This window comes from Panthera tigris, chromosome C1, assembly GCF_018350195.1.
Source record: "Panthera tigris isolate Pti1 chromosome C1, P.tigris_Pti1_mat1.1, whole genome shotgun sequence".
NCBI classification, from domain to species: domain Eukaryota; kingdom Metazoa; phylum Chordata; class Mammalia; order Carnivora; family Felidae; genus Panthera; species Panthera tigris.
The window spans coordinates 16429830-16547361 of record NC_056667.1 but is presented as its reverse complement, the minus strand read 5'-3'; the positions used below and the strand labels follow the sequence as shown (position 1 = coordinate 16547361).

Genomic DNA, 117532 nt, shown 5'->3' with positions numbered 1-117532 from the left:
CAGGAGGTCACCTCCCAGACCTTTTTTGTCCTGACTGCTCAGCCCACACTCCTGCTCCCACCCTCCACCCCCCATCCCCCTGGCCCCTCGTCCCCTGGGTGACTGGACTGCCCAGGCCTTGCCCCTGGACAAGACCCTGCTCTCCAAGGCCTTGCCTGCCTCAGCCCCTCTGCAGCCCCTCGGCTTGCCCCTCACTGTGCCCTACGCCCAGGGCCACCTCCTGCCCCCCAGAGCTGCCCCTCCCCTCCAGCTGTGACCTCCCCAGCCCTCCAACCCTCCCACCTAAGACTCTCACTCCCTGCCCCTTTCTTGTCCTCCTGCAACCTGGTCCCGCTCTCTGCTCCTCCTTCCTCAGTTCTTGGTCCCCCCTTTCAAGGCCACCCCTGCCCTCTTCTTCTTCAGCCTTCCGAACCTCATCTTGTATCCCCGTATACCTGTCTTCTGTCCTCTGTCCCCGCCCTGTCCCCTGGTCCTGTTCCCTCTCCTCTATACCTCTTGTCTTCTGTCCCACCCCCCTCCACCCGCCCCCCTCCTGTTCCATCATCCCCAATGTCCAACCCTCAGTTCTCTGTTCCCAGCTCCAAATCCCTCAGTCCTAGCCCTCTGTTCCCCAGACCCCCGGGGGCCTCTTTCCCTCATCCTCCAGCCCACGGGTCCCTGTTCCCCAGTCCTGTCCCCGTCTCCATCTCGCGGTCCCTTGACCTCGGTTCTCTCCCGCGGTGCCATCCCTGTCCCCCCCCCCTCCTCCCGCCCCCAAACCCAGGGATCCCAGCCCCTTATGCGCGCGCGCTCGGGTAGAGGGGAAGGAAGTTGAGCCTCGGGCAGCGGGCACCGCGCCCCGGCCCCTCGGCCGCCCCCGCCCCGCCGCCGCCGCCGCCGCCGCCGCCGCTCACCTTCGCCGCGCGCCGCGGACACGCAGGTGGCCGCCGCCGCCGCGGCCGTGACGACCCAGAGCGCGGGGGGCAGGCGGCCCCGGGCGGGGGCCATGGCCGGGCCGGGCGGGCGGGGGCGCCGCGCACCCTCCAGCTCGGCCGCAGCGGCCGGCGCGTCGGCGCGCTCCCTCGCTCTCCCGCACACCCGGCGGCCGGGCGCACACCCCGGCGCACACGCCGGCACACAGCGCACACGCGGGCACCCGCGCCCGCCGCCGCCGCCGCCGCCGCCGCCGCCGCCCCGGGCGGGGGCCAGCCCGTCACGGCGCCGAGCCAATCAGCACCGAGGCGGGGGTGGGGGTGGGGGACACGGAGCCGCACCGCGGACACCGGCCCGCGGACCCCGCCGCCGCACGTGCGCACGCTCGCACTCACCCGCCCGCGCCCCACGTCCGCACGTGGATCCGGAGCCACCGCCGCCGAGCCACGGTCAGGGCGCCCCCGCGACACCGGGACGTGCAGACCACCGGGGGAGTCCCCGTGTCGGACACGCACACCGAGGCGAGGCGTCTTCCCGCACACTCACGCTAACACGCTTTACTCTCAGACACGCGCGCCCAAAGTGCCTCGCGCGGTGACACACTGGGATGCACACTCACTAGTTCCCGGGCGGAGGCTCGGAAGCACTTTGGGGCAAAATCTCTCCCCTCCCCTCCCCTCCTCTTTGCTCCCCTCCCCTCCCCTCCCCTCCGCTCCCCTCCCCTCCCCTCCCCTCCCCTCCCCTCCCCTCCCCAATGGCCGGGCATGAAGAAGACGCCCAGAGTTTTAGGGAGCGACGGAGTGCAGCGGTCGTGGGCGCAGGCTCAGACACCACACAAGACTTTCAATCCTGGCTGTGTGGCCTTGGGCAAGTTTCTGAACCTCTCTGAGATTCAGCTTCCATAACTATAAAACAGGGATAACAGCCTCTCCGTCCTAGGGTCGTTGTGTGACTCATATTCAAGGACTCGGGTAAAGGCCCAGCATACTGCCAGGCACACGGCCAGGCGCCCAGTAATGGCAGGTGTTCTTGGACGATGGGGATTATCATTGCCTGCTCTTCCCTCCCGTGACGTTCCCCATCTCCACTTCCATTCCCAGGAGTAGGGACCTCATCCTGGGAAGGCTACAGGCTGCGTGCAGAGGGCAGGGACGGTGGGGGCTCCCTCCTGCAGCCCTGCCTGCTCTCCTCAAAGCCCCTGAGCACCTGGAGGGCCGAGCGGTCCAGGAAGCAGATAAGAAACCTGTAGCTCCTGGGGGCTGGTCCTCAAGTGTGGGTGCCTGCTGGGACAAGTCTGGACTCTGCCTCTGACTTAGCCGGCACAGACCATTGCCCGGCTCTCTCCAGCTGCACTCCCAGCCCCTGAGCTCACCGGGAAAAGTTGGTTGGACCCATGGCTGGAGGGTATACGGAATGATCGAGGCCATTTGGGGAGTGCGTGCCAGACCCTGCTTTCGGCACTTTATAAACTTGCTCTACTTAAAGCCCCACACAGCCTGCAGGCGACGTGCAGCTAAGGAAACTGAAGCCAAGAAAGACCATCGTCTTTCGCCTTAGATCACACAGCTGGTTAAATGCTAGCGAGGAGCTCAGGTCCAGATCCACTGGACTCTAAAACCCACTTCGTTTCCGTGCATCTTTCTTCGTTATAGAAAGGGGGAAGATAGCTCAAGTCAGGAGCCCTTTCCTAGCGCCAAATGCCTCAGACCACCTGCCTCAAAGATGTAGCAAGCCCTCTGTTACCAGGAGCATTCAAGCAGACGCTAGCTAAAAGCCGTGCAGGGATGCTACGAAGAGGGGGATGTGGGGGGGTAGAGGCAGCAGATTGGACTAGACTTGGAGAGGCGAACTCAAATGCTCACATGAGACGGGCAGGCAGCCCGATGAAACCAGCTAGGGGAGTCTTTCCAGCTTCAGCCACCATTGCCGCGGGGATGGGGGCCTGATTTTCTGTGTTTTCAAGAGAGGTCTTATAACTGGAAGTTTTATGTGGTTATCTCCCAATGTACAAATCTGGCAGTGAATGCAAACCTTTTAATAACAGCACAGTGTGGGCAAACCTGTAGGTGAAGTGGCCACAGCTACCAGGGCTCTAGATCTCCCTGCGGGGCACCCCAGATGGAGGAGCTCGTGGCTGGCAACTCGCTCCTGGAGCACGGTGGGGAGTGAGCAAGGCAGGACCGGAAACTGCAGACAGAGCGCAGGATGCAGTCACGAGCACTTGTGGGCATCTCCTACCCCGGACCAGGGCTCCCAGAAATATTTGTTGATGGGAGGAGGCTGGGGTTCTGCATTTCCAGGTCGAGGTGGAGCCAGCCAAACCTGGGTTTTGCCCATATTGCAGCCTTCTGGAACTGGGGGACCCTTGAAGGACCGGGTGAGCGTGAGGGGCCATTCTCTGTCAGGCAGGGGTGTGCTCATAGTCCGAATCCTCTCTAGCAAGATTAGAAATGTATCTCACCCGCGTTCCGTGGGGGGGAAGAGCGGCTTGTGTTCGGTGGTCTCCTCGCCCTCCGGAACTCCCAGGGTGTCCCAGCCCAGGTGTGCCCTTTCCCAGGGTCTCTCCCTCCCACGCCCTCCCCTCCCACCTGTCCTAGGTTTCCAAGTGGCAACTCGCCCACCCACCAATGGGAAGGAAGAAGCCACTAGACCCTTCTTCTAGAGAAGTGGGTGTCTCAGCAGAACCTTCGGGAAGAGGGGGCCTTCCTTCCTCTCCTGAGTGGTCAGGCAGGCAGGGCAGCTGGGGAGGGGCCCTGGGTGAAGGCAGGGGCAAGGCTCCCCAGTGTCATGATCGCTGTCACCGTCACCGTCAACGCTGTCATTCATCGTGCATCTCCCAGGCTCGACTCTGCATCCCTTCTCTCACGCACTCCCTGCTTTCTCCCCATGTTCAAGGCTAGGAGAGGAAGACTCGGGAGGCCCTAAGGATGGAGTGGGAAGCTCTGTGAAGTGCACCGGCAGGACTTGGGATGCTTGTGGCTGGTTTGTCTCCCCTCCCTGACTGGATTCTGAGCCTCTCGAGGGCAGCGGCCACGGAGGGTCCTGGCTGGGTGCTCCGGGAACGTTTGCTGAGTGAGTGAATGAGTGAGCAGCCGGTCAAGGGGCCCACACCCCGCTGGCCAAGTGCTTGAGGCCACGGTTGCTGAAGGCCATGCTGGGCTGCAGGACAGCTTGCTTTCTCGATCGCTGTGCAGGTGTGCTAGCCGGGCCTGCTAAGTGGGCTGGTCCTCGACTCTCCGAGAGGCGAATCTGAACAGCGCCCAGCTTTGTGCCAGCACGTGGGCCCCTTGGGACCTTGCTCTAAGGGACCTGTAAGGTGGGGGTGGGGCTCCGCCTCGACTCCTTCCCCCACTTCACGGCTCCTCCCCCCCCACCCTTGACTTTTCCATCTAGGAGCGGGAAGGGAGCCTCACACAAGCCCCATTATATTCTCCATTTCCTGGGAGAAATGCCCTCTCAGAAGTACTTCTCACTTCACCTTTCTGAGCCTCAGTTTCCCTATCTGAGGATAATGAGGATGTGTACCAACTCGAAGGGTTGCTGTGAGACTCATGTGTAGTCACAGGTGCAAACACGCGTGGGAACCTGTAACGAGATCTGAGATGGGGCGCCTGGGTGGCTCAGTCAGTCGGGTGTCTGACTTCGGCTCAGGTCATGATCTCGCGGTTCGTGAGTTCGAGCCCCACATTGGGCTCACTGTTGTCAGCGCAGAACCCGCTTCAGATCCTCTCTTCCCCCCGCCCTGCTCCTCCCCCACTCATGCTGTCTCTCTCAAAAATGAATAAACAAAATTAATAATAATAAACGTTTTAAAAAGAGATCTGAGACAGGAAGGTGCTAACCGTGTTTTAGAGGATGGGGCTGGCGCGGGGCAGTCCTACACCCAAGGGGAGAACTCCACAGGGCACCCCTTCCGGCGTAGGTAGAAGGGATGCTCTAGCAGGAGGTGGGTGGGTGTGAGTGTTGGGGTAGGGGTAGTGGATAGTGGTTAAACCCCACCCTAACCCCCCCCACCCCGCCCCGGACATCCTGTTGCCCCCAGGCCATCTCCCTCAGACTCCTGAAGAGAAGCCCACCCCACGGCCCCTTCTCACTCTCCCTGGGTTTACTCTGTGAGGGGACTGGCTGGAGGGTGGGGCCTCTGAGATCTTAGGAAGAGCCGGATTCCTAGCATGAGGCCCCTGTTGCTTCCTCGCTTGGGGCCTCAGTGTTCCCATCTGTAACGTGCCCCCTCTACCATTTTCTTCTCATGGGCATTTCTAATGGGCATGAAGGGCTCTACCATTTCTAATGGGCACGAGGGGAACGTGCTGGTGGCCCCCTGGAGATACGGCCCTGCCCAGGAAGTGCTCACAGGCTGGAGGGGAGACAGCCACCGGGACACGCGTGAGGAAGTTCCTTCCGTTACATAGGGAAGATTCACCCGGACCGCGGGGAACGTGTTGACGCCTCGTCCTCTGCCTCTAGAGCCAGGGCAGGAATGCCTAAGACAACCCCAGCAGATGGAAAGGTCGTGTGTGCCACCTTTTTTCGCTTTTCTTTTCTTTTTTTTTTTTTTTTTAAATGTTTATTTATTTTTGAGACAGAGAGACAGAGCATGAATGGGGGAGGGTCAGAGAGAGAGGGAGACACAGAATCGGAAGCAGGCTCCAGGCTCTGAGCTGTCAGCACAGAGCCCGACGTGGGGCTCGAACTCACAGACCGTGAGATCATGACCTGAGCCGAAGTCGGACGTTTAACCGACTGAGCCACCCAGGCGCCCCCGCTTTTCTTTTCTAGTAGCCGTATGACCAAAGTGAGAAGAGAAAGAAAAGAAAGAAAGAAAGAAAAGAAATAGGCCAAGTTAAATGTGATAATGTTTGTTGAGTGAATGTTGCCTGTTATGCGATATTAATTTACTAATCCATTCGCTAATTCAACAACTCCGTCTCGAGCCCCTCCTGGGGCGCCGTGCGCGAGGTGCTGGGATTAAGACGGTGAACCACGCAGACGTGGCCCTCCTTCTCACAGAGCGTCAGCCTAACGGGGAGGCAGATAATTAAACAGGCGATTACAACATCCCTCTCCACATAAGGGAGCATTTCAGAAACTGTAGGCACCAAAACTTAAAATAAAATTTACAATTTAAAATATTGCAAAAAAAAAAAAAAAAAAAAGAGTCCTCTTTAAGCAGAAAATACCGAATGTAATTTAGCCCTTGCTCAGTGGCTCAGAATCGTCACTGTGAACAAAGGATCGTTGCGTATTGCTGTGGGAAAGGGACTTTGAGATGAGTTAGTTCAAGCCGCTGGTGGTGGGACAGCGTAAGACAGAGGTGCCTTCAGGACCACGGGTGGGGGACCTGCTGGCCCTGTTCACTACATGCCCCCGGGGCTTCTCTGCTAGAGGGTTCCATGTCTTTCCTGGCTCCCCAGCTGCCAGCTTCTTTCCCTCTGCCGCAGGGGCTCCTGCCCCTGACGGTTCCCACCTGTCTCCTGAGTTGCTGCTTCTAGTGTGGACTGAGAAAAAATGAGCGCTTATCAGAATTGTGTGTAAAGTAAGACTCAGTGGGCTCTAAGTGAGGGACCTCCCTGTTAGTAAAGACTGAGTTTGGTGGCCACGGCTGTGGCTGCTCAGAGGTCCCTTCGGTGTATTTCTGGCTGTTCTCAGGATATTTGTTCTCAGGTTGGAGGGTAAATGAAGTGTTGTTATAAATACCTAAGAGGCTTATTAATGGCCGGGCATGCACAGACTAATTGCTTCCTCCTGTTTCCACATAATCAATCACTTCCACCGTTTGGAGCCACAGGCAGCAGCAGAACGCGGTGGAAGGAAGACGACACCGGGATGGGCCTCCGAGCTCTGGGCTGCTAACTCCTTGTGCACAAGTCCTTCCTGTCCCGGAAAATCAAACCATGCCATCCCCTTGTCCCTCATTCCCCTGACCTGGGCTATCTTCCTCTCTCCTCCCCCTCCCAGGAAACTTCATTTTTTTTTTTTTAAAGTTTAATTATTTGGAGAGAGAGACAGAGAGACAGAGAAAACATGAGTGAGGGAGGGGCAGAGAGAAAGAGAGGGAGAGGGAGAAAATCCCAAGCAGGTGCCTCACTGTCAGCGCAGAGCCCAATGCGGGGCTTGAACTCACAAACCTTGAGATCGTAACTTGAGCTGAAATCAGGAATCGGATGCTTCACCAACTGAGCCAGCCAGATGCCCCGCCACCCCCCCCCCCAAACCCCGGTAAACTTCTTGAAGGGATTGTGTCTTCTGTGGACTCCACTGCTTTCTCTTTCAGTCTCTCCTCATCTCGTGTCACCTCCGCCACCCCTCAAACTCCACCTGCCCCAGACTCACGCACCACGGCTCTCTGCCACGTGCCTGGCCCTCGTCCAACATCACCGTCTACCCAGCTGTACAAGTCAGGCACCTGAAGTTGGTCTTGTACCTCCTTCTCCATCGGCCGAGTATCCAGGACGTCCCAAACCCTTGGGTTTTACCACCAAAACATACGTTGAATCCACCTGCCATGGCCACCAGCCTGTGAGCCTCTGAGCCCCCGTCACCTCTCACCAGGGCGACTGGCCTCTGTGCCCCTTCCCTGGGTCCCTTCAGTCACACACCCCCACTCCTTCCCCGCCGCTGATGAGAGCCTTTCTAGAGCCTTCCCCTCTTCTCTCTGGACAAAGACCCAAATCTTTATCACGCCCTACAAGGCCCAGTTCAGGTGGTCCGGACCCTGGCACCTTTCCAACACTTCCTCTTCCCTCTCGGTGCTTTCTTGAATGTGCCGCGCCCCTTCCCACACACAGACTTCATCCTCAGTTCCGTCTTCTGGAACATTCTCCTACCTCCATTACTCCCGTTTGTCCTCAGGGAGCCACACCCGACCCCTGGCCCAGGTCAGCTCCCAGAGAACCTTGCCTATCTCCTTCAGCACCCTTGGCTCAGTCTGGAATTCTGCCTGCACGTATGTGATTCCTTGATTCAAACCACCTTCTTATGAGAGCAGGGACTCCCTCTGCCCTTGCTGGGCACCAAGCCTTTGACACCTGGCACACGGGCAGCCCTCTAGAAGGACGTTTTGCCTCATCCCTGGCTCCCTTTGTGAGGCCTGGAACTGGAGCTAGAGTCTCTTTGCCACTAACTGCCTGTGTGACTTTAGGCAAATCTCACGACCTCTCTGGGGCGCTGCTCAGCCTGGGGGAAGGTCTCTAAGGGCTCCCAACATCTAGGATGATATGTCGCAATATTCACTCTGCTTGTTAAGCTAAACAACAGCCCTTTGAAGTAAGTTCTGTTATTATCTGTACTTTATATATGAGAATAATTGGGAGCGGGCGAGGTGACATATTTGTCCAAGGGGCCACAGCCACTAAGTGGCAGGCTCAGGATTCGAACCCAGATCTGTGTTTCCAGAGCCCACGCGCTTAGTCGTGAGGCAGTGGGAGGGCGCAGAGCGGTGGCTGTTCAGATGAAGGGAAAGTTCGGAACTTGGGGTCGGTCATAGGGAGGGAGCAGATACCACGGGGGCTACTGATCTGTGGGTCACCGGCTGGGTGTGCTGACCCTTCCCCCAGACTTCTGGGGGAAGGTAAAAGGAGCTCATGGCCCCGAGGAGAGGCCACCGCTAGGCCACCACAGGGATGGGACAGGGAGGTTCTGCCAGGTCTGGCGTCTGCAGGGCCTCGGCCCCTGTCAGAAGGCTGGATTACCCAGCCAGGCCCGGGGCCAGGGCCAAACTGGGCCTGACCTCTCAGCTGGACGATGGGGTGGAGCGGGGACCCTCCCTGTGGAGCCTCAGGATAATGGGGCTCCTGGCAGCAGTTGAGGGAAAGTCTCTAAATGTGTTGGGAGGCAGCAAAGAGCTTGAGCTCTGGAGTCAGACCGGCTGGAATCCCGGGCCTGACCCTTGCTGTGTGCTCTGTGGGCTTCGAGAAGCCACTCCCCCTCTTTGAGCTTCAGGCCCCGCCCTGTCCAATGGAGACGCCACCGCCCGCCCTTATATCGTGAACGTGAACGTTGAAAGGGTGCCTGGCACCCAGGGGGCCCTCCTGCATCTCAGCCTTTTGACACCCCTCCCAGCCTCCCTCCCCCACCTCAACTGCCCCCAACCCAAGACCTCCCTCAGGGAGCAGGAGGGATCAGGCCACGGCTCATTATCAGAAAGAGGAGTATTAATATCCCTGATATTAAAAAATAACCTTATCATCATTCTGCCTTGTCGGGAGGAGATGAGCCCACATCAGCATTCTGACAGATGGGGAGCAGCTCTCTGTGTTTTCGGGTATTTGCGGGAGAGAGGGAGAGGGAGGGAGGGAGCGTGCGAGCACACAGTGTGTGAGAGAGATCCTGGGTGACAGTGACTTGTGGATGGGGAGGCCGGGGTTTATGTGGGTGTGAGTGCAGGGGTGGGTGGGTGGGTGGTGATGGCACCTCTCCAGAGCAGAGTTTTAGGAGGGTGACTTGGTAATACCCATTATTGAAGGTATTGAAATGCTAAGCAGCTCTAAAGATCTATGTCTGATTTTCATTAAAGCTGCTGAGGCAGAGGGTGTGCTGGGAGGGGCAGTGGCTGCCTGGGCAGGTCTGATGACAGGAGCCAGAGCCGGGGTCATGACCACGGCGAGGTCCCTGCCGCCTTTCCCGGCCCACCACTATTATCGTCACTAGTCACCGCAGCCCAGGGGAAACCCTGGCCCTACACGAGGCCTTCTTGGTCACTGAGCTGGCCCCTGCTAACCGATGACTGCCCCCCCCCGCCGCCCCCGCACTCCATGTGGGCAAATCGCCCTCCCCCACCTCTGGGGCCCACGTGCTCCTCTGTCACATGGCCAAAGAACCCCTGTCCTGTCTCCATCTCGTTCCTTCCGTGCATGTTTTCTGAGGCCGGGCAGTGTTGGGGCAGGATCCGGGGCTGCTGGGAGCGGAGGACATGTCCACTGCTCTCCGGAAACTGCTAGTCTGATGGCACAGACAGATCCAGAATAGGCCATTTCCTGGCGGTGGGTAAGAACTCCTAGAAGCTAAGGGAGGAATGCTAAACAGCAGGGTGATGGTGTGCATGTGGGAGGGAGGAGGAGAATAGTCACAGGCCCAGAGAGGGCAGCTGACTTCCCCAATGTCACACAGCCAGCAGCAAATGTGGGATCAGAACCCAATTTCCGGGGTCCAAGCCCAGTGCCCTACATGAGACCACCTCGTGAGAGCAGCCAGAACATGGAGAAAGGGCCGGGCTATGGGTTTGTTCACGCCTTGGGGCGAGGCACCGTAGGGGAGCCTGTGTCCTGCTCCCCAGCAGGGCAGGAGGAAATAATCAGCCGGAAGGGGTCGTCACTTGTGAGGCGTCCACGGTGGGCTGGATGGTTTGTAGTTCCCCTCTCCAGTAACCCCACTCCAGGGCCTCTTACATTAGGTCCCCAAAAGACTCAGAGCCGGAGAGCAAGCTGTCCAAGGTCACCCAGCCAGGAGGCAGCCAAACTGAGATGTGAACCCAAAGGTATCTGACCCTCAAACCTGGGTATGTGTCCCGCTCTCGGCCAGACAACCCCCTGGGGGCAGGTTTCTTGGGAAGGAGACAGAGCGTAACTTGGAAGCTGGAGACACTCAGTGGCTTGGGGTCACCTAGAAAGGAGCTCCCAAGGGTCTAGTTTGATTTGGAACTGTCCCCAAAGCAGATTTATTCCCTGGGATACAAGTGGAAGAGGGGCTGAGAGCCCCGGGCTGCTGGGGGCCCAGGCTGTTGGAATTCTAGCCAAGCTGTTCCCGTTCTGGCCCAAGGTCATTTGTTCGGGGAAGAAAGCTTCTCCGTCCTGCGAGCCCCGCCCTCTCTGCTCTGAGCTGGGAGCTGGGGGAGGCTGAAGGACAATGTTCCCGGTGGAAGCAGATTACCCCGCGAGTGTGAGGGGCCGGCTGGGCGGGATGGCACTGTGGTGACAGGTCCATCAGGCGCCTCGCCTCGCCTCTCCGCCTCTCCGAGGGGATGTTTCCTGGGGCTCCTGGTGACAGCCTCCCGGGCTGTGGAGGGAGTGCTGATGAGGTGGAGGCAGCCTGGCCCTGGGGCTGGAGACAGTGATCCAGCCCCTGGCCTCTGGGCAGGGCCTCCTCCTGAGAAGCCCCAGAAATCACCCAGCCACCAGCCTGGTCCCAGCTCCCACCAACCTTTCGTTGCATCTGGCCCCTCTTCAACGCCACCCCCTCCCCCACTCCTGCCCACAGCCTCCCTGCCTCCAGGTGCCCCACCTCCAATCCTGCTCCCGCCCACTGCCAGGGTAATCTTTCTGGAACACCACATGCCCCTGCTCACCTGCCTGCAGCGGCCCTACTGCCCCAGCAGAAGGCTTAGCTCCTTGGCCTGCAACGCAAAGCCCTTGACGGACGGGGTCTGGCTTCTGCTTCTCTCTGGGGCTCCATCTCCTACTCTTCTCTCTCTGCTCCGGACCTTTGCACATGCTACTCCTTCACCCCCATGGGGCCTAAAGTCTACTTCTCCCTCAAGTCTCAGCTTGGACTCACCTCCTCCTTGAGGTCTTCCTTGACCTGAAACCCTGCAGCCCGGGTTGGGGGGGGGGGGCAGGTCCTCGGCACTTATCCCTTGTCATCCTGGTCAGTCACTGTGTTCATCCTGACAGCTTGCTACAGTAGACTCCCAGGTCTGCAGGGCAAGTGCTAAGTGCCCACATTGCCTCGCTCCCTCCGGCTCCGCCCAGAGCGTGGTAAATGCCTGTGTGTCCATCTCACCCACCAAACGGGGGTGCCTTATGTGTACCCCCTTTATAAAGAAAGAAACAAAGACTTGGAGGGGGAGTGATTGCTCGAAGGCACCAGCAGGGAAGGGAAGTGGCTGAAGTGAGTCAAGAGTTCAAGGATCCTGACTGTCCACACTCGATGCCGGATCCCACCCGCCCTCGGTATCTCAGCTTCTGGGGGCTGTTGCCCAGTTCTGGCTGGAGGTCAGCCCTGTTCAGCCGGACTTTGGCAGGGACCAGCCCCCCCACCCCCAACCCCAGCAGCCGTGGGCCTCTGGGCCCTGACAGTTGTGAGCAGCTTTCCATGGCGGCTGGAGGTGGGGGTCGGTGGGGGCAGGGAGGAGCTGAGGCTCCCAGGGCAGCCAGGAATCCATAGCCTCTCCTCTCTGGCCCTCCTGGCCCCTCAGCCCCTCAGCAGACTCCTGGAGCTCCTGACCCCACCCAGTCCTGACCTCTGGGCTCCTGGACCCTGCCTGCTGCATATGCAATAATTCTGTCCTTGTCCTCGCATTCCGACCGGCCCTCAGCCCCGCCCCCTACCCCTCTCCAGCTTGCGGGGCCGTGTGGTGGCTGGGGTTGGGGGTGGGGTGGGGAGAATAAGCATTTCTGACCCTGGATCCTGCCTGAAGCCCTGCCCCCGGCCCTCAGTCTGGGCTTGGGCTTGTTCCGTCAGCCTGTCCCCTCCCACCAGAGCTTTGAACCCCAACGCGGAGCTTAGCACTCTGGCCCCACCTCCTCTCCCTACCACTGCTGAGGGGCTGGGGGGCGGGTGGGGGCTGGGGATGATGAAGTCGTCTCGGAAGGAAGAAGCTAAAGATGTAAACGAGCCCGTGAAATCCCCGATGACAGCCGTGACCGCTGTGGCTCCCGCCATTAAACACGGAGCTTTAACGGCCCCTGAAATACACCTGGGGCACTTGTCAGCAGCTCCGGCACATGCGGGCCGTGCACACGCGTGCAAACGCGTGCGTGCACACACGGTCTCGGTGAGCACCGCAGAAGGGGAGGATAGGGGACCTCGGGAAATGGTTCCAGTGGTCCCCTTGGCCGAAGGATGGGGAGACCGGGGTCCGGGTGGAGGCCCAGGCCGGCTTCCCTCGAGGCCGCCTCCTCTCCCAGACGGCACTTTGCGTTCGCACCGCGCTCACCCACCCCCCGCATCCTTCCCGGAGGCTTCGATGTGGGTCAGCTGCTGTTTAATATCCATGCCTCCTCCGGCCCCACGGCACAGCCTCTGAATGTGCAGCGCGGGGCCGGGCACACAGCAGGCACGGGAGGGAGGTGCCGACGGGGTACGTTCGGCAGCACCAACCATCAAGGAGAATTCCCGAGACCTGGCAGCTTGGTCTGAGACCCCCCCCGCGGTTGAGTTGAAAGCTCTGGCTGGGGGGCCTGGGCTCTGAGCTCTGGCCTTGCCACTAACTCCTCTGCGTGACCTTGGTTGGCCTCCCCGTTTGGCATCAGTTTCCTTATCTGCAGAGTCCCCGTCCCGCCCCGGTCATTGGAGCATCGAACCCGTGGCTCCTGCAGCCTGGCTGGGAATGGCGGCCCCAGGCCCCTCGGGGCTGAGGAGGCTCCGTCGGGGCTGCTTCCTCTGTGGGCAATCATTCTCCACACAGAACTTAGCACAGGCACGTGGAACAGGAGGGACGGTTGGTCTGAATGTCGCCACCAAATCCCGAAAGGGTGAATTTTCAGGAAGCATCTGGGAACCTCTTCTGTGTCAGTTCCCCACCACGAGAGTTCTGTTCCTGGCTCTCGCTTGCCTCTCCAGGCAAGGGTCTCGCCACCCCCACTTCCTCACTCAGAGAAACAACCGCTCGGAACTTGCAGTCTCCCCCCCTCTGCCGCGGCCAGCATACTCCTCTGCCCTGCCCGTTTGCCTGGTGAGCTCAGCCTCGGCCTGCCCAAACTTCTGGTCTCCAGAAAGCCCTCCCTGGTTCCCCACGTCTGGCTTGGGTGCGTCTTCGGGAAGCTCGGCCTCCCGAACTTCGGCCGTCACAGAGCTGATCACAGCAGCGCGTCCTTGCTGGCTGGGCCGTGTCTCTCCAGGCGCCTGGGGGTGTGAGAAGGCGGGCGTGGGGTCGCCCCCATGGCTGGCCCCAGCACACGTGGGCATCGACACGGCCTTGCTGAATCAATGACCCAAGAGCGGCTCAGGCTGGCAGGTCTCTGGTTCCCACCTCGTGACTGTAAAGCCCACCTGGCTCTGTAGGCACCTGAGGGCCCGCCACACGTGGCCGTTTCTGGGGCCCAGATGCCTTCCTGGGCTGCCCGTTCCGGAGAGCCCAGGGCTGCAGTCAGTCTCGGCCGGGGACCGTCCTTAAGTGCCAGGCACAGGGCCGGTGCAAAAAAAAAGCCAGCCGCTCTCTCCCGGGCACCATTTCCTTCCAGGGCCGGCCCCTCTCTCCGGCTCGCCAGGGCCTCAGGGCCCAATCTGCCGTCTGTCTCACTTACTGTCGACCTTCCCAGGGGTCACTTGTTATAGATCACAGGAAGCAGGGTGCCAAGGACTTTTATTTGAAAGTTCTTGCACAGATTGCTGCCCATCCTTGCCTGATGGTAGCTTGTGACAAGACCTAACTGCAGAGTATTATCTGCGGTGGAAAACGTCAGGCAGGTGGGGGACAGGTCATGGTGGGAAAGCAGGCAGGCCGTGTTGGAAGGTGTGATGGCTCCGGGCCAGCGGAGGGAATGGCGACAGGCCCTCGTTCGGCAAAAGCCATGTCCGCCAGAAGGGCGGACACGGGGGCGGGCAGAGGGTTGCCAGGGGAAATGTAAGTGCAGGCAGTTGGCAAGGGGCAGGCTCAGGACAGAAGTCTGGACCCCGGGGTAGGGCACGCTGTAGAGTGTGTAGAGGGCGGGGGGGGGGGGTGGAGACAGTGGGTGGGGAGGGGCTGTGAGCAAGCCACTTAACCTCTCTGGCCCCCTGTCCTCATCTGTAAAATGGGGACAATAGCAGCTTCCCCACACGGGGTCCTGAGGATGAACCGAGTTAACCATAGACACAGCTTAGAACGATGCCGGACGCGGAAGTATTTGCCGTGCCCGTGATGACCACTGCCAGCACCCGTGCGGGCTGCCGTTACCGTCACAGAGACGGTGACCACTTACTGTGTGTGCAGGTGCCACACAAGTGACCGCTCACTTCACCCTCACACCCTGTGTGTACAAACTCTCATCTGGGCTTGCAGAGCGGGCCTAGGGTGGTGGTCGCCTTCCCTGGGTCACCCAGGGAGCAGCAGAGAGACAAGGACCCCAAAGCGGGGTCTGTGGGGAGCCCACCCTCAGCCCTCCGCCCAGGCCTCCTCCCTGACCCTTAGCTCCTGGTTCCCAGCAGCTTGGGGCTCACTGGCGCCCCGTGGGCAGAGGCTGGCGGCCTGGTGGGGCTGGTGGCTGACCCAGTGAGCGTACTCTGAGGGAGCCCCCGGGGGTGACCACTGGAGGTGGGGCGTGTGGGGAGCCCACTCCCAGTCCCTGGCGTGGTGGCCCCGTCCACACCCTCTGGCCACCATCTCATTTTAACAGCAATGGCCAGCTTGCTAGGGGACTTCAAAGAGAGTATTTGAGGAATTTTAGCAGCTTCAGCAAAACTCTAATTTGAATTTCAGGCGCGGGTGTGTGATTTCCTCGGTGACAGCTCCGAGGAATGCTTGGCTCGGCTGTCATCCAGTGGGGCCTCCGCTGGCTGCCGCAGCCGCCTGCCTTCCCGAGGAGGAGAGAGACAGCAGGCTGAGAGGAGCTGGGGCCCCACTGGAGCTCAGGGAGGGGAGGCACACGCGAGTGACAGGGAGAGGGCGGGCGAGGGAGGGGACCCGAGAGCAGAGACGGGAGCACAGAGAAGCAGGAGGCTTCGGAGGAGAGAAAGGGAGTCCAAAGTGGGGGAGGTTGGGGGGCCTGGGGGGGAGGAGGGCCTCGGAGAACAACAGAGGGGGGAGGCGGGGAGATGAAACCCAGAGGGGAAGAGGCAAGAGAAAGGGGGGAGGAAGACCAACTGATGGCCAACATCCGGACTGAAGGAGCAAGAGAGACCAGACCGACAGCGGAGGAGAGGTGGAGGAGCCCGAGCACGGAGGTGGAGATGGGGACACAGGAAGACAGCAGAGGGCAGGGAAAGACAGGGAAGGGAGGAGGGAGAGGGGCAAGCTGAGAAGGATGGGGGTGGTGAGGAGACCCTGCGAAAGATGCCCTCGGCCAACCCCCATTTGCTAAGCGAGCTCAGTGCCAGGCCCACAGGGGTTGCAGGGGCATCTAGACAGGGTGGGGGGCAGTGAGTCTGTCCCCCAGCACCCCCCCCAGAAGCCCCTCCCATCCTAGCTGGTGGGGCTGTTCCAGGGGTGAGGGGCGCTCCCACTGAGGCCGCTCAGAACTGCCTTCCACCTGCACCCGGGCCCTGCAACGTGGACCTTTGGGGCCCTATCCTAAGGCTGTGGGCCGGATGGGGCTCATTTCCCACGGAGCCCTCCCCGACACGTGTGCACCGCCCACACGGACACACGTGTGCACATACACACGTGGGCACACACTCACCACCGCCCCCAACACACACATACACACACACACACACACACACACAGCACTGGGAAGGAGAGAGGAAAGGGAGGCACAGAATGAAAGAGGGATCTGGAAGCAAGGGAAAGGTCAGTCCATCTCTCTGAACTGCAGGTTCCTCCTCTGCGGAAACCCAGGAGAGAACAGCACACGTCCCGTGGGGTCCTTGGGTGGTGAGATCAGATAATCAAGCAAAGGGTTTAGTCCAGCGCTGGCTCAGATGATTCTCAGCCGAGGGGACACCCATCCAAGCACAGGGACCCTGGGTTCCGAGGTCTACTTTCCCCGTGACGTCGCTCCTCCTGGGGGAAGAGGAAGGCAGCGCCCCTCCACCTTCTCCTTCCAAGCTTCCAGGCAGCTGCACAGGTCTCCACCAGCCTCGGAGCCCCTGCGGCTGCAGTCCAGGGTGGGGACTACGAGGGAGAGGCAGCCCACAGTCCCTGAGGGCACCAGAGTGCTCCTGGGTGTCTAGGAGGGAAAGCTCGGGCGCAGGACCAGATGGGAATTCCAGCCCGGCACTGTCCAAACCACTGTGCTAAACAGCCTCTGGCCGCGTGTGGCTATTGAGCACTTAGAATGTAGGTGGCCTGAATTGAGATCACTTATTATGAAAAAAATATAAACTATCTCATGAGTATTTTTGTATCGGTTACATGTTAAAATGAAAATAGTTTGGATGCATTGGTTAAGTAAAATATATTAGTCTCAGCTGTTTCTCTAAAAAATTTTTTTAACATTTTAAACTTATTTTTGAGAGGCAGAGAGAGACAGAGCGCCAGTGGGGGAGGGGCAGAGAGAGAGCGAGGGAGACACAGAATCTGAAGCTCATTCCAGGCTCTGAGCTGTCAGCACAGAGCCCGACACGGGGCTCGAACTCACAAACCATGAGATCATGACCTGAGCTGAAGTGGGATGCTTAACTGACCACCCAGGCACCCCTAACCTGTTTCTCTCTCTTTTTTTTTTTTTTTAAATTTTTTTTTAACGTTTATTTTATTTTTGAGACAGAGAGAGCAAAGCATGAATGGGGGAGGGTCAGAGAGAGGGAGACACAGAATCGGACCTGTTTCTCTCTTTTAATGTGGCTATTAGAAAATTTAAAAGTCTACGTGGCTCATATTATCTTTCTATGGGACTGCACTGTTCTAGAACGTCTAGACATCCAAGACTCTGAACCTCTGTTTTATTAACGGGGAGACTGAGGCCCGGAAGGAAAAGGACTTGCTCCAGGTCACACAGCCGAAAAGGGGCATCTGGAAGATTCATGCTTAGGTCTCAGGGGCAGAGCTGGGGAGACAAACACTGGTCTCCTCTGGCATCGACAGACCATCAGTTCGTCGGCATAGTTCTTGACCGTTCCAACACCGGCAAGGAGGGTGAGGAGCTTGGACAGGCGCCTGCTGGGCAGTCGCAGGGTCCCTACCTGGGGTCCGGGCCCTCCCCAAGGATGGAGGCCAGAGAAGCGACGATGCCACTTTCACCACTGAAGGAGTGTCCTCGCTTAAAAAGCGGGAAAAAGGAAAAGCTGACCTATAATTATGAAGGCTGTAGTCTTTACCTGCTTAATAAAAGGCAGCAGGGGCACCCTGAAAACATGACCCGTCCCTCGACTAACACCCTCAGGGGACCCAGCAGAGGGCTGTGTGAAGAACAAAGCCAGCGTCCCAGACCGAAGCCGGCTGGGTGACCTCGGGCCACACCATTAGCCTCTCTGGGTGCCAGCTTTCTCGTTTGTGGCCTGGTGTCTAAGAGTGCAGGCTTTGGAATCGGACAAACCTGGCCACCGGCTCTGCCATTATCCATGACCCTGAGCCAGCCACTTAACCTCTCTGGGGCCCCAATTCTTCATCTGGAAAGTGTCTGACTCCTACCTCAAAGGATCGCTGGGAGGATGCTCAGCCGGGCGGTGCTCAGCCCCTGCCGACACACGGGAACAATGGTGGGGCACCTGCATTGTCCGGGGCCCTGGGGATCCCACAGCGAACAAGGCAGGTCCCCGCCCCTGCGGTGCTTATGATGCAGGTGAGGAGAGAGGCCAGTGGGTACTTGATCAAAGTTTCGATCGTGGTAAGTGCTGTGAAACACCAAAGGCGGGTGGAAGGTGGATGGTGGCGTGGGGCTGATCTCGGCAGCGTGGACAGGGACGGCTCTCCGGGAAGGAGGCCTCCGAGCTGTTGTTCCTATCAACACGATCCGAGAATCCCGGTGTTGGAGAGGTCTACAAAGGCCGCTGACCTCACAACCCCCCACCTCCCTGGCCCCCCGCCCCATCCCCCAGGAGGGCTCTCCCAGCACAGCCAAGAGGCTGTGACAGTCCCTGCCCCACCTCCCAGCAGCTGCGTGATTCTGGGCAAGTTCCTTTACTTCTCCAAGACCCGGTTTCTTCACCTGGATAATGGGGGACACCCGCAAGGCTGCACTGGCTCCTGGCGAGGGGCCCTGAGGCTCTCATTCCACCCACTGATGCCGAGCAGGCTGGGCGACAGCCGAGGGTCCCAGGAACAGGGAAAGGAGAAGGTTCAGCCGAACCACAGAGGACAGATGGGCATTCTGACCCGGGTTCGGGGAGCAGGGAGGGACTCCTCCTTCTTGCCCCAGAGGTGGGGCTGGGCAGAGTGGGTGGCAGGGGCCATTGGCAGTTTGATAACCAGAGAGTGACAAACGAGGGAACGGTGAGTGATGGAGGCTGGGGAGGCCAGCAGAGAGGGGAGGCCGGCAGAGGCCAGGTCTCCGAGGGCCCCGCCTGGCTGACTGAGCCTCCAGGACTTTCTCTCAGGTGCTGTTGCGGGTGGAGCCAGGGCACCGCGAAGTCGGATCCCTCTGACAGTTGAAAGGTCTGTGAAGACAGCTTTAGGGCCCCTTGGGCCTTCCCTTTTCTGGCTTGGGGTCTCCAGGGCCTCCTCCGGCTGCCCCCCATCCCACCTCCTCAGTGTGGCCTCCACTTGGAGGTGGCCCCAAGGACAGTTAGAGATTGTGGCTCTTGGATGGACAGCCAGGGCCACCCACGGGAAAGCTGAGCACAGAGGACCTGTTAGGGCCCATGCATCTGCTTTCCTAAACCCACCCCTACCTGCGTCTTCTCATCCCACCCATGCCTTTCAGCCGGTGGGTTTGAACCCACCCGGCTCTTCCACCACCTGTGTGACCTTGGACAAGTGACTTTGTGCTTCAGTCCCTCACCTATAAAATGGGGAGATGGGGAGGAATCTTCGTGTGTGTGTGTGTGTGTGTGTGAGCTCACATATCTAGAAGCCATGACCCATGGCCTCTGTGTGCCTCCCGTTTGGTGAACACTGTGTGAAGAGGAAGGGGGAAGGGACTGTGCTATCTCCCATTTTAGAGACGGGGAAGCTGAGACTGGAGGGAGGTGGTGGCCTGCCCAAGGATACTCACTCAGCACATCAGGGGCACAGCTGGGACCAGGACTCAAGTCCTGTTTGGGCACATGGTCTAGAATTCTTTCCACCATGTCAGGTGTCATCCAAAGCAATATCTCGAGTTGAGGGATGAAGCTCTAATGGGGCTTCCAAGCATCAGCCAGTAGCACAGCGTTATTCTAAGCTGAGGACATGGCAGAAAGATCTTCTCAGTCTCCCCTAAACCCATTCCGCACCCCACCTACCCAAAGGAATCACTCTACGTAGGCGTCTGCATTCTCTGCCCCTAGACAGGATCTGATGGGCTGGCCTTGCCCAGAACTGTCTTATCCACCTGCTGAAGTCCCGTTTGGCCTAGTCTCTGGAACCTTCCTGATGCTAGGGCCCTACCTCCACCCCCTGCCCCTGGCATGGCCCTTGTCATCGGGTATGACGATTGCCTATTTTCTCTGTCTGCCCCTTACTAGATTGTGGGCTTAAGGGCAGTGTCCTTTTGCTTGGTCACCTCTGTCCCCAGCACCGAACTGAGCCCTCTATTATTGTGTGGTCAAATGAGTGTGTGCTCTAAGCCCCGACCCTCCCTCCCTCCCTTAACCTGGTGTTTCTTACTCTTCTATTCAGTATTGTTCCCCAAGGAGCCTTGTAAGACATTTTCTCCCCTAATCTCCACCCCTATGGAATCAAATACTACAGATACACTGCATGCCTGTGTGTACTCTACACGTGTCTGCACTGTCTACGTAGAGAGTATGATTTTGTCACCCTCCCACAGTCAACTGCCAGCCCTCTCAAGCATGCAAGCTTTAACTCAAGTCACCTGTGAGTCCTGTGGACGGTAAGCCACCCTGGCTAGGTTGACTGGATTGCTTCAACACTTAATCACTTCCGGGTGAAACATGAAGAGGGCAAAATGAATGTCAGGGTGCATTTGCTGTTCCGATGGGTGTTCCGGGAGCAGGGAGCTCCGCCTGAGCCGTGGGGGCCCAGCTCAGAGGAGGGCAAGGGCAAGCCGGCCTCGCTGGGGTACTGGGAGGTCTGAGTTGGTGAGTCTCTTGAAGGTTGTCCGGTCCAAGCTAATTTTACCGATGGAGAGACAGACGCCAAAGAAGGAATGTGGAGGCCCGGGGGTGAGAGTTTGTAACCAGCTTGTGAGTCTGTTGAGGGGACTCCTTCTTAGGTCATCAATGGGACCAAGATGTGCAGGGCATGGTGGGTGGATGAATGGATGGACAGACTGACGGACAAAGGAAGGTCAGACTGATGCCCAGTCTCCTCCCCTCACTGAGGAGGTGAGTCCCAGCTGCAGCCCAGGCCTCTGGAAAGCTCTGGTGATGTCAGGTGCCAGGTAGGCCTCCAGAAACAAAACAGGAATGCCGGACAGAGTGACCTCTAACTCCCCTGACTGCAGACTCTTGCTTCCCCTGCCTCCTTTCCATCTCTACTCGGGCATTTCACAGACACCTCAGACCGAGCATGCCTCAAAGTCAACCCGCCGTCTTCCCTCTGGGACCTGCCTTCTCGTGGTTCTCCCCATCGCAGCACACAGAAATCTCGTGAGTCACCCTTTGGGGGGGGGGTCTCTCTTTTCCCCTGAGACCCCACGTCCGGTCCATCAGCAGATTCCACTGGCTCTGCTGTCAGCATCTGACCCCTCTCCACCACCACCCTGGTCAGGCTGCCGTATCTCCCCTTGCCTGGCTGACAAGCCGCTCAGAAACTTACTTAGGTCCTAGCCTCATTTTCATTTTCAAGTTTCGAGCAACTCTGCTGTGATGAGATATGGCAACAGCCCCAAAGCAATCTCCCAGCACTCACCCTTCTCCCCATACTTACTCTCTACCCACAACCGCAGCACCGCACCCAAAGCCACCACCAACCAGATCCTTGACATCACCCAGAACGTCCTACATACTCCAGACCCCAATTACTTTTCTAGCTTTATCTCCCACTACTCCTCTCCCGCCCTTGCCCACCCTGCTCTAGCCACATCGCCTCCTCCATACTCCTCAGACAGGCCACGTGTACTCCTGCCTCAGGGCCCTTGCACTGGCCCTGCTGGGGGGTGGGGTGTCTCCCCCAGACACACAGCCAATCCCTCAAAGCCATCAGATCTTTCCTGAAGACACTCGCTAAGTGAGGTGGCTTTTCCTGGCCTTCCTCTCTAAAACTACATTTGCCTGATGTTGCCAACACTCTCCTTGACGCTTAGCATTATTTAGCATACTATATACTTCAATTATTGTCTGTCTCCCATACTAAAATATGAGCTCCATGAGAGCAGGGGTTTCATTCTCTTTTGCTCACTGTGGTGTCTGTAGCACTTAGAACACTGTCTAGCCCTTAGTAAGTGCTCAATTGATGCCTGTTGAAGGAAGGACGGAAGGACGGAAGGACGGAAGGAAGGAAGGAAGGAAGGAAGGAAGGAAGGAAGGTAGGTATTCTGGCTTAGGGATGGGAGAGCAGCGTGGAGGGGCCATGCCTGTCTCAGGAAGCCTCTGGCATGGCATGATCTTTGTTCTTTGGCCTCTTTACCTGCTCTTTTTACTCGGTCACTCAATAGAGGCCCAGGGCTCTGTGGAGGGTTAAGACACGAACACAGACCGATACTGTACAATCCATTTCTGTGAGAAACAGACTAATTCATAGACAGGAGGCGCAGAGAGGTGTCCGGGGCCTGGGAGGAGGGGGGCTGGGAGTGAAGCTAGCAGACTTGGGGCTTCTTTGGGGGGTGCTGAAAATGTCTAGCGGGTAGTCTCAGTATAAAGTGCTGAGAATGTTCTGGAAATGGATGGTGGTGGCAGTTGCGCAACAACGTGAATGTACTCAATGCCGTGGGATTTTGCCCTGAAAAATGGCTAAAATGGTAAATTCTTTTGCTGTACTTTAGCACACACACAAAAGGCAATGAAAAAAATGAACAGAGATTACCACATGCTCAGAATCGTGGGCTGCAGAAGGTATCAGATGAGTCCGGAAGGCACCGTGGCTGGTGTGACCGGGGGCAACTTTGTGGAGTGGGGGATATTTGGGATGGGCCTTGAAGGACGGGGACATGGAGGGTGGGAAGATCTGGCAGAGGACGCGGGTGGGGGTGGGGAAGAGGGCGGCCAGGAGGTAAGTCTGGCCCTGTGTATGTGTGCTTGGCTGGGGGTACACGTGGCCCCACACGGGGGACCCTGAAGCCCCGTCACCTCCCCCTGCCCCCTGGCAGCCTGGACCTGAGCTCCTGGAAAGGCTCATGGGGAGGCTTCTGGCCAGGAAATAGGGGGCAGCCCACGGTACCCAGGGAATCCTAGCTCCTCGGGCCTGCTGAGTGGCGGGGTGAGGACGCCCCCACAAACGTAGGGTTCCGGGCTTCTTCACCTGGCCAGGCTGGCCTACCCTGCAAGACTCTGGGCCTTGGGCCCAGACTCCCCCTGTTAGTGCCAGGGCCACGACGTCTGCAAGGTCAGGGCCGAACGCCTCGCGTGGACGCCCTCCTCGCCATTGCCCTGTGGGCACCAGAGTCCACACGACAAAGCAGAGTCTCCTGCAACCACTGCCCTTTCCAGGCTCAGGCCCAGGGGAGCTAATCACAGCCACCTACCGAGTCCCTTCTCTGCCGGCACCGCACGGGGGTCTTCATGGGTATTACTTCATAATCCCGAGGGACGGACAAGTACTGGTACCCTCCCCATTTCGCAGGCAAGGAAAATGGGGCTCAGAGAGGCTACATGGCCTGCCCAAAGCCAGAGCACTCGGGTTGGCATGTGACCGTCTGACTCTCAGTCCCTGAGCTCTGGGCTGGCTTCAGACCAGGGCTCGAGGGATGGCTTGGCCACTGTCCCTGTGTCCCACTCTCCTCCTGGGGCAGCGCCTCCCCCCAGCTCTGGAAAGCTTCCCTCTTCCTAGGCCTAGATGGTTTTGTCGCCCGTCCCTGCCAGCTCCTGGGGGGCACGGTCTCCAAGGCCCCAGCCCTCCCTGAGGTGAGGGGAGGCAGGGCTGCCCTGGACGGAAGCTGCCACAGGAGGCTCCCACTGGTGCCACTCTCAGCACCTGTGCCAGCATTTTGGCCCAAAGAGGACAAGTTTCCCCTCCCGTCGAGGACAGGAGTTCCTCCCACGTCTGTTCCCCACGAGTGGTTATGAGGTACTTCGCTGCGTGCTTGCCCCAGGCCGGGCTCGGTGCTCACAACACTGCAGGGGCAGCACCAGCACGGATGAGGAAACCGAGGCCCAGGGAGAAGTCGCACAGGTGCAGGTTGCAGAGCGATGCCCGGAACCCGGACTGCCCCGCTACCAGAGCTGTGCAAGGAACCACAGACTGCTAGACAGGGGCCCTTAGAGGCCGTCTGGTCCAGTCGCCGGGGTGGGGCCTGCGGCTCGTGGGTGACGATGCATCCAGTTTTCCTAGGACTTCTGTTCTACATACGTGCTGACACGTTGCCACAAATCTTGTTAGCTCCAAGATAAACAAAAGTCACGTGCAAGTTTATAGTATGCTTTAAAAAACCGTTTAATTGAGGGGCACCTGGGTGGCTCAGTCAGTTAAGCGTCCAACTTCAGCTCAGGTCATGATCTTGTGGTTTCTGAATTTGAGCCCCATGGGGGGTTCTGTGCTGCCAGCTCAGAGCCTGGAACCTGCTTCAGATTCTGTGAATCCCTCTCTCTGCCCCTTCCCCAACTCACACTCTGTCTCTTTCAAAAATAAACATCAAATAAAAAAATTTTTTTAAATGTTTGAGGCAAGTACCTTCTACTACGATAGCCGACACAATGCCACCGACACAGGAAGGTGAGCCTGGCCTCCGAGAGTGTGCCTGGCCCCCACAGCTCACTCTATGTGGACATCGGCTGGTGCCCAGGGCAGCACGCTCAGTGTGACCGTGTCCTCTCAAAGATGGGGTAGGCAGAGGGTTTCCTGGCTGCCCCTGTGGCAACTTCTCATTTGTTTAGCTCTGGTCTGGACCTTGTGTTTACACCAGGGTGACCCTTCTGGCAAAAGCTGGCTGACCTCAAATTCCTCCACCCTGTTGAGCTCCAATGTACCCACCTGCAAAATGGGCTAAAAGTAATGTCACTAGAGAATCAGCATCCCCGACGGGGCAGGGAGAGCCCCTGGTATCGACACTGACTCGAATGACGGCGGAGGAGGGGACAGAACGGGGATGGTGTGAGCCTTAGGCGCATACGGCGAGGGACACCCTCAGTGAACAAAAGGAGGTACTCCTGACCTCGCTGACACTGTCCACCGCTCAAGTGCCTGTCCCTCCTGGCACTGGGCACCAGTGGAAATGTCACAGGCTTTGGGGACTGACAGACTTGGGCTTGAATTTGGGTTTAGCCGCTTCCTGAATGTCTCTCACTGAGCACGACAGCCACTAGCCACATACAACTATTTAAAATGTAGGGGCGCCGGGGTGGCTCAGTCAGTTAAGCGTCAGACTCCTGATTTCAGCTCAGATCGTGATCTCACCATTCGTTGTGAGATCGAGCCCCTCCCCCCCCCCCCCCCCCCCCCGCATGGAGCCTGCTTGGGATTCTCTCTCTGCCCCTCCCCTGCTCACAGGCACGTGCTCTTTCTTCCTCTCAAAATAAATAAATATTTTTAAGAAATAAAATAGAAAAATTCGGTTTCTCGGTCACACTAGCCACATCTCAGGGGGTCAAAGCCACATCTGACCAATGACTCCCACACCAGGCAGTGCAGAACAGACCGTTTCCCTCATCACAGGGAATCCTACCGGGCAGGGCTCATCTGGTGACCCGAACAGGATGCGATGTCTGCGCTGGGGACGACGTGCACACGGCCCGGCCCAAGGCAGAGGGCAACGAATGGAAGTGCTCAGCCCGCCCCGGCCGCGAGGGCTGAGCAGTGCCTTTCCCTGCAAAGTGCATGTAATGCTGGGTCGGGCTGCTCGGATTGCCGTCCTGCTGCGGACTTACTGGGTAACCAGGTGAGGTCGCCTCCCGGAGCCTCAATTTCCTCATTTGCAAAGTAACAATTCATGCTCTTTTAGCCCCAGAGCACTGCTGCCAGAGCCAAGCAAGCAAATGATTCAAAATGCTCTGAAGTATGGGGGCCACGGTGACAAAAGGGACAGCAGCCCAGTGGAGCGGGAAAAGCCCACGTCTGGTGCCAGACACCTGGACGGCAACTCCACCTCTGACCAGCCGAGGACGCCGGAGCCCAGAGAGGAGGCCGCGGCTGAGCTCCTTCGCTGCAAAAGGAGTAACGACGAAGAGACTTAACCTTCCGTGTTGCTGTGAGGCCGGATAACGACCCGAGGACGACAGAGCGCCACGAAGAGTAGGGCCTTATGGGCCTGCTGTTACCCGTGCAGGGAGGCCAAACACTAGGTAGGCCACGCCGGGCCGGGCGTTTGCCACCCGGTCTCCTCGCTGCGCTCCGCCTGCCCGAGTCCCGCTCCACCGGCCGGGAGCCCTCCCGCTGCTCCAAGCCGGCACGCCCGCAGGGGACAGACCTGGAGGCACCAAACGGACCGAGACACCCTGTTCTGCTGATACCAGAACAAGAGGCCACAGGGCCAGGACCTCGGGGTGTGCTCCGAGCTGAGAAGTCGGCCTGCGGTTGGTGGCACACCCCTGGGCTGCAGGCTGTAGCTCCAGGCGGCTCGGCGGTGCAGCAGGAAGCAGCAGCAGGAGCGTGGCTCCCGGGCATCCAGACCCCAGCTCTGCTTCTGGTTTTGCTGCTCACCTAGCCACTCAGGTGTTTCCTGAGCCCCGGCCATGCACGACTCCAGGGGAATGGGGCAGAGAGAGGCGGCTGAGGAGGCCCTGCCTTCCGGACACTCTGTCCAGCTTGCCCTCTTTTCCCTCTTCCTCCCCCACCCAGAAGCCCACCTTGCCCGAGCTTCAGAAGTACCAGTGGGGTCTCTGCATCGGGCAGGGACCACTCCAGAGCTCTGGGGCCCCTTGTTAGCATGAGTGTCATTTTTTTTTTTAAGTTTATTTATCTTTGAGAAAGAGAGAGAGAGAGAGAGAGAGAGAGAGAAGCAGGCAGAGAGAGAGGGAGAGAAAGAATCTCAAGTAGGCTCTGCGCTGATGTGGGGCTCGAATTCATGAACCATGAGATCACAACCTGAGCTGAAATCAAGAGTCGGATGGATGTTTAACTAAGCCACCTGGGCGCCCCACGAGTGGTATTTTTTTATTGAGCACTTTCTACATGCAATAACCTATACCAAAGCGTTATATGTGTTACCTTTAATCTCCACAATTACCCGAAGAGTTTTTATTACCTCCATTTACAGACAAAAAAAAAAAAAAAAAAAAAAAGAAAGAAGAATCAAGGTAAAGAGAAGCTAATACCCAGGGTCACACATCTAACAAGGGACACAGCAGGGTATTGAATTTAGATCTGAATAGCTCGGAAGGGTGGCTCTGAACCACATTTCATATAGTGTTCTAATGAAATACTTTCCAGTAACTTTGGCTGCTGTTCTGGAAAACATTTATCTTTTAGGAGCCCAGGATTAGGGGAGAGGTGGGGAAGTCAGAGAGGCCAACATGCTTCCCGGAGCTGTGTGGGTCCAGGAACCACCCTCGCATACCTGTGCCAGGCTGTGTAGGCCTCTGCTGCTCCTGTGGGGCTCAGGCTGGTCAGGTGACTGTCCTTCCACGCTCCAGGGACTGGAGTGAGCCTGGACTGAGGTGGCAAGTATTGACTGAGGGCTGGTGAAGCCGGGGTGGGCCCTTGGCCACAGACCAGCTAGTCCCAAAGCCAAGGCAAAGGGCATGACACCACATTTCTAGCGGATAAAAGCAGACGTTTAGGCCTGACTGGCCATCTCGGAAGGGACGGGGAGAAGGGAAGGGAAAGGAGACAGCAGGCAGGGAGCCTTGCTAGGCCCTCTGACAACAGTCCGGGTACGGCAGGCCGGGCTGTCAGGGACTGGTAGTATAGCTGACTAGATATTTTCTGGCCGACTAGGTATTAAGCAAGAAATGCTTGACAATTTCCTTTTTTTTTAAAGGTTTTATTTTGAAGTAATCTCTACACCCAACGTGGGGCTCGAACTCACAACCCTGAGGATCAAGAGTCACACGCTCTGCCGACGGAGCCAGCCAGGCGTCCCAGGCGAGAGATGCTTGGATATAGCGTCCACGTAAGAAAAAGCTCTGGAGTCAGAGCGCCTGTGTTCGAACCCCTGCTCACCAGCTCTGTCACTCATTAAGTGACTTCTCTGGTGTTGGTTTCCTCACCTGTAACACGGGATAACAGCAGTGACGTCACAGTGCCAGGGAAGTAAAATTACACAAAGCTCTGTGTCCCAAGCGCTTACATACAGTAAGCACTTAACAGGGATTATTAGGAGAATATTTCAAAAAAATATTAACCACTCCTATGTAAAAGAAAACAGAGAGAGAGAGAGAGAGAGAGAGAGACAAACACAGCATTTATAGGTACTTTAGGTGTGGACCGGCATGGATGCTTTTGGTCCTCGTTTCTCATAATCTTTGTTTGGGCAACATGACTATCGGTCCCTAGCACGACCCGACCTCTACAGCATCTGGCGTGGGACGGAGGCCACAACAGGACCTCAGAGAGCCCAGAACTCCAGGGAGAACAGACCTTTTGCCATCAGACACCAGAGGTGCCTGGTTAACTGTGTGCACGTGTGCGTCTCTGTGTGTTAACAGAAACGATGATGTACGGTTCTTGCCCTTGAAGGGGTCACGTTTTAGTGAGGGAGGATCTTAAGTCACCCTGTGACAACCTGATAACCCCATACTCCCAAACCCACCCTCGCTCCTGCCTGACACGTCTCAGCCCATCGCGTGCGCGTGCACAGCCGCCCTGTTCCCCGTCTTACCTACACTCCCTGGGCTCACAGGCAGCTCCAGCCCCGGCCTCTCTGCAGGTGCTGGCTTTGGTCTGGACCCTGTGTCGAGCACAGAGGTTCCGACCTTAAAAGGAATGAAAAGCTGTTCGGTCGTGCGCCAGCCCCGTGGGCCCTCTTCCCACCCCCTGCCCGTTTTTATCAGACCCTCCTGATGGCAGGTCTATGAAATCTTCCCTGGAGGGGGCTACGGGTCCCTGGACTGACCTTGTCCTGATGTGTTTGATCAGCTGTTTCTGGCCTACGCTGGGGGAACCAGTGCGAGAAGAGTGGCAGGAGTGGTGTTTGATCAGAGCAGCTGGGGAGCTCTGGGCCTGGATAGCTGCTCTGAGCCTTCTGCTAATCTCTCCTCGGAGGACAAAGGAAGGAGGATGTTCTGATAGACCAGCCCTCAGGTGGCCTGGGGAACAGCCTCGCTGGCAGGGGGGAGATGTGGGAGGGGGTTTCTCCCTGAGGGGCACGAGGGCAAGCCAGACAAGCGGCATCTACCGAGCACTTGAGTGCACCGTCTGGTGCGATAAGTGTGCAAACAGATGCAGGTGTCTTAGTGGGCACGCACTGACTGACAGGGCAGAAGATGGCACCGGGGCACAAGAATAAAGCCTAAAGAACGTTCACAAGAAGAAATAAACCTCGTTGTGGGTTTTTAAAGGTTTTATTTTTAAGTAATCTCTACACCCAACATGGGGCTCGAACGCACAACCCTGAGGTTGAGAGTCGTGTGTTCTACCGACCAAGCCAGCCAGGCACCCCCGAACCTGGTTTCTATGCCCATGTCCTAGACCCTCTGTTCTAGGTGAAGCCTTGGGTACTGGAGTATTTCTCAGTGAAGGGTGAAGCCCTTTGGTCTAGGACAAGTTCACACAGAGGCAGCCAGAAGCTACATTTCTCTTTACACCCAAACACATCCCTGAGCGTAAGTGTGGAGGGTAAGAGAAACAATGAACAGGAGCACTCCAGAGGCAGGGTGGGAAGACCAGACATCATTACAGACTCCGTGTTCCAACTCCCTGGTTCTCACTGGGTGCTGCCCCCACCTGTGCTCAGACAAGACTCCTCGGCTGTGCTGCTGAGGGGCTCCGACAGTCCCTGCTCCACTTGGGATGTCCTGTCCCCCCCTAATCCCCATTCACTTGGGTCTGGGACAGAGGCCCTGGGATTACACGGTATGGCCCAGAGAGGGGAGTCTTACCTTGGTCTTGGGCACCCCGGCACTCTATTCCAGGCCCTCTACCTTAAGGATGTGTTGGACGTACTCCTTCTTGCCCTTCTCTGCCCTCTCCCCCCAGGCTCTTTAAACGTGTTGCAAACGTCATTTCCAAAGCATCTATATGCTGGTAGAAGTTTAGGAAGGCCTTGCCCAAGGTCATTCGTCTAGTTAGTCCATGCCCTTCCCACTGTGCTGCTTAGCCTCCTACAGCAGCCCCCAGGCCCAGGGCGGAGATAACTGGATTGTCAAGGGATCACTCGGCCCATTTCCCACCTCTGCACACATTCACCTTTGTGGCTGGAGCCTAGGGGTGCGTTACCATTATCCAGAGCCACCCAGCACCCTGTAAGGATTATTGCTTACAACAGAGGGCTCCAGCCTCTTTCCAAAGACCGCTTAGGCAGGGGCACTCCTTCATAAAGGCCCTGTGGGCTCTGGACAGGGATCCATTCGAGCCACTCCAGGACTGTCCCGGGAGACGTGAGCACAGAGCCACCCTGCCCGCCCGCCTTTCCCCAGCCTCAGGGCTGACCTGACCTTAGAGGACCTCTGGATAGAACGCGCCTCCCCTTGCCTTTCACGCTGATTCTTCCTGCAGAAATGAGGTACATCCTGCCCGTGTGCGGCCTCTCGGTTTCCTCGTTGGCTGCCAGCAACGTGACATTTTCAGCTATTTACCACAAAAGGTTTCTGCTTATTTTATACTCATCCGCTCAGCACTTTGTGCTTTGGGGCAGTTGAGATTCAAGAGATAAATGAAAAGTGGTGGGTGTTATAAGGTTCCCCGAGGGTTCAGAGAGAGAGAGAGAGAGAGAGAGAGGCAGGGGGAGGGAGGGAGAAGAGAAACATGAAGGTGCAGGAATGGACACCCGCCTCAGTGCCAGCCATCGCAGGGACCGGCTGACCTCCACGTGAAAGACTTCGCGAACAATTACAGTCTCAACGCTAAGCCCATTAAAGTCAGACCTGGAACCTCCCTACAGTTCTGTACGGCAATATCCCCCATTATAGATGGGAGTGGGGAGGGGGGGGGCTGAGAGGGTGTCTCCCCCAAGGTCACACAGTCAGAAAGTGGCACAGCTCGGACATACCCAGGTGGCGCACCTACGTAGGCCCATCTCTGAAACACTGCGGCACACTTGCTCCCTGGGAAGAGGGCTTCGGAAAGAGCCTCCACGTGACAGGACAGCATCCGTCCGCGCGCCCCCCCCCCCCCCCCCCCACCGCAGGCCAGGCTGTGCTCGTGTGGCCTGAAGGCACAAGAGCCCCGAGGACACCAGGCCTATCAAGCCGGTGCCCATCTGACAGCTGGCCAGAACCAAAGAGGAAACAGGTCTGTAACATCACAGTCCATTTGAAACTCAGGCAGCACAAGATTTTCAAAGTACGTATTTTATTTATACAGAATAGTGCAAGTTAAATGAAAATAACGGTTTGTAATCTACTTTACACAGCACCAGGTGCTGGCTAGTTGTCCTGACCGTGGTGGGAGGTGTGGCTGGCCTTGGGAAGAGAAACGACGAACATTTCCACGGTTGGGACGCAATGTGAATTAGCCCAGGAAATAATTTTTCTCAACATGATCCCCAGAACACAGGCGGCTTCCCTCGTCCTTAGAGGCACAGCTGTATGCGCAGGAAGTTTCTGAGTTCTGGCTGTGCTTTGAGCCTTTGGCCCAAGTCCTACCAGCCCCAAGGTTTTCCATGACAACAAAACAATCATCATCAACTTGCTTCCGATACCCTCTTCCACCCACAAATCTTACTGTTAATCCCATTTCTTCCCTACAACTCAAGGGACCCTGGGATACACTGGACCAAGCGGAGCAGGGCTGAGGCTGCTGTTCTTTGTTTGGGAGGAATAATTAAAACATCCCAGCAATTTCTCTGTCACTGTCCAGCTTTCCAGTCCCGATTTAATAGAAATGCTGCTTGTCCCCTACAACCGTTCTATGCGAGGTTACCAGTTTCTTCCATCCCTTAGGCAATTCATAGATCTCAGGCACATTGAGATTTAAAGGCACAGCCCTCCCATCTCATTAATATGTCATCAGCCTGTGGAGACCGCGACATCACCTGCAGTGAGAAACTCTTAGGGCCCATCTCATCTTTCTCGATTCTGAGAGTACACCTGATTTATTGAAAACCATGAGCAGAGTAGGCCACCTCCCCCACCCCCCACCCCCCCAACCCATTCGCCCTGTCGGACTGGACCTCATTTTGTCCCTCAGCACCTGACCATCAGAGCTCTTCCCTGGGGCATGTGGCCAACACCCGTGGTTGGTGGGAGAGGAGGGTCAGTGTTTCCGCACAGAAGCCCTGGATGGATCACCAGGATTCATCACGGAACCCAGGATTCACAGCACAGACAAGACCCTGGCACTCGCTGGGCTCAAAGGCTTCTAAACATAAAGCTTCTGAGACAGAAGAGACAGGCTTTTTGCCTCAGCCCCTCTGCTGCCCTGCCGGCCCCAGGTGCTGCTCAGGTACTTGGGACAGTCCCATCTTCCTCGGGCAACCCTTGCTCTTGAATCTCCTATCTGTCGTCTCACTTACCTGGGATGGCAAATCCCGTTCCATAAATGATCCCCATTATTCCCACAGAAGCAGACTCCAGCTTGGAATCTGACTGCCTTTCCACTCCTCACCGGCTGCTCCACGAGCTCTGGAAGCAGAGAAAGTCCGCGGTCCCACTGAACGCAGCCGGGAAGCCCACAGGCTCCTCCACTCCACCGCAAACGCGCCAGGGTTCAGCCTGGAGGCCAGCGGGGCGCAGCCCTGGCAACGAGGCAGACAGACACCTCTGCCATAAGAAAGCAAGTGACGGGGACCGAGGAGAGCACAATGACAATGTCCTCTGTGGCAGACATTCAGAAGGTCTCTCGGGCAGCAGTGGGAGGAAAGAACAAAAACAGCAGAGCTAGAAAAAGTCTTCCTACAATTAAAATCCACACTTAGGCATCTTTGGGGAGGGACACTGTAAAATCACCGCCACGCAGTGCCCTGCAGAGGTCCACTCGGAGCAATGACTAAACTCAGGACGCACCTTTCCTCGCTGTCGACTAGAAGCGGCACAGGGTCCGTGCCTCCTGCCGAACGGGCCACGGGGCAGGCGCGCACCTAGCACACGTCCGACCCCTCTGTTTGCTCCCAGCACAGTGAGCTGCGGGTCTGGCGATTCTGGAGGAAATGTGTGCCGTGCCACAATGTGGGGCTCCACCGGAGACCTGAGAAAGGATTTCTCGGTACTTGAAAAGATCTGGAACTTGGTTTAAAAACTTCAGCTTTCCTTCACCAGGAGACTTTTTTAAAAAGAAAAATCACTTTTCCCTACGAGCCCTTAGCAATTAAGTTTCTATTTGTTTTTCGACTAGAAGGGATTCTGACGGCGCTGCAATCCCCAGCCGCCGCCGAGGCTCGTGAGGAGCGGCACTCTTATCCGCCGGGCTGGCCCCCGTGGCACTGTAAGCACGGGCCACTCCATTCTCTTCCGGAGGGTTTCGTCTGGTCCCAAGGGGCGATTCGGTGCCACTCTGCCAGTTGCAGATCGAGAGCTCTCCCGGTCTGACGGCTCACGGGACCGAAAAACCTTCAGAAGAGACGGCCGTGGCAGGAGCAGTGAGGGCTTCACGCGGAGGCCACGTCTTAAGGGTTTGAGCACCATCTTCTGGTCAGGTTTTGGCTTTTGAGGACTTGCCTTTGAAAACTTCATTTACTCCACAATGGGAAGATCCCTGAGCCGACAAGCTCAAGTGACTTGCATATCGAAACGAGGACACGAGTGGAGGCAGGAGCAGTTAGCTGCCTGGTGTGCACAGGCCTGCGCTGGACCTCACCGCCCGCGCGCACGGCCAGATGGCCGCAGCGAACGCGCCGGTCAGCGGCAAGGCCCCGCCTTCCGCCCTTCCAGCGGGGCGCGGAGGCGGTGAAGTCCTCACCGGGTCCCAAATCGACCCCCTGCCCCTGCTCGGACGGGGTCACGCGAAATGTGCTCGGCAAGGAGGCGTGGGCTCGCGGGGGGCCGACGCAACTGGGCACTACCTCCGCGGGGGGTCAAGCCCCTCGCCGTGGCAGGGAGCCCTGGCTGCTGTGTAAACACTGCACTAGCAGACTGCGACCTCCTGGCATCGAGGAAAGAAGACAAATGCTAGTCGTTCCCTCCAAACGGCGGGAACCTACATCCATCTAATTGCACTTCATAACGGATTCCACAAACCATTAATTATCAGATTATATTTTAGGAACCGCACATAAAAAACTTGGTGAAATTCAGACTCCAAAGGCTCACGACCCTGCGGTAACAGCGGCGGCCTGGAGAGTCGGACGACAGGCCCCTCGCAAGGCAGGGGGAGCGGGGCCGGAGGAAGAGCCAGGGGCAACCACGGGCACCACCGCACCCGGCCCGGCACTGGTTCATTGGCCGTAACGCCAGCTCCAGAGTGAGGGAGCGAGGGTTGCGGGCCACGTAGACATTTCCCGCTCTGACTGGAAATAGGGGTGAGGGGAATGTGGGAAGGCTGCGGGAACCAGCCTTCAGGTACAGAACACCACGGAAAATATCCTGGAAAGGCAGGGACTGTCTTTGCAGCGGGACGGCCCCACACTGACTGCTTCCCGCAGAAACACGGCAAGGCCTCGTTTGGGGAAGGGCTGACGGTCCTGACGAGGTGGGACTCGGCATGGAAGCGAGGCCTTCCCGCGTTAACACGCCGCTCCCCATCCACCGGGAGTGGGCTGGGCCTCCCGAGCAGACGGGAGGATGACAGGGTGAGGAAGAGGCCAGTGTGCACCAGCCTGGGGGTCTCTGGATGGTCCGTTGTGCTTTGCTCTCATTTTTAGACGGCCAGAAGGCACCGGCAGCCCCGATCTGTGGGCCACTGTCCCCCACACCCCTGCCATTCTGCACAGGGAAGGCTGCCCCCGATATGTGACCGCCGTCCCACAGGTACCTGCCATTCTGCAGGGAAGGCTGCCGGCACACAGCCCCTCTCTGGTGCCCTGGCCACCAGCTCCCATCCCACTGCTCATCACAGAGGCCACTGCAGTAGGCCCGTCCCCTCTGAAGGGCAGCGGTGTCGGTGCCGATGACTCCAGCACTGTTGGTTCTATGAGACCGAAGTGAGAGTGTTCCGGTTGGTGGAGGCTAAGATGCCCACTACTCGGGCCAGCCGGGGGCGGAGGGCAAAGGGCAAAGCTGCGGAGCGTTCTCTCTGCGGCAAACGCAGGGCCCTCCCCTGGATGGGCAGCCACTCACTTGGCCTCGCCACAGATGAGGGTCACGGTACCATCTAGCAAATCCTCCACGGTCACCGCCACAAGCTCAGAGCTGGTCTGAGACGTCTGTGAATCCGGCAAGGTCACAAACACCTGTGACCCAGCAAGCTGGGTCTCCTCCAAGGTGATCACCTGCTCTGTCGGGGCCGCCGGCTCTGGGGTTTGGATCACCTGAAAGGGAAAGACCACGAGACGGCTCTGGGCAGTGTCCACAGTGGGCTCCCCAGAATTTACGTGGTTTTCATCTCGTGCTGTAATGATGATATTTATGTTTTCACCTGAGGAGAGCAATTACATGTGCCTAATGGGAAGAGGCAAGTCTAACACAGCAGCGATGCAAAAGAGAAGGCAGGCAAACAATTTAAATAACTCCATGTGCTAAATTGCTATAATTTAGCTCAGTACGCATCTCAGGGTGCCCGGACTCTGTGATTACCCACCGGTGAACACGGGCTCAGTTTCTTACACTGGGTTTTCCTGTCTCGAGGATCACGCTGCGGAGGGGAGCGCCACTGAAAGGAATGCTACTGAAGGTGGCCGGTCTCAGGCTTGACCACGGAAACGGAAAGACTTATCGGAAGCCTTGGCTTGCCAAAGGCGGTGTCTCTGGCCCTCAGTCAGGCAAAGAGCCTTCCTTGGAGGCTGTGTGGCTACAGAACTTGGGAGCGGGGACGAGTGGAGGAAATGTGACTTCCGTCAGCTCCCTCGTTTGCCTCCCCAGGCTGGCAGCCCCCCTCTAAGGCCACACGGACTTCTTCCAAATCCGGGTCACCTGTTCCAGACGGCCTTCCCATCCCAGGGAGAGCCAGTCTGTGGCGAAACACCCATTTCCTGCCCGGACCTCCACGCTGATGCTCGTGGCCTGTGGAGCTCGGGACAGCTTGGTGCCCCCTGATACTCTGAAACCAGAGAGCCCGTAGTGGGCACAGCTGCCCTGGCTCTTGAGAATCAGCCCGGAGTGAGGAGCAGAGCGCTAGACCTGAGGGGGCAGAGCAGGGGAGGCCAAGCTCAGTCACCTGTCTGTGCTGTGGGGATGAGGGGACTAATTCTGAGGTCTAATAAAAAATCACCCGGGATAGCAGTTTTCAAACTGTTTCTCCTTATTCTTTAGCAACAGAAACCTTTTTCTTCCCCCTCCTCATGAGACATCATAACTTACCAAGAATCCTAGTATATAAAATCCTAGTATATAAAAAAGATCAAAGCAGAGCCATCGTGGGTGATACAGCAGCAGGGACTTCCCTGGAGCCTGCCCACCTGCCTTGGTCTCTGCTCGCACAGAGGCCCGTAAGAACACGGCTCACAAAGGACTCATCTGTGGGGCTGGACAGCAGGACCGTTCAAGCAGTTAATGCTTCCGTTCCAGTCCACCCACAGACGATCGACAGAACTGGGTTTCTTTTCCTCCTCTACCCACCCTCGCTGGAGAAGACAGGAAGAGCAGGAAGAGGACCAGGGACACAGACAGGGGCTGGAGCAAGCTTAGTTTTGAAACATCAGAAGAGGCGAGCTTCCCCCCGGGAAAGGTGAATGGCCCTGACACACCCAATGTGTTTCGAAGGTGTCTCTGGCCCTGAAGGTGGTTGGTCTCAGGCTTCAACGGCAGGGGTCCCGACAGAGAGCTCACCCCCTCTTCTCTGAGGCCTCCCGCAGCTCCTGCCGTACCCCAGGGTGTTTTGCAGAAGATGGGGAGTGTGTGAATGAGGAGAAACCAAGCTTGTTGTGCTTGTGGAAATTCTCATTCCAGGATCCCTCTACCCAGGGGCCATCTGCATGTGTTCGCCAGGAGACTAGAATTTTCTGTTTTGTTTGGTTAAGAGGTCCAGAGAGACTCTTCTACAAGGCCCTCTTGGTCGTGAGTATAATTACTCATGGGACCCTCTGGGAGCCGGAGAGAAAGGCCGGGTGGCATGACAGAGCTGCCTCTAGAGAAGCCTTAGGAACCTCGTGTTAGCACCCTCATATCCGAAGGCCCCAGCATCACCTGCCCCACCTGTGAGGCTGCTGCTTGAGTCTCAGAGCCCGTCACCTTTGGGTGTTCAGATTCCAAGTGGCCATCAAGCTGGGCCTGCGAGGTGAAGAGCTCCCCGCAGAGCTCACAGGGGAAGGTGCTCTCTGACTGCTTGAAGTGCTCCGTGGTCACGTGGTGTTGCAGTGCTCCCGGGAAGCGGAAAGTAGCCGCACAGTACAAGCACCTGAACGGCTGCGACCCTGGAAGAGGGGGACACAAAGGACGGGCTGTGGGTGGAACGACTGAGAGAAGGAAGAGCAGGCACAGGGGAGAGGCCGCGCGGCCGGGATCAAGGTGCAGACGCAGATATAGGTTCTGAGGGGCCTGAAGCTTGTAGCTTTGGGGGATCCTCTTTAGGAAAAGGAACGCAACGTGAAAGATACAGGAACGGGCCCCATGCAGGTGAGGGGCTCTGCAGCACAGCACCAGATTCAGGCTCCAAGTGCCTCTGCTGAAGCCCATTCTTCACTCAACTGCAGGTAAGGGTGCGGATGATACTACACTTCATCAGGTCCCAGAGGCACGTTTTAACATCCCTGACACGGAGCCAACGGCATCTCACGACTGCTGCGGGCCAGGCGGCGGGTGACGTACAATTACCAACGGCTGCACAGGGACGGACGTCTAAGGTGGCGGCACCAAGCCCTGCGCAGTGTGCGTCCAGGGCTTCGAAGGAAACCCCCGAGACGGGAGCAGCGCACGTTGCTAGCTCACAGGAACCAAATGGCTGAGGAGGGACGCGGTAAGCGGTGGACGCTCAGCTACATCCCCAGAGCAGGACAAAGGGGCTAGTTTTCCCTAACGCTCAGGGGACCAACACCGACGGCCTGCGTGTGTCCGTCCCCAGTGCTGCTGATGCGGAGTAGACATCACGCACGACGACACATGCCCTGGCGGTCAAACTGAGAGCTACTCTGAGAAGCGGCTGCTCACGGTAATTTCTGTCTACCTTCCTCCCGACGTGCACACACAGGAGTGCGTACAGCCTCCGTCACATTAAGTCCCAAACGGCACTGAGAACGGCCTGCAAATTCTAAGTGACAACTAAGTATAGTTTAATTGGCAACAGTGTTTCTTTCTTAACGGCTCATTAAAAACTAGCATTTCAGGTCTGATGAGACACGGCCCTGACTACGATAACCACAGGGGCGCTTGAGGGATGCCCACCGGGGTCGCGCCTCCCGTGTTCCCTGGGTACGAACACATTCAGTTTGCAGTTACGCCGTGAGGAAGGAGGCACTACGATTGTCCCCGTTTGATAGATGAAGAAACTGAGGCACACGTTGATTAAGGGTCCTGGACCACACACCGCACAGCCGCGGACGGTGGAGAAGAGCATCCCCGGGGCGGCGGGGCCCAGGAACATCGTGGAAGGGGCACTGACCTGAATGCTGGCACTTGATATGAACCTGCAGCAAAGCCGGTGTGGGGAAGAGCTCCTTGCACTGGTCACACTCGTGGAACTTCGTATCTGCGGGGCACACAAGGAAACAGGTGCTGGGAACAAACAAGAGGACGGCCCTCTCGGGCCGGAGAGGCACAGGGCTGGGGGTGGCAGCGACGGCGAACACTTAGCCGGCGTCTCCCCGGGGAACCTCGTGCCTACAACCTGTCAGTGCGGTCTAGTGTAAAGAGCACCAGATCAGAACGGGCCGCCCGGAGGAAAGTAGGGCTGCCGTGAGAGGGGAAGGAGAAGGCACCCACCAGAGCTCAGCGTGCGCCTCACACACAGGAGATGCTTCAAGCCCGCAGTGATTACCCCGCAGACCGACCTGCGAGGTAGGTATTAAGAACTTTCTGAAGAGAAGGAATCTGGCTCAGAAGAGAGCGGTCACCGGCCGAGGTCATGCAGCCGATCAGCGCCGGAGTCAGGAGTCCACCCAAGCCCGTCCACCACTTCCCGGGTACCATGATGAGCCACTGTCGCTCAGGGGCCCATAGGAGCTTACGGTGCTCCACGCCTCTGGGTCTGAAAACCACAGCCACTCAAGCTGCTGCTCACCGTTACCGACGGGCCAGTGCGGTGGTGTGCTGGGACAGAACGAAGGCAGTTGCCACACCACACCACAGCCCCGGAAGCTGGGGTTGTGGACAGAGCTCAGGATGCTGTCATCTAGCCACTCCGCCCGTCAGCTCCCACCCCGTCTACAGGCACCCGAACTTCACCTGCATGCTCTGCTTTGATGTGCTTCTTGTGTTCAACGGTGTTGGAAAAGGTCTTGTCACAGGAGCCGCACTGGAGCGATGAAAATTTGGAAGATCGATGATTCTGAGCGGCAAACACATCAGGGTGGTGGGTCCGGTTGTGGTACCACAAACCAGACAATTGCTGCAAGGAATACGGCAAATGTTAAGTCTTGGAACGTTCCAACAAGCTGGAGAGTTCACCAGGCCCTCGTGAGACAAATGAGCTTATGGGTCTAGACCCACACTCTTACCTGTCACACTGAGAGCCCATGCGAGAGGAAAGGCTGGGGAACAAGGCACCTGTGTATTTGCCAAGAGGCTACTATGGGGCAGGGCTCAGCCTGGCCCTTCAGAAACTCTCACCCCTCACAACAAGCCTATGAGAGAGAGGCCAGAACCTTTCTAGCGAGGTGGAAGCTGAGGCACAGAGGGGCTAAATGATTTGCCCAACGTCATATGATTTAGTATAGAGCAGGGCCAGGATTCAAACCCTGGCCTTCCACCTGGAGTGTGTGGGCTGTATCTCACTGCCTCCCAGAGGCCCAGGGAAGCAGCAGAGACCCTCCTGGAGCGGGAGCATTTGTTGTCCCTGCTCCATGAGCAACTGCTACTCCTTTCCGGGCTCCAGAAGAGCCCCGAGACACTGTGCCTACAGTTCCGCTTTCCTAGAGGCCAAGCCCAGGCCTTACTCAGCTCTGTAACCCTGACGTCACAGCACCAGATCGGCACAAAGTTAGTGCTCCATTTCTGTTGAGCTGTGCTTCTCTCCGTATACCCAAATCTTACAGTTGTCACAAGAACCACCGTTTTCTCTGTAGTTTTAGAGTTGAGTTTCTCGTATGTGGTTTCTTTTTAGTTCCATATGGGGTTTCCCCTTAATCATATACCAAATTCGAAGGTGAAAAAGCAGACCCCCTTCCCTGGGAGTTACACAACAACCACCACCCAGTAATTGTGCTAGATAAGGGAGTTCCAGGCAGTGTTACGCAGCCATCGTCACTCTCACATCCCTTGACCCACAGGGTCAATGGGTTCCACAGAGTGTGAATGTCCGCAGGGAAAAAGCAGCATTCGGTTCGTGACAAGGCTGAGACCTGAGAGAAGAGGCGTAGGAATTCTCGGCAATTAAAGCTCCCAACAGCATTACTCTGACCAGATCACCCTCGAGAGTCTGAGTAATTACAAGCTGCATCCTTCACGGGAAGCGGCCACATCAGTGTCTCCAGGGCTCCCGGCAGATCGGAGGGAGGGCAGCCTGGGGACAGGGGGAGGCGCTCCTGGCAGAGCCTGAGGTCACCTGGTAGGCCTTGTTGCAGATCCCGCAGCTGAAGGGCTTGCCCCCGACGTGGGTCACCATGTGCCGCTCCAGCATGGAAGGGGCGCTGAAGATCTTCCCGCACGTGGGGCAGGGGTGGTACTCCTTGGAGTGGACCTCGTGGATGTGCTTGCGATGGTCCTGCAGGGTGGGGAAGCTCATCCGGCATTTCTTGCAGTCGTAGGGATCTTCTATGTCTGGTGCCACGGGACATCGTGAGAAGAGACGGAGGGGAAAAGAAACGACAGGCAGCAGTCAGTGAGACGCGGGCCGTGTGCAGCTCCAGGTGCCGGACTCCGTTCGGACGTCAGGCACGGCCGCAGACTCTGAGGACCAGCTGCGAGTGCGGTGGTCACCTGACTGCCCCCTACCTTCGTCCCGGGAGGAGGGACTCCCCCGAGGCCTCTGTACTAACCACCTCCGCGGCATCAAGCGGTTCATCCCGATTCCTCACGTTACACCCTACAAGTTAAATTCCGCTTAAGTACTTTGCACGGAGCAGTGCCCTTGCTCTTTCCCTGCTCGCGGTGGGCATTTCTGAGTTTTCTCGTTTTCTACAGAGATTTCCAACAAACTCCCCGGAGCATGCTATCTCCTTTATTGTCAGCACGTGACTGACAGGAAGAAGGCTTCCTCGCTCCTCGCCTTAGACTCAAGAAAGAAAACATTTTCAATGTTTAATGAGTGCCATGCGACAGGCATGTTTTAAGTGCCTTACACATATTAACTCCCTTTATCCTTCCAATAATCCTACGAGTGGGATCTATTATCATCCTATTTTAGAGATTAGGAAAAGCAAGGCTTACAGACTGCCTGCGCAGTGACACCAGTGGGAATGGCTGAACTGGGTGACAGTCCCAGCTCTCATTCCCGTGGCCCTGCTCCGAGCCACCTGCTTAACTGGACATGCCAACTCTGCAGCGAGGCCTCACAAACAAGAACTAGCACCGATGCAGGAAACGTGTGCTGTCGCTTTGGCAGGAAACTTCAGTTTATTTTTTCTGAAAGCAACGGAAAGCAGAATGTTTTCATCCTTTGCCCGCGAGCCAATCCTACACGTGCACCGAGTCAGATTAATTCAAGAATCTGGACGCGCAGCAGCACTCGGTGTCATCAACTAGTTGCCCTGTGGACATGAGCTCTTGAAATCTCAGTTTACGCTGCTGTCAGGGCGCTCTGAAGCGGTTCTCCGCAAGCCATGATGCGGGCCTGCGACACAGGTAAGGAACAGTTCAGGAGAGGGGCCTGGATGCTGGCCTGCCACCGGGGACGCTTCCTAAGACCCGGAAGTCTTTGGGGTCCTCTGCGTCCTGACAATTGACCGGTCCCGCCCTCACCCCTCTCCCCGGTAATGCTACCAGGAAAAGGAGACCAGAGGAGCATGGCATTCAAAAAGGCTGAAAGGACATAAAATGATGGCACTAGATCCAAGCCAGATCTCACTCATCTGGGAGCCTCACGAGCTGGACGTGGGGACCCAGGAACACCTTGGGGGAAGGGGGCAGCCCTGTGTATACCTCCTGCATCGTCCACAGTGTCCAGCCCCGGGCTGGGCACAGAGGAGCCCCAACAATGTCCTTTGCCAGCTGGCAGATAACAGATTTGCATGGGTTGACATTAAGTACATGTTTGTGAGGCCCTGTGTTTGCTAGAAACTGGTGCGTGGGAAACAGAGGCAGGGAGGGGAGAGGAGAGGGGAGAAGGGAAACAGAGGTGGGGAGGGGAGAAGGGAGAAGGGTATGCAGGGTGCATGACGTGCTAGAGAGACCGGCTTTGACGGTGACAAATGGCATCTGGGAGGGCTGCTTCCATCACCAGTAATAATATCTGGCATTTAGTGAGCATTTCTGTGTCACGCTTTACACGGGATACCTCACTAACTCTCACAGCGACCCAAGGTGGCGGCATCCCTTTCTCTCATGTACAGAAGGGGTACGGGAGGCTTAGAAAGGTAAAGAAATCTGCTTAAGGTCTCAAGGAAGAAAACGGCAGGGTCAAGATTCAAGTCCAGGCCCGTGTGATTTCAGAGCCCAGCTCCTCCTGACTCCCGGGGACACGGTGTCGATCACACGCCTGCTGCTGGAGAAGACGCAATGTGGCCAGCCAGACACCACACTGGCCGTCTCCCGAGGCTGGAATGAGGACGGAGTTTTCCGTACCCTCCTATGTGTGTGTCGAACAGTAGCACGTCTTTGTATCAGTGCCGGTAGAAGGGGACAAAAATGGGGGCAGACCCCACTGACCAAGTGGCCAGGGGAGCCCTGGAGAGAGAACGTGGGGCAGAAGGCTTTCAGGGCGGCGTGAGCAGGGACCACGTACAACGGTGTGCATGAGCTCAGACAGCGTCCGGCCGCTCCTATGGGGAAGGCGGGTAGGGCTATGAGATGAGTGGGGGCGGGAGGGGGCGTGGAAAGAGAAGCTCGGTGGACTAATGGGAATATTCTGGTGCTCTGCAGCCTGTTATCAAGGATCTCCTTCAAGCATAATTTGCCTTTGTCAGCCAAGCAGTACCAGGTGGGCTAAAAAGGAGACAAGGAAACAGCCTGGACGTTACACGATGACACGTTAAAACGGGATTTTTCTTGGAATAGGAACAAGGGACTCGGTTTTGCAGGAGAATAGGGGAGGAGGAGGCAGCAAACGGGGCTGGCTCTGGTGGAGTGTCATTTTCTGTCATGATTGCTACGAGCCCTCTCAGAGCCAGTGCCTGACATCCACTCCACAATCTCGGTACGTACTGTGAAAGGTGTGCAGGTGGATGGACAGGCCATTGGCTTGCCGGAAGCCCTTGCCACAGTCCCTGCAGACATATGGCTTGTCCCCGGTGTGGGTCCTCACGTGGCGGGACAGCTCAATGGACTGGGCGAACACAGCATCACAATACTGGCAGGCATACATTTTCCCTGGAAACATACACGAGTTTACCCATTAGAAACAGCACCAAACATTCACGGCATTCCTAAAACAAGATCACATTGCAAGGCACGTGGTGGGGAATATGATCTGGGAGAGGACATTAAACCACAAGCAACCTGCAACACACCGGGTGAGAGGTCTGAGCCCCTCTATCAGACGGCGGCACACACACAGCTGATGGCACAGTGTGGTCTCTCTCCCCTGAGGAATGAGGACAGAGTTCTCATCACACAGACTACCCATCTGCTAACCAGGCCACCCCAAGTACGGAAGAGCTCATTCCACTCCCAGGAAACAGATACGTCCTCATGCCCAGAAATTCTCGTGCCCAGGTACATTCTCATGCCCAGATACATTCTCATGCCCAGATACATCCTCATGCCCAGGGTCTGGATCCCTTGCCACAGCCACAGTGCAGAATTGCGACTTCACATAAAGGTGACAGACGGGGACTCAGAGAATGGAAGCCTTTTCCCGCTGACTTGCTATAAAGTTATTATAAATCATTTGGCTTCTCTATTTCCTCATGCACATTATGAGAATACAATGACCAGACTGCCAAAGACTGTTAGAAAATACAGGTACAGAGCAAGGCTCGGACGCCGGCATCTGTAAGCCACTCGACCAGCTGTGCCTCCAATGTCCATTATGGGCCAACAGAGAAGTGGAGAAATCAGTGAGGCAAGGGTCCAGGTCCCCCAAACCCTAGGGACTGCTTCAACGAGAGCAATCAATGCCATGTTCATCGTTCACATGTTGGGCTTTGAAATAAGATTCGTTAGGGAAAAAAGGGTTTCTTCAATCAAGAGTGGAATTATTAAGAAGCCCAGGACTCAGCCCTTGGCCTTCCTTATTCACACTTCGTAGAGAACCTTATCCCGGAGCTCAGATGCCATCTGTACCCTGACGACGGCCACATTTTTGTCTCCGGCTCCCATCTTTCCCCAGAACTGCGGACCTGCACATCCAACCGCCCATCACCCTCCTTCTCCGCCTGGAGGTCTAACCGATACTGCAGACACAGCTCCCAATTCCCTGTCCCCAGCAACCCCAGCAACCCCAGCACCCCCCACCCCCACGCACTCCAGGTTCCTCACCACAGTGAACGGCAGCACCATCTAGTACTCAGTTGCTCAAGCCAGAAACTCCAGGCCGCCCTAAACTCCCCCCTCACATCGGCACCCAGCCCAGCGTGGGTCCTGTACTTCTGTGCCAACAACGCATTCTCAAACATGAACGTTTTACAACCGCTCCTAGCACAGCTCCAGCTGAGCGCCTCATCACCTCCACACCAGATGACTGGCCCACCTCGCCTCCCCGGGCACACTCTTGCCCGATCACAGCTGACAGGCTGGAGTCGCCAGAATTAACTCCAAAACCCCTAAGTCACATCCTAGGGATCTTCTGCTCACAACTGTCCTATGGCTTCCTGCTGTAGAATCATGGCCCTCAAGGACGTCCGCGTCCTAGCCCCTGAAACTTGGGGATGTGTCCCCTCACGTGACAAAGGGGGCTTTGCAGATATGATTAAGTTAAGGATCTTCAGATGACAGGATTATCCTGGATTATACCAGCAGGCCCAACATAATCACCAGGGTCCTTGGAAGAGGGAGCAAGGAGGGTCAGAGGAGGAGGCGGGATGAGGGACACAGAGGTTGCAGCGCCACGGCCACGAGCTGGGGAAGGCAGACAACCTCTAGAAGCTGGGAAAACAAGGAACGAGTTCTGCCCCGAGCCTCCAGAAGGAACACACCTGCCAAATTTTGACTCTACGCTCGTTAAAACTTCTTTTGGCCCCCTTACCTCTAAAATGGCAAGATACTACGTTTGCATTGTTTTAAGCCACTGTGTGTGGTAATTTGTTACAGCAGCAATAGAAACTATCACTTTCTGCATAACAACCGGTCCCAACCTTGACTTACAAGACCCTTACAGGCACCTGGGTGGCTCAGTTGATTAAGCGTCCGACCCTTGGTTTTAGCGCAGGTCGTGATCTTGCGGTTCGTGAGTTCGAGCCCCACATCAGGCTCTATGTTGACAGTGCAGACCCTGCCCCGGGGGGGTCTCCATTTTCCCTCTCTCTTGCCCCTCCCCTACTCGTGTGTGTGCACACGCGTGCTCTCTCTCTCTCTCTCTCTCAGAATAAACAAATAAACTTAAAAACAACAACTTAGAAAAAACAAAACAAGACCCTTACGAGACCTGGCCTCTGGCAACGTCTCCAGCCTTACCTCTCACCCTCTTGTCTCGTTTAGGCTGCTTTGGCCCCTTCTAGTTTCCTGTGGTCTCTCAAACAGGCAAGGCTCCTCCCCACTTGGAGAGGGGGTTCTGCGCCTGTGAGGCTTTTCTAGATCCGTCACCGGTTCCGGCTCTCACTTCACTCGGGTTTCCACACAAACCTCATTTCATCGAGGCCTTCTCTGACGACACAGAGGGCGCCCCACCCCAGCCCTGCCGCCCTCCTGCCGCTCACCCTGCTTTACTTCTCGTCAGGGCAAGTACTACCATCTGACTGTGTATTACACCTTTGTTCACGGTCTCTCTTACCCAGTGGAATGTAAACTCCACGAGAACAGGCTGTGTATAGTGACTCTGCCCCTGCTACCTGGAGTCGTGCTCAGGAAAGTCATTCAGTCAGTAAATGTTTACTGAGTGTCTATCCACTCTTGCTAAGTACTATTCTAAGTTCCAATAATACGCAGTGGTGGGGGGAAAGACTAACAGCCCTACCCTCAGGGAGCTGGCATTCTGACAGGAGGAGACTCACTAGAAACACAGTAAACTAATGAAGCAGAGAAGATGGCTGGTGACAAGTACTGTGGAGACGAGCCACGCAGGGGAACGGGGGGGGGGGGGGGGGCTGGGGCTGCGATTTCACATGGGGCGGTCAGGAAAGGACTCACGGGAAGAAGTGTGAATAAAGAGCCGAAGGAGGTGGGGAGGGATGAAAAGCATTCCGAGCAGCGGGAAGGACAAGAATGCAGGGCCCACGGCAGGTATAGCTGAGAGAACAGGGTGTGGGCAGGGGAGAGGGCCCAGGGGACCTGGTCACACGGAGCCTGGCAGGCTATATCGTAAGGCCTTCAGATTTTCCACCAAGCGAGGCGGACAGCCTTCGCAGCAGAGAAGGGAGAGGATATGGTTTAGTTTTGGAAGGATCCCTGGGGCTGTGGACCGAGAACACAGTCCAGGGAGAAGGGGAGAGCCAGGACGCCAGTTGGGTGGCTATTCCCGCAGTCCGGGTGAGAGGACGGTGGGACCGTCACTTCCACAGAAATGTGCCGAACGATGCAGAGAATCTCCCGAGGAGCCTTCTCTGACAACACGCCTCCCCTCCGACTGGACTAGAAACCCCTCCCTCATTCCTCCATCTCCCCGGTGTTACTCCCTGTTCCAACGGCACCTGTCTCTTTCCCAGACACACCCTAGACCGTCAGCTCTGTGAGCACAGGACGTCCAGCTTCATCACTCAGCCCCTGCCGCTGCGAGCGCCACAGCAGGTGCCAAACCAAGGTTCTTCTCACGCCTGAATTCCACCTCGAAGCCCAAGGAACCCCTGGCTTCATGTAGATTCCAACTATGAAGTCACCAGCCCAGGTGAGCCAGCCTCTCTTCACACACTCTCACCGGAGCGTCTTGCACACCTGTGCACCTATGTACTCCTGGTCATCCGTGTGCCCACAGGCTGCACGGTCGCTGTTTGTAAGCTACCTGAGATCTTTATCATGCCCAGATCCACGGGTTTTTAGGCAATTCATACAGTTAAAGTCGGCGGGGAAAATGAAGAAATTCTCCACGCCTTGCCTTCCGAGTGCTTCTTCTTGGTGTGGTAGGCCAGGGCAGAGGCCTGGGTAAAGGTCATGAGGCAGTGCTTGCACATGAACGGGCGGTCCCCAGTGTGAAGGCGAAGGTGGTTCTTCAGGGTAGAATTGGCCGCAAACTTTGCCCCACACTCTTCACAGGAGAAAGGCTTCTCATCAAAGTGCTCTGTCAGTTTGTGGTACTGCATGCCTAGGGACCAGAGGGACACCAGTAAGCAGCGTGACGAAGCCAGCAGGAGGACACGAGAGCGCTGTCTGAGACCAGGCCCCGAGAGGAAGCCCAGCACGAACCACAGGACAGCAGGCCACGCTCCCTCCGACCTCACACAGCCATGCTGCTCACCCACCCGCCGCCCAGCACTCCAGAGGTCACCTCGGTCCCACCTGTTTGGTTCAGGCACAAAGTGTTCTGGGTTTATCTTTCCCATCCCCTCTTTCTCTTAAATAGGGCCTGCCACAGAGGAACAAGAACTCACTTTACGTATCATTAGGTTTCCCCGACATCTGGGACAAGGGTAAATAATTTTGGCTATACACCCCATGGTTTCTGTGACTTACTTATTATCGAGAAACAAGTAACAGCATGGAAACCTAAGAGTCGAGTGTTAAATAGCTGGCTGTTATTCTGAATAATAACGGCCACAGTTCACGAAGTCCTAACTCTGTCGTAGGCACTGCACGTCAGGTGTGTAACTGTATTATCTTAAATCTTGACAACAATTCAAAAAAACGGGTGCTATCAGGGCGCCTACCTAACAGGTGGGGAAGTTAAGAGAGCTGACGCCAAAGCTCACGCTCTTCTCAACACATGACCCTGCGTCTGTAGGAACCCGCTCCGTTCCCCAGGCCAGTCCACGGCCCTCACTGCATACGAGACACAAGGCCTGGAATCCACACTGCGATGTCCAGAGTTATCACCCTCTTAAGTTACCTCGCCCGCCTCAAAGTACCTGAGGCGTGGGCAAATTCTCTCCCACAAAGGTCACATGTCACTGGAAGCCTCTTCTTCTTCTTCTTCGGGGCATCGGGCTCTCCTCCTCCACCGTGGGCCTCCAGCTGATGTTTTTCCAGCTCCTTCTTCGACTCCTTGGTCTCGCTGCACTCCTTACACTGCACCTGTTTGCTCTTGGCCACCCGGCAGCGCTTCATGTGCACCTTCAGACGGCAGTAGAAATGGAAGCTTTTGTCACAGGCCTTACAGACGAAGCTCTTCTTGGCAGGGTCGGGGGAGGCAGACGTGTTTTTCGCTTGTGGCTCTGGCAAGGAGCCGGTCTCTCCTTGACTGCTCTGCTTCCCAGACCGGCAGCCTTCCTCCGCTGGCTCGGCTACCTTCTCATCTGTTCTGTCGTTGGCCGCGCGGGGAAATTTACTGCTCACTTTCCACCTTTCCTTCTCTCCACCTTCCTGAGTAAGGAAGCCTGCATGTAAGAGAAATCACACGGCTCTGGAAATTCTCCTGCATTTCTACTTTGCTTCCCAACTTTTCTTCTTAGGATACACTGGAGACTACTTGAGACCCTCCTCGGACTCTAAAGTGATACCCTCGTCATCCTGACTCGCCGATACACGTGAAGAGCATCACTTCACACGTAGCCTAGGACTCCTCCAGGTACCGAGAGCATACAGAAGGAGTAAGGCAGCAATGGATGAACTCTTGTGCAAACTACTGCCTCTTCTAACAGGGGAACCACCCGCGGGCCTGACAGGACCCCCACCCCGCTCTGTTCCTTACCAGTGTATGCCAACTCATGCATGACAGGCTGCAGGCCTGGGAAAGATCTGTGGACACTGCACAGGAGGGAACATATTTCAACGGCCGCGACAGATTTTTCCGTGGCTCTGCTCAGCACTGCTTTCAGGGAAGCTTCAGGGCTGGCTGTCTCAGGGGAAATGCTCAGAATCTAAATGAATACCAGGAGACAAAGGTTTGTGGTTAGTATCAGCAGTTTTCTCCATGGTTTTCAACTTAAGGGAAAAAAGCGGATTTCAGGAAGGCACTGCTCTCTCTGTAACAAGTTTACATTTCTTGTGATAAATGTGGAGAACCCTCTTTTCCCCAAGAACAGGGAAATGGGCAAAATTTAAAAAAAAAAAAAAAAAAGAGAGACAGATGTCAAGACAAATGTGCAAATACAAAGAAGGCACAAGCAAGGAAGCATTAAGCATTTTCTATGAGAAATATCTTCTCAGAAACCAGGAGTCTCCAAAAGAACTTTTCTAGATCTTAATATTAAAAGCTTGGAAAGCTGTAGGATTTGGTAGCTGGTGGTTCTGTCTTGAAGATCAAGATCATTTTTCATAATACATAATTGTCTCAACGTCTGGAAGTGATTCTGCATGATCAGTGGCCTCACATTTTTAGACACTTAGATGTACCCTTTTAAACATTTTCTTTCATGAAAAAACTCAGCTTTTTAAAGAAGGTTCAAATAGGGGCTTTAAAGAGGCCAAGAATATGATTTCAAAGCCATCCTCTTTCAGAATGTTACAGCTATCAGCAGAAAGAGTCAGTACACTGAGAAAATAAAGCTAAAACCATCCACAGATGGCCAAATGGAATTTTCGTTTGGGAAGACATTTTATTTCTGCTCTTTTCAAGCCTATCTAAATAAACCTGATGTCCCTGGAGGCAGGCCTGAGACTCATTAGCGAGGCTCAAACTCATCAACTGCAGGAGCCCCATTCCTGAAGCACGAGGCGAGATGGAGAGAGCCTAGTGGTACATCTTTCCTCGGAAGCCCCAAAGAAACACGCACCACCTTCGTCACATCTGAGAGTCAGGCCAAGGTGGGGCTGTCACCTGCGCGGACAGAGCTAGAAACCAGCCCTTCTGCACACCATCCACGCCTACTTGGATTAAAAAGCACTACAGGTGAACCTGTAGTTGAATTTCAGTCCCTTTAGAATTCTTCCCCCCTGGAGAAGCACACGATCCTGGGCTGGACAGCCATGAATCCCCCCCCAGTCCCCACCTGGTTTTTCTGGGATGCAGGCCACACCGAGAAGCCTTACAGAAAATGAGCTGGCGCTATTTGCTACCCCATATGGGCAAAAGCTTTGTTCTATCTATGTTTATCTTGGCTCTTCCTAGACGCCAGAACAGAGTATGTAATAAGACCAATTTTACTTTCCTCCCTTTGAAAGCAGTTGCGTCTTAGAACGTGTTGAGGCATAGTCTCATGGTTCCCTTTGAGTTTACCTAAGTTTAGACAAATGAAATACAGCTAGGTTTGAGTCACATGAGCCTGGGTTCAAATCCTGGCTTCGACTCTGACCAGCCAGAGCATCCCAGACATGCCACGGAACCCTTTGGAGCCTGAGTTCCCTTACCTATAAAATGTGGATGACATCACCTGCCACACAGAGTTGGGAGAATAAAAAAACAAAGAGGTGCCGCGAAGGGTTGGCTCAGCAGGCAACAGGCACTCTGCAGAATTTGGTGTCTCTCTTAGGAACAAGAGCATCCCAGGCCTGGTAGAATTCTCTGGAAAAATGTTTGTCATTCCTCCCCCCCCCCCCCCCCCCCCCCCCCGCCCCCTCGCACCTCCTTCACAGCCTCTGCCAGCTGCTCCTCCTCTGCGGTAAAGCACTTGAGTCCAGTCCCTTGTTGGATGGCCTCTAGAATCAGTCTGCGATGCCTTAGCATGGCTTCTAAGGCCGCACTTTCTGGGTTGGTCGCTGAAAGAAAGGAGGATTACAAACTCATGACTGGAACTATGAACACCATTTTTCCTTCACTCCTTCTCAGCTCCACTCTTCATAGTGAGAATACACTTCACTGATCTTCTTCCTGGGGCTGGGAGTGGGGAAAATGGCAAACATCACTGCAATTACAGTATAATTAATATCGGCTTAGATTTCTGCATATTTTCAAAGGTTCACAAACCCCCATGTCCTTGAACAAAATTTCCAGTCCTTACTTCCAATGGTGGGGATGTGGAGGATGACCACAGAGAGCTCTTTCTAGTTTCTGGCAAGGCTGACGATCACCTCTACCAGGGGCAAAGCTAGGACAGAGATCAGGTAGCCTACCTGCCCGGAAGAAAGCATCGGCACCAGGCTCCCTTCGTATTTCCTCCATGAGCAGGTTCAACGGGCAGGTCTTTGTCTCCTGAGCCACCAGCAGCAGTTGCCAAATGGCTGTTGCAGAGACAGTCTGCTTTTCTAGAACTGCTGACATCAGAGAACTGAAACCACCCGAGCCAGAGTCCTGTTTCACAAGCTTCTCCATGACCTTCAAAATGTGGCACAAAAATACAGTGAGGGACTTTCTAGCCACCAGACAAGTGGCAAAGCTGCAAGTCGGGGTCCTGGGTTACAGTGGACGTATTTCTGGGGAGGGGTTTTTCAACATCCTTCACCTCCCAGCCTGAGAGACTTTTATACGAGACCAAGTTCTTCACACTTCCCTCTGAATGCCTTTCTTATTACTGCGGAAGTTACAACTTCCAACTTATTGCTGTGCCCTAGAAATTAAATCATCTTGTTTTCTTTCTCCTCTACTGACTCCTTAGCATTTCTCAATATGGCTGTGTGTATATTTATGTAATATAAATATATTTTTAAAGTATGCATATATGTTCATCTTTTTTCCTTCTCTCATTTTACCCACCCTCCCTCCCTCCCTCCCCCCTTCTTTTTCTCTTACCTCTCTCTCTCCAGGGGCTAAACCCTTCATGTGTGGGATCATTTTTAGTAATGTCTGGTTGTCTGTGAAAATCTCCAAAAGGTTTTCGTGATATCGTCTCAACAGCTCAGTCCCATAATCATCAGGGCTTGCTTGGACTGCAGGGATATTAGCAAAACAATAATGTTTGTGACAACGAAACACCCCTACAGGTTTCTCCTACACAAGGTTAGGGGAGCTGACAGAGGAAGAGAGCTGAAATGCCAGCGCTCTCTCTCCTCTAGAAGGCAAATTTGGCTCCCAGCTTGGGGCCTCATACACACGTGTTCAGATCTCCTTTGGTCTACCCTTAAGCACTTGGTGCTTCAGGGTCGCAAAACCACTAATGCTTTAAAAGTCAGCGCTCAGTGGCAGAAGCTAGCGATTGCTCAACAGGGAGGTAATTAGAAGGCGCACTTGTAAGAGAGATCCAGAGGTACAGATTTAAGGGGTGTTACTCCTCGAGCCTGAGGTTGAGGATCCGTGCGGCAATCCAAAACACTAGCAGGCATGACTCAAGACTCTGGTAGTGAAGCTATACTTAAGTTTTGTGTATATGCCCTTTGAGCCAATCTGAAACTCTCTCTTAAACGGTTATATTTAATTTAAAAGAAAACTAAAAACCATCAGGCATTTCCTTTAGCTTTACAAATATTCTCCTCTTTGGCCCAGTAACTCCACTTCTGGGAATCATGCCTTAAGAAGGGGGTGCCTGGCTGGCTCAGTCGGTAGAACACCAGACTCTAGATCTTGGGACTGTGAGTTCAAGCTAGAGGTTGGGTGCAGAGATTACTTAAAAATAAAATCTTAAAAAAAAAAAAAAAAATTTCAAAACACTTTAAATTTTTTTTTTTTTTTTTTTTTTTTTTTTTTCAACGTTTATTTTATTTTTGGGACAGAGAGAGACAGAGCATGAACGGGGGAGGGACAGAGAGAGAGGGAGACACAGAATCGGAAACAGGCTCCAGGCTCCGAGCCATCAGCCCAGAGCCCGACGCGGGGCTCGAACTCACGGACCGTGAGATCGTGACCTGGCCGAAGTCGGACGCTTAACCGACTGCGCCACCCAGGCGCCCCTCAAAACACTTTAAAAAAGGGAGGTGGGGAGGCACCTGGGTGGCTCAGTGAGTTAAGCTTAGTGGGTTGACTCTCGATTTCAGCTCAGGTCATGATCCTAGGGTCACGGGATCGAGCCCCGCATCAGGCTCTGTGCTGAAATGTGGAGCCTGCTTAAGATTCTCTCTCTCCCTCTCCCTCCGCCCTTCCCCCCATTCATGCACGTATGCACTTTCTTTCTCTAAAAAACAAGAAAAAATAAAAATTAAAAAAAGAAATGCTCTGAAGGGAAAAAGTCTGTGTACAAAAGTATCTGCCACTATATAACTTGTGATGATGATGAACAGAACACTTAATATTTACTGAGTGTCTATGATGTGCTAATATCATAAAAATCACTCATTTACTGAGTGTCTATGATGTGCTAATAAACGTGCTAAATATTGTACATATATTATCTCACAGTGGCCACAAAAATTAATGTAATGAGGGGCGCCTGGGTGGCTCAGTCGGTTAAGCGTCCGACTTTGGCTCAGGTCACGATCTTGCGGTCCGTGAGTTCGAGCCCCGCGTCGGGCTCTGTGCTGACAGCTCGGAGCCCGGAGCCTGTTTCAGATTCTGTGTCTCCCTCTCTCTGACCCTCCCCCGTTCATGCTCTGTCTCTCCCTGTCTCAAAAATAAATAAAACGTTAAAAAAAAAATTAAAAAAAAAATAATAATGTAATGGGTACCATTCTTACCCCCATCTGAGGGAGGAGAAAATGAGGTTCAGAGAAGTTAAATCGTTGGCTCAGGGTCACACAGCTACAAAGTAAGTCAGGATAACAAACTCAGGTAGTCTTTTTTTTTTTTTTTTTTAAAGTTTATTTATTTATTTTTTAAATTCATTTTGAGAGAAAGTGAGCATGGGCAGGGGAGAGGCAGACAGAGAATCCCGAGCAGGCTCTGTGCTGCCAGCGCAGAGCCCAACGTGGGGCTCGATCCCACGAACCGTGCAATCATGACCTGAGCCAAAATCAAGAGTCAGAAGCTTAATCAACAGAGCCACCCAGGTGCCCCACGAACCCAGGTAGTCTTGATAGCCCTAACCATTACGCAACACGTACCCCTAACAGGGCATGAGTAATACACGATATATACACCCTTATGATGGAAAACTACATAGCCTTCAAAAAATAGGGTTACAGGGAGTTTTCCAAAATGTGGGGGAGAATGCTTATGGTATACTGGAGGAAATGATAAAATTATAAAATATGATAGAATATTTCAACATTGTAAAAATAATGTGACAAAATAGGTCAATGTCTTAACACTAAAATAATCAAGTGGTAGGGTCCGAGGTTGTTTCCTTCTTTATTTTTTAAATTGTTCAAGTCTATAAGTATTCATTATTTCTATAAGCTAGAAAAAAGTTCTCTCATTTTCCAAATACCCTTTCTCTGAAAGCCCTGTCAGTTTCAAGTGCTCTGGGACAGGGGAGAACTGGCTAGACTTGGCCCATTATCCTAAGGGCTGGGACACGGACTCACTTCCCCCAGACAGAAGGTACATGAGGGGCTTAAGGTTAATCCGGGGGACTGCCAGAGCCAAACAGCACTCAAACGGGAGTGGGAAAATCAAGATCTGAGTCTTTGCTGCTTGTATTTACGAACACAGCTTGTCAAAACCATGCGCTCTGTGAGCCCGTCTGCTCCTTAGGCATTCACGGGTGCCATGTGAGGCAACCCTGGAAAAACCACACCTTAACAAACCCCGAACCACAGGAACATCATGAGGGAAACGTGATGGAGAAGAGCAATTCTCAGATTCCAGATCTTCACTCCAGAACTATGGAGGATCACTGATCTCTGACAGCTAGTTTCTGTTTCACGAGGGCATCTCCTACCATTATCTCATCTCCCCAGCATGGAGCCAAAAGGGTGTTTAAGCTCTAATTTTCTGGGAGAGGTTCCAGTCCAGAGAGCCGACAATTAACTAATACCTGTGGTGCCTGGCGAAGTGGCTAATTTCTGCAAATTCTCCAGCAGAAGGCCCAAGTTTGGGGACGTCGGTTTCACAGCCTGAAGGAGTTTTACCAAACTCTCTGCAGTCAGAGTCTTGTCTTCAGACATTCTGTGCAGCAGCTTTTCTACGGTCTCCTTGGGGGTCCCGCCCTCGCAGCAATTCAGGATCACCTGCAGCGGCAAGCAATCGGGCAGACACTGGTTACTAGCGATTCGCGGTGCATCTAACACACCGCTGGCGAGCCCAGCAAAACGGAAGGACGAGGCGCCCGTCCCCGGTCCTCCTCTGCCGTCTCTAGTGCCACTGTTCCCATGGTCTCTTCTTTGTGTTGTGTCAGTACAAATCCCGAGCATTCTCCAAACAAACAGCTCTGTGAGAATCCTTCCTTCTCAAATGCAGGTCTGTGTACATTCTTTGTCCCCCAGTGGTTTGCATTTTGTGAGAAGATTCCTGCACGAGGCCTATGTGGCAGAGCAGGTAGCTGACCTCTCACGTTGTTCTTCAGATCTGATCTGTTCAGACACAGACACAGACACTGAGAAACAGACTGGAAATTAATGAGTACAGTTACAGTGGTTTTCAGCCTCTGTTCAGTACAGTACATGACCACGGTAAGAGGCTGCAATTTCAGAGCAATCCTATTATTTTACTTCCTTTTACTTTATTTGCATAGCAATTTGAATGTCCAGATAAGTTACACGTTAGTCTGTGGCCTCCGAAATGATGGATTTAAAGTGCACTTCTGGATGGTTTTTCTCGTGGATTCTGCATTCTCGATCTCTCTTATCAGCTCTGCACATACATCAGCTCCAGTCGTCAGCCCCCACCTCTGCCCCCTTTTCTTCCTCGGTGTGCTAGAGGATTTACTGAGTCAAAAGGACACAGGGTTCCAGCAAAAGGTTGAAAAGTAAAACAAATGACTGTTATTTTACAGCTATTTTCCTATTAAAATAGTCCTAACGGACTACGACTCACTATGTGGAACTAGGCTCTTCTGAAACTGATAGATAATGTGGGAGATTATTTCAACACATACAATCTACAGATTCCCAGTAACCAAATTTTGAGCTTTCCTTTGGGAAAATGCTAGCTTTCAGGAGAAACAGTGAAGCAGGTCAGTCACAGTTGCATGCCAGAGGATGCCATTGTCAAATTAACTCCCATTTAAAAGTAAATGTAGTTATAAAACCAAATTGGTTTTACGTATATGAAAGGAACACCTATATACATACGAAAGGAGTGCATACGTTATAAATTAAGCTGTCATGTTCCTCGTCAGTAGAGAACACAGTCATTCTCTTTGTTTAATGTCTAATATGTACTAGATTTCTACTAAATGAATCATAATTTAAAGTGAAAGTGTCTCTATCTAAAACCCATACTGATTTCACTGCTATGTCTTAGTTCCTAAGTAATTCTCTGATACATAATGAGGCGACCAGAAACTGTCAAGAGTGGGTACAGGCTTTAAAGCCAGACAGGCCTAGTAGGAACCCCAGTCGTAAAATGTATTGCCTGTGTGACCCTGTGTGCCGGTGTATTGCCGGTGTGAACCTTATCTTCCTACCTGTGGAAGAAGAGAATAACAACAGCCCTTGCACAGCGGTTATTAGGAGTCTATAAAGTGAAGTCGCTATTTGTAGAGCCCGACATAACTTCTAGGACACATGTGATCTTTAAACGATAGTGGCTATTGGTATGATTAGGAAGCACTATGCCCAGCGGTTAAGAGAACTGTGCTTTGCTTAGACTTCCTGAGTTCCAGGACTGGCACCCAGCAGCTGTGTCTTGGGGTGAGCTGCCTAACCTTCTCAAGTGTCTGTTTCTTCACCTTTATTTTATTATCTTTTTAAATGTTTATTTATCTTTGAGAAAGCGCAAGTGGGGGAGGGGCGGGGAGAGGGAAATAGAGGATCCGAAGCAGGCTCTGTGTGACAGCAGCGAGCCCAGTGCGGGTCTAGAACTCACGAACCGTGAGATCGTGACCTGAGCCAAAATCGGGTGCTCAACCGACTGAGCCACCCAGGTGGCTCCTGTTTCGTCATCTCTAAAACTAGAGTAACATCCATGACGGCATGGAATTGCCGCGAGGGCAGAGCTGAGGAATGTTTCAAAGGTCCTCAGCACACAGTAAGCAGTAAGTTAAAGACAACTGTAAGGTTACCCTCCTTGTGACTGTTTCCAATCCTGAAGTAAAGACATTTCTATTCACCATTTCTTACAGAACCCAGGGTATGGATAGATAAGGGCCACGGTGCCTTGATTAGCATCATCCCGTAACAGGGAAAAGTTCCAAAAGGGCTGAGTGAACGCCCCACACCATGTCAAAACACGGTGGCGATTCGAATCAACATTCACCTCTACACTCCTGCTTTATTATTTTGCTTCAATTTTCATGAGAAGAAGTAGCTTAATGAAGCTCTGGTAGAACCCCGATTCTAAGAAGTGTTTTTGCGATTTAGAACTAATTTAAGTTCTTCTCCTTCAGTCCTTTCTGTCAAGTAAACTGAAAGTGACAGAAGAAAATGATAGCGTGGTCTGTCTTGGTGCAGGGAATGCGGCTCCGTTTGGGCTCTTCCTATAAATGCTATTTCACCGAGATAATGAAACAGTTCAAAGGACACATTCAATCCAGCTAATAACGAAAAGGTTTGAATGAGTAATCGAATGAAATCCCTAACCAGGGAATCAGGTACTTCTCGAGCTATCGGCAACTTACTTAAACTGAGTGCCTGAAATTACATTTAATTTTAAGTCTCAGGAGAAACCAGAGGTTTAACCTTGTTTTGTATATTGTCTTTCTCTAAGAAATTCAAAGGAGTTATAATTTTGGAAACAGAATTTATAGAACATAATTTTGAGATTACAGATTGCTCCCATTTGGTATGAAAAAACTCCAGTTTCAGATCACTGAAAACAGAGAATCTAGGTAGGAGCCAGTCTTCACTACTAATCCAGTGCTCAGCCATTCTACCACTACCTTCTAAACATTTTCTCTCCCCAACATATAAGCCACTTCCCATAGTTTTAAGAACTGACGCCACAGAAGTGCTCTGTCCCTGTTCCTTCCTTCCAGATATGAAACTATTTTTAGCACAAAGTTGAAATCAATAACACCAACAAATACAGTTATCTAGTTGACTTGAGAAGTCATGCTAGCAGTTTTATGAGGATTTGAGTAGCTGGCTGGTGGGAGAGTAAATTGGCACAACCTTTCTGAAGGGCAATTTGGCAAAAGAGAGCAAACACCTGAACATTTTGACACTCTCTGTTCCAAAATCTTACTTCTTAGAAATTACTCGAAGGAAAGAATTTGAGAGGTATGCAAAGATGTGTGTGCAAGGATGTTCTCTGCCACCTCATTTATTATGGCAAAAAAAATTGGAAACAGATCTGCCGCCACAAACAACTAATGGATTATGGTGTGTCCGTTAAACAGAATACAATGCAGCTACCAAAATCCAGCTTACGGGGACGAAGTGTAGTCGCAGTACAGTAAGTAGAAACACCAGGTTATCCTGGCTACTAAGCCTGTCTCTGGGTGATTCAAACGAGAATACGGAGGGGCACGTGCTCCAAAATGTCAGCAGTGGTCACCGTGGAGTGGCGAGACGGTGACAGATTTGAATTCTTTTGTTTTTGCTGGTTTCCCCACTTTTTCCTACCGATGAACAGTGTACCCTTTCTATAAAGAAGGAAAGTGTCATAATAATTACAAATGTGCCTGGACGTTTTAACCTTTGAGGCAACTTTTATATTAAAAACTCACCGAGTCGGAGCAGGACTGTGCACCCACCCACACATCTAAGCGTTTAATTGTACGCCATGACGTGCGAGGCCCTCAGCAAGCTGCTGCAGGGGGTACAAAGAGACGCGGATCAAGAACGTGAACCTCAGGGTGCTTTCTATGCAGCGGGCATAGAAACACTGCAAGGGAGAAAATGCTACGTGCCACAGAGAGGTTAAAAACTGTGCTACGCAGATTCAGGAGGGAGGAAGAAATGCTTGACACGGTTACCCTTCTCTCAGCGCCAGTTAGGAGTTCCTCCTTGGCTGTTTCCAGGAACTCCAGGATGGGTCTCAGCTGTGTGACACACTGGATCAGGTCCTCTTTGTGTTCCAGTAACAGAGCAGACAAGGTCTTCCCCTCCTCTGTGCTCCCTGGGGGAGAAAGAGACACACACCAGAGAAGCTAGTCAATTTGAAGAAAATGACAGCATGGTTTGTCAAGAGAGATCTAACGGAATAGGAAAGTGATTCTCAGCCTATTTTGAGCGCCCGAATGCAGAATCTCTTTTTGGAGAGGAAAATACTTTATTATTCTGTTTAAACTCTATGAAAGGAAAAATGTTTCATTTATCTGTCGAAACACAAAGCTGCAGAGCCAGCCAGAGGTTAACTTCTGGTTGGCAAGGCCACTGCTTTGTACCTAACCCAAGCGAGAGAAACTTCAGCTGCAAGTGCTGCTGGCAAACCAGTTCACGTGACCTGGGCGGTCAGAACACTGACTGGGACGTGTGGCTTTTTGAAGGGCAGGAGAACACGGACCGTCTGCTCCAACTTCAAGGTGTCGGACTAGTTAACTCGGGGATAGAAATGGAGGCTCAAGTTTAGGTTGTATATATTTAACAGGCAGCTTCTGGAATTACGGGCAGAATTGATGTGGAAAATCACTTCATGGCAACTAAGCCACTGGAGCAAACTTGACAGCATCTTCCCAGAATAAAACTCAAGCCACTTGGGTGGACAGGGTTTTCTCCTACCTTTTGGCTGCGCTGCTTGTACGTCTTCTGGCTTTCTGTGTAACAACGCTGCCTTTACTGCAGGATTGGAATCTTGGTATAGCCTCAACAGAGACACGACAGTCTGAACATCCAGGCTCTCATCTCTTACTTTATCCAGGATTCTCTGGAATGCTGACCGTCCTTCTTCACCCTCAAGACACCCCATTATAGTCTGTGAACACAAGTAACCAACAAGAGAGATCAGCCGGCCACAAGAACCCCACGCTCTTTGGATTTGGAGAGTGAGGCCCTAACCAGTTTGATCCCTGCCTGTTTGGCCTTTCTGTGGTATATGGCATTTCTGTGTCCCTTGCATGAGACGACATTGAGTGGGGGAGACGGGGAGAGAGGAAGGGGGAGCAGAGAGGGGTGCGGGGAGAAAATTAATCTTAAGCAGGCTCCACGCTCAGCACAGAGCCCGACACGGGGCTTGATCCAATGGCTCTGGGATGGTGATCCGAACCAAAATCAAGAGTAGGATGCCACCCAGGGGCCCCGGGCTCCTCTGACTTTGTAACACTGAAGCATTTGGTGTGGATAAGCACCGGCCTTTCCGACCCCTCCTTCTCAGCCTTCCTCACTGGCTTTCCTTCCAAACTTCTACCTATCAGCAGTACCAAAAACTGGTCTCAACTCTGTCCTTTTTCTTCCATTATGCTCTCCCTTTGGAAAAGCTCTCACACATATACTTTTTATATCACCTCTAGGCAGATCCCCCTGAAAGCTAGCTCTCTAATCCGAAGCTTTCCGTTTAAGTCTAGAGCCGCACAATTTCCACCAGAAACGCCTTATCCTCCAGAGGTCTTGGCACCAAGTGCCACCATCTGGACTCTTCTAACCCTGGAGTACTAAAATATCAGCCACTCTGGTGGTGAAATAAAACAAAATCAGCGGGAGGAAGGCCAACTGGAAAGAAGGGTTAATATTTCTATTTTAGCAATCATGGGTTTACTTTTAAAAATAAGGAACCGAAAGTTAATTTCACGTGCATAGCCTTTGTATTTCTAGTTGGCAAAACTATAACCTACCTTTGATGATTTTTAGTGTCGATACTATAAAAGAAGAGTTTTTGCACAAGAAAGCAAAAAGTTATGGTTTTCTACACACACAGACAACATGAAAGGATCTCATGAAAATCTACACTTGCTAAATTCATCTAGATAGTTATCAATTCTGGTAGTAATTACAGGTTTAAAATTTTTGTTGAGAGAGATGTTTATCCTTTTCTCCTCCTCCCAAATAAACAGGAATTAGGAACGAGTTAGGCTTTGTGTTTCTTGGCTTTGCTTGAGCTTGCTTTCTGATCACAGAATGGCTGTAGAAAGCCAAGTTAAACTTGAAAGACAAGGTTCCTAGGATTTTTAGTCAGGTACAAAAGTAAATTCAGATAAAACCCAGTTTAGGAATCCATATTAAGTGAATTAAGTAACTTCCAAGAACCTGAAGTAACTCATCTTGTCTCTATTTTAATAACAAGAGACAAACGAGATACCAACTCAGTTGTATGCTTAATCCCCTTCAGTCACATTTATTCAGCCTTCTGTACCTTTGTTGGTCCACCTAAAACCTCTTCAGAGAATGCCTTTTCCCTGATGGCAGTAGGAGGTAGGCAGCCTCTAAAAGGATCGCAATATCCCCGGCACCAGGTATTCGTGCCCTCAGGCTGAGACTGATGACATGCTTCTAAGGAAAAGAATATGGCAGGGGTCACGGGATGGCACTTCTGAGGCGAAGTTTCTAGGACTTCCGTCTCGTCTATGTGGGTGTTGTCCGTCTTGGCTCTCGAGGCAGGCTGCCGTTTTGTGAGCTGCCCTATGGAGAGGCCCACGTGGCGGGAACTATGTCTCCGGCCAACACTCAGTGAGCGGGCTTGGAAGTCAGTCTTCAGAACCCTGCCAACAGTCACGTGGGTGTACTTAGAACGAGACACTCCCCACCCCTACTCCAACCCAGCCCAGGCAGGGGCTGTCTGCGGCCTTGGCTGATGCACCCTGACACAGACCTCCTAGGCACCTCGAGCCAGGGGCTCGGCTAGGTATGCCTAGATTCCTGACCAACAGAAACGGCGAGGTCATAAATGTGTGCTCTTTTAAACTGCTAAATGTTAATCTGTTACAGGGCAACAAATAACTAACACAGACCCACTCAGTGCTAATGCCCTTATAACTAACGGGTTTCTCCCTCTTCGTTTTCACTTTCCTTCCACTCTTTCTTCGATGCATCTTAACCGATACAGCATTTAGCCGTCCTCTTCTATCCGAAGCCGGCGTTCTTTCACCCGAAGCTCTCTGAATATCCCGAATCCACCTCTCTCCAGTATCCAATTTGTCGGGCATTATCACATGAGCCGGTGGGGAAGAAAAGCTTTCATCAATGGTGGCATCTGATGTGCTTCTCATTATCCTCTCTGCTGTCTCCTCCTCGGCAGAACTGCTCAGCAGTGAAATTAAAACATTTGTTAACTTCATTGCTCAGCAGTGACGCTAGGGTGTGACCATCTGGGAAGATGAGCAGGGGTGGGCTGATGAAAGGGCCAGGAGGGAGCCTGGACAGCCCTGCTCTTTGCTCTTTCTTCCAGAACCTACTGGGGACCTGGCACCAGAGCCAGCATTTTAACTGTTACTCCATCAGCCTCCGAAGCTGCCTGGGGCTCCGCCGTGCGGTGAGCCCTTTTCTGAAATAGCGTATCTGCCCGAACAGAGGGTGTCACATACTGCGGCAGACTGAGGTTCACTTATGGCTATCGTGTACCAGAACTCTGAGAGATGAACCCAAAACCGAGTTTTGCTCTTTAACCATACACTTGGAATTCCTTGGATTCTTAGAGTTAAAGGTACTTCAATAAATTCATATCAATTTATGGTCACACATGTATTCACAGAGTACTTTGATTTATGAACGAATTACAGGTCAGTAGATTTAAAGATGGGACAGTTTCCTTTTAAAAATTTAATCTTTGCCTTGTACGAAGGTCTTTTAATTGAATTTACTTATTTTTCCCAACTGTCTGCCTACTGCCTTTGGGTCTGTTTGAGCTACGCTGTATTCTTGTTCACTCACTCCTCCCTTGAATGCCGAGCCAGATGACGGCACTAATGATACAGACCACACGAGCTCAACACCATCCCAGACACTGTGCATATATGCCGTCTCCTTAACCCCTCACATCAGTCCTAGGGGGCATTACTTCTACAACTACTTAAATGAGTCAGAGAGGTGAGGTAACCTGCCCAAGGCTGCATGGCCAGGAAGTAGAGTTCCCTGGAGGAAACACTGAGCTGATTCCATTGACCTGGAACCCTTTTCATAGTTCCAACTCCCAGATTTTGAGTATAACCAAATCCGTTTACACTGCATTGTACTGGACTTACTAGAATCACTTTGAACACTGGGTCATATCTTGACCATCCGTAGCATTCCTCCTGGTACCGATGATTTGTATATAGACTGGTACACAGTAGGTGCTTAATAAATACTTGTTTAACTGCATGAAATTCCCTTGCCATAAAACCAATAGCCCTTCTACCTATGGCTGCATATCTTAGACTTAATAATTTGCAGAGAGAAGCTTTGGAAAAACAACAACTTATTTTCATTTCTCATAGGCCTTTAAAATGAATCCTATTAACTTCTCAACAGGGTCACCCTACAATGTCAGTGAACACAGTCCACAAGACACAGACCTGCACTTCTTGACAAACCTCCAAAGTAGTGACATGTTTGAAAACATCACATTCACATGGGAGATTTGTTTGCCTTTGAAACAAAGTTGAAGGAGAAAAAAATGCTACTAGATCTTAAGCTTTGGGAGTCTTTCTAGAACTTTAGGAGAAAAGTGGATCAAACAGCAAGGAAATCAATAGTAGAAGTTATCTCCTTATTCTAGTCATAGATTCACTCTGCTATATACACAACTAATTAAAAGCAGGGACATGGCTAGGAATAAAGAAAAAAGACAATTAAAAGTTCCTGCATTACAGCTGAAAAAAAATATGAGCTTGCCTTTAAACAGAGGTTTTGCTCAGCTCAGCCAGAAAGCCTGTTAAGGTCAGGATCTGCTTTTTCTAATGGGCAGCAATATTACACTGAGATAAAGACAGGCAGAAGCCACTTTCCCATCCCAGCACCCAAGAGATTTCTCCTTAATCAGTTTTGGCTTCGGTTGCACACAACCCAAGCAGCCCGGCCTCCTCTCATGTTGCCGCAATCACCGCTCGGGGAATGGCTTTGCCACCTTTCATCATGTATCTCAGGAAAGAGAATAATCAGGACACTAGTTGATGGTGTCTTCCTGAAACCCAGTCCAGGCCGGTTGCACACCCTGTATCTGTGTTTCAGAAAAGGAACAGGCTGGTCCATCTCAACAGAATGCTCACAAGCCTTAACAAGCCTCAAAATTACACATCCAAGCACAGATTATTTTTAATGTTAAGCTGTCTTCTTAATGTTATGCTGATTAACCAAATAACAACAACAAAAAGCATTCAAAGCTCCTTGGGAGCTAAAAATGTTTAAACAGAAAAATAACAAACAAACTCCCAACCTTTACGATTGTAGCTGAAATGCAGACTGATGTTTCAAGTGAACCGTCTGCAGGTGCTTTCAATACTGAGGCCTTCTGGGGATTCCCATAGTTTGGGGACTTCCAAAAAAATAATTACACGTGTGGCAGGACTTCTTTGCTATAGGGATAGGGATCCAGTCTTATTTCCTTTTCTTTTCCTAGCAACCAGCTCAATGCCTGGCACTTACCAGCTGCTCAGTAAATATTTGCTGAATCGGGGGTAAGCAAAGAGTAACACTTGGGAACAATGTGTGCTTGGTGGGCCCTCAAATCACTGAGAGGCAGCAGCACACTGTGACATCTGCATCATACATGAAGAATTGTGTGAGCCATGAACTTCTCTGACAGTGCTTCCGAGAAATGTGGTCTACAGATACCAAAGCAGCAAAACGGGGAGCCTGTTAAAGACGTAGATTCCCCAAACTCTACCACAACCTAAGAATCAGACCCTCTGGAAATGAGGTTTGGAGGTGTAAGTTTTAACAAGTACACCGGATAATTTTTACATACACTGAACCCATTGTCCTAGAGACCGATGGCTTTGTACAAGACGCTACGCCTGCAGTTCAGGAAGGTACTTCCAGGCGGGTAATGGTACCTATTTGAAAGCATGACTTGCAAATTAAGCTTAAAGAAACAGCGATCCATCCCATGTGTCAGAGAAAACGACCATGGAACGAGGATATTATAAGGCATTAAGTAAAAAACGGGTTTCAAAGTCAACTAGGCCTAAAAATAGAGAGTTGATGTAAAAACAAACAACAGCAGTCACCACCAACTGAGCTCTTTCTATGTGCCCGACGTTTTAGTGTGAGTTTTACATCAATAGTCTTTATTAATTTGACAACGATCCTGTAATGTAGGTGATAACATTCCTGTTTTACAAATTAAGAAATTAACGTTTATAGAGATTAAGTTGTTTGAGAGCACAACACTAGCAAACGGGAGAGCTGAATAAAATAATTGTATATCCACACTGGAACCCTGCTAGGGCATAAAAAAGGAATAAACATACAATGACATGGATAGACCCCAGAAGAATTATACTGAATGCAAGAAGCCAGACCAAAAAGAATATATATTGACTATATGACTCCATTTGTATATAATACTCTAGAAAATACAAATTCACTTACAGAGAGAAAGCAGGTCACTATCACCCAGGGATGGGTAAGTTGAAAGGGGGGAGGGGGGGAGAAGGGAGAAGGGATGACCAAGGGCATAAGTAAACTTAAGGGTGATGGATATGTTCAATATCTTGCTTGTGGTGATGGTTTCAGGTTTTAAAACTTATCAAACTGCACACTTTAAATACATACATCTTGCTGTATGTCAATCATACCTTAATAAACCTGTCTAAAGGGAAGTTATAAGTGACAGATGGGGCACCTGGGTGGCTCAGTCGGTTAAGCGTCCGGCTTCGGCTCAGGTCATGATCTCTGGTTCGCAGGTTCAAGCCCCGTGTCGGGCTCTGTGCTGACAGCTCAGAGCCCGGAGCCTGCTTCGGATTCTGTGTCTCCCTCTCTCTCTGCCCCTCCCCCGCTCACACTCTCTATCTCTCAAAAATAAATAAACATTAAAAAAGTGAGACAGAGGGGCGCCTGGGTGGCTCAGTCGGTTAAGCGTCCGACTTCAGCTCAGGTCACGATCTCGCGGTCCGCGAGTTCGAGCCCCGCGTCGGGCTCTGGGCTGACGGCTCAGAGCCTGGAGCCTGCTTCCGATTCTGTGTCTCCCTCTCTCTCTGCCCCTCCCCCGTTCATGCTCTGTCTCTCTCTGTCTCAAAAATAAATAAACGTTAAAAAAAAAAATTAAAAAAAAATAAAAAAAAAATAAAAAAAAAAAAAGTGAGACAGAAGTACAGGGCCTAAGTACAAAGCAGCACTTCACCAACTCTATATTTTAATTTAATCTGATGCTCTTTAGCCATTTTTCTTTTTCTTTCTGTAACTGAAAGGTTTATTATGGACTATAACAGACTCAGTTTTAAATACAGCCACCAAGTGATTTGTAGAGCTCTTACTCTCATCTCTAAAACTGAGAAAAAATAACATAAGCCTATAATGATCCCCAACAGTGAATCAGTGTTCTTTCCAAGTATTATTAATGTTACTGTCATCAAAAGATTAGGACAAGAATCAGGAGGGGAAAAAATGTTGAATGAAACCACGTACAGCAAAAATTTCTTGAGCATTTGTTATTTACCGCACATTTTAGGTACCAGTGTTAGAAAAAAATGCTTAACACACAGTTCAAGCAAGTCCGTCCACAGGCAACACTAAAAATTTGGGTGTTGCTGGTCTAAGGGATGCTCTTGCTCCTCCATAACCAAAATTAAATGGAGAGGAAGTCCTAAGAGAACAAATGAAGAGATGTGTCTATAAGCTATCAAGGTAACAAACTAGTGACAAAAATGATACACCGAACAGTTAAGAGAACATCCAAGTGCAAAAATATAAAATCATAATGTCCTTCAACATAATCGGTACAAAGAATACCAAGGATTTGTACTAAGATACCAATCTGTAACCTCCCTACCAGAGTCATCAGGGTTAACCCAGTCTTATAAAAAGCTTCTCTCTCAAGAAAATAATTTACAGCCAACTACTGATTAACCACGGTCAAAATAAATACTTGACCTTGAATTTTTTTTTTTTTTTTTAAAGTAACTTGCTATGAATCGGGGAAATACTTAAATAGTAGAAGACATTTACTGCTTGGATTATGGTAACTAACAGCAACATGGGAGGCCTCCCCCACCCCACTCCACCCCTCAGATGAGCCTGCAGGCACAGTGCCCGCTGGCTGTGCCAGCCCCTCTCAGCACGGGAGGCACGGCTGGGTGAAGAGAGAAGCACGAGGAGTTCTAAAGTGGCCGTGGAATCAATCCTGTAGGTTCAAGATCTGAGGAATCAGGTAGTGGGAAGCCCACAGGTGGGGATGCATCTCACCAAGATACTGAAAAGGAGAAAAGGTCAGCTAAGAAAAAGAGCATGATAAGCCATTGGGCGGTTTTCTGCCGGGCAATTCTTAAACATTTATACATACATGACAAATGTGTATCATTTTTACCCTATTGGCAGTAAAACCCAGTGTGCAAAGGAACAGCTAGCTCTGAAGTCAAAGTGGTTTGGTCTGAATTACTGCTCAGTCCTACGAGCTCTGTGACCTTGGCCACGTTATATTACCTCCTTGAGACTGTTTTCTCTTCCATAGAATGGGGCTAGAAAAGAGTAAAATCCACCCTGGTGATTTCTGTCAGAATTAAATGTGATAACATGTGTCCCAAGTGTAGCATATTAAGTACTCAATAAATGTTCACCATTACTGTTTTGTGTCTGAAAATGGCTACCGTATTCCTAAACACTGACTACAGTTTACCATGTAAGGTTTGTATTAAATCCTTGACGTGCCACGTTTTGAGTATTTCTTGTTGTTCTGCTTTGGTTTTTATCATTTGATCTTGATTTGGGGTTATCCATGACTACCCTCTGCTTCATTTTACCCTTGATTAATCAGGAGGAAATGGTATGATCAGTTAAGCATCCTGGATCAAAACTGGTTGAAAGCTGGGATTCAGGTTTTGAAAGCACATTGCCTAGTACTGTTGCAAGACGGCTCTTTAGAGACTAAATGTCAAAAAAATTTAAGTTTGAAAAAATTGAGACCCGAGGTATTTTGCATTTTCATTGTTCTGCCCCATATGGAAGGCTGATCTGGTGTCCAGAGAACACTGGACACCAGCAAACAAACAAAACTCGCAGGACCTACCTCCTCCTGTGCACCTTTAATTTCTGAACATTCTTCTAGTCTTTTTAAAACGTCCTGGGTAACCAAGAGTGCATCAGAGAAGATACTTTCATTTTCTAGAAGAAAATTCAGCTGATGGCGTTTCCTCTCATACTCTGAGCGCAAAACAAAACATAATAAAAAAAAAAAATCAGTGATTCATCATTTGAAGTGATTTTTAAAAGTTTAAGCTGATGACCTTTAGGGCACATACTGCATCTATAACTGACACCTGACACATCAGTTATGGGTAACAAAGAACAGTGTCTCTTACAGCTTCTTCCTTTGTGCCAGCCTCATCCTGGTTAGAATAATGGGTAGACATCAAAACTGATACATCACTATTTCAGTATTGCTTTTCTGCTCTGTAGTTCATCTTCAGACTTCCAACACTCAAAAACACAAACACTTTTAAAAGAAGAATGCCCCAGGAGGAGTTTTGCTTCGGATTTTGTGTGGGACTGGATTGGATTTTGGTTGCCTATCTAGCAGTGGTCTTCAGTAAATTCATCACTGAAACAAAAGAACTCCTGGGGCGCCTGGGTGGCTCCGTGGGTTGAGCGTCCGGTTCTTGGTTTCACGCAGGTCACGATCTCACATTTCCTGAATTCGAGCCCCGGGGTCACTATGCACTGGCAGCCCGGAGCCTACCTGGGATTCTCTCCCTCTCCTTCTGCCCCTCCCCTTCACTCTCTCTCTCTCTCAAAAATAAATAAACAGACTTAAAAAAAAAGAAACAAAAACTCCGCAAGAGTCACTGAACATAGTAACTGACAACAGAGGGACGGATCACAAAACAACTGTTACGCGAACGTTACCTGGTTCCGTGCTCGCCTCCTTCGCCGCACTAAAGGCTTGTCCGGCAGGGGAGGGGGAACAAACTTCAGCCGTACGAGGAGTCTCCACCGGGGCGTCTGCATTCCCCGGAATCTCCTGGGCGGTGGAAGGACCCACGCTCATCTCCTGTGCGACCGTATGGACCGCCTCCTCGGTCTCGGCTTTCACAGGGCCCCCCGGAGGGGCAGAATCCTCCGGGGAACAACGAGGCTCTGCAGCACCCTCGGGGGAAAGGGTTTCCACCTCGGGCTTCTCGGGCTCCTTCCTGAGTGACTCTGAGGACGGTGCGGAGACATCCCGCACCACCTGGCCCTGAACGGAGCAGCTTACGAGGTTGGTGAGAAGATTTTTGCAACTCACGGCCACGTCGAACATCTGCAGGCTGTCGGCTAAAGAGATGATTTTGGAGAAGTTGTGCTTGCCCACAGGCAGCCTGCCAGTGTACACCATCTCCAGCAAGAGGGCAAACTCCTCGGGGCTCACCACAGACGCGTCGATGGAGATGGTGTCGGTGTTGTCCAGCAGGGTTTTGAACAGGAGGCTGGCCGCGGCCAGGACGAGCTTGTGGGCCCGGAAGTAGATGGTGCCAACGGAAATGGTGCAGTCACAGAAGCGCTGCTCCTTGCACAGGGTGTAGAGCTGCTGCAGCAGCTGCCGGCCATAGCTGGGGAGCTCCATGGCAGCGGCCCCGCCCCGAGGACGTCTCGCCCTCTGGCCTCCGGAATCCGCTGTCTGCGGATCAGCGCTGCATCCCAGGGAAACCCAGAAAGCGCCACGTTAACACCTCACCGGCACCAAGGGGGACGCCACGAACGGAACAGTCAGACAAACGGGCAACCCACTGGTGCATCTGACAAACGCTTCTCAACGGGGAGGGGCGCTGCGCCAGGTACGCTAAGTTCATGACGGCAACCGTCACGCGCTTAATACACGGAAGCGACCACGCTTAGCGCTTCATCTGGAAGCTCTCGCGGGATCCTCACAGTGACTCAATGGAAACCTTCCCCATTTTACAGATGAGACTGGAGCTCAGAGGTAGGGAGAGAACCAGCCTGAGGAAAACAGCTGTTCAACAGCATCTGCGTCCCACCCAAGTCAGAGCTGTACGCGCCCCTGCTTCCGGTGAGTTCTCAGCCAAACGAAGAAGGCTCATACAGTTACATAAACGGACCTTCAATACGCTGGCCTCATCTCATCTGGCCTATGTGCAACACAGGACACGGGTCATCACTCCCTCCCGCTGCAAACACCTGTTTCACTTGCTCTTGCTCTCTCTGGTTCTCCTGTGACCTCACCACCCAGCATCCTTTGCTGGGTCCCCTGGGTCACACTGGCCTCTACAGTTTGGAATATTCCAGGACTCAGTCATCTCTCCTGTCTTCTGTCCCATCTAATTCCACACTTTTGAAATATCAACATTTCCTGGGGCACCTGGCTGGCTCAGTCGGTTGAGCGGCCGACTTCCGCTCAGGTCACGATCTCGCGGTCCGTGAGTGAGTTCGAGCCCCGTGTTGGGCTCTGTGCTGACAGCTCGGAGCCTGGAGCCCGTTTCAGATTCTGTGTCTCCCTCTCTCTCCAGCCCTCCCCCGTTTGCGCTCTGTCTCTCTTTGTCTTTCAAAAATGAATAAATGTTAAAATAAATAAATAAATAAATAAATAAAAAGAAATATCAACAAATCCGGACTATGCAGTTTATCCTTATCCTGTCAGCTTGCAGGGTGACATCTCAAGCTCAGTCCTGTCCCCTGGAGTCCAGATGCACACCTCCAGCTACCTACTCAGCATCTCCAATCGGAGGCCTGATAGGTTGTTTCAACTTGTATCTAAAACTCTCCTGCCACCTTCCCATTTTATAGCAATTTTGTCTTTCTAGCTGTTCAGAACAAAACTCAAAAGTCAACCTTGATTCCCGTCTTTTCCTCCTACCCCGTATGGAATCCTTTATAAATCCTGTTGGCTCTACCTTCAACACATATCCAAAACCCAATCACTTCCTGCTGCCTCCCCTGGCTCTCTGTGATCAGTCCAAGCCCCCGTCCCCTATTATCTGGACTACGACAGCGATCCCTTCTAACCGTCTCCATGCCTCTGCCCCTTTCCAGCACTACCCCAGGAATCAGAGGGGTCTTCTTAGCACACAGCCACATCCTGTCCCTTCTTCGCACAAAGGCCTCCTGGGCTTCTGGTCTCAGAGTAAACGCCAAAAGCCAAAGTCCTCCTAATGGCCTACGTTCCTCCTCATAACCTGGTTGGCATTAACTCTCTGATGTCACCTTCCACCCGCTCTCCCTCACTCATTCCACCTTAAGCACACTGCCTTCCTCGCCGATCACGGAACACACTAAGCATGTTCATCTGCAGGTGTCTCCACACGTGTGCATGGCTCACTCTCACTTCCATCAGGTCTCTGCTCTAAGGCCCCATCATCACTGAAGGCTTCCCTATGTCCTTTAAATAGGAGCCTCTTCTCCATTCCATTCCTCTTACTCTATTTATCATCATAGCATTATCACCTATGACATATATTTTTACTCATCATCGTGTATCTCCCTTCACTGGAATGTAAGCTCCTTTAGGGAAGGAACTTGTTAAAATCGTCTGCTATGTCCCAGAGCTTAAAATTCTGCCTCACACGATGTTGTTGATTAGATGGTGGCATGAATAAACGAATGGAAGGAAAGCTAATGGCAGAGATTTGCACCCAGAAACCCAGCTTCGGAACAGGGGGGTCAGGCAGTTAGAGGAGGAGCTGACCGGCCTGAATAAATGAGTAGGCACTGACGAGGGAAAGACAGTGAAAGACAACAGGCGCTCGAAGCAGGGAGCCTGCGTGAGGCACATGAACAAGAAAACATCCCCAGTGGTGAGGGGGAAGGGGGGGAGGGGGAGCTGTAAGGATGTCAGTGATACTGGACAGGGAGTATCAGGGGCTAAATCTGGCAGGGGGTGTGGCCACAGATACATGGGCCATGCTTAGGAGCTTGGATTTATCTGAAAGGGAATGAGGAACACTGAAGGGTTTCAAAGGCTTTAAGTAGGGAAGTTGCATGGTCAGAGAGGCATCTTAAATGTATCATCTAAGTGACATCTGCACAGAATTGAGGGAGATAATGCTGGAGACAGGCTCTATTATTGCATAGTTCAGAGATAAATCAATGAAGGCTTTGACCCGGAAAAGTGGCAAGAGAAGAGAGAGAAAGAGACAACCAAAAATACTCAGAAAATGTAACTGTCATGATTTAAGAGTATGAGCGGATGCGAGGGAAGAGAGAGACAGCTCCCAGGTCCTGGTATGGTACGTGAAGGTGGATGCTGAGATGATCCAGACAACATAAGAAAAGTTTAGGGAAGAGGACATCCAGTTCAGTTTTGGGTTTGATGATCTTATGATCATAGATAGCCAAACTGTATAATCTCACTCGGATAAGGAAAAGAAAATGCACTGACAAGGGGGTGGGGTGGGGGGGACAAATGTCAGAATAACACTGGTTGCCTTTGTTAGCAAGATTGTGGATGATCCCCTTCTAGTCCACCACCATTTCTTTAATTTCCCACATTTGAAGCTGACAGATAAAAATATAAATATTTCCAAGTTCTGGTTTCTGGTCTGGCACGGAAGGAGCTTAGGAAGTCACCATTCCATCCTGACAACAAGTAAAAAGCTGAAAAACAATGGAAAGGTCAACAACTCTTTTTAGATCTGTCAGAGAACTGAGGTCACAGGGCAAAACTGCTATCCCCCAAAGTGGAGAGAAAGACAGGCAGATTCGGAGAACTGCAACTTCTCAGAACAGAAACCCACCAACAGACACATGGTGGGAACCACACCAGGAACAAAACAAAAAAATGCAATTGACAAACTGCCTCAGGCTCAGGGTGGACAAGTCTGAGTTAAAAACTCCAGAGGGACCAAGTCATAATTTTGTGAGTTCTACCTGCAGGAGCTCTAAGGGGTGAATATAGGAGAAAAACCTCCTCCTGCTTCAGGCAGAGGAAGGGAGGGAACTAACCATTTTTAAATATACCAGAGCACTCTGTTCTTAACAAGGCCTAGTTTCAGGAGAAGCTATTTTACCAGATTCATACCTAACTGGGGGAAGGAAAATACACTTCACCCCACTTTTAGCCATCCTGCCCCAAGATGTGTGTTGGGGGGGGGGGTTCTGAAAAACACTGATGAAGTTCACAGACCAGGGGCACAGGCTCACCAAACCACTGAGACCTAATCATCAGTCTATAAAACACTTCCTCCCCTGTACCTTACCATCCCATCAACTATAGGCTTATTTACCACAATTTCTTTCTCTGTATGTATGTATGTATATATATGTGTGCATATATATATATACACATATATATATATACACACACACACACGTATTTTTTATATTTATATAAATATAAATGCTCACTCATTATAGATTTATATATACACATACATATATACATGTGTATATATATACATATATATATATATTTACTTATTTACTTATTTTTAACGTTTATTCATTTTCTGAGAGACAGAGTGTGAATGGAGGAAGGGCAGAGAGAGAGAGGGAGACACAGAATCGGAAGCAGGCTCCAGGCTCTGAGCTAACAGCACAGAGCCCAATACGGGGCTTGAACCCACGGACCGTGAGATCATGACCTAAACCAAAGTCGGACACTCAACCAACTGAGCCACCCAGGCGCCCCTACCACAATTCCTTTTACCCGGTACTTTATGTCTACCTTTCAAGAAAAACTTTCAAGGGGCGCCTGGGTGGCTCAGTCGGTTAATCGTCCGACTTCAGCTCAGGTCATGATCTCACAGTCCGTGAGTTAGAGCCCCGTGTCAGGCTGTGTGCTGACAGCCTGGAGCCTGCTTCAGATTCTGTGTCTCCCTCTCTCTCTGCCCCTCCCCTGCTCATGTTCTGTCTCTCTCTGTCTCAAAAATAAATAAAAACATTAAAAAAATTAAAAAAGAAAAAAGAAAAACTTTCAAGACATACCGAAAGGCAAAAATTACAGCTTTAAGGACTGAACAAGCATCAGAACTACACTCAAATATGTCAGGAGTTATCTGACCAAGAAGTGTTTGGTTGTTTGGGTTTTTTTTAAGTTTATTTATTTATTTTGAGAGTGGGTGGGGAGGGCAGAGAGGGGGAGAATCCCAAACAGGCTCCGTGCTGTCAGTGCAGAGCCCAACGAAGGGCTCAAACTCAAAAAAAATGTGAGATCGTGGCCTGAGCCAAAATCAAGAGTTTGATGCTTAACCAACTGAGCCACCTAGGCACCACTCTGACCAAAAATTTTTAAACACCACAATTAATATGCTAAGGGCATTAATGGAAAAAGTAGACAACACACAAGAAAGGATGAATAACAGAAGAAAGATGGAAATAAGAAAAAATGAAAAAAAATGCTACAAGTCAAAAACATAACAGAAATTAGGAATGCCTCTGATATGTTCATTGGAAAACTGGAAAAAACTGAGGAAAGAATCTCTGAGTTTGGGGGTGCCTGGGTGGCTCAGTCAGTTGAGTGTCCGACTTCGGCTCAGGTCATGATCTCACGGTCTGTGAGTTCGAGCCCCACGTCGGGCTCTGTGCTGACAGCTCAGAGCCTGGAGCCTGCTTCGGATTCTGTGTCTCCCTCTCTCTCTGCTCCTCCCCCACCCACACTCTGTCTCTCTCTCAAAAATAAATAAAACATAAAAAAAAAATTTTTACAGAATTCTGAGTTTGAGGATTGATATAACAATAGAAACGTCCCAAACTGAAAAGCAAAGTGAAAAGATCAGGACAGAGTATCTAAGAACTGCAAGACAACTGCAAAAGGTAAAACATATGTTCAGTGGGGATATTCGATGGAACCGAAAGTAAAAGGAACACAAGCAATATTTGAATAATAAGACTGAGCATTTCCCCAAATCAATGTCAGATACCACACCACAGGTTGAGGGTGCTCAGAGAACACCAAGCAGGGTAAGCAGCAAATGTTACATTTAGGCATATCATATTCAAACTACATAAAATTAATACTTAAAAAAAAATCTCCAAATAAAGGGGGGGTGGGGAGGAAGACCACTCTAACTTCTAGAGGATCAAAGATAAGAATCACCTCTGATTCCTCCTCAGAAACCATGCAAACAGGAAGAAGGTAGAATAAAATATTTGAAGTGTAAGAGAAAAAAACCAACTTAGAATTCTGTACCCTGCAAAATTACCCTTCAAAAGTGGGGGGTGGGGGGTGGAATAAAGCCTTTCTCAGACAAGCAAAACTGAGAGACTCGGTTGCCATTAGACCTGCCTTGCAAGGAATGTTAAAGAAGTTCTTCAGAGAAAAGGAAAACGATAAAGTACAGAAATCTGAATCTACATAAAGAAAAGCATTGGAGAATGAATAGGTGAAGGTAAAATAAAACATTTATTTCTTAATTCTTAATTGATATAACTGATAACTGTTCAAAATAACAGCAATTTATTTGATTATGTATGTTTATGTCTTGATATACTTACATATATAGAAGTGAAATAAATGACAGCAATGATACAAGGGATGGGAGGGGAAAATTGGGATTATTTTATTGGTATATATGGTACTTGCACTACCTGTGAAATAGTATAGTGTCATTTGAAAGTGGACTTGAATTAGATATAAATGTATACTGCAAACTACAGAGCAACCACTAAAACAAGTCTGAAAAGGAGTATAACCAATATGTTAGGAAAGAAGTGAAAATGGACACAGGTCAAATACTCAATTAAAAACCATGAAAGAATGAAAAAAACTTGGAAGACAAAAATAGGAACAAAGAACAAGGGCAACATATATACAACATTAACAAATATGGCAGATATAAATCAACTATATCAATAATCACTTCAAACATCAATGGTCTAAATACACCTATTAAAAGGCAGATATCAGAATAGACTGAAAAACAGGACCCAAACTCTATGTTATCTGTAAGAAACCCACCTCAAATATAAAGACATATAGATTTAAAGTAAATCCACAGAGAAAGATATATCATGCTAGTACTAATCAAAAGAAAGCAGGAGTAGCTATATTAATTTCAGACAGAACACACTTCAAAGTAAAAAAAAAAAAAAAAAAAGATCAGGGATAAAGAGGGGCATTACAAAATAGAAAAGGGGTCAGTACTTCCAAAAGACATAATCTTTTACATGCATATGCCTAACAACAGAGTATCAAAACAAGGCAAAGTGAAAGAACTGAAAAGAGAAATAGACAAATCTACTATTATAGTTGGAGACTTTAAATATCCCTCTATCAAAAATGGACAGGTCCAGCAGGCAGATATACCCAGTCAACGGGGTATAATGGGCATTGATAGACTTTCCATCTAACGACAGCAGATTAGACATTCTTCTCAAGATCACATGAACATTCACCCAACTAGACCAATTCTGGGCCATAAAACTCCCTTAACAAACTAAAAAGAATAGAAATACAATCTCTGCTCTCAGACCACAATAGAATTAAACTAGAAATCAATGACAAAGAGATAGCTGGAAAATCCCAAATACTTGGAGATTAAATAACACACATTTTTCTAAAATTTTTTAATCTTTATTTATTTTTGAGAGAGAGACAGACAGAGCATGAGCAGGGGAGGAACAGAGAGAGAGGGAGACACAGAATCCGAAGCAGGCTCCAGGCTCTGAGCTGTCAGCACAGAGCCTGACGTGGGGCTTGAACTCATGAACCGGGAGATCATGACCTGAGCTGAAGTTGGGACCCTTAACCGACTGAGCCACCCAGGCACCCCAAACAACACACGTTTTTCTAAATAACACATCGGTCAAGAAAGAATTCGCAAGAGGAATTTAACTAGGGGGCACCTGGCTGGTTCAGTAGATGGAGCAGGTGACTCTTGACTTCAGGGTCATGAGTTTAAGCCCCATGTTGGATGTAGAAATTTAAAAATATATAGGTCCTAAACTAAATGAAAATGTAAATACAACTCATCAAAATTTGTAGAATGCAGCAAAAGCAGTGCTTAGAAGAACATCTATAGCACTGAATGTGCTTTCAGAAAAGAAGATCTAAAACCAATAATTTAAGCCTCCACCTTGGGATAGAACAAGAACAAAGTAAATCCAATTAAACAGTAGAAAAAAATTAGCAAAGAAATAAATGAAATTGAAAAGAGTAAATGCATAAAGAAAAATCAATGAAACCAAAAGCTCTTTCTTTGAAAAGATCAATAAAATAAGTATGTCTCTAACCAGACTAAGGAAAAAACAAAAAACAAAAAACAAAAGGAAACAAAACAAAAAACACAAGTTACTCATACAGAAATGAAAAAAGGGACATTACTATAGATTTCACATAAAATAAAAGGAAAATCAAAAAATATGAGCAACTTTATGCCCACAAATTTTATAACTCTGACAAAATGGATCAATTCTTTAAAAGATACAATCTGCCAAAACTCACACAAGAAGAAAGAGACAATCTGAATAAGCCTAAATCTATTAAAGATATTGAGTAATGAATACTGGAAACACCAGCCCCAGATGGGTTTACTGGTGAATTCTACCAGACATTTAAGGACAAAATTACACCAAATATCTACAATCTCTTCCAGAAGACAGAATCAGAGAGAATACTTCCTAACTCATTCTATTAAGCCAGCATTACAACTAACACTAAAACTAGACAAAGACATTAGAAGGAAACACACACACACACACACACACACACACACACACACACACACCTCTCATGAACCAAGATACATAAATCCTCAACAAAGTATTAGCAAATCAACTCCAACAATATATACAAAGAATGATACACCATGATCAAGAGGGATTTATCCCAGGTATCCAAGGCTGGTTCAATATTTGAAAATCAGTAAATGTAATCCATCACATCAACAGGCTAAAGAAGAAAAATTACATTATCATATCACTTGACAAAATCTAAAATGCATTTATGATTAAAAACTCTCAGCAAGTTAGGAATAGAGAGAAACGTCTTCAATTTGATAAACAACATCTACAAAAACCAACAGCTAACATTATCGTTAATGGAGAGAAACTTGTTCTTGCTAAGATCAGGAACACGGTAAGGGTGTCTCTTCTTGCCATTGCTTTTCAGCATTGTACCGGAAGCTCTAGCTAATTAATAAAACAAGAAAAGGACATAAAAAGTCTACAGATTGGGGAGAAAGGAATAAGACAGTCTTTGTTTACAGATGATGACTGTCTCTGTAGAAAATCCAGCAAAAAAATCAACAACAAAAAAAACCCTAATAAGCAATTATAGCAAGATTGCAGGATACAAGGTAAATATATGAACATTAGTCACTTTCCTATATATCAGCAATAAACAAGTAGAACTTGAAGTTAAAACATTACCACTTAATTAGGACCTAAAAACAAAATTTTAAAAATGAAATATTTAACGGTAAGTCTAACAAAATATGTATAAGAGTTATATGAGGAAAACTATAAAACTTTGATGAGAGATCAAAGAAAAACTAACGGTGAGATGTTCTATGTTCATGGATAAGAGGACTCAGTTTTGTCAAAATTTCAGTTTTTTCCCAACTTGATCTATAGACGCAACACATCCTAATCAAAATCGCAGCAAGTTATTTTGTGGATACTGACAAACTGTTTCTAAAGTTTATTTGGAGAGGCAGATTAGCCAACTCCGTATTGAAGGAGAGTAACAAAAACTAGAGGACTGACGCTACTCAATTTCAAGGCTTACTACAAAGACACAGTAACTGAGACAGTGCAGTATTGGTAAAAGAGCAGATAAATCATCCCACAAAAATACAGTCAATCAATCTTTGACAAAGGAGCAAAGACAAGACAAGGCAAGATAGTATTTTGAACAAATAGTGCTACAAAAACTGGACGTCCACATGTAAAAAAATGAATCTAGAGACAGACCTCACGGCCTTCGCAAATTTAACTCAAAATGGATCACAGATCTAAATGTGAAACATAGAACTAGGAAACTAAAAACAACACAGAAGGGGCACCTGGGTAGTTCAGTTGGTTAAGTGGACTCTTGGCTTCGGCTCACATGTTATAGTGGTGAGATCGAGCCCCTATGTCGGACTCCGCACTGACAGCACTGAGCCCGCTTGGGATTCTCTGCCTCCCTCTCTCTGCTCCTCCCCTGCTCGCTCTCTTTCTCAAAATAATAAGAAAAGAACATAGGAGAAAACCTAGATGAACTTGAGTACAGTGATGACTCTTCAGCAACAACACCAAAGGCATGATCCCTAAAAGAAATAACTGAGAAGCCAGATTTCAAATTATAAAAAAAACACTTTTGCTCTGTGAAAGGTAATGTCAAAAAAATGAGAAGACAAGCCACAGACTAGAATAAAATATCTGCAAAAGACACATCTATTAAAGGACTACTACCCAAAGAACTCTTAAAACTCAACAACAGGAAAACACACAACCTGACTAGAAAATGCCCCAAACCTTAACAGACCTCTCACCAAAGAGATACAGACAGCAAGTACAAGAAGCAAATATGAAAACAATGTTCAATATACGTCCTAAGAGAATTGCAAATTAAAGCGACCTATTACAACGGCCCAAATCCACAACACTGACCATACCAAATGCAGTCAGGATGTATAGTAACAAGAACTCCTATTTATTGCTAATGAGAACGTAAAATAGTACAGCTGCTTTGGAAGACAGCTTAGCAGTTTCTTAGAAAACGAAGCATACCCTTACCGTATGATCCAACAATTGTGCTCCCTGGTGTTTACCCAAATGAACTGCCCACACAGAAAGGTGCACGCAGATATTTATAGCAGCTCTATTAAGAACTGCCAAAACTTGGGAGCAATCAAAATGACTTTCAGTAGGTAAATGGATAAACTGTGGCACATCCTGATAATAGAACATTATTCTACACTAAAAAGAAATGAGGAACGAGCCATAGAAAGAAACGGAGGAAACTTAAATGCATATTGCTCAGTGAAAGAAGCCAATTTGAAAAGGCTATATACTGTATGAAGCCAACTATTGTATTCTAGAAAAAGGCAAAATTCTAGAAAAGGCAAAACTATTGAGGCAGTCAAAAGATCAGTGGTTGCCGGTGGCTGAAGGAAGGCAAGGATAAATAGGTGAAGAACAGAGGATTTTTAGGGCAGTGAAATTATTCTTTACGATACCACAATGGTAGATTCATGTATTCTACATCTGTCAAAATCCACTGAGTGGACGATGCCAAAAGAGTACCCTAATGAAACTATGGACTTTGGGTGATAATAAGTCCACGTAGGTTCACTGACTGTAACAAATGTATCACTGTGTTGTGAGATAGTGGGGAGCCTGCGGGGGGAGGCAGGGTTACATGGGAACTCTACTCTGTACTCTCAATCTTGCTGTAAACCTAAAACTTCTCTAAGAATTAAAGTTCATTTATTTAAAAAACCTTCATAAAACGAATGTAAATCTTTCGGTTCTCATCACCCCAAACCTTATCTATATACCGTGGTATTGAACATTGTGGAACATTCATGAATTCATAGAATTTTTTTTAGCTTACTCACAGTATCTTTAAGAATATCTACCCCTACTGTTTGAATACAATTTGTCTTAATATCTGGATCACAAAAATGCATACTTTTTTTTTAAAGAAATAAAGTGCAGACTGGGAGGTGACATGTGACACTAGTAGCCGCAGGGGCAGGACCGGAATCCGTATCTCCTGGTTTTCTAGTGGAAAACAAAACAAAACAAAACAGATGCTGTAAGATTTTAACGAGGCAAAAGTAGGAGCTATATTTTTTTTTAAAAAGGAGATAGTTCGGGGCGCCTGGGTGGCGCAGTCGGTTAAGCGTCCGACTTCAGCCAGGTCACGATCTCGCGGTCCGTGAGTTCGAGCCCCGCGTCAGGCTCTGGGCCAGGCTCTGGGCTGATGGCTCGGAGCCTGGAGCCTGTTTCCGATTCTGTGTCTCCCTCTCTCTCTGACCCTCCCCCGTTCATGCTCTGTCTCTCTCTGTCCCAAAAATAAATAAAAAACGTTGAAAAAAAAAAAATAAAATAAAAAAAAAAATAAAAAGGAGATAGTTCTTAAAATTTGTAAATTAACTTGTTTTAATAACTGAGAATAAAATCAGAACAAGAATTCAGTGTGCAGACAGCACAAAGTATAAACTACTAAACAGGCACTACAGTTTTTCTACAAAATGAATTTTATCAACAGAATGTGCCTTTTTTCCCCTAAGAGCAAACATTGGCCTTGTGGATTCAGTAAATCAAAAGACTTATCTGGATGTACATTAGATCTTTTTAAACATTCTTATTAATATGAAGTAAGTGACTGAGATTTTATTTTCAGGAAAAACTAAAACATACTTAAAATGTCATTTTTGGGGGGCGCCTGGGTGGCTCAGTCAGTTGAGCTTCCGACTTCGGCTCAGGTCATGATCTCACGGTCTGTGAGTTCAAGCCTCGTGTCGGGCTCTGTGCTGACAGCTCAGAGCCTGGAGCCTGCTTCAGATTCTGTGTCTCCCTCTCTCTGACCCTCTCCTGTTCATGCTCTGTCTCTGTCTCAAAAATAAATAAACATTAAAAAAAATTTTTTTTAAATGTCGTTTTTGGTAATTTTTTCTAGGGAAATTATCCACATCTTCCATCAGATTAAAAAACAAAAGATCTACCAATGACCAGAGGGAGGTATTTTAAGCATTAACTACAGAATCTTGTAGTCAGAGCTATTTCATATTTTTGTCAACAACTAGATTAGATGAGAAAATAATAGAGTCACTGTAGCAGAATAAGCAACTGAGCAAAGTTAAAAAAAAATTGAACTGAACTATATGGTTTACCAATATACAGATACTAAAACATAGTTATCAACCTGCAATAAAGGGAGAATGGAGGTAGTTAAGGCAGAAAACATTCAAGGGTGATCAAGGGCTACTTAATATGTAAGCTGGCAATGTTGAAAGTTGAAAATTACTGAGATTAATAGGAATACTAATTAAAGAGCGGACTTTTGGCAAAATGGCACACTGAGCTGATGTAAATGGACCTTTTCTCCCACTTCATACACACAGAAATGCTGGATAAAACATTTTAAAAGTGCTTTTAAAATATATAGTCAAGCTTAAAAAAAAAAAAAAAAGAAAAAGAAAAAAGGAAATCCCAAGCACCTAAAATGAAAGAGACATCAAAATCAAAGCTGGAACAGTAAGTGGATGTTGAGACCACGGTGACCCACAGGGGGTTTCAAACTCCAATCCAGGCCCTGGGCTTGGAGGAGAAAGCATTAATCCTCACATGGAGACTAGAAATACAGCTTCAGGCAGGTAGAAGGTGGGTGAGTTGAAACTGAGACCCTTGTGTAAAGCCCAGAGACTCAAATATCTATCCTTCCTTGATACACTGTCTGAAAAAAATCTCTGCTCACTGACTCAGGGAAGCAGCAATAAAAGTTGTTAATTATCTATGCCTTAAAAGGAAAAGGCACCCACAAGAAATCTAAAATGTAGGCCTATGCCACACAGAGGCATGTGTAGGTATGCAAATCTGTATCATACAGGAATCCTGAGCTGAGAAATTAACATCCAAACTGGTCTTTGACGTGCAGCGGAAAAAACCCAGAATACTTTCACAACCCAAGGCACAGAGACACGGGGAAGAAGAAAAACACAGAACAGAACTCACTATTACAAACCATATGAGGAAGACCCAAACGTGAAAGGTAAATCTATAAAGGCTAACAGTAGAAAATGTCAGACGGGGTCTTTGAAGCAGGGGTAGGGAAACTTCGTAATGCCCCAAATGCCAAAAAAAAAAAAAAAAAAGGGGGGGTAATGATGAATTTCACTGCATTGATGGTAAAGATTTCTATCAAAAACATGATTAACAGACAATGGACAAATGGTAAATCAGGAGATGATATTTGCAGAGTTTAAAGTCAACAAGGAGTTAGTATGAGATTTAAGTAATTCCTGCAAATCTTAGGAAAAAAAATTAAAATTCAAGTAGGGGTAAAAGGAGCAAATGATATAACCAGGCAATTAAGAGAAGGAAAAGCTTACTTTTGATTAACTGACAAGTAGTAATTGTAGTGGTTATAACAGCAGTAATAAGAGCTGGCATTTATTTGATGCTTATTATATTCAGGAAGAGTTTATTATATTCAGGAATATGCTTTACATATATTAATTCATTCTGTCCTCTCAACAACCTGATGAGGCAGATTCTGTAATTATCCCCTTTTACTGATGAAGAGCCTAAGGCCCAGAGAGGTTGAGTAATTTCTCTAAGGTCTCACAGTAACACTGGTAGAACTTGAATTTGAATCTAGGGTACCACTGGTGAGTATATAAATTGATACAGCTATTCTGGAAAAACATTCTGGTAATATTTAGTGAAATTTTCTCTGCATATATGCCTTGCAACCCAGTAATCATACTCCTGCATGCATATCCTAGAAGAGTTCTTACATGGGTCCATAAGGAAACATGGCCAGAAAGATTACTGGGGCATTGTTTGGGTAGCAGGGAGATGAGAGGCAATTTAGATGTCTATCACTAAAAGACAGTAAGGAAATGCCCTGGATGCATACTGTGGAAAATAGTGCATTAGAAAGAAACAACAACTAGCTACTCAGACAGAACGTGGATAGATACCCAGTGTTGAGTGAAAAACTAACAGCCAGAACAAGATCTAGAGCATAATAAGCATTTATATGAACTAAAACACATAATCTAAATAGTACTATACGTTAGACAAAGCTACATATGTAGCTAAAGACATTTTATCCAATACATTAGAGGGGGTACCTGTAGCAGGGGAGGGCAATGACGGTAGGTGTTGAAGGTGAGAAAGAAAAATAAAATCAAACAAGAGGGGCCTTGCCCAGATAAGAGAAATGCTACAGTGTCACAGGAGGAGGCTCCCTACACCATCCCCACAAGGCAAAAATAAAACTAAAAAGTCACATGAGATGAATCATGAGAAGGAAAGACATTAACTGCAATAACCAGCACAAATAGCAGCCCCAAGAACTGAAAATCATAAAAATAATAGAATACTGTGAAAAATGCTATAAATTGTGTTTCATTTTAATAAACAGGCAAAATGAAGAGAAGTCATAATCAAGGAACAAGATAACATGGCAAAAGGATAATCAGATATGAAAAAGAACCGAAAGAACTCCTAGGAATAAAAACTGAAATCACTGCATTCGTCCATTGATAAAGTAAATAGACTAGATACAGTTAAAGATAAAATCAGTAATTAAGAAGAGAAGTCTGAGAAAATTACTCAGAAGATGGCAGAGTTTATAAAAACAGAAACATGAAAGGGAAGCTAAAGGATACAGAAGACAGAATGAGAAGGCAGCGCATGCCTCTCATAGGTGTTCCAGATGGGGCGCCTGGGTGGCTCTGTCGGTTGAGCCTCCAACTTTGGCTCAGGTCATGATCTCACAGTTCCTGAGTTCGAGCCCCAAACTGGGGTCACTGCTGTCACCACCGAGTCTGTGGTGACAGGCTCATTCTTTGCCCCTACCCAGAGCTTACGCTCTCTCTCAAAAATAAATAAATCTTAAAAATTTATAAGTGTTCCAGATGGAAACAATGGAGAATATGTAGAAGCAATCTGAAGATATTATTGCGGAGCTCTTTCTAGAATTAAAGACGAACATGAGTCTTCAGAATGGAAACTTCAAAATATTAACAACAATGAGAAAAAGAAGTTGTAAAACAACAACAACAACAACAACAAGAGAAAAAACACTACTTACAAAAGACTGACAACTGGACAGATACAGACTTTTCATTCAATAACAGATGCCAGAGGAAAATGCAGTAACAGTTTTTGAATATTAAGGGAAATAACAATCAAGCTTCAACATCCAGATCACAATAAAATTATCTTCAAACAAACAGATACAGACGGTTACCGGAAGAATTACTTCAAGAAGGAAACTGAACCAAAAAAGGTGGGGTGGGGGGGGATAGAATGCAAGAAAAAATAGCAAGTGGCAAGCAAAGAAACAGCTAAACAAGTAAACCGGAAAAGTTAAAATCAGGAAGACTAATAACACCAATGTTGGAGATGCCGAGTGACCAAACTCTCATACGTTGTTGGTTGAAGTGTAAAATAGTACAACCACCTGGGAGTGTGGAGGTTTCTTACAATAAAGAATAAACTACTAATAAATGCAACAACATGGATAAACCTCACAACTATTATGTTAAGGAGCATCTGGGTGGCTCTGTTGGTTAAGCATCTGACTCTTGTCAGGTCATGATCTCAGAGTCGTGGGATTGAGCCCTATGTCAGGCTCCACACTAAGAGTGGACCCTGCTTAATAGTCTCTCTCTGCCCCTCCCCCATGTGTGTGCACTCTTTCTCTCAAAATAATTAAACATTTAAAACAAAACAAAATGAACTATTATGTGAAGTCAAAGAAGTCAGGCACAAAAGAGTACATACATAGGACTCAACTTATAGGAAATAGAATTACAGGTAAAACTAATTTACAGTGATAAAAATGAGGAGTGTGGAGGCTGTGGGGATGGTGTAGGGAAGGGAATGGAAAGAGACACAACAGAACTTTCTGGGGAATGGAAATGTTCTACATCTTATCTTGGGTGGTGTTTAAAGAATAGCTGTTTGTCAAAACTCTTCAAATTTAATACCTAAGCTCAGTTGTTAATTATATTTCAATAAAAAAGAAATTAAGAAATGTGTTAGGATACCGAAAACACACTGACTGTTTAAAAATGGGTACTGGAAGGAGAGGTTAAAAACAAGGTAGAAAAATGACAACCGAAGTAGCTAGCATTTACTGAATGCTTACTATGTGCCAGGCATTGTTCGAAATACTGTGCATAAATTAACTCATTTAACTCTTTGAATAATTTATGAAGCAGGTACTCTTATCCACATTTTACAGATTTAAAAAAAAAAAAAAAAAAAAAAAAACGGCACAAAGAGGTTACATTACTTAACCAGGGTTTACACTAATGTGTGGCAGAGCTAAGGTCCAAACTCTGGTAGCCTGGCTCTCAGGTCCCGCATTCTTAGAAACCCACTGCCTCTCCGAAATTAAACAGTCAACAACAACACGGGAAGAGCAGAGAAGGAGAACAGAGTCAGGGCGTTCCAAGGGTCAAGAGGGTGACTGATTGACTTTAGCCTTTGGACTAAGTGAAGTGTTAACAAGTAAGGATGTAGGTGAATAGAAGCAAGACTAATATTTGCAAACAAGGGATACAAAAGAGAATAATGGATATGTGATTAATCAACAGCAAGTGAGAAAAGGGAGAAAGAAAGGCAAGAGAAAATCGTATTAAGTAGATAACAACTGAAGATGGCAGAAAGAAGTCCAAATGTATTAGTAATCACAACAGAAACGGACTGAACTTTCTTGTTAAAAGGTAGAGAGATTCTCTGATTGGGTTTTTAAAAAATCAGCTATGTGTTACTTGTAAGAGAATTAATGTGTGGGCATGTTTACACTTGAAATGGTGCCCAGCACATAGAAACTACTCCATTTGTTGGTGGTTATGACTATTAGAAAGAGACTGTGGGTCATCCTCATTAGTTTTCCAAGTAGCCATCTGACAGGACAGCTGAAATATCTATCTACAAATAAACAATTAAACTGTATCATCTCTGTAGACTACTTTCAGGTACAGAATACTGTTATTAAATAAATCTAATATATAGTTATGAGGGATACACTGGTGATTTGGGGGCTACTGAGTACTACAGAGGCTAAACTATACTTTGCTGATCTCACAGCTAAAACATAAGAGCCTCTAACATATATTTTACTGTTTGCCCTAATTCCCTTTGTAAAGATGTGAAACTGAACAGAGAGAATACGGCACTAGATACGATGTTGTGAAAGTGTATCTTTCAGAGTTAGAACACTGCATGTTGGACTCTTAAGTGAAGTCCTGTAGATTCTTGTATAGAGGCAAACCTAATTTATGTTATTAAGCACTTACTGAAATTGCTGGGCTTGGGAAAATTGTCAAAGGTCCCAAGGGAAGAACATTTAAGCAACAAAAGAGCACCAGAAAGATGGCTGTTCCTCAAAGGAACAATATTAAAGCCTCAAGAAAAGACTATACTGATATAGAATAAAGATACTTATAGAAAAAACTTAATTGGCTGAACCGAGTGCTACGTAATGACCCAAAACCCAAATGGGAATTCAACACAAAGTGGAAACTAGGCCAGCTTTCTAAAAGGAGCACAAGGAATATTTATTTACTTATTCATCCATCCATTCATTCATTCATTCACTTATATTTTTATTCTGTCTACTTCCAAAAAGGATTTAGGGGCACGTGGGTGGCTCAGCTGGTGAGTGTGTGACTTCAGCTCAGGTCATGATCTCATGGTTCGTGACTTCAAAGCCCCACATTGGCTTGCTGCTGTCAGTGCAGAGACCACTTCAGGTCCTCTGTCCCCTCTCTCTGCCCCTCCCCCACTTGCACATGTGCGCTCTCTCTCTCTCTGTCTCTCTCTCTCTCAAAAATAAGTAAACATTAAAAATAAAGGGATTCTTGGGGCACCTGGGTGGCTCAGTCGGTTGGGCACGTGACTTGGGCTCAGGTCATGATCTCACCGTTCGTGAGTTCAGGTCCCGTGTCAGGCTCTGTGCTGACAGCTTGGAGCATGGAGCCTGCTTCGGATTCTGTGTCTCCCCTCTTTCTCTGCCCCTCCCCCTCTCGTGCTCGTGTGCGCGCTCTCTCTCTCTCTCAATAAATATTTGAAAAAAAATTTTTAAATAAAGGGATTCCTTCACTTAAAAGGAAATGAGAAAAACCAGAAAAAGCAAAGGTGAGAACTAAGTCATAGTTCATAGAAAACACAAAATCCCTTCAATGAACAAGGAAGACTACAACAACACTAAAGGCTTATTCTCGATATGCACTGCTTACTTTAAATAGCGTAGATGTTCTGAAATCCACAATTGCTGGAATGTCCTTATAGCAAAAAAGCGCTCAAAGGCCTTTCTTTGCTGCTACTGCTAGAGAGCAGTCGGAGGCTCTTTTCTGTCCGTCAGGAACCGGACCTCCCCTTCCCCGATTTACTACACTCACTTCCCGTCCGTCTTCAGCCCGCCACACGCCCGTGTCATCCAGTTACTAACTGTGGGTCATCTGCCTTTTGTTTACTCAGCACCCTGCTAGGTGCTGTGTGGGAACCAAGTGAAATATAAAACAAGATCTTTGTCCACAGGGAGTTGGTAATAAAGCTGACCCCGTGCTGGAATGCTTAAAAACAGAACTCTTAAAAAGACTTAATCCATAACAGACAAGAAGAAGGAAAGGAAGAAGAGGAAACAAACAAAACAGACCGATCCCAGTGAGCGGCAAGGAAAAGGAAAGGAGCTAGAGCTGGTAAACGCCAAGTTAGGTGCGTGGCAGACACAATTTCAACAGGCCAGGGTGAAAGGAAAAGAACTCCAGACAGAGGAAGAACCACGATCAGTTCCGGAAGAGGCACGCTTAGCATGTATGCTAGAAACAGTGTATGTGTTCAGGCAACTGGCACTGCACTTGGCTTTGGAAAGACATCTAGTAACTAGCTGCCATCATTACTACGGACCCCGGGCTGGCTAGGGTGGGTCTCCAAAAGCACTGGTGGAAGAGAAGTATGGAGCACAAGGGTATGCAGGGTTAGAGAGCCCAGAAAATAAGCAGAGGAACTTATACCTGCTTTGAGGGAGGAGCTTCTGAAATAGGAATAACACAATTAAAGCAGAGCTTTACCAGTGATAGGAGAGATGGACTAATCAGGAAAATGTTTAGCAATGGAAAGAAAGAACAGGCTCCTATATTGTCTATATTGGCTGTCTACATAGGTTTGTTGCCTTAGACATCCTGTATCATAGAATTCCCTGGAGTAGAAGTTGGACCCACCTCTGCCTGGATTTGTGCTCCAATATCCAAGAGAGAAAAGCCACTCTGTGACTTAATCAAGGGTCCTCCATTCTGGTTCCCCTAACAATTCTGCACTCTCCCCTTTGGCATACCTATCTCACGGTCTGAGATATCTCTCTTATGGTCTGGCTCAATGCAACCTTATCTGCTTAAAGTCTCCCCCCCCCCCCCACCCCTTCCCGTCACTGTTGATAACCCCTTTCTCCTGAATAAAATCTTTACCACTACCTTGATGCCTATGCTCTGCTGGAACCAGAGAGCTGGAAGAGACCTTGGAGAGCCCTATTCATCGCTTTCAGCAAACAGAAGTTCATTACTTTATCTATCACGTACTCTTGTCGCACGACCAAATGACCTTAGTCCAATCTCTTCCCCTTTTAAGGGAGGAAACTGAGGTCCTGGGAGGCTGAGTTGCTCTTTGATCCAAGTCGGCTTCAACCCCATGGCTATTTAGTCTCACAAACAACCAGAGTCAGGTGAAATAACAGGCACTCTCAACATAATTAGAGCAAAGATCACACATTTAGAGACAAGAAATGGGGCATTTGCTTCACACAAAAAGATGATTTAAAATGTAAGGTATCTAAGGAATCAGCTAAGTTAAAAGAGAACCACTAGCAATTATTTCTGAGAATACAAGGTGGATGGGTGAGGTCAAAGAAGGGTGACTGCAGCTTTTCGCGGGCCCAGATTTCTCAAGTTCAAAAGCAGCTGTCATTTGGTCTTGTCTCTTACACAGAAGGCCTGAAAGGCAGTAATGTGTAGTGTGAGGGATGGAGGTTTCTGCATTTGGCACTCCTGGATTCATGGTAGTGTCTTCTTGTATGTATTGCCATTGTTGTTTCTAATGGATGATGGTATCACTACCATCATCATTCCGTTCCAAATGCTAGTCTACCACAACTATTCCCGTCCTTGAGATTTATAGCAATACACGAATGGCCTGTGTGCTTTCCTGAGATACATTCTGGTCGCTGGGAACTCCAAGTAGCCTGAACAGCTCCGAAGAACGCCAGGAGTGAGCATTCCAAAGTGGCCGGCTGCGTCAGGCATAAAATTCACCTGCGGGGATTTGAATGCTGTCCAGTGAGCAACGTGGCAGACGCAAAGCAAGCATGATCTGGACATGCTATCTTGCTTGTGTACTGGGAGTTATACCAAACTCCATTTAATCTCGTTTACAGGTGAAGGCTAAGGCTCAGACATGTTAAACGCCTTGTTAAGGATCATGAGTTAACGAGGCAAAGAAGTGAGTGCAGGTCTCAATTCTCAAAATATGGTTCTGTCCTCTAAAATGTGAAGGCCTTGCTGGATGCCAAGACCTAGCTACCCCTTCTGCAGATAATTCTCCCTTCCAAGAGCTCAGAAGCCATTAAGAAGCACAGCTGTCAACTCTTGGTTACTTAACAAGTATACTTACAGTCTCACCCTGAGGGAACGGGTTAGTGAGGAACCACATCCACTGCCCCACCAGCTCAAGAGACCCTATTTTTCTCAATTATCAACTCATGTCTCATGACAGAGTTAGCCCTAATGATATCCTCCTGCTCGTTCTTTTCATAGTCTGTCAAACTACGTAGGAGTATTATTTATCAAATAACCCCTAATAAGAGCTACTAATAATTAAGTACTTTACTTATGTTTCTGAGCACTTTTTATGTCACCTCCTTTAACACTAAGAATCCAGCAAGATAATTAAATCCAATTTACAATAAGTCCTGATAGTGGAAAGGTTAAGGAACCGGCCCAAGATCACACAGTAAATCAGTAAAGGAAATGAGATTTTAATCCAGTCTGCCTGACCTAAAGTTCTTGCCTTCTATCCACAGAAAGATTTCTTACCTGGGATCCTGTCAAAGAGAAGATTCTGATCCCGAATTTCTGGGGTGGGGCCTGAATTCTGCATTTCTAATAAGCTCCAGGCGATATGGATACTGTTGGTTCAGGAACCCACTCTGAGGAACAAAGCACTATATATACGAGACTCCCTGTTCTCCAATCACTTTTTCCCTATCAAATTATTGTGTTTTAAGCAACTCTTCATCTTTTTTTTTTAATGTTTTTTTAACATTTATTTATTTTTGAGACAGGGAGAGACAGACCATGAATAGGGGAGGGCCAGAGAGAGGGAGACACAGAATCTGAAACAGGCTCCAGGCTCTGAGCTGTCAGCACAAAGCCCAACATGGGGATCGAACTCACGGACCGCGAGATCATGACCTGAGCCGAAGTCGGGCGCTTAACCGACTGAGCCACCCAGGCGCCCCACAACTCTTCATCTTTAAAAAGTCTCAAGTCATCTTCCAATCCTTCCCTTTTGCACCTGCCTTTGGCTCCAATCAGAAAAACAGACACCATAATCGCTCTAGGAATACAACGTACCAAATATGGAGGACTCCAATTACAAGGCCTGAGGTGAATAGATCGATGGCCCCGGCACCAACTCCAGTTCCTACAGAACACATTCCAGTGATCTGGTCTACAAAGCTAGTGCGGCCTTCCTGGCTGCTGCCAAAGTAACTGGAGGTCAAACCGCCCCTGATCTAGAGTGGTCAACTGAACCTGGTTAAGCGTTGGGAGGGCCTAGGACGGCACAGCCAATCGATGAATGTACGCTGAACCGAATACAATGAAGAGATCTCTGCTTAGGACACTCCGTATGGGTTACTGTGATACTTCCTTTCTAGCCACTATGCCATTTATCTTTCCCCACAAAATCAGACAACTCTATTTATCTTCCATAGCCTTCTACCCAGATCCCCTGAAAACTGTAGTAAACAGCATTTCAAGGCCTGTGTTCTCTTCTGTGACACAGAGTCTAAAATCAAGACTCAATATTATGTGCTGTCTTGACATCTGGTAAAATCAGGAGAGCCTCAAATGGCCCAAGCACAAATTCTGCTACCCATTCTGCTCTGGTAGACAAGGTCCCTGAGCCAAACAATCCTCCTTATCAAAGAGACTAAGGTTCAGTTCCTGTTCATCCCTGAGTAGTGGGTTTCAGTTCCTTGTCAGCAACCCCCCCCCCCCCAGTTATTCCAGCAAGCCAATTACATCCTCTAGCAGAAACCAGGGGGCGCCCCACCCTCTTGATACCACAAAGCCTGCCTCCCACAGCCCCTGGTTGTTTACTCTGCTCCTGAGGGCAACCCCATATGGTCCTGAGTAGCAGACTATGTATGTCCTCCTCTGGGGCTGTGAGTACACGTGAGTAAAAATCCGTCAGTCTCATTTGCCAGAGTCCAGTGTTGTGCACTCCCCCATAACCCTGGGGCGGGGATCCTTCCCTCATCAACAGGATGAATAAGAGGTGATTAAAACATCTGTTTTGCTCAATCCACTGGTCTCGGCTCTTTTCATACGCTTGAATCTTTTGAACGCCTTTGGCAAGGTCATCCACTGCTGCAAGATGGCAATAATGTCCAGCATCGTGCTAAGCACTGTCCATACACTTTCCATTCAATTCCCCAACATCCTATGAGATAGATACATTATCCCTAATGTACAGATGAGGAAACTGACGTCTAACAGCCTATGCCCAAGACCATACAGCTAAGAAGTCTGGGTACAGTTCAAATGCAGATGTGCTGACTCTCTGTTCTTCATCACTACCTTAGCCTTGACAGCATCTCGGGGCTCAGCAGCAGCATTCCTCGGTGCCGCTCACAGATAGAGACGCGCTGCTGGCTGGCCCGACAGCAGCACCTGCATTTGAGGTGCCTTGTTTCTTTTGCTGGTCTCTACTGAAAGATGGATGGAGATGCGTATCCGGAAAGAGTGCTATGGGAACAGGCCGGCTGGCTGGCTGCCAAGAGAATTCCCTTGATGGCTTGAACTTAATTTACCAAAAGGTCTAGTCTGGTTGTCAACCTTGCAGATACAAACCACCTATCCTATAAAAGTCTCATTGTTCATCGGACTTCGGAAGGCTGGATAACACAGTCCAAACTCATATAAGAGAAGTGATATAAATCAGAAAGTAAATTTATTAGTTCATTTGTTAGTGAAATAGGCCTACTCTTTACAGTTATCTGTGAAAAAGATTCAAGCAGCACGGTCAAGTATCATCAGAAGAGACTGTATGCTACCAGCATGTAATGAAAACAGGGTTCATCTGTCTTCACCATGCAAGTAAGTGCCTGGCGCCACCCTGGGCAGGTAAGAGTCTGAGGGTCAAGGTACACTACACAGGCACCGCCAACTGACATTGTCTTGTCCCTTCTATCACCGAGTTCCTGGGTCCTTCTGTGGCTCCAGTTTCTCTTTTGACATAGCCGGACTCAGCTTTGTCTCTGAGGTAACCTCGAGCAGGTATTTAATAGCACTGACCACGGGCTAATTTTTCAGTCTCTCTCAGAACGCGAGCAGTGCACCCCTGGTGCTCCTGCCCACAGGTTTTTCCTTCTGTGCTCCGAACATCTATCAGATCAGAACTGGCTCCTCCAACAAGCTTCACCCAATGAAGCTCTCAATTCACTTCAAACTTATCCACCTTCTAACTTCTATCTGGCTCAACCACCTGACATGGCCTATCCCGGATTCTGTCCTCACTCCTTCCCTTTCCGTCTGTCCCTCACCTACTCCCTACTCTGCACCTCTGCCACTCTGCCTTCCTCTAAGGCACCACACGTGTCACCACACGTCCCTAATTAAAACTTTTTTAAAAAAAGTATCTATCAATACCAAATGTACGTGAAATGACTCCCGATGAGAAGGATAATAAAAATCAAGAGAATTATCTAAGGATAATTTAGAGGGGTGCCTGGGTGGCTCAGTCAGTTAAGCTCAAAGGTCATGATCCCACGGTCAGTGGGTTTGAGCCCCACATCGGGCTCTGTCTTGACAGTTCACAGAGCCTGGAGCCTCCTTCAGATTCTGCGTCTCCCTTTCTCTCTCTCTGCCCCTCTCCTGCTTGTACCTTCTCTCTCTCTCGCACGCGCTCTCAAAAATAAACTAATTAACATTAAAAAATTTATCCTCAGAGACTATGTAATCCAGGCCTATCATTCTATAGATGAAAAGACTGACAGAAATTAAGGGACCTGCCAAGTCATGTACCCTGGTAATGGCAGGGCCAAACCCAGGACCCGAGTTCTGGGCTTTCAAGCCAACACTTGAGCCAAAATACCAAACTCCTAAATATACACATCGGGTGAGGGGTTCAGTGGGGAGGGCTTCCTAGGTATCTCACAGACTGGTGGTCACGAGCACTAGGTGTTGTTATACAGCACATTTACTATTTTTCTTTGAGTGTTAGGTACCAACCACTGATATCTCTTTCAATGAGAAAATAATTACCCTCAAGCCAGAAAACTGCCGCAAAGCGTCTCAGGGAATATATGACTGCAAATTCCCCAATCCACGGTCACCAGTAGGACTGCAAGGTGGATCTGTGACTTAACAACAACAAAAAGAAAAACCACATTTCTAACATGACTATTTAAGATACTTAAAAGATAACATTTAATGAATATGTAATTGAGATCATGACGGAGAAGGCCTTTTTATGCATAGAGGAAACAGAAGAAATTCACAAATAACCAACAGATGTGATTACATAAAAACATAAACTTCCAAAACCCAGCATCAATAAAACTAAAAGATAAATGATATGTTACATGAAATGAAAAACAGTTAATATTAGAATAGAAAGAGCACACAAATCAATAAAGAAAACTAACATTTAAAACTTTAAAGACGGACAAAGAAAAACAATTTACAAAAGAAATAAAAAGTTGATTTTAAAAGTTGATCCTTCTGAATAATTAAAGAAATGCACATTAAAACATCCATACTATTTTGGGGCAAATTAGAAAAGTTTTGCAATGATAATATTTAATTGAGAAGCAGTAGTTTTAGTTTCATTCATTTATTTTTAAAAGTTTATTTTTGAGAGAGAGAGAGAGAGAGATAGCAGCGAGCATACATGTGTGGGGGAGAGCAGGAGTGCGGGGGGACAGAAGATCCCAAGCAGGCTCTCTGCTGACAGCAGAGAGCCCGATGTGGGGCTCAAACCCACGAACCATGAGATCATGACCTGGGCAGAAGTTGGACACTTAACCAACTGAGCCACCCAGGTGCCCTAAGAAGTAGTTTTGGACCATGCGCTCTTGATTTGGTTCAAAGCCTAACTTAAACACTTACTCAGTGACTTTGGGCAAGTCACTTTAATCACTGTGAGCCTGAACATCTTTACAGTTTTGTCGTGAAGATGAAGTGAGACAACGCATCTGAGGTGTTTCAGCAAAGTTCCTGTCAACAGCAGAGGCTCAGTGTTAGCCGCTATTATCATATCACTTGCATTAATAACTCAAGGAAGGGAGCACTGAGACAGGTACCCACATGGTACGGATGGAAGTATAAGCTGGTAAAAATCCTTCAGGGAACTAATGCGACAAGTAATCTGCTCATCTAGAGCTATAAGAAATGTCTTTGCTCTGGAAAACAGTATGGAGGTTCCTCAGAAAATTAAGAAGAGAACTACCCTACGACCCAGCAATTGCACTACTAGGCATTGATCCACGGGATACGGGTGTGCTGTTTCGAAGGGACACATGCACCCCCATGTTTACAGCAGCGCTATCGACAATAGCCAAAGTATGGAAAGAGCCCAAATGTCTATTGATGGATGAATGGATAAAGAAGATGTGTGTGTGTATATACATATGTGTGTGTGTGTGTGTGTGTGTGTGTGTGTGTATACACACACAATGGAGTATTACCCAGCAATCAAAAAGAATGAAATCTTGCCATTTGCAACTACGTGGATGGAACTAGAGGGTATTATGCTAAACGAAATTAGTCAGTCAAAGACAAATACCACATGACTTCATTCATGTGATCATTAAGATACAAAACAGACGAACATAAGGAAGGGAGGCGAAAATAATATAAAGACAGGGAGGGGGACAAAACAGAAGAGACTCTTTTTTTTTTTTTTTTTTTTTTTTAATTTTTTTTACCGTTTATTTATTTTTGAGACAGAGAGAGACAGAGCATGAACAGGGGAGGAGCAGAGAGAGAGGGAGACACAGAATCTGAAACAGGCTCCAGGCTCTGAGCTGTCAGCACAGAGCCTGATGCGGGGCTCAAACTCACGGACCGTGAGATCATGACCTGAGCTGAAGTTGGACGCTTAACCAACGAGCCACCCAGGCGCCCCCAGAAGAGACTCTTAAATACAGGGAACAAATTGAGGGTTGCAGGAAGGGTTGTGGGTGGGGGATGGGCTAAATGGGCAAGGGGCATTAAGGAGACACTTGTTGGGATGAACACTGGGTGTTATACATAGGGAATGAATCACTGGATTCTACTCCTAAAAATCATTATTGCACTATATGCTAACTAACCTGGATGTAAAGTTTTTAAAAAAGTGTCTTTGGAGAGAGACATGAGAATCTGGGTGCTAAGGGTGGTCATGTGCCCTGTCTGAATAGTTTTACCAGAAAGTTTACATGGCAGTTGTATAATTATAGATAAATAAAAAAGAACGAGAAGCCCATGACAGAAGACAAAAAGATTGTTTTAAATATGTATGCCTTTAGACCCACTTATAGGAATCTATCTATACACAAATAATCAGAGATACAATGAAATATTTATGTACACTGAACTCAGAACAATAGCATCCCTAGTAAAAAACTGAAAATGTAGATGTATAATATGAGGAGTGTGTGTGTGTGTGTGTGTGTGTGTGTGTGTGTGTATGTTGTTTTTTTGTTTCTTTGGAGAGAGAGCAGGGGGGAGGACAAGAGGGAGAGGGGGAGGGAGAGAGAGAACGAATCCCAAGCAGGTTCCATGCTCAGCACAGAGCCCAACACAGGGCTGGATCCCACGACCCTGGGATCATGACCTGAACCAAAATCAAGAGTTGGATGCTCAACCAACTGAGCCACCCAAGTGCCCCTACAATACGAAGCTTTTAAGTAAATAGGGTATACAGCCATATTATAAAATATTATGCAGCCATTAAAAATTAGGCTGTCTATAGAATACCTATAGCACAAGCAACCAAAAATAAATAAATAGGACTTGATCAAATTTAAAACTTTTGGGTATCAAAGGATACTATTATGGAAATGAAAAGATAACCCCAGAATGGGAACAAATACACTCAAGTGACTTAACTGATAAGGGTCCAGTATCCAGAATATATAAACATAGCATATCAGAGTACAGCATCCAGAGCTCTTACAACTCACCAGTAAAAGGACAAATAAGCCAATTAAAATCAGCAAAGGATCTGAATAAACATCTCTCAAAAGAAGGTATACAAAATGGCCAATAAGCACGCGAAAAGATACTCAGCATCAGCTGTCATTAGGGAAATGAAGATGGAAACCACCGCGATACCACCCCGTACCCACTAGGATGCTGCAACAAGACAAGCACACACAGACCGAGAGTCCAAGTGCTGCTGAGGAGGCAGAGAAACTGGAACCCTCATACGTTGCTGGTGGGAACGTAAAACGGTGCAGCCACTGTGGAAAACAGTTTGCAAGTTCCTCAGAAAGTTAAACAGAGATACTACATGACCCAGCAATTCCAACCCCAGATCCAACCCGAGAAAAATGAAAACATACATCCACACAAAAACTTGTACACCAATGTTCACTGGCACATTATACGTAACAGCCCAAAACTGGAAACCCAAACGTCCACCGACTGATAAATGAACAAACAAAATGTTGTCTATCCACACAATGAAATATTACTCACCCATAAAAAGGAATGGAATACAGAATACTGTTACAGTAGGGGTGGACCTTGAAAAAATTATGTTCTGTGAAAGAAGCCAGGCACAAAAGGCCACACACTGTAGGATTCCATTTATAGGAACTGTCCAGATTAGACAGATTCGTAGAGACAGACAGTGGATTAGTGGATGCCAGCTGGGAGGAGGGGGAGTTGGGGAGAGAATGCTAATGGGTACGGAGTTTTGGGATTTTTTTTTTTTTTTGGAGGGATGAAACTCTTCTAGAATTAGAAAGTGGTGATGGTTACACAGACTTTTAAATTGTACACTTTAAAACAGTAAATTATACGGTATATGAATTATATCTAAATACATTTTTTTAAATTAGGCTCTTGAAGATTTTTAATAGCATGAGGAAATGCTCTCAACATACTAAAAGGAAAAAAAAAAACCCAGCATGCAACTGTATGTATAATTCCAATTTGATTTAAAAATATATGTACATGCATATACACATTTGCATTTAAAAAGACAGAAAATATATCAAAATGCTAACAGTGGGTTCCTAGGTAGTGTCATTATGGGGGACTTATTTTCTTCTTCATACTTTTTTTAATGTTTGTTTATTTGAGAGATAGAGCAAAGGCAGGAGAGGTAGAGAGAGAGGGAGACAGAGCATTCCACGCAGGCTCCACCCTGTCAGCCCAGAGCCCAATGAGGGGATCGATCCCACGAACCCGGAGATCGTGACCTGAGCCGAAATCAAGAGTTGGACGCTTAACCAACTGAGCCACCCAGGCGCCCCTCTTCTTCGTACATTTCAATTTTTTTTATAGTAAATACGTACTATTTTTCTAAGAAGGAAGTTGTAAAATAGAAACCCAGGTAGGTCAGCCTGGCTTCAAAGCTGGTGTCATTTCCAACGCGCTGTTCGTTCATTAAACACGTATTTAGTGCCTACTCTGTTCCAAGCGAAGTTAAGGAAGATATAATCTCTGCCTGCAGGGCATTTACGTAAGTCCAGGGTGGGGTTTGAACCTGAGTCCGCCCACCGAGAAAGAGACCGTATCCTCCTTAAGTGACAGGCAGCGCTGCCCACCTGCACACCTTCTGGGGCAGAGGGCCCACGGCTGCGAGCAGCAGTGTAGCTCAGTGGTTAAAGGATGGAGCGGGAGCCGGACTACCTGGTGCGAAGCTCGACGGTCCGATCACAAAGTGTGTGATCTCACGGGGCACCAGGGTGGTTCAGTCGATCAAGCGACCAACTAACTCTTGGTTTCGGCTCAGGTCACAATTTCGTGGTTCGTGGGTTTGAGCCCCACATCGGGCTGTGTACTGATGATGTGGAGGCTGCTTGTGATTCTCTCTCTCCTTCTGCTTCTCCCCTGCTTCTGTTCTCTCTCTCTCTCAAAATAAATAAATAAACTTTAAAAAAAAAAAAAAGAAAAACAAAACCAAGGTGTGTGATCTTAGGAAAATTACCTAACCTGCCAGGGACACAGCCTCTAGGGGCACTAATGGTTCTCTCACTGGGCGGTTAGAAGATTAGAGTGAACATACCTGAAGCACCGGCATCATGCATGGAGGACACAGCAAGTGCTCAATAGATTCATTAGCGGCTGGTCACTAGCATCACCATCCCTGCCACCACCCCACCACCCGTCGCTCAAGGGGGCAGAAACAATGGATTAAAAACCACGAGAAAGCTTGTTTTCCACATCTCAAAACCACCATCATCTGATTCTTGATAAGCCTATAATAACCATTACATTAAACCAATTTCTTTTTCCACATTCTCTCAACGTCTAACGAAACTCTTCTTTCGAGGCATTCTACAAAATACAATGAGCTAGAACATCAAAATGTCCAGTGCTGACAAACTGCTTGTGTCCTCTTATCTTTGAACTCCTAAAAACAAGCGATTTTTTCAAGGCTATTATAACGGAAGGTGGCTCTGAGAGGCTTTTCTGTCTTTCCTCTGCCTTTCCGGCCACGCTGCTCTGAGTCAGGAGTTCCCCCAGGATGACTCTTCGCGGGCCAAATGCAACATCTCTGCAGCAATACGACCGCCTAACGAGTGACTGGGGACGGCGACTGCATTCCACCTACTGCGACTCTTCCAGCCGGCAGAGGAGAGTCTCAACAAGCAATCATCACTCCGATGCTTTCCTAGCCAATCTCTTAGATGTTTTAAAAAAAAAAAAAAAAAAAAAAAGGCCCTTGGCTTCGTCACTGGTACTGATAGCAGTTTGTAGTGACCCGAAGACGTGGATAAGTTCCGAGTTTTCACCAACTTGATTGTAGGAGTATCTTTTCTTCAGCAGGGAGTAAGAAATCTGGACACACAGTATAACACAGTACCAAGGCTCAGATTCAAAGACACCCATTTAATGGCAAGACTAAAGAGCTCAGGCAACTACACGATACCAAGCCAGGCCTTGTGGCTCCAGAGGCCGTGTGCCTAACAGTAAGGGCTGGAGGCTCTAGGGCCGGCCGGCCCGCCCAGGGGGTGGGTCACAGCACTGCCACTCTCACCAACTGCGTGACTCTAGGCACGTGACTTAACTCTCTAGTCCTCTGTTTTCTCACAGGTAAAATGGAGGTTTTAGTGCTTTTCAGTGGCGGAGCTGTAAGCGCTAATAAGCCACTGCATGTATATGAGTCAATACACGTACAGGACATTCCCTAGAATATGGGAAACATTCATTAAATGTCAGAAGGAAGCATAAAAACCCACCTACCAAAATATTTAGTTTTCTAGTTCTTAGGTTGGATAATCAGTTCACAGATGTACTTTTTTTTTCAAAGTTTATTTATTTTTGAGGGGCGGAGGGTGGACAGAGGATCCCAAGCGGGTTCCGCGCCGACAGAAGAGAGTCTGATGCAGGGCTCGAACTCACACACTGCGAGATCAAGACCTGAGCCGAAGTAGGACACTTAACCGACTTGAGCCACCCCGGTGCCCCCACAGATGTACTTTTTGGAACTCACTCTGCTTCATTACTTATATAAGTTACAAATCTACCTTCTATATGTCAAATATTGCGTAATTCTTTTTTTTTTTTAAATAATGGACTTTATAGACAGCCATGCAGCTGCTGGTTTCAAACAGCCTGTCTAGGATGGGAGGCAGCTAGGAAAGCAAGATAAAATGGGGTGGGTTAGGCCTCTCATACCAAAGAGTGTTGGGCTATAATCTGAGAGAATTCAAAGTCTTAAACTCACTGAAAGTTAGCAGGAGATACAGGAATTTTTGAAATCACCTGGTCCAACTCCACATTTTGTAGATGAGGAAACGGAGACGTTGACAAGTGTTTTAAGATCTTCCAGTTCACTAACGACAGAAATGAGACTCTTCCTGTTACCTGTGTTTTAGGTACATACTCTAAATGGAAAGCGATGAGAAAAACATTTTGGAAAGGGAAAAAGACACAGTTTGGAAGGGTTAAGGTAGCGATCTAACAACAGGAGGTGACACTGCGAAGGTTTATCATATCCCAGGCACTGTGCCAATCACTTCGCATGGCAGCCTTACATAAATTTTGCACAACCTGTGAGGTAGCCACTATTATTAACTAACTCCGCTTTCCAGAAAGTAGAGGCCTATCGAAAGTAAACGGCATGCCCCACGTCACAAAGCCGCTGAGCGTAGAGTCTGTAAATGAACCCACACTGTCTGACTCCAGAGCCAGAACCTCCACCCCTGGATATTGCCCACGCGTGGGAATTGACAAAGCAGTGGAACTCTTCATGCCTCAGTCCTTCTCCTACTTCTTGGGCAACTTCCCTGTTCAGACGCAGTGCAGCTGCACAGTAAATTAAGTGGGGTTTTTGTAGTTGCGTGATTGTTTTTAATTCCAGGATAGTTAACGTATTGTTATCGGAGTACAACACAGAGATTTAACAATTCTATATATTACTCAGTGCTTATCATAAGTGTACATAAATAAGCTGCTTTTAAACTAAGAGGAGATAACAGTAATTTAGAGCCTACTTGTTCTGTGCTATGCGAGGCACCACACACAGACTCAAGTGCCCCGACCTGTCCAAGGCCACAAAGCCGGTGACAGTGCTGCTGGGGGAGGTGGAACCCACGCAGCCCTAGCGGGGCTCCAAGGCCCCATTTCCCAGCCTATTCAGCGGACAGTGTGCGCCTGTCCACCCAGCAGCTCTTTACTGAGCTCAGCCAAATGCCCTTAACTAAGGCTTGTCCTTACATAGAGAAGAAATTCAGCAAAACCCTGCTCTCACAGAATGCACAGCAGCGGTAAGAGAACGGACCGCTTTCAGCCCGGAACCCTACTTTCCTTGTACCTCAGCAGTCGAGTGGCAGAAGCAGCAAGGACTCTGGAGCCCCCGCCTCCCCCATCACTGTCCTAGGACACCACACACATCGCCCAGCCTTCGCTGCACCTCTGTGCACGCTTCACAGATGAACTCCATTCTCCTCTCCTCCTAATGCTGGAAGCTTTTTGTCTTCAAAGTGGGAACTATGTTCATCTCTAGCTTTCTCTCGTTTACCACCAGGTAGTATGACAAAAGGGTTAACTTGAGGAGCTAACAACAACAAAAATGCAGAAGAGGGTAACTCCTCTACTGCCTCTACCTTGGGGAAAGGGCCTATGGGATTCCACGGTATGTGCTCAAAAATGTCCAAGGAAGACATGGAAGATTCTATCCTCGACACTTCGCTGCCTGAGAAAAAAACTCCAGAACCCTAGGGGCCAATTATTCTGCTGCCTTGGACTCTGACCTTAGGAAGTCTCCTTCTGGTCTGAACCTGACTGGAACTGAGGGCAGCTGACAGCAGAATGGCAGCTATGTGCGCAGCCGGTAGGAGGGGGGGTCAAAGCCAATGACAGCCAGCTTCAGAGCACCATTAACGAGCTACCACACCAAACCCATGGGATAGATGAAGAGTGGCAAGTCTTACTGTGATTTAAATTCGTAAGTTCCTGCTCCGTTCCCAGTATCACGCCGGGAGCTGGGGACTCAAAACACCGGCAGGCTTTTAAAAATCAAGTAACACTGGGGGCGCCTGGGGGGCGTAGTCAGTTAAGCGTCCGACTCTGGTTCTCGGTTCAGGTCATGATCTCACAGTTCATGAGTCTGAGCCCCGCATCAGGCTCTGCACGGATGGCGTGGAGCCTGCTTGGGATTCTGCCTCTCTGCCGCTCCCCGACTTGTGTGCACGTGCGCTCTCTCAAAAGAAAATTTAAATTAGAATTAAAATCAAGTAAAACCGAATTGCACTAATAAAACTAGACCAAGAGAAGGCAAGGAAGAGCAGAGCATGAAGAGAAGTAGGAGGGAGAGGGAGATAAGAGGACTTACTGTTTGCAAACAGAAGTGAGGGAAATCTTTGTGACACGAATTAGACGGGAAGACTCATGTAAAACTACCAGCTGGAGTTTAGAATGGACTGGCTCTTGACTGTCTCCCCTGCTTCTGCTTTTCCCTGGCCAGCTGGGAGTTTAAAATTTGAAAAACAATCTTAATAGGGAGCTAAAAAGAGCTGGGTTCTAAACCTGATTTTAAACTTTGTAACCTTGAGTCACCTTAATCTTTCTTTCAAAACCTGTTTCCTCAACTGTAAGAGGGAGGTAACACCTATGCGGGAGCTCATAAAGCTATTCACACTTTTGTATGTTTGAAACTTCCATATTTTAATGGAGATACTAATACCTATTGCTTAGTTGCTATGAGGATTACAAGAAGTAATTACAGAAAATACGTAGCCAGTGCCGGGGACTTTGTAGTATTCAATGGTAACTATCATTATCAACATGGTGTTTTTTAAAGTTCTGTGATGAGGGTACGGAGAACAAAACACTATGAACCAGTGAATTCACTGCTGCGGAGTGTAGACTAGGAATGTCTGGATGTCTATACAAGGACAATCTTCCCATATATCGGTCTTACAGGCTCACTCTGCCACCCACTTTCGTCTTCCCCTTCCTGCTTTATTCATTCACTCAACAAATATGCACTGACTGCCTGCTGTATGTAGGACACAGAGCTGCATACTGAGAATGGGAACCGGAGGAAGAAAGGAGGAGACAGTAACAGGACAGGATGACGGGGACACCTACGAACCATTTGAAATGATAAAACGTTTTGAGTATGTCAGTGTGTGCACTCCTCTGAGAAGTTCTGGAGAGGTTCTAAAAGGAATTTTTTTTTTTTTAAGTTAAGAAAATCTAATAAACTTAACGGAAAACATACAAAACGTACACAGGGAAAAACATAACACACTCGTGAAAAATCACAAAAGTAGCGTTGAGCAAATGGAAAGACAGGCCATGATCTTGGATAAGAAGACTCAATATCATAAAGATGTCAGTTCTCTCTAAGCTAAATTTAACATAATCTCAACAGAAACACCATCCAGTTGTTGCTGCCTGAAACTAGACAAACTGATTATAAAGTTTATATGGCAGAAAAAGCAAGCAAAAGCAGCCAGGAAAACATTAAAAAAGAGCAATATGAAAACACTGGCCCTTCTAGATGTTAAAACAAATTATAAAGCCTCTAAAATTAAGATGGTTTTGTAGCGGCATATGAATTGACGATGAAACCAACGGAACGTAACAGAAAATCCAGTAAGAAACCCAAATGTATACAAGAACTTAGTATCCAGTAAAAACAAGATCTCAAACCAATGGAGAAAAGATAGAACTTTTCATAAGTAGTGATGGAATACCTGGCTGGCTAATGGGGAAAAGATAAAATTGGATCCTTCCTCAAACCAAACGAAATGTCAAGATAAATTCCAAATGGACAGGAGCCTTAGATGTGTTTAAAAAAAAGGGGGGGGAGGGGGTGAAACCATACATACACTGGAAGAAAACATTAACAAATACCCCATAAATTAAAAGCAGGGCAAACTTCCTGGGACTCAAATTCTAAAGCAATACACTGTTAAGACCCATAAATATAACCATGTAAAGATGAAAAACCTTTGTACAGCAATAAAACAACATATGCAAAGTTAGGCATACGACAAATTGAAAAAAAATATTTTTGCAACTTATAGCACAGACTTTGGGCAGATACCCTGTATCTCATTAAAGGAGAAAACAAATTTAAACTATAGTGAAACATTTCTTACCTAACAGATGGGCAAAACTCCCCCAGAACTTTGGTAGCAAGACTCCAGAGAAACAGAGGAGAGGGATCAGGCATCAAATAAAAACTTCTGTGAGGGGCGCCTGGGTGGCTCAGTCGGTTGGGCGTCTGACTTCGGCTCAGATCATGATCTCGCGGTCCGTGGGTTCAAGCCCCGCGATGGACTCTGTGCTGACAGCCTGGAGCCTGTTTCCAATCTTGTGTCTCCCTCTCTCTCTGCCCCTCCCCCACTCTCACTTTGTCTCACTCTGTCTCTCAAAAATAAATAAATATATATAAAAAAATTTTTATTAAAAACAAAAACTGTGAATGAACATAGTTTTGATTTTGAAACCACATAAATGGTTTACACAGTTAAAAAACAAAATTAGATTTTTAAAAGCAATTCCTAAAGTTTAAACCAAATGAGTCTGTCGATAAAGCTTATCAAATTGGTGGCATAAGCACACAGAGAAATAAACACATCAACTGGCCTCAGGGCAGAATCTGACAACACATTTGAAGTAGCAGATAGTCTAAGGACAAGGGAACCAACAGAAAATTCACACAACATTCAGTGATCTAATGATCAGTGCAGTTAGTGGCATTGCTACTGGGCTGGTTAGTAACATGGCCAGGAAAATCCAGCAGCCTTCAAAGCCCCAGAGTGTGACCCACTTGTCCAGGAAACGATAAAGTTCTGTGGCCCATTTGAGTGTTACTGGCTAGTGCCCAAGTAGAAGAGTGAGAGGGAAGGGAAGAGAGTAAAGTGAGATTTGAACACACCCAACCAGAGCTTGAGGGCAGCACAGGCCAAGCCACTAACTGCATTTACCCTGAGGGCAAGCAAGCCACTTGACTTTTAAGGAAGGGGGTAACAGAGTAACATGTGATCTGTGCTTCGTAAAGATCACTGGCATCAGTATACAAAATGGATTAGAGAGGAACAAAGGAAGAAGCCAGCTGGACAGCTAGGAGGCTGCTGTAGTAATCCCAGACAAGAGATTACAGTAGCTTTAAACCAAAAGAGAAAGGGGACATCAGTAGACTTGTAGCCTAAATAGATACGTGCTAACTGCAGGTAGGGAGTGGAAGGAGGGTGGGAGGCTGACAGAAGGGGAAGAATATGCGGGACTCCCAGGTTTCTGCCTTTTGCAACTTTGTGGTGCCATCCGAAGAGACTTGCAACTGAAGGTAAGTACCACGTGGAAGAAAAATGGCAAGTTCACTGCTGCCAGAGCCCCTGACATCACCCTTCAGAGCTGGTGGGGACAAGGAGTTAAGAAGGAAGATCCAATAACCAGGCTGCACTGTTAGAAAACTGAGAAACAGATGAAACAAGCAGGTCAGATAACCTCTTGCAGTATTTTCTCAAAATCAGAAATAGAACCACATACTGTTCACTTTGTTTTTTCTTTTAATGTTTACTTTTGAGGGAGAGAGAGAGACTGCATGGGGGGGCGGGGGGGCAGGGAATAGGGAGACACAGAATCTGAACCAGGCTCCAGGCTCTGAGGTGTCAGCACAGAGCCTGACGCGGGGCTAGAACTCAGGAACCGTGAGACCATGACCTGAGCTGAAGTCAGATGCTTAACTGACTGAGCCACCCAGGTGCCCCTCGCTTTGTTTTTATATTTTAAAAAAATGTCACGTAACCAATATCTGGAGGCTTAAAAGCTAGTGATCCTTTGTTTCTAATCTCCTCTTCCTTCTTGGGCCCTTTCCTTCATAAAAACTGACTTCGTAAAACGTCTAGAGTCCCAGAATCAGACTCTCAGGCGGATAATAGAGGTCACTCACACAAATACCTCCAGGGACCGGAAAGACATAAAGTCTCTTTAAATGTAAGCAACTCGGGGCGCCTGGGTGGCGCAGTCGGTTAAGCGTCCGACTTCAGCCAGGTCACGATCTCACGGTCCGTGAGTTCGAGCCCCGCGTCGGGCTCTGGGCTGATGGCTCGGAGCCTGGAGCCTGTTTCCGATTCTGTGTCTCCCTCTCTCTCTGCCCCTCCCCCGTTCATGCTCTGTCTCTCTCTGTCCCAAAAATAAATAAAAAACGTTGAAAAAAAAAATTAAAAAAAAAAAAAAATGTAAGCAACTCGCTGTTAAACACTATATGGGCCAAACAAACTGGCCCACGGCAGTTTTCTACTGAGGTCCCATGTTTACAGAATGTCCTAAGAAAATGACTTAAAACAGTTCCTTCCTTTTCTTTCCATTTGAGTACTAATAAATAAAACCAGAAACTACACCAACGAATTACTTTTTCAGAGGTCTTAGTTTAGATAAGAAAGAGAAGTTTGGCTTCAAAAAGAGCTCTTTCTTTCCCTCCATAGATACACAGGGCTGCCAGGACAGATACAGGGGCAGCCTCCCTCCGCCTTTGCTCCTCGGTCTCTGCCTCCGGGAATCCCTCTCCTCTTCCTCTCTCTCCTAACCTTACTTTCCTGTGGTCCTGAGGAACCGCATCCATTAGCAAGAAGTTGGTTCCTAGAGCCAGAGTATTAGGCTCCTACCACTCTTCCTTTCACGGGTCAGAAGAAACCAGCAGGGCAACGGCTACCAAGGTTGCCAAGACAACGCACTGCCATTTCAACAGTCTCCTATAAAATAATGACGATGATCTCCGAGGCATTTCCAAGTACCTCACTGGGTAAATATCCCTATGAGACAGGAACACCCAACTCTGCTTGGCCACTTTAGAGAAGAAACAAGGCCTGGAAAGATACTTTCAAAACTGAAGTCAAGACCGCACGGCAGTAAGAAGTAACTGGTTTCAGGCGGGATTCATCACCACTTTGGTTCACTGGTTTTTATTACATGTGGCTCTGCACCTTTAGAGGGTCAAGGAACCCTCTGAGACCTGATTAAAGAATGGGCTCACTCCCCACAGACAGACAAATCTGTAGGCAAATTCAAAGGATTCGTGAATCCCCCGCAGCTCAACCACTGACCCCAGTTTAACAATCTGGGATCAGCTAGAATGTATTTACTTCATCTAAGGACATGAAGAACTTGGGTGTCATGAATTTGAGGATTTGGAGTTAAATAACAACATCAGGGAAATACAAGGAAAGCCGGCGTTCTTTCCTTACCCTTCTCTCCCTTGAGGGCCGCAGACGTCTCAAAACTGCAAAGGTCTCTGCAAACGACACACCACACCCTCTGCAGGACTTCAAGACAGTGACAATCTCATCTCCGAATTTAAATGCCCTTAATATTTAATTCTTTCCTCTACATGGTTACAGCTTGCCTTCTTCACATTATCGGGATGATGGCTTTCGGAGGCAGCCTATTGGAGATCCAGAAAACCATAAATTCCAATTCAATTTCCTTGTGAAAATCAAAGAGCTCACTCGCTTGAAGAGTTGAAAGCGTCTGAGGGGTCACTGCCTTCCTCCAGGGTGCTGGTACAGGCAGTGTTCCAGAAGGGTAATGTAAACACTCAGTATGAGGCAACAGGGCATACCAATTTGTTTTTCAATCTATTTTATTTCAGTTCAGAGCTTCTTTGCAGACAGATAGTCCACAAAAACAACCACACTTTGGTTGTACTCAGTCTTCTTCAATCTCCAAAAGCAGTTGAGTATTGCCAAAGTGTGGCTCGTTTCCCTGCGCTGCCTGTCTGCAATGAGGCTTTGAACTGAAATAAAATAGATTGAAAAACAAATTGGTATGCCCTCGCTCTTCCTACAGTTTTATATTATCCTTCAAAACTAGTGTTACCACCTTCTCTTTACTGGAACCCAACAGACCCAAATAACAGAGTAAAACTGCAACACTTTAAATGTGCAGGTCCCACCCAAACCCAAAATAGCAATTTAATGCTGGGCTTATTGTTTAACATTGCATTAACATGCCACTCTCCGTCCTGTTCCTTGCTCCATTTGCCGGGCTGGATCACACCTTCTAAGGACACGTGCAATCGGGTTACTAGACGCAGTTTAAAGCAAAACCTGACACTGCCGATCCTCTTACACGGTCTGCTTGATTTCTCACTGCCTCTGCAATTTTTCACGTTCATGACCCCAAATACCTTCCTATTTTTACCAATTCAAAAAGTCTGTTACTTGCTTTAAAGCATCCAATGCCCTGCTTAAAGTATGCAACATTATTTTGAAAACTTTCAGAGGAAACCAAAAATCATTTGCAAACAAACTTTGAAATGACCACCAACTAGAAGAAACCTGTAATTTTCTTACACTGCCTTAAGAAAATGCACATGCCTTCAATGGAGGAACACACTAAAATAATGAAAAGTACTCTGAATAGATAGTTGTATAATTTGGTTGAAAAAAACTTAAAACTCGTTTGGAGGAGTTCCTCTCTCAACAAGCACAATGAGAAAAAATAAGAGCTGTTCCTGTCTCCGCCAAAGATAGAAGCATACACACACACCCTCAGTTTTGTTGGTAACATAATCCTAGACTTTTGTTATTATTTAGCACTTTAAATACATTTCCATTTGGGGCCCAATTTGGTTTTCTCTGATTGGAATTCAGCAACATGTGTAACAACAACAAAAAGGAAACAGCAAACCTGTTATTACACTTTTTCTTATTTAATCCACACAACAACCCTTTTCAGGAGGTACCACTATCCGCATTTCACATACTAGACCATCTGTAACTGGCCCACGGCACGCAGCTCTCCCAGCAGTAAAGCTGGCTTGAGGGCCAGCGACTCAGAGCACGGGACTGAATCACGGCACCACTACTCACTTCTTTCAATCCTTCCAACACCCCAAATTCTTGCCACCTCACAATCTCTGATCCTACTAAAAAGTTCTTCCTTCCCAGTTCTCTCCCTTCTCCCTTCTTGCCTGGACTGGATTCTCGTCACTCAAACAGGTTCGGTTTAAACTACCTTTCTCAAGTGCCTTGCTGGGCCAGGCCGGTAAGAGGGGTCCTCTGGGTCAGCACTGTCTTATCACCTTTATCACAGTTGCCACTATTTGCCTTAGACACGAGGTGTTAGGTCCATCTTGCTCACGGTAATCATAAGGCCCAGCACAGTGGGGTCTGGTACATAGCAGGCACTCAAATATTTGATCAACAAATGGCCTGAATTGTTTATTTAATACTTACCAGACTACAGGCTGTGGGCACTGGCTAGCAGCTGATACAAAAATAGGTAAGGTGTGGTCCTGCCCTGGAGAGCCTCCCAAGAAAAGGTAATTAACAGACGGAATAATACAGACTGGTGTGATCAGTTGAGGTTCAGAACCCAGCTCCCTGGTACATTAACTATGTAACCTTGGACATTGCTCTGAATCTCAATTTTCTCAACTTTACAACAGGAATATTCATACTACCTTCGTCACAGTGTTGGTGAGAGAGTCGAATGATATTCCATGTAAATAGAGCACACAGTGCTTTGCAGATATCATTTAATAAATATGAACTGGTGACTTTATTATGATGCTATGACAGCTGTATTTGAAATTAGCTTTGTTTACAGGTATACCATCTGTCCAAGACCCTGCTGAATTTAAATCCTGTGCAAGGGCAAAGAGCTTGTTGATCTTGTCCACCACTTTTCTTCCAGGGATTTGAATCATCCTTAGTACATAGTAGGTGCTAAAAAAATACTGAAAGATTCATGAATGCATACGCGCAGGCAAGGGGTGTTCTGAAGTCGTTTGTTAGTTCAACTCGGGATGAACAGCTAAGTTTGGGAACTACTGCCATGAAAGAAATGCATCTAAATTAGAAAGCAGGGTGTGGTATAAATTTGATGATTTAGCTAAGAAAAACTTCACTTTGAGGTTGTAATTAGATCTCCATAAGCCATACAAAGATTTGGAATACGATTTCAGGGAAGAACCAAAGAGCCCCAGGTTGAGACTTCAAAGAAGTTCCAGCAGTATGAGGCGGGTCACAAAGCAGAGGGCTCCCTGGAATGAGCTCCATCTGCCAGACCTATAATCTAGTACACCCTTAGGAAGCTTAACCTCAGAATCTGGTATTCCTGTCTTAAGCGGAAACATGGATACTTACTTAGGAAATGTTGTTAGCAAAAACCGAAGGGTATGAATAGAAACGAAGCACCTTATTGTAGGCGCTGGGTGGATGGTACTGTTACTAAAAACAGTGGGAAACAATTCCCACATTGATTAACAGATCAGATCAATAAGCCCAGAGCTTTAGGTGCACGGGGTAGTTTTAACTCGAGTTTCCCTTTCCGTGAGAAATGATCAGAAGAATCGCCGGATAACGCTGACCAGTCTACTTGTGTCTAGGGCAGGGGCTGGCACACTTCTGGGAAGGGCCGGACCTTAGGTATTTTTGGCCTTGTGGGCCATGCCCTTAAAGCCATGCCATGTCTGTCGCAACTCAACGTAGCCCTCGTAGCAAGAAACGAGCCACAGATGATATAAAACAATGAACATGGCTATGTTCCAACAAAATTTCACTTGGGGACACTGAAATCTGATTTCATATACATTTCGTAAATTACAAGGAAGTCTTCTTTTTTCCCTCCCAAGCATTTAAAAATGTAAAAACCACTGTTAGTTCCCCACAGACCAAAACGGGGTGGGGTGGGGGACCGGGGATTTGGCCCCAGGCCGGAGTTTGCCGAAGCCTGGCGCAGACTTGGCAGGAGGGGGGAGAGACTCGAGAAGCAGCAGCGAGGAGGCCTCGGATCGCGCCGAGGAGCAGGCGGTGACGAGCGAGGGCAGGCCCCAGGCGGGGGCCAAGCCGGGTGCACCCCGACAGGGCCCCGCGGCCTCTCCCCACCGGAGACTTACAGCCGAGCCTGCGCTCGGGGTGGGAGCCTCCCCAGGGGGTCCGCGTCCGGGGCAAGAGGAGGCGGCTGCGACTTGGCAGAGCCCCACGGAGTTCGCCACGCCGAAGGGTCTCAGCGCGCCCCTCATTTGGGGCGCCTCTCGGGCCTCAACAGCTAAAGGGGTCTCCACGCTGAGTCCCAGCCCCGTTTCTATGGTTACCTGTTCAGCACCGATTCAAACTGCCGTTCTTTATTGACAGCGCCATAGAGGACACGAACACTCCTGCCCGAAGGGAACAATAAAGCTTTCTCCATTCAACAGCGGCAGAGACGCCAGAAGGCGGCCATTTTGAGGCCGGCGCGTAAGGAGTAGAGCGGCGAGGGGCCGGCCCGGCCTGCCCCGCGCGCCGTGGTCACGTGTCGGGGGGGGGGGGGGGCGGGCCTCGGGGGGCGGGGCCTGCGTCGAGCGCGCCCTCCACCAATGCTAGGGCGCGGGGGCTAACGGGTTGTTAGCCTGTTCTCTGACCTATGACCTTAGCCACTCCCTCCCCTCCCCACACTCTCTTATGAAAGTTTTGATGGGGTTCCACGGACTCTCGCTTGGGCAGTACTAGAGTGGGGATCTTGTTTCAAGAATGGCACAGAAGTAGACACAAAAAGGTTTCTCTACATTTTTCCAAAACATGTTCACGTGCAAGGCAGAGACGTGACCTGAGCCGCGTCCCCAGACGCATCCTCATAGGTGGAGAGTCTTGGCACCGCTCGGACGTGATAGGCTACCAGGGTCGTATCAGCCAATCGAGGTGCCTGGAAGGCGTTTTGATCCCGCCTTTCCCTCCTCCCGCTCAGGAATTTAGGGTGTTGTGTTGGGGGGGGGGTCATAGCTTTTCTTTTGCTCAGTTTCTTTCACACGCTTTGTTGCACAGTGAGCGTTCCACGCTGGAGCTCCTGTTGCCACCCTCATACAGCCAAAGAGATTAAGTCAGATCCAGACAGTATCAGACAAATTAAGTCACATCAGTGCTGGCCCACTGAACCTCACACTGTCACTCCGTCACTGACGCGCAGCCAATTTTTCTGTCACTGCCAGTCATGCCACCCAAATCCAGCAGTCTCAGTACAATGCCGAGTTCCCTCTGTGGTTACAGCTGTTACATCCACAGTGTCAATATTCGGTCGTTCTGAGAGCTGTCACTGTCAGGCTGACTCCCACTCCATCACCGTTTTTAATCACAAATTCAATCTGCTGGGCAGAACTGTCACTTGCATTGTTGCTGTCGTTGGGTTCATTATTGTTTACTGTCACTGTCCGACCACAGGCGACCACTGTCAAGGACCACAAACTTCAAACAGTTCTGTACCGTATAGCAATTGGACTCTGTGCCCAGCCGTCACTCTTTCGGTTGTTTTCACTGTCATTGTCACTCAGCTACTTTCACTGCCCCATAGTCAAGCCAATATTCAGCAGGCCCCTACTGGGTACACAGCTGTCCTTGTTACTGCCCGATTAGTCACTTTCACTATTATACTCTCATGTCACTGTCACGTTCAGGGTCAAATTTACTATAGCTGACACCCAGTCACTCTTGTAGTCACTAGAGCCGCGCCACAGCTGTTGTGCCCCCTAATCACTCATTTCCACCACCTCTGCATTGTCCCTTAATGGGAGCCCCCAATACACAGGGTTGCCACATTTAGCAAACAAACCACGACTACCTAGAATGGTACTTGGCAGGTAGTAGGTGCTCAAAATATATTTCCCAAATTAATGGATTTTTTATTTTTTTTAACGTTATTTTTGAGACAGAGACAGAGCATGAACGGGGGAGGGTCAGAGAGAGAGGGAGACACAGAATCGGAAGCAGGTTCCAGGCTCTGAGCCGTCAGCACGGAGCCCGACGCGGGGCGCGAACTCACGGACCGCAAGATCATGACCTGAGCTGAAGACGGATGCTTAACCGACTGAGCGACCCAGGCGCCCCAAATTAATGGATTTTTTAAAAAATGTTTATTTATTTATTTTGAGAGAGAGACAGAGAGAGAGAGAGAGCAGAGGAGGGACAGAGAGAGAGACCCAGAATCCGAAGCAGACTCCAGGCTCTGAGCTGTCAGCACAGAGCTCAGTGGGGGCCTTGAACCCACAAACCGCAATATCATGACCTGACCCGAAGTTGGACACTCAACCAACTGAGCCACTCAGGCACCCCAAAATGGATTTCTTTTAATAAAAAAAAAACCAAAAACAATGTTATTGGCAATGTACTGTTTGTAAATGCGAATGGCTTGAGGTTCAAACATCTCAAACAGTAGGAGTAAGTCTGCAGCCACAGCTGTCCTCACTGTTCCACTTAACAACACTCTGCATCCTACAGGCACTAGGAGAAAACATGAGAAATGTGGCTACCGGGTACATGAATCCTGGGACCATGGTTACAAAGAATACGACTCCTTAACTTTGGATTTCTTAGTTTAAAAGGAATGCATGTTGGGGTGCCAGGGTGGCTAAGTTGGTTAAGTGTCCAACTCTTGATCTCATCGCAGTTTGTGGTCTCACGGTTCATGAGATCAAGCCCTGTGTCGGGCTCTGCACTGAGTGTAGAGACTGCTTGAGATTCTCTCTCTCTCTCCCTGTCTCTCTCTCTGCCCTTCCCCCACCCTCTCTCTCTCTCAAAATAAATGGACATTTTTTAAAAAATGAAAGGAATGCATGTTTATTGTAGAGTGTTTATAAAATATGGGAAGGACTCTTTTGCCTCTGAAGGATTGTTTTAGGATGTCAAAGAATGCCCTCCCCCAGCACCCTCACACACAGTCATGGCTACAGTTTTCTCCGTAATTGTTCACTTGAGGTTTTGCATTATTGGAAATTTTCAGGGGAATTTCTTGCCTATAGCTGGCCCAGCACATGGGAGAATAAGAAAACAATGACGGGAACCTCTAAGGACCTCATCTCTCCAGAGAGCCTCAAGGATTTGGAAGAAATAACTTGTGCTTCCCAGTTGCCAGAAGGACCGATCCTTGAACCTAAAGGAGGAAGGTACTTGAAAACTTTCCCCCCCTTTCTTCTACCTTGACGGAGAATGTTCCCAGGCTCTGCCTGAGGTGGCTCCAGCTAAACTACCAGCTGTTTCTGGAATGGCTACCACATGCCAAGGACATTGAGGTCAATGGAACACGGTCACTGCCATAAGAAATAGTACAGCCTTCACCACTTCTACTGCTAATAGCCTCACTCTCATTCTCTGCCAGGTACAATGCCAAGCTCTACCTAGATATCTCATTTAATTCTCCCAACCCCTGGCAGAGGTAAGTGATATTATTACCTTTATTATTATTATTATTATTATTATTCAAGAGAAAACAGATTCAGGTGTGCCTGGGTGGCTGGGCTGGTTGAGCGTCCGACTCTTAACTTCGGCTCAGGTCATGATCTCAGGGTCGTGGGAAGGAGCCTTGTGTTGGGCTCTGCACTGAGAGTGGAGCCTGCTGAAGATTGTCTCTCTCCCTCTGCCCCTCTTCATCTCTCCCCCCTCATGCTCTCTTTCTCTCTTAAATAAATAAATAAATAAATTAATTAATTAAAATAAAATAAAAACCGATTCAGTGACGGTGACGCAGCTCCTAGGCAATGGAGTTGGGGTTTAAACCTAGGAAGTCTGACTCTAGAATCTTCACTTTTTCCCCTCAGAATGACTTGAGGGTTTTATGAAATATATGTGTCTGTTATAAAGAGTTCAAGGATTACGGGGGGAAAAAAATGGAGAAGAGATTTAAAGGCAGAATCACTCTAAATCCTAGCACTTAACAATAACGTATCATTATAGCTGAGCATTTCTCCATCTCTGGCATATATATGTAGGTGGGTAGATGGAGGGGTGATAATGATAATGATGAGCTTCCCTCCAGTATGCACTATGCACTGGACACTGTTCCAAACACTTTCCATGAATTAACACATTTAATTTACTCAGAGAGAGAGGTGGAGAGACATAATTTTATTAAAATGAACTCATTTAACATACTCAGGGTTCACAGCAGCAGCCAACCACCCGGTGATGTTTTTCCCCAAATCTGGTTCTTTTCCTCAGTCTTTGCTCTCTTCTCTCCGCCTCCTAATCAAATCCTAAACCCAGAGTCCTTGGGCTGCAAAAGCTGAGTCTTTAAATAGCACCCTCTGCACAGCTGCTGCCCGGTCAAATGTCTCTGCTGTTCCCTAAGGCGGTGGCGGTATTTGTAGACGTGAAATTTGCTAGATGCTCGGCATACGCTTTTTATTTGTTAGGGTAGGTATCTGGGCTTTGGCTTTCTTTTTCCCTGGCTTTTTAAGTGTTCAAATTCACTCCCCTGTTCTCAAATCCAAATGAAGCTTGGTCTTCAGATCTTGCCCAGTGGAGACCAGCTAGTCTCAGATGAGAAAGCTGTTGGAATTTGCCGAATGACTCAGAAAGGTCAGCCGCCTGCTCATCCATCCGACATGACAGAAGACGTGGAGGAGGGAGACTTTCTCGCTGCAAAGGGGCTGCCCCGGCCAATGGAATCTGGGGCCCTTCTGTGGGTCTGGCCCTACCAACATCTGACACTGTGAATGAATCCCTTGCCTTGGTTTCCCCCCAAACAAAAGGCACTCTTGCATTCAGAATGACGAAATGAAATTGACATCTCCATGGAGATGGGCCATCCACAGAAGCTATGATTTTCCAGCCAAATCTGCTTCTCCTCTTCAGCTCCTTAGCTCAGAGAGGACAACCCACCCACCATTCTCTGCCCAATTGCGTGCGGGTCAGACACATGGAGGTTGTCCCTGACACTTCTGTTGCTCGCGCTCAATCAGTCCCCTAGTCTTATTGATTTTACCTCTAAATATATACTCTCCATTTCCACGGACAAAATCCAGTCAACCTTTACCTCTCACCTATTGTGATGTCCTCATCCTCCAGCCTTTATTTATTTTTGAGACAGAGAGAGACAGAGCACGAACGGGGGAGGGTCAGAGAGAGAGGGAGACACAGAATCTGAAACAGGCTCCAGGCTCTGAGCAGTCAGCACAGAGCCCGACGCGGGGCTCGAACTCACATACCACGAGATTGTGACCTGAGCCGAAGTCGGACGCTTAACCGACTGAGCCACCCAGGCGCCCTGCCAGCCTAGTTTTTCATGTCAACTTTATTAAGAACATTTTACATAAAAGAAAATGTACTCAGTTAAAGCAGAGTTTGGGCAAATATATACACCTGTGTAACCACCACTATATCAAGATATAGGACATTTTTTATTTTTTTAGGGCAGTTTTAGATTCATAGCAAAAATGAGAGGTAAGTACACAGATGTCCAATATTCCCCCTGCCTATACACAGTGCACAGCCTCCTCTCTACCACCAGCATCCCCACCAGAGTGATACATTTGTTACAGTTGGTGAACGGACATTGACACATCATTATCACCTGAAGTCCACAGTTTACGTGAGCGTTCACTCGTGGTGTTGTGGATTCTGTGGGTTTGGCCAAATGTAGACGGGCATGTATCCATCATTATCATATGATACAGGAGAATTTCACTGCTCTAAAGATCCTGTGTGCTCCACATATTCATCCTCCCCCATCTGACCACTGACCATTAACTTTTGGACTATCTCCATAGTTTTGTCTTTTCCAGGATGTCATATAATGGGAATCATACAGTATGTGGCCTTTTCAGATTGGCTTCTTTCACTTGGTAATATGCATTGAAGTTTTCACCATGTCTTTTCATGGCTTGATAGCTCATTTCTTTTTAGCACTGAATAATATTCCATCGTTAGTTGAGTAGTGTCAGTCCTCCAGCTTTGTTTTCCTCCTTCACAATTGGGTTGTCTAATCTGGGTCTTTTGCCTTTCCATTATAAACTCTGGAATCAGTTTGATCCCTTAGATATCAGTGGTATGGGACATCTAGAGTGGGTTGGAGTGGGGTATTTCCTTTCCCCCTGACAAAAGCACCAAGGGATTTTTCTCTCATATTCACTAGTAGAGCTCCAGGAGGTAAAGTAACAAAAACGAATATGACTAACCTCCCCCCATGACCGGTCCCTCTGGAGTTTTTAACTCTTAATTAGACTCGTCCACACTGAGCCTCTGGCTTTTTGTCAACTCTACTTCAGGTTTCTCTGTCCCTACGCTGGTTCCCGCCAAGGTTTCTGTTCCTGGGTTTCTGCTCGGGTAGGTTGGGATTCTCTGTGTCCACCCGTCTGTCTCTCAACTTGGGGG

General features: G+C 49.1%; 1 protein-coding gene across 5 annotated transcripts; it reads right to left on the bottom strand.

Moving 5' to 3' along the window:
* Positions 1-31006: 31006 nt before the first annotated feature.
* ZBTB40 (zinc finger and BTB domain containing 40) lies at positions 31007-111679 on the bottom strand. Of its 5 annotated transcripts, none has more exons than XM_042994209.1 (19): positions 111511-111679; positions 68818-69581; positions 67982-68115; positions 59629-59821; positions 58884-59026; positions 54843-55035; positions 51788-51924; positions 51172-51373; positions 50684-50817; positions 48872-49040; positions 48090-48557; positions 47123-47329; positions 43141-43305; positions 40385-40599; positions 39067-39229; positions 38285-38371; positions 36883-37100; positions 34870-35060; positions 31007-32280 (listed from the first exon to the last, which is right to left on the bottom strand). In XM_042994209.1, exons 1-19 carry the CDS (start codon positions 111603-111605, stop codon positions 32208-32210), a joined length of 3951 nt encoding a protein of 1316 aa, XP_042850143.1. In that variant the 5' UTR covers positions 111606-111679; the 3' UTR covers positions 31007-32207. The 5 variants fall into 5 exon arrangements, with proteins under 5 accessions (XP_042850143.1, XP_042850146.1, XP_042850142.1 ...); XM_042994212.1 differs by lacking the exon at positions 111511-111679 and adding an exon at positions 111313-111486; XM_042994208.1 differs by lacking the exon at positions 111511-111679 and adding an exon at positions 110561-111283.
* Between the last annotated feature and the right edge of the window lie 5853 nt (positions 111680-117532).

Coding starts and splice junctions, on each gene's coding strand:
- ZBTB40 (XM_042994208.1), bottom strand. CDS start 110,673: ATGTGGGAATTGTTTCCCACTGTTTTTAGTAACAGTACCATCCACCCA. Junction 47,330..48,089: donor AGAATTTGCCCACGCCTCAG/GTACTTTGAGGC, acceptor TCTGGTCCCTAG/GCATGCAGTACCACAAACTG. Junction 43,306..47,122: donor CAAGAAGAAGCACTCGGAAG/GCAAGGCGTGGA, acceptor GTATGTTTCCAG/GGAAAATGTATGCCTGCCAG.